Source organism: Heteronotia binoei, chromosome 1 (genome assembly GCF_032191835.1).
Source record: "Heteronotia binoei isolate CCM8104 ecotype False Entrance Well chromosome 1, APGP_CSIRO_Hbin_v1, whole genome shotgun sequence".
Classification (NCBI taxonomy): domain Eukaryota; kingdom Metazoa; phylum Chordata; class Lepidosauria; order Squamata; family Gekkonidae; genus Heteronotia; species Heteronotia binoei.
In genome coordinates this window covers 25,794,836-25,899,319 of record NC_083223.1, presented here as the reverse complement: position 1 = coordinate 25,899,319, position 104,484 = coordinate 25,794,836, and the positions used below count along the sequence as shown (strand labels likewise).

The 104,484-nt window shown below is 43.3% G+C and overlaps 1 protein-coding gene across 2 annotated transcripts; it reads right to left on the bottom strand.

Moving 5' to 3' along the window:
• Positions 1-17,691: 17,691 nt before the first annotated feature.
• On the bottom strand, positions 17,692-97,523 carry GPCPD1 (glycerophosphocholine phosphodiesterase 1). Of its 2 annotated transcripts, XM_060232815.1 has the most exons (21): positions 97,252-97,457; positions 85,409-85,496; positions 70,645-70,741; positions 64,982-65,066; positions 55,986-56,061; positions 54,058-54,096; positions 49,847-49,970; positions 46,857-47,106; positions 45,839-46,001; positions 45,343-45,475; positions 43,375-43,429; positions 41,543-41,635; positions 40,133-40,210; positions 35,783-35,822; positions 34,962-35,023; positions 34,616-34,681; positions 33,262-33,398; positions 27,738-27,873; positions 27,019-27,179; positions 20,154-20,191; positions 17,692-19,189 (listed from the first exon to the last, which is right to left on the bottom strand). In XM_060232815.1, the coding sequence occupies exons 2-21, from the start codon at positions 85,455-85,457 to the stop codon at positions 19,137-19,139; spliced, it is 1,935 nt and encodes a 644-aa protein (XP_060088798.1). In that variant the 5' UTR covers positions 85,458-85,496; positions 97,252-97,457; the 3' UTR covers positions 17,692-19,136. The 2 variants fall into 2 exon arrangements, with proteins under 2 accessions (XP_060088798.1, XP_060088790.1); XM_060232807.1 differs by lacking the exon at positions 20,154-20,191 and having other exon boundaries at positions 97,252-97,523.
• Between the last annotated feature and the right edge of the window lie 6,961 nt (positions 97,524-104,484).

Below are 104,484 nucleotides of genomic sequence, written 5' to 3'. Positions count from 1 at the left end.
TAATAATGAGTGGGTTGATGGGCACAGGTCTCCCATTGAATTAGGGTGGCCAATTCTGAGTTGGGGAATTCCTGGAGATTTGGAGGGAGGGGATGGAGCCTGAGGAAAGCAGGATTTGGGAAGCGGCGTCAGAGGGGGATAATGTCATAGAACCCACCATCCAGAGTTGCCATTTTCTCCAGAGGAACTAATCACTTTTGCCTTGGAGATCAGTTATAATTTTGGGAGATCTCCAGGATCTCTCCTTGTATCTCTGCGGATTGTAGATATTTATGACAAATATAAAGATGCCTCAGCAGGAATATGGTTTTGCAGTGCAGTTCTGTAAGGAAATAGACCCTTCAAAGTCCATTGAAGTTAATTGTTTGCCTTAAATTACTAAACTGAGGTAATCATTCATTAGTCACATTATGAGAAGACAGGAGTCAATGGAAAAAACAATAATGCTAGGAAAAGTTGAAGATAGCAGGAAAAGGCCCGGCACCCCAACATGAGATGAATGGACTCAATCAACAAAGCTGCTAACAATAGGATTTTTTTAGAGGACATTAATTCATAGGGTCACTGTAAATAGGAAGCAACTTAATAACACACATTTAAAAAACCTATTTTTATGCCCCTTCAAACTGCTCACATAAAAAAATAAAATAAAAAAGCAACAAGAGAGACAGTGAAAGGCAAGGGTATTGGTAGGCAAGGGCAAGGCAATGGTGCAGCAACAAGAGAGAGAGAGAAGGGCACCAACAGGCAAGGCAAGGCAAGAAGATGAGGACAAGAGGGCAGCCTCCCTGGGCTGATCTTCTCAGGTGGGGGTCTTCCTGTTTTTGTAGCCAGCTGTGTCAAGCACAAAGACCTAGAACAGCTGAGCAGGAGGGGAGAGAGAGGCTGAGTCTTCCTGTTTTCACAGCCAGCTGAAGGAGACAACAAGAGGTGGCCTCCTTGGAATGAGTCTTCCTGCTTTTGCAGCCACCTTTGAGAGCACAAAGAACTGCTGCGGCCGCCTTTTGCCCTCCCAAACTGGTCTACCAGGCCGGGGGCCCTGATTTGGAGGGCCTTGTCAGAAAGTCAGGGGGCAGCGCCCCCTGAGGCTCCCCTGTAGCTACAGGCCTGCTTGGCAGGTAGTAATAGATGAAGACATTGCCTCAGACATTTCTCCTTGCCAAAGCTGATGTAATGTCACAGAGAACTGCTGATATGGGGAGCTCATGTTTGGGCCGCACCACACAACTGAACTCTTCCACATAACTAAATAGAAAAATGCACCACAAAGAAAACTAATATATGAGGGAAAAGTTGGACTAGAATCCTCCTTTACCACTAGTTTTCTACATTCAGGGAATTTGCAGGGTATGGAGAAAAATTGAGGCCTGTGGGCCTCCATGCAATCTGAAGTAGTACAGTCCACTCAAGGCCAGGTAAGCCTTTTGGGTGATAATAGGGCTGGTTCTGTGCCTTAGAATAAAGAAAGTATGAAATTGCTACAGACTCATTCTCACAGTTATTTCACAAAGGTGGTGTCTGAACTATGCTCCTTCAAACTGCTTAACTAAGCCTGCCATTGGGCATAGAAAATACTCTGTCAGGGGGAAGGATTCTAGTGTAACACACTCCCTGGGAAGCTAGTTTTCTAGGTACAGGATTTCCCCCTCATAGAGGACCACTCCCTCATGTAAATTAATCCCTGTACCTAGCAGTAAACCTCTAGCTCTTTTTATTGTAGAAATATTTCTTTCCCTTATATGTCTGTAAAGAAAGCATCTAGAGGCTTCTATGTTTTAGGGGTTGAGGACATAATAGAATTTCAGGGGTGTCAAACTCATTTGTTATGAGGATTGGATCCAATACTTTTTTTTGTAACAGGAACTCCTTTGCATATTAGGCCACACACCCCTGATGTAGGCAATTCTCGAAGAGCTTACAGGGCTCCTATTACAGGTCTACTGTAAGAGCCAGTTTGGTGTAGTGGTTAAGTGTGTGGACGAACCAGGTTTGATTCTCCACTCCTCCACTTGTAGCTGCTGGAATGGCCTTGGGTCAGCCATAGCTCTTGCAAGAGTTGTCCTTGAAAGGGCAGCTTCTGTGAGAGCTCTATCAGCCTCACTTACCTCACAGGGTGTCTGTTGTTGGGGAGGAAGATAAAAGAGATTGTGAGCCGCTCTGAGATTCGGAGTGGAGGGCGGGATACAAATCCAATATCATCATCATAAAGCTCTTGGAGGATTGGCCACATCAGAGGGATGTGACTTTTAATATACAAAGGAATACTTGCTACAAAAAAAAGCCCTAATTGGATCTGATATAAATAAGACCTTGTTAGGCCAGGCCATGAGTGTCATAAAATGTAACGACAGGTAGCAGAGATATAAACTTTATAAAGGACACAAACACAATTAAAGGTCTTTTTAAAACTTAAAATAAAATATGCTTAAAAGATTAGCACTCTTGCAATATTTTATTTAAGTTTCTGATAACTGACACCTCTTGTTCTGTTGCTCACAGGCCTGATAGGAGCCCTCCAGGGACATGGCCCAGCCCTTGGGCCACGTTTGACACCCATTTAATAGAGCATTATATTATTATTATTATTATTATTATTATTATTATTATTATTATTATTATTATTATTATTATTATTATTATTATTATTATTATATCAATTGCTGGTTTTGTTTAAAGAACCCAAAATTCCTTGGTGGTAGCAGGGGAGAGGATGGCCAGATAACAGCCCCTGCCAAGTCAGCATTCTTCCATCTGAGGCGGGCGAGGCAGTTGGCCCCTTTCCTGGAGCGTCGGGACCTAGCAACGGTGATCCATGCGACGGTCACCTCACAATTGGACTACTGTAGCGCCCTCTACATGGGGCTGCCTCTGTGCCGGACCCGGAAGTTACAACTAGTGCAGAACGCGGCGGCCAGGCTGTTGCTTGGTCTCCCAAGATGGGAACATATACGGCCGGGGCTACGCGAGCTGCACTGGTTACCGATTGTATACCGGGGCCAGTACAAAGTGCTGGTTATTACCTTTAAAGCCGTATATGGCCGAGGACCGGCCTACCTGAAGGACCGTCTCTCCCCGTATGAGCCCCAGAGAGCACTGAGGTCAGTAGGAAAAAACAGACTGACTACCCCTGGGCCAAGAGAAATTAAACTACAGAACACTCGAACACGGGCCTTTTCGGCTGCGGCCCCATATCTTTGGAACCAACTCCCAGAGGAGGTGCGGGCCCTGCGGAACCTTGATCAGTTCCGCAGGGCCTGCAAGACCACCCTCTTTAAATTAGCCTTTATGAACAGCTGAATTATAATTCTATAACGAAGAAATATCCGCCATCAGCATTAACTAGAATATAGCGTCAATGATAATGTTATGGTTTGTTTTAATTAATGCTCTAACTGGTTTTTAAAGTTAAATTAATGCTCAATTTTAATGTTCTTAATGTAATTGTTTTATTAATGTACCATTGGTCATTGTGTTGTTTATTACTGTTCTATTTATTAATGTACCATTGGTCATTGTGTTGTTAGCCGCCCTGAGCCTGCTTCGGCGGGGAGGGCGGGATATAAATAAAATTTTACTTACTTACATTGCAGGATGGAGGCAGGGCAGAGCAAATGAAGAAAATCATATATCAAAGATGGAGGAAGTCTTTTGCTTTTTATTCATGAGAAAACCATGTAGTATCATTGCTGTGTGGAAGGCAAACCAGGTCTCAGGCAGGGAACAGTCTGCCAGTACCTCTTCCTGACATCAGTTCAGCAGACATGCCAAGGATTGAACATGGCAAGCTTATACATTCAGAAAGCATGTGATCTACCACTAAGACATCGAAGAAGCTTGGGAAATGAATATGACAATGATTGGGCAAGACAGCTCTTATGTCACAATGCCATCATGATGCTTTGATCTGGCTTTGGCGATGATGTCACAAAGTCATGGTAGAGGATTAAAAAGTGGCTACTATCCATCACAGTTCCACACTATGAGTGAACTGTGACCAAAGTGAATGCAACTACAACAGGATTCAGAGGGCAAAACATCTGGAGAGTAAAACAGAATCAGGGAACCGTTTCAGCTACTTTGAAAGGTATGGTTGGAAATTGGAATCTGAAGGGAAAGGATGAATGGATGAGCGATGAGGAAAAAAGGGTGTAGTGCAGCCACATGTACTCAAAATTCACAAAGGAATAATTAAAGCACTGTATGTGAAATGCCGTCAAGTTGCAGCTGACTTATATCACCCCCATAAGGTTTTCAAGGCAAGTGGTTAAGCCAAGTGGTTTTCAAGGCAAGTAGTTAAGCCATTACCTTTTCTTCCTTGATGGTCTCCCATCATGTTGAGCTTCCAAGCTCTAACAAGATTGAGCTATACTATACAAGTCCACATCCTCATTCAAATGCTACTACAGTCCTCATAGGGTATAATGGAGAATCAATCTGGGGTTATCTGGGGTGGCTGTTTTTTGTAGAGGCACCAAATTTGCAGCATAGCTGCTGGTACTTCTCCTTAACCCCCCCCCCAAGTGTAAAACAGATTGGTCCTGGGGGTTCTATGGGACCCCAAGGAAGGTGCCCCCATCCTCCATTGATATCTGACAGGTCTAGTCAAGTAGTCCAAAAGTCACTCATGAGCTGGAGTCTAGCAATGCCAAAACCCAGTTCAAGGGTTACACAGGCGAGGCAAGATCCAAGGCTGCAGTTGCAGAGTCAGTGGTAGAATGACTTGTTGCTTCCATTCCTAACAGACTCCCTGGTTTTAACAGGCATGTGCCTAAAGGTCAAATTTGCAGCCAGCTGCCCTGGAGTAATTCTGCAACTACTCAAACAGCTGGTATTGGTCTAGGAGGTAAGCACTCTGTCATATCTCCTGTAGTCCTGCTTGTAGCCTCTGTCTGGTGATACTAAAGGGCTGGGAACAATCAACTTAGTTTCAGCTGTTAACTTAGGGCTGGAGACTGTTGGTGGCTCTGCAACCGATATTGGCTGTGAATCCTGACCAGCCAGCAGTTTGTCTTCCTGCTTGCTGGTTTCTGCTGACTCAGAGCTGGCTATAAGTGGCTCCTCTTCTCCTGAGGAGTCCTCGCTGAGCCCTGGCTGACCTACAACAGTGAATGTTTCATCACTAATAACAAATGTCATTTGTCTGTCTCCATCCTACTTGCTACCATTTTGAAAATCTAACTTTTAAAATATTTTATGTAATTTGGTAGATCACCCATGTATTCTTTGAAAAAATTTAAAAAATGAAAGGAAAAGGGGGGGGAAAGGGTTTTTTTTTGCTTTGTCAGCAGTTTATTTTCGAAGAACTGACAGGGAGAACTTTAAAGGTTGTGCATTCTTCTCTTCAGAATTGCATTGTACAAGTCCCCTGATTTTTTTTTAGAAATGAAATTTTCTGCAAGAAGGCTATTGCTCACCTTCATTGGTTATGTGCATGCAGTGGAGTACACACACAAACACAATGGTTTTTTTCCTGAGAAGTATCACTATTCTAGACGTGTATCAATATTTCTTTCAGAACAAGATGCTGCGCAGAGGGCCACCCAGTAGAATCCTCATTTTCTCAGCAGCAGCTACAGGAAGGCCCCAACATAAGTGCTTTTGGCAGGAGGTATCAGTAATCTGGGTACCTGTTATAAGTATGCTGAACACTGACAGGTATGTCAGAATATGCAGGTACTGGTTTCAAAGACAATCCATAAGCAGCCATGCCCTCCTTAGTCCTACGAATTAAAATATGAGTTTATTGTGAGGACAGTATTCAGATCAAAGAATGATGATTTCAAACCCATTGGTTGGTCACAGAGCCCCATCTGCTGGGGTTTTTGTTGGAAAGAATCCACAACTAGTGCACAGCCATAGAAAAACAGAGTTGCACTTACCTGTAACTGATGTTCATTGACTTCTGTGCAGACACATATTGGAACTGAGCATGCACAGGCCAGCCATGGACAGAATTTTCAGTAGCTAAAAACTCTAAGCAGGTCAGCCCCACCCCCACCAGAGCTGACACAAATGGCTTTTCCCACCTATACTGTTAAGTGCTCCAGAGACAGGGCACCCCTTTTCCCTCAGTTCCTACCCAACCACCACAAGCATACACCTCCTCAAGTACTGGAATTGAGAGCTCACAGCGAGGCAGGAGGGAAGGAATGTGTGTCTGCACAGAAGACATCAATGAACAGCAGTTACAGGTAAATGCAACTCTTCTCATCTGTCTTCAGTGCAGCCCCACCTTAGTACTTTAGCAAGTTACTCACCAAAGGAGGCAGCTAAGGCTATCTCATTTTTAAAAAATTGGAACGTGGGTTCCTTAGGTTACCCTCACAACTGACGCTTCCCTGGAGAGGATGGGGTGCATATTGTGAAAGATTTTCAGTGTAGGTCAAGTGATTGGAATGCAATGCCAGTCTGCACATTCATATGCTCAAGCTGCAAGAAGTCAGGTTCGCCCTTACTTCCTTTGCGGATATCCTCCATTAAATTAAATTTTTTAAAGTGAGATAGCCTCAGCTGCCTCCTTTGGTGAGTAACTGTTTTAAATATGGATCCCTTTATATGTGTAATTTTGATGGATCTACTATTGGAAGCCGCCCTGAGCCACTTGTGGGAAGGGCGGGATATAAATCTTAAATAAATAAATAAATAAATAACTTGCTAAAGTCCTAATGTGGGGCTGCACTGAAGACAGAGGATGAGAACATCTGAAAACCACTCTACAAGCAAACACCTCCTTAAGTGCTGGAATTGAGAGCAGGAGGGAAGGAATGTGTCTGCACAGAAGACATCAAATGAGGACTGCCTTGCCCACATTTGCATCCTTCCTTGCTTATAATGCCTGACAAATGTGTCCTGTTGACCATGTTGCAGCTTTACAGATATCCACTTAGGGAACTCTCCTGTGGAAAGCACTGAAACCCCCTGTGCCTTTGTGGAATGCGCATTGATCTCCAACAGACACTGCTATCCAGCTGCCTCATAATAGGAACAGATGGTGACTATGACTTACCTAAAGAGGGATTGATAAGAAGCAGCCCTCCCCTTCTTGGTCCCCAGTAGCAAACAAACAAGGCCTTGTCCAACCAGAATAGTTTTGTTCTTTCAATCCAGTATAACAGAGCCCTCCTGACTTCTATAGTGTGAAGAACTTTCTCTGCTTTAGATTCAAGGAATGTAAAAAATACAGGCAGCACTGTTCTTGGGCAAGGTGAAACTGAGGAACATGAAGCACTGCCCTTGCATTCAAAACTCTTAAGAAAGGAGAATCTACCCTCAAGGTTGCTATATGAATAGCTCTGGGGGACACATTGATACATTGATACCTACCAGACTGCTAAGGCCCCCATACACGTGGATGTATCATCCATCTAAATGAGCACTCTCTTGCCCTGGAGGATATCCGCAAAGGAAGTAAGGGCAAACCTGACTGTCAAGTCTGCTTCAACTCTGGTCAAGTCTGTATTCCATCTTTGGTTCAGGGGGAAGCATTCTGGGTAAAAGCCACACTGTATACCAATGCTGCTAGCTTGAGCTCTCCTTTCCCCCCCTCCCTTCCTTTGTTATGTAGTTTTGCTTTGAAATGGGAATATGTGAAAGAGATTATGGTGCCTTCTCAGGCTGGGCACCGGGGGAGGTTTCTCGCCCAAGGCCAACAGGCCTGAGAACGAAATTGTAACATCAATGTGTGAATGTGCCCTGCATAGTACCCCCTCCCTAAAGAATCCCTTTGAAGTATACCTTATATGATTACACTTTACTGTATGGTCTTTCAATCTCTCTGAGTAGTCGAGAACAATGATATCAATAAACTAGAAACCTTTTATCAAGAAGGTCTCGTTATTGAATCAGCCGACTTGACATTTTGAAAGACTCCCCTTCGAAGTTCAACCTTTCCGGCAACTTTAAAGCCTTATGGCTGACCAGATTCCGGACAACGGAGAACTTCCTATCAACGTGGAAGGGGCAGAGGCGCCGTGGCACGTCCTCGACTCCAGGAGAACCGCGGAGTCCCCCCCCCCCAGTTCCAGCTGGTTACACAGCGGGTCCGTGATGTGTGGGGAGCCGTGCACCCGGGAGACGCAGGCCTGCCCCATGGGAATCGAGGAACACTGGGACCACGAGATCTTTGTTATTGCCCCCTCGTGCTCCTACCCGGTGGTATTGGGGATGGGCTGGCTGGAGAAGCACAAACCCCTCATCCGGTGGAGAGCCCAGACAATCAGATTTCTGGACCCGCTGTGTAAGATTTCTGGACCCCTGTGGGACATGGCGTGGGGGCCGCAGGCTCCCGTGGCTAAAGAGAGGGCGTGCGTGTCGGTGGAGGAGGCACACCCCATCCCAAGCGCCTACCGCGACCTGATGGGGGTGTTTAGCGAGCAGGAAGCCAACCAGCTGCCCCCCCATCGGAGCACAGACTGTGCCATAGAACTGATTCCAGGGGAGAGCTTGCCCAAAGCCAAACTCTACCAGATGGGGTGGGCTGAGAAGAAGGAACTGCGCAAGTTCCTCGACCAAAACCTGGAGCGGGGATTCATTAGACCAGCCACGGCCCCCCACGCCGCCCCCGTGCTGTTCCGCAAGAAAAAGGACAGCTCGCTTAGACTTTGCACAGATTTTCGCGGGATAAACGCGATTTCGATGTCCAACGCCTACCCCATCCCCCTCATCCGGGACTTGTTGAACACGGTGTCCAGGGGGAAAATTTTTACCAAGTTGGACTTGAGAGACACGTACTTCCGAGTGCGCATCAAGGAGGGGGACGAATGGAAAATGGCGTTTAACACCCCGATGGGCCAGTTCGAGTACCTGGTCATGCTGTTTGGGTTGCAGGGAGCGCTGGGGGTGTTTATGAATTTCATAAATGATGTGCTCTGGAAATTTCTGTATAAGGGGGTGGTGGTGTACCTGGATGACATCATTATTTAATCACAAGATGAACAGTCCCATGTGAAACTGGTGAGGGAGGTGCTCAGCACCCTGCTCAAGCACTAACTGTACACTAAGCTATCCAAGTGTGAGTTTCACCGGACTGAGCTAGACTACTTGGGCTTCCGGGTGTTGGAGCAGGGGTTGGCCATGGATCCCGCTAAAGTGCAGGCAGTGCTCGAGTGGGCCCCCCCGAGGACACGTAGACAGCTCCAATCTTTCCTCGGTTTCGCAAAATTCTACAGGGCGTTCATAGAGGGGTTCGCCCAGATCACCCTGCCCCTGACTGAGCTCCTAAAGACGAAAGGAAAGGGGCTGGAAGCCAAGCAGCCAGGAGCCCGGTTAAACTGGACTCCAAAGTGCCAGGTGGCCTTTGACCAGCTAAAGCGCCTGTTCACTAGCGAACTGGTAGTAAGCCACCCTGACGAGCAGAGGGCCTTCGTGGTTCAATGCGACGCCTCCGACGTGGCCGTAGGAGCCATTCTCATGCAGAGGGTCGGGGAAGGGAAACTGCGGCCATGCGCTTATATCTCCCGAAAATTCTCGGATGACCAGAAGAACTGGTCATTCTGGGACAAGGAGGCATTCGCAGTCATGTTTGCCTTAAAAACCTGGAGGTCTTGGTTAGAAGGGGCCAAAGTGCCGTTCAAAGTGTGGACAGACCACAAAAATCTAGAAGCCCTGACGGGGAGAAGAAGACTGAGCGAGAAGCAGATCCGGTGGGCGGGCTTCTTTTCCAAATTCGATTTCACCCTGAGGCACATCCCGGGGATGAGGAACTTCTTGGCTGACGCCCTCTCCCGCAGCACAAGAGTCAGCGGGAAGAGGTGGTAGACTCTCTAATCTCACCCTCCCACGTAGCAGCTATAATCACCACCCGGTCTCAGAAAAGGAGGAAGCTGGAGGGGATCAGCCGTGAGCGGATCGCCATGGAAACCAAGCGGGAGGGAAAAGACCGGCCGGAGGGGGTGCTAAAGGGGAAGGACGGGCTCTGGTATAAGGGGGAGAAACTGTACATCCCGGAGGGGCTCCGGAGGGAGATCTTACAGCTCTGCCATTCCTCCAAACTAGCGGGGCACTTTGGTTATGTAAAAACCCTGCACTTAGTCAACCGGCAGTTCTGGTGGCTGTCCCTGCGGAAGGACGTGTCTGAATTTGTGACTGGTTGCCCTGTGTGCATCATGGCCAAAAGGAGGGGGGGGGAATCGCCAGGACTCCTACACCCAATAGAGATGGCTAAGCGACCCCGGTCAGTAGTGTCGATGGATTTCATAGTGGAGCTCCCCCCCACGGGGAAAAACGGTAATTCTAGTGGTGGTGGACACATTCTCAAAGCAAGCCCACTTCATCCCGTGTGCCCAGTTGCCCACAGCTAAAAAATTTGCGGCCCTCTTCTTCGATCACGTTGTAAAACTACACTCGTTCCCCGATAAGGTCATTAGCGACCGCGGGCCGCAGTTTGTTGCCACCTTCTGGCGGGAGTTTTGTAAATTGGTGGGTATGGAGCAGGGTCTGAGTTCAGCCTACCACCCCCAAACGGACAGACAGACGGAGAGGGTAAACGGGGTCCTAGAACAGTACCTGAGGTGTTTCATAAATCAACGCCAGTCCGATTGGGTGGATCTCCTCCCCTTTGCAGAGTATTGCTACAATAACAGTGCGCACAGCTCCAACGAAAGCCTCCCCCTTCGCCACAGTCTTTGGGTATGAGGGAAAACCAATCCCTCTTCTACCGGGGGGGGGGGAGTCAAGAGGTCCCCTCAGCCTTTGAACAGTGGTGGCAAGGTCCGAGTAAGAGCTGGCCAGCCATCCAAGAAAACCTAGAGGCTGCCAAAGAGACTTATAAAAAGCAGTATGACAAGTCCCATGTCCCCGCCTGGGATTTCAAAGCCGGGGACTCTGTGTATCTATCAACCAAGAACCTACCTCTCTCTCAACCATCCAGGAAGCTGGCGTATAAGTTCGTGGGACCCTTTAGAATCAAAAGGGTCATCAACCCAGTGACTGTGGAATTAGATCTACCTCCTGCCCTTGGTAAAATACAACCTGTATTTCATTGCAGCCTGCTGCGTCGAGACCCTGGTTCTTCGGACTGGCATCCTCCACCACCAGGACCCCCTCCCATTCGGAAGGGGGAACAGGGCCTTTCAGGCCACGAGGTCCAGGACTCTAAGAACTATTCGCCTCTCCCGCGGCCACAAGCAGTGGCGGGGGCTTAGGGGGGGCAGTATGTCAAGTCTGCTTCAACTCTGGTCAAGTTTGTATTCCATCTTTGGTTCAGGGGGAAGCATTCTGGGTAAAAGCCACACTGTATACCAATGCTGCTAGCTTGAGCTCTCCTTTTCCCCCCTCCCTTCCTTTGTTATGTAGTTTTGCTTTGAAATGGGAATATGTGAAAGAGATTATGGTGCCTTCTCAGGCTGGGCACCGGGGGTGGTTTCTCGTTCAAGGCCAACAGGCCTGAGAACAAAATTGTAACATCAGTGTGTGAATGTGCCCTGTATAGTACCCCCTCCCTAAAGAATCCCTTTGAAGTATACCTTATATGATTACACTTTACTGTATGGTCTCCAGTCTTTCAATCTCTCTTAGTCGAGAACAATAATATCAATAAACTAGAAACTTTTTATCAAGAAGGTCTCGTTATTGAATCAGCCGACTTGACACTGACTTCTTGCAGCTTGAGCATATGAATGTGCAGACTGGCATCGCATTCCAATCACTTGACCTACACTGAAAATCTTTCACAATGTGCACCCCATCCTCTCCAGGGAAGCATCAGTTGTGAGGGTAACCTAAGAAACCCAAGTTCCAAATGGGACCCCAACAAAGAGATTAGCATCTACTGTCCACCAAGCAAGTGATCTCTCTCTTTTTTAATGTATATTTATTATTATTATTATTATTCATTATTAGCATTTCTCTACATGCTTTCTAGTATCCATTTACATTTTTCCCCCCAACCCACCCCCCTTAGTCTATACATCCTCTTCTTCTTCCACCCAGGGACAAAGGACTTGTGGCTTCCACTGAATGTCCACTCTCCTTTCTTCCTTCGCCCATTTCAGGTAGGTCCACCACTTTTCTTTGATTCTTGATCTGACCATGTCTTTGTTCAAGGCAAAACACACTGCATCTTCTCTAGAAGCCCTGAACTCCTGGAACTGTCTCTGCTCCTTCCACACATTATCTTTTGATAGCGATATTCCCCCAAAAGGCAGTTTTCATGTAGACATTTTGGCCCCTGCACCCAGCCTTCTAGACTCCAATTAGATTTTATGGTTCAAGGATAAATGCTGAGATCAATTCCCTTAAATATTGGTTGTCTGACATTTGGACCCCCATGTCTTCATGTGATCCTTAATCTTTCTTTTTAAGAATTTCACTTTGAAAACACTGGAGACAAGCTGACATTTTGTCAGCATACCAAGATATGACCTTTTAAGCAGAATAAGAACATGGGAGCAAGCTGTATATGTTTGAGAAACAAAAATGTGTTTTGGATTGTTTCCATTTACAGATAAAGTAGCCTAGAGAACGGAAATGGGGCATTCTGTTCCCATTTAGCACCCTGCTGCTTGGAAGTTTTATTTTCACATGGTAGAGATAGCAGGGAAGTTGCAAGCTTGATAGTGTAACTTCAGGGAACAAAGAACAGATTTCCAGGCAGCTTCTCACAGGGGATTTTAAAAGCTCTCACTATGAGTTTTATACCTCAATGGAGTAGAGGAGAATTAGTACATCCTACCTTACTAGAGATTTTGTTTTGAGTCTAAAGATACTGCTCCCCCCGCCACGTAAGTATTGTTAAAAACACGTCAACTTTTCCCTTATCAGGGCGCCTAAAAGCAGGAAATGTAATTTAAAATTATAAACTAATTCAATAAATATACATAAACTATATGTGTGTGTATATATTGTAAATAAACATTGAAAATAACAGAAATTCCAGTGTTTCATTTATACATAAGCAGTCAAAAGCACAGAAGTCCATAAATAAAAAAGTCATTTATAATCATCAGTAATGTCTAATAATTGTGACTAATAACATTTTTCTATCTATAAAATTATTAAACAGATCTTACGTTGTTAAATATATTATTTATATATTTTTGTTTTGGTTTCTCTGCATATAATTGTGTTTTCATTCTTAACATTTCTGACCTTAGGTCATTGTAAGCATAAACTTTGTAAACATATGTTGCTCAGTTCTGTCTCTTAATCCTTTTGGGCTTTATCATTTTAATATTTTAATATTTTAATCTTTAAAGCTTTCTAGATTACTTTTGATCAATATATGCAAAAAATACATTCCATTTTTCTTGAAACTCAGGTTCTGGTCTTTTATGCAAGTAAGATGTTAGCTTTGCCATTGTCATATAGTCAGTTAATTTATTTTTCCAATCAATCCTAGGCATATTTCAGCTTTCCATTTAGATCTCTTGCTGCTGTCACCATATATTTAATTAGTGCAATATGAATTTCTGGTACATTTGATGGTAATATATTTAAAAGCATTTTTTTTATTCATAGGGAAGTTAACATTAATATCTTTTGTATCTCTTCATGGATCTTTATCCAATATTTTTTGGCTTTGTTCTAAGACCACCACATATGATAGGTTGAATCTGTACTTTTGCATTTCCAACATCTGGCATCGTAACTCGTTTGCTTTTGTAATTTCTTTGGATGTGATGTATTATCTAAAGGACATTTTATATCAATTCTCCCTTGGTGTTTGGGATTCAATGAACTTGATTTCTTTTGTCCATAAACTTACCCACTGACATAGTAATATTCTCTCCAAAGTTCTTCATCCATTTGATCATACAGTCCTCCACTTGTTCTGTTTCTGTGTCATATTGTAATAGCATTTTGTATACTTTTCCTAATAGATGTTTTAGATCACCTGTAATTAATCGTTCATAAGCCGTTTCCTGTCTTAGATGGTTTTCTTCTTTTATTTCTTCTATTAATTCTTTATATTTCAATGTCATTTGGTGATATTTGTTTCAAAAAATTTATTTGATTTTAAAGAACAGAAATATAGAAAAAAGAATATATAATAAATATAAAATAGCAAAGTGTAAATATGCATAGAGATTACCTCTTTTACAATTACAATTTTAGTGTAGCTCATAGAAGCACTAACAATACATTTCATTATTGCCATATTACAAATCTACTCTTCTGACTCTAGTTTCTATTAATTTGATAGCATTATTTCCTTAATTCCATTATCATTATAATAATTTCCTTAATTCTATTATTATAACCATTATCATAATTTTCTTCAGCATTACTATCAGTTCATATCTTAATTAAGTTTAAACCAATTTTAATAAAAATAGGAGCATCTATAAACTAAAGTACATTCTTTTATACAAACAAACCTATAATTCAAGATTACAACATTTATACATGAATATTATATTTTGTACTTTCTTCCAAAAATATGTATTGTTATATTCATTTTACATTTCTTCTCCCTTTATTTATAATAAGTAGAATAATTTCCCCATTTTTTTCAGATTTGCTAATTGAGCTCTTGTATATGTAGACTGATAAATTTGGCCATAGTTGCATATTCCACCCATTCTGTCTTTCCAACTTCCTTTGTTTGGACATTCCTCAGCTTTCCACTATTCTAGCTGCAGTCAAAGCCATTTGGTGATATTGATGATATGCCAGCCATTGGATATTCTTTCCTTCACTTTGTATATTTTACCAAGAGTTTATTCTTCCGTGTCTTATATGTAAACTAGAAGTAGGTAGGAGGCCAGTAACTGTTATTGGGGGTATGCCAGACAAAAAAAAAAGTCTTCACACACTGATGACACCAATAGGAGACAAATGAATATCCCTGGGAAGGAAGTTTCAAAGTTTTGATGCCATGAAGCAGAAGAGATTGGATTTATATGCTGCCCTTCACTACCCAAAGGAGTCTCAAAGTGGCTTACAATCTCTTTTCCATTCCACTCCCCCCAACAGACACCATGTGAGGTAGGTGAGGCTGAGAGAGCTCTCCCAGAACTGCTCTTGAGCAGAACAGCTTTGAGAGAACTTGTGGCTGACCCAAGGTCACATCAGCAGGTGCATGTACAGGAGTGGGGAATCAAACCTAGTTATCCCAATAAAAGTCCATGCTCTTAACCAAGAAGGCCTATTCTTGAGTTGCCACCTGTCTAGCCACAGAGGGCAGGGATAATTGAAGAAGGTTCTGAGTGGTTCATATGAGAAAATGCAGTCCTTAGCTATGTTAGTTCCAGGCCATAAAGGGCTTTAAAGGTCAATACCAGGAACCTTACATTGAGCCCAGAAAGGCAGTGTAGCAGTAGTGTAGTGTAGGAAAGCAGTGTAGAAGGGACAATACTGGAGTGATATGGTCCCTACGACCTACCTCCAATCAACACTTTGGCTGCAGCATTCAGTACCAACTATAACTTCTGGTGGATCTTCTTGGATAGCACGATGTATAAATTTAATATTTCTAGACATTATCAGGGCATGCACCACCCTGGCAAGATCTTTGGGAAGACCTACAGCTTGCTTACCATCGTTGCTCAGTTGGGGAGCTGGAAGATAAAAGTTTCTCATTGCCTCAGTTTTCTTCCCTAGAGCAGAACATTCCAAATTCATTAAGATCAATACAGTGGTCTTTAATTTGTGCCTTAGGACTTGTGCCTTAGGACCTTAGTCACAAGCTTCTTTAGAACTGCCATTTTTTGCTGCCATTTGGAACAATTCACTATACAGAGATCAAGGATGCTATGGATCCTGCCTATCTTTGCATCTAGGCTGAAAAGAGCAGCAGGACAGTGTGAAACAAGATCACTTGTGTTCACCACTCAGTGGTGGAAAGTATGGCTGACTCCTAGTTTCTTCCTCATTATGGTACACTCTCTGGTGCTCAGGTTGTGTTTCCTGTCCTCAGCTCTGTTGGCCTGGTGCCTATGACCCTGGCCTTGACATTGGTGAAGTCATAACTTTCACCCCTTCCTGTCATATGCCTGCAGCTCAGTAGACCCTATGTTCAGAGACCCTAGATCAGGAAAGGTTTAAAACAGCTGTTAGATCTAATATTATCAAAGGAAGAGTAAAAACAACAACAACGAAACTCCAACCAGGGAGATCTGAGTTTCTAGCATAAATTTGTGTGATTATCTTTACAGTGGTGCTTGATTTAGGATGATACAAACACAAGCAAAGAGCTCCAGCAAGATCTCCCTGAACTATGTGAATAGGTAAGCATATGGAAAAAGAGATTCAGCAAAACTAGAAAGGGATGCATATTGCAGTAAACACACATTATCAACTTGACATTATCTGGGGCTGGGGTAGTTAAGGAAAATTCTAGGCTGGGAATTATAAGGAAAGGGGCTGAGTGTAAAACAAAAGGCACAATCTCTTTAAAAATCTACGGTGCAGCTCATTTGGAATGCTGCGTACAGTTCTGGTCTCACTAGGTACAGCATCACACATCAGAAGGGCAGCTTTCTCTGCAGTGGAGGAGCATCTTCCCTACAATGGAAGCATTAGCTAGCTGGGAGGCTTACCAGAAGTATGCACAGTGTGAAGAAACTCTGCTCGCACACTGAGGTTACCCAGTCATCCTGACAGAACACAGATTGACAATAGGTAAGATAATATAGGTTGCAGCACATCATTCACTCAGCATTTTCTGACATAAGATATAGTAATAGCTATTGGATCGCATGATTTTAAAAGGCATTTTAAAATCCATCCCCCCAAGTAAAGTAAAAGGGAACCTCCATGTTCAGGGACTGTACCTCTGAATCCCAGTTGCTAAGCAGGGGGGTGGGGAGAGGAAGCAGACAGGGATGCTGCCTTGTTTGAGGCCTTTTCAGTTGTCGTCAGGTAGACCAGAAATCAAGCATCCTGATCCAAGAGACATCTGATACAAGTTAAGAAGAACCACCCTGTTGTGATCCAGCCAAGTAAGTTGCTCAGACCTTATTTTTCATGAGTGAAACTTGAAAATGGAACTTTCTCACAAAATACTTTTATCACTTTGATTAATACAGCTGTCCAAGGTAAATGATATGATGGAAGTGGTCTTCTTAGGGCATGCATTTCATATGATCTGACTTGCAGATTCCACTTAGAATCATTCAGGAATGCAGACAAATGTAGGCTATCTCCTTCTGAAGTGCAAGGTGCTCAGAAGATCCAACCTAGGCACTTCCCTTACAAAGCTGCTTAAGGATTATAGGATAAACTTTCAGCGTTATTTCTTTAAAATGTTTGCATGCCATCTTTCCACCCAACATAGTAGTACATTAACAACTTTATGGGTTCAACCAGTTTAGCAAGTGGTTACAGCTGCACAATAGTAAGCTTTGGTGCATAGTTGTTCATGCTCTTCTGGAAGACTGCTGCATCCAGATCAGCAGGTGCACTTGAAGGAGAGGTAGAAGTCACTATTAACTAAACAAATTCATGTTAAAGAATCTGATCCTTGATTATGAAAGTACCCTGGATGCTCACAAAGCACAAGCACACCCTCCTGATTTAGATATCACAGACATGCACAAGCAGCACGGCTTCAAACTGTTAGAGAGGAAGCAAAAAGGCAGAGCTAAGTTTGAATTTGAAGTATAAAATGTGCTTAATTTTTAAACTAGAGATAGTTCCCAGAGACCTAGAGTGGGCTGCTTATGGACGGGAAAAAATATAGTGATTGGAAACATTCCTACTGTCTCCCCCAACCCACCTGCCCCCAAACAATTAAGCAGTACAGACCAAGCACACAGGTACATACTTGCTTTTATTGAACCCTTAAATAATCAGTTTTGTACTGCAGTGACAAGGTTCATATCATACAAGTGTATTGTTTCAACTGGATAATTTGCCATAGGCAGGAAAAATACTTTTTTTGAATTTACATTACATGCACTTAACACTTCGTGAAAAGTTACAGATTATCAAGCTTCAACTGCTATTGCAGGGGGAGGGGATGTGGGCTTTTGAACACATGTGACAAGATACTCTATACCATAATTTTTGAATAAGTTATAGTGTACAGCGGCCATAAAGTTTGAAAGCCTATTACCTGTATAAGAATCAAATCTAGCTTTCAACGCACACATATCTATTAGTGGCCAGACGAAGATAATAAGATGTCCAAGCCTCATTTTAACCACCTACACACAAAAACCTAAGGTTTTCCAGCAGCAAACTCAGCATTTTTATTCAGCCCTTACTGCCCTTGCATCTTATTAGCACCACAAGTGCACAAGGACTGCTGCAGAATGCGCTTCATGCTTAGTACTTACTGGCTCACATCCTGCGCATCTGCTCCATTAAGTACAATGATACTTTTTTTTTAACCCTATGGTCTGATGCTGGCAATCTGGTATATAGTGATTTTACAATCTTCAATGCTTCAGCAAAATCTGGATACAAAAACACAGGGAAGAAAAGGAACTTTTCACCTGTAGGCTAATAACACAGCCATTACATCATTCATTGCAGTGTACACTGGGAAAACAGAAAGAGCACAAACCCCACAACCAACACACACTCACACAGAGATAGCAGTAACCTGAAGGCAATGGAAAAAGAGATACTTAACTGCAGTTGTGCAATGTGATGGCACACATATGCATAGATGCATGCATCAGTGCAAATGCATGCGTTGGAGGTCGTCTTACTGCAAGCCAAGTTTTATACAGTACGGTTTTCATTGCTAATTTAAATCAGACTAGTCTTGGAGTTAATTCATTTATACAAAGACATTTGGCAGCTCAGATCCTAGCAACATGCAGGTATTGCACTTTGGATTGCTCAGAAACCAGATTGTATGTTACAGTACACAGATTTCATCTTAAAATTGATCAGTTCTGACTATATAAGAAGAAGAAACAATCTTTACCACTGACCAAGCATCTTAGCATGATTTGACAATCCAGCAACAACTCTTTAATATATTACTGTGAACCACATGTTATTGCTTCATCAGGAGACATGAACAGGCAAAGGCATTAGTAGCTTGGTTTCATTGGAAAGAACTGCAAATGTGCACCTCAAGCACATTCCCTGTTCAGCAGGGAGATGCTAGAAACTCTCAGTGCTTTCTGCCATTCTTGCTTTTAAAGAGCTAGTGCGACATCTACATAGACCTATTTTACTGAAGTGGCTAACAGTGGGACAAACACAGCTTTTCAGCTCTGGTACCTCCTGCTTCAGTCGTTCTAGCTGCTCGGTCTGGAATATATTTGGCTGTTCAGGCATCGAGTCATAAATCCTAAGACAGAAGACACACAAATAAAAGATCTTTAAATGCCAAGCCATCCTAAAGCAAAATGTTATCTGTGGTAATATATAGTATTGGTTGACTTTTAATGAAATTCTTAAGAATAATGCCAACACAGCCTCAACTTGACTTAGATGAATACAAGGGGCATACATCCAACATAACATGAAAAAACATTATTAAAATATCCTTTAGTATATTGACCAATGACACTTCTAAAAATACTGCATCCAGCATGACATCAAATCAGAGCTTGAGGCAGCCATGTCAAAATATTATGAACTACTGGTGTTTCAGTATATATCCAATTCCTGGACCACAAGGCAGTAAGGTTACCAAGTTACAAATATATCAGGATGCTTGTATTAACATAAGATATTGGTATTTATCATGTGTATGCCAAGCTATAAAGCAACTGCAACCCCTATATGTAAGAAAGTCCCACAACTATGCTTTGGCTTGGATTCTGCCTAAAATCCCCAGAGACAGAACAGATTGCTGTTATTCTGTGAAGTGTGGCACACACACACACACACACCGGCCCAACATGTTACTCCTGAGTGCCCCCCTCCTAAATAGTTTTGGGAAAAGGGGGAGTTTGAAATCTGCTGTGGTGGGAGGAGAACCCCCTCCCTTCCATCTATGGTGGGATTCAAGCCTTGGCTTCCAGTTCAAAACACTACAAGTATCAAAAAGGGGTTAAAACCAGAGCTTTTTTCCTGGGGGAATGCAGCGGAACGGAGTTCCAGAACCTCTTTGTGGAAACAAAATTATCAAAAAAGATTTAATAGTTCATGAAGGGTGCCCATGTGTTTCTCCTTGAGAATTCTGGCACTTCTTTTTCCAGAAAAAAAGCCCTGGGTAAAACAAAGCAGGGGAGACAAGAAAACACTGGGATCCCACTTCAGATTGCTTAGAGTACTTTAAAAAGGTATTATGGGAAGCAAGTACAAACCTGTTTCATCATTTGCAAGAGGAAGATCTGGTGGATGTCTAGAGGAAAAGGAATCCATGTATCAGGGACTACACTTGCCTGCTTACAGAACCTATTCCAGAACTGATAATTGTTTTACTTCTTCCTAGGTTATTGCCAGAGAGTTATATTTCATTAACTGCTTTCTTATGCTTCCGCAAACCAATCTGGCCCCACAGCATTCCATGTTTTCTGAACATATGCAGCTGCTACTGAATTGGAAACTTGCGCTGTAGTGGCAAATGTAGTAAGCCTTGATGGATCTGTCCGCACCTTCAGCAGAACTTCTGATCATTTCAATCCATGTGAATGGATTGAGCTAGAACTGATGCTTTATTGCCAGTGTAAGGATTTTATCAACTTTGTAGAAATGTCAAAAAACCTTGAAGTTTAATCTTTAGGCTTCCAGTGACATATATCAATGTTGGTCAGTATATCGAAGCAGAGATTTATCATATGTATATCAAGTGCTTGTGGGGCTGCATGCCTTTCTTCACCTGTATCACAATGTGACAAGTGTTACAGACTCCCAATTTTCTCCAAATCCACTGTGCACATCCAAGTGCTAATACCTACCAGCACCTACAAATATCAGTATTGCTTAATAGTCACTCTAGGCCAGCGATGTCAAACATGCAGTCCAGGGGCCGAATCAAACCTCCAGAGGGCTCCTATCAGGCCCCCGAGCAACTGGCTGTCATCTGCTTTCTTCTCCCTTTCTCTTGCTTCCTTCTGTGTCACCGCTTGCTTTGCTAGGCTTGCTCAATCACATAGGAGCTGCAGAGCAAAGCCTCTATTTTCTCCACTGGCTGAGGCTCCTCCCTTGAGGAAGAAGGGGGGGAGATCTTGCTTTGCCAGGCTCTCTCAATCGCACAGCACAGCCACTGAGCCAAACCTCTCTTTCTTCTACTGCCTGAGGCTCCTCCCCCTCCCGGTTCCCTGTGGAAGGAAGGAAAGAGCCAGAACTTCCTTTGCCCAGTTCCCTGGATCCCATGAGAGAGATACAAAGAAAGCACCTTTAAGACCAATGTGTGCTAATGTTTTAAGCATGTTTTATTTTAAGTTTTTAAAAAAGAATATTTAATTGCATTTGTATAAAGTTTATATCTCAGCTACCTAATCTTAAAATAGGTCCACACATGGCCAGTCCAACATGGCATGGCCCAGCCCGACAAGGTCTCATTTATGTCTGATCCGGCCCTCATAACAAATGAGTTTGACACTCCTGCCTAGGCCATCCTATAATTCTTCCATGATCATAAGCCTGTAGGCATGTCTGGAATAATACAAAGCTTTCCACTTTCCTTTTCTCAGGATCTCTCCAATAGAATAATGTTGTCAGCTCATGATAGGAGAAAAATCCAGAATAATCCCCAATGCAGAACACTGGTGATCTGTCTACCAACCTTAATTTCTGCTCTGTAGATAGTCTGGCTTAACTACAGAACAGTAAGGTAATCCTAACTACCAATACAACGACACTTGAACATCTAGTCCCATCATTGCAGTGTCAGTCACAGTGGTGGTGGTGGCTGAAAACAGGAGAGCAAAGGAGATGCAGAGATGCTTGGCTAAAGCTGCCTAATGGACACTGAAGATTTATATTTGTTTCATACAGAACAACTGGGGTGCCACTGCCAAGTGTCATCTGAGGAAATTGTTCTGAGGGTTAAATATCTCTGTAGGCATGGCCTGTCTCCATCTAGAGGAAGTGATTGTGCTGGCTCGAACAGTTTCCACCTATCCAATCTGTATTTCACAGAACACGTTGACCTATCTACAGCAGAGTTTTAATTCTGGGCCTGGGAAGGAAGGCTAATTTCACAGTTAGTTTCTTTCCCAACCTATATCCTCTTTGTCAGAACAAATATCCAATAGCTATAGGAGGTGAAGTGAGTACTGATCCTGGAATACCACAAAATCCATCCTGGTAGTGAATAAAGATCTAGCATCTGCAGTCTGAATATTTTTTTATGTAAGGCAGTCTAAAATATTAGATAATAAGAATTCCTGTGTATAGCTACACACACAGCATATTTCCAAAGGTGTTCATTCAAATGCAACTAATTTTTTAAAATGGTACCGCTAGTGGGGCTTGGATGTTTCAGAGGTGGCTTGCTTGCCTGCCTCTGCATCCTGGCCTCGATACTCATTGGAGGTCTCCTCTTCAAGTCAGCCCTGCTTAGCTGACAAGATCAGGCTTGCCTTGTTTATCCAGCTCAGGGCTAAATGCAAATATTTTATTCCACAATTAATGCTATAATGCAAACTCTCCTTCCTTGGAGGTTTTTAAACAGAGGCTAGATGGCCATCTGACAGCAATGAAGAGCCTGTGAGTTTAGGGGGAGGTCCTTGTGAGTTTCCTGCATTGTGCAGGGGTTGAAATAGATGACCCTGAAGGTCCCTTCCAACTCTATGATTCTATAAATACTATCCTAGTCAGTGTTACCTAGTTTACTCAATAGCCAAAGATGGCTGTTAGCCCAATTGTAATAGTTGCTCTTTCCACAAATTTTACATCTTGAGCCTCCATTCACAACTATGAATAAGGGCAGACGGTAATGTGTGTATATGGCCACTCTACTCCCATGTGAACAGACAGCTGAGAAATTCCAATTATCTTCTGAAAGCAATAACAGATCACTTATTCAGACAAATAACTGGCATCACTAATCCGTCTGTCTCCCAACCTCACCCAAAATCCTAGATCATTACAGCCAGATTTCCTGGCTACAAAATTAAAAACCTGATAGCAAGCAAATTACATTGGTTCACAGGACATTCTGCACCACACCAGAAAGTCAGAAAATACCAAGGCCTGGACTGAGATTTCTCACAAAAGGACCAGTGAGGAACAGCCTGTCTACAGGTCAGTGCTATGATATCACAAGATCCTGTCTACACTGTTCCTTTTAAAGACACTGGCCTGACACAGGGGCAATCTGCATGCACCCAGTGGCTCTCTCCCAAGTAGCCCCGCCTGGGTTCTCCGTCCTTCACCAGGCCCGGATTAGCGGGCGGGGGGGAGGGGTGACCTTTTTCATGCGGGAGGATTGCTCCTTAAGGATGCTTCCACCGCCAGAGATCAAGGGCGTGGAGTGTGTGGGCCTGGAGTGGGACGTTGGGGAGAGTTTGGCAATCTGGCTGGTGTACCGTCCGCCTAACGCACCAGCCAGTGCCCTGCCGTCCTTGATGGAGGCTGTAACAGGCTGGGCATTGGAGCATCCTCGACTTATAGTCTTGGGTGACTTCAATGTCCATGCCGAGGACGCAGCTTCCACTCGCGCGACGGACCTAGTGCTTTCCATGGCAGCACTGGGACTTTCCCAATATGTAACAGCGCCCACACACCAGGCTGGGCACACACTAGACCTGATCTTCGCGGCAGGACTAACAGTGGGTCAGATATCTGCTGAGGCAGTGCCATGGTCTGACCACCAGGTCCTGAAGGCCCGTGTGGACATACCACCCCTGTCCCGTTTAGGCGGTGAGCAGATTTTGGCTCGCCCGCGTAGTCAGATGGACCCATTGCGGCTTCAGATGGCTATGCAGGACCCCTGGCCTACCGGCGACTCGTTGGATGGACTGGTGGAGACCTGGAACAACCGGCTCTCCGAGGCCATCGACGAAATCGCCCCCAGACATCCTCTTCATCCTCGATCACGATCCGCTCCGTGGTATGCCCCGGAGCGGCGATCGATGAAACGACGATTAAGACGACTAGAGAGACAATGGCGTCGCGTTCGTGACGAAGCTACGAGAACATCATATAGGTCATTTATGAGGGCCTATGAGATGGCTATTCGGACTACAAAGAAGGAACACTTTGCATCCAGAATCGCATCTGCGACCTCGCGCCCAGCACAATTGTTTAGTATAATTCGGTCATTAACAGAATTGCCGCAGGGCAAACAAAATAGTAGAGAATTGGAAATAGGCTGTGAGGCTTTTGCGAGCTATTTCGCAGATAAGGTCTCGTCACTACGACACGACCTACCCGCCATAATTAATACAGTAGATGAACTTGGGGCACCGAGCACGTCTTCTGGTTCAATTCTGGATTCCTTCAGTCCACTCAGTCTGGAGGAAGTCGACAGGATCCTTGCAGCCGTACGCCCTACGACCTGTAGGTTAGATCCGTGCCCGTCTTGGCTTATAAAGGCTAGCCAAACGTGGCTACGTGAACCACTACAGGACATCATCAATAGGTCCCTGATTGAAGGGATCTTTCCCACACCTCTTACAGAGGCAGTGGTCCGTCCCCTCTTAAAAAAACCATCAGCAGACCCGGCCACATTGGCGAACTATCGGCCGGTGTCAAACCTTCCCTTCCTGGGTAAGGTCATAGAACGGGCGGTGGCGACTCAGCTGCAGGGATTTCTGGAGGACACTTCCGCACTGGATCCATTCCAGTCCGGCTTCCGGCCAGGTCACGGGACAGAGACAGTTCTGGTCGCCCTCATGGATGATCTTATGCGACATCTGGATCAGGGCGGCTCTGCAGTGCTGCTGTTATTAGATCTGTCAGCCGCTTTTGACACGGTTGACCACCAGCTACTGACTGACCGCCTCACCGATGTGGGGATACAGGGATCTGCCTTGCAGTGGCTGACTTCCTTTCTCCAAGATCGGGGACAAAGGGTGGTGATAGGGGAGGAAGCATCCCTTAGTTGCGGGGTGCCGCAGGGAGCGGTCCTATCCCCGATGCTATTTAATATCTATATGCGCCCCCTTGCCCAGATTGTCAGGAGGTATGGACTGGGTTGCCATCAATATGCGGATGACACCCAGCTCTACCTAATGATGGGTGGCCAGTCTGACTGTACCCTGGAAAACCTAGACCTGGCATTACAAGCCGTGGCCTCCTGGCTCAGACTGAGTCGGCTGAAATTGAATCCGACGAAGACGGAGGTTCTACCTGGGTCGGGGCGGTCCGGGGAGAGAGATCCAGCTGCCAGCCCTTGACGGGGTGCCACTGATACCGGTCCCCAAGGTCAAGAGCTTAGGCGTGCTCCTTGAGTCCTCCCTTACAATGGAGGCTCAGGTGGCAGCCACTGTTAGATCTGCCTTTTTCCATCTTCGACAAGCACGGCAGCTGGCCTCTTACCTGGAGCGCAGCGACCTAGCGACGGTAATCCATGCTACGGTCACCTCAAGAATAGATCACTGTAATGCTCTCTACATGGGGCTACCCCTGACGCTAACCCGGAGACTACAACTAGTGCAGAACGCTGCGGCACGGCTGTTAATGGGGCTACCACGACGGGAGCACATTCAGCCAGTGCTGAGAGAGCTGCACTGGTTGCCTGTTGTGTTCCAAGTTCGCTTCAAGGTGCTAGTACTAACCTTTAAAGCCCTTTATGGTCAGGGACCTGCCTATCTACAGGACCGCCTTTCCCCATATATCCCCCAGAGAGCACTGCGATCAGGGACAAAAAATCTGCTGTCTGCCCCTGGCCCAAAAGAAGCCAGGCTATGCGCAACAAGATCTAGGGCTTTTTCAGTGGCAGCACCAGAACTTTGGAACACCCTCCCAGAAGCTATAAGGGCCCTGCGGGATTTGTCGGCGTTCCGCAGGGCCTGTAAGACCGAACTGTTTAGACAGGCTTTTCTGGTTGATTGAAAATGGGCTGCCATCGGACATCCTACAGAAGCTGGCGATCATAGTCAGAACCCAATACCGCCAGACTGGATTGAGACAGCGCAAATAGTTCTAAACTGATAAGTGTATTATGGTTTTATATGTTTTATGGAATTGATTGTTTTTATGATATTGTAAGCCGCCCTGAGTCCGCTTGCGGAGAGGGTGGGATATAAATGTAAAGTAATAAATAAATAAATAAATAAATAATTCACACCAAGTTCTCCTCCTCCCCACTGAAACTATGATTAGTATTAAGCTGGTGACAGCGTGAGCACTAAATGTCATCAGCACTAAACAACAACTCTTGCCTGGTTGGAAGCAGATTGCCTGCAGTGTAATGCTAGCTGTAGGAGGTTTAAAAAAAAACTCTAAAGGGAGACACTCATGAGGAAGACCCCCAATCACTTAACCATGATTAGCAATGTTTATCATCTCAGCAAGACTACATTTTAATGTCAATCATATTCTCCCATCTCATGGGAGAATTCATCTATAAACTTGAGGTTGTCAACTGCGGATATGAAGCTAAAAAGCCAGAATTGACTCAAGAAGTGTAAATTCATAAGACAAATAATCTTGAAGAAATACTGGAAAATGCTAACTTAGGTTAGCAAATTAAATGGATAAAAACTACAGAAAAATCTGAAACAAGTTTTGTGAGTCACAATAACTGGTGCCCTTTCACCCCCCAAAAGATACATTCATCTAAGAATGTGCTATATGCAGAAGTTCTTAAAGCAAAGTCTATGGGTTATATCCAAAGTACTGTGAGTAGATATACTCATAGAATGCAGCATTCCTGCCCTCCCCACACCTGCCCTCTACACTTCCTGAAATGCTGCCAAGGATTTGGGGGACCGACAAGAATAGCAGATCTGTGGAGAAAGGGAGCACTGATATAAAGTTAGCTCCAGTAGTGCCTTCAACTCTCTGAAACCACCATGAGGACTATCAGCATACATAAGTGCAATTTTTTACTGGCTGATTCATTTAGTAAGGGTTCAGCGCACAGTTACGCAGATAAAAGCTAAACATTTGGTATAGGGCAGAAAACACAAACATAAAAAGCCACACCTGGCTCATCAAAATCTTGTGTTTCACAACTGACCTTCTCCAAGCCATCCTGGACCCTAACTGTATATTCAGATGGCAACTGAATGACCACTGAAGACAGAGTATAATTGTAAAAAGAGAATTAAATACCTGTCATATACCAGACCATGAACACCAAATCCCCTCAGCTTTTTCCTGTTCTCCGAGTCATTTGCCTCATCGCCCCAGCAGAAGACAACCAAGCCTTTCGAAACTGCCTCATTAATAATTGATGGATTCTTCAGCAACTCTTCTGCATGCGCATTGATTCCCTGAAAATGAAAATATAAAACTCACTAAAGACGCTAGCTGTGCAAAGCTCAATCATTCTAGTAGAACAAAATAGGAGTTGATTGCACCTTTAAGACCAACTTAGTTTTATTCAGAACATAAGCTTTTGTGAGAATTCTGACATTTACTGTTTTATGGTTTCCCATGCTAATGCAACCCAGATCAAAGGTTTTCTGAATTTGTTAATTTTACTATTCTATTGGATTTTAACTTTGTACCACTGTGGCTCTGCTTACTGTACCTCATTCCTCGTCTGAAGAAGTGTGCATGCACACGAAAGCTTACATTCTGAATAAAACTAAGTTGGTCTTAAAGGTGCAATCAACTCCTATTTTGTTCTACTACTTCAGAACAACATGGCTGCCTATTTGGATCAATCTTTCTAGTTGTTGTACATGAACATTTAAAACTCATTTATTGCAGTTGAAAAAATGTAATAAATTCCTAGTTTTTTTGTTGCAGCAAATAAAACAACACATTAGATAAAACCCTATCTTATTTTAGAATCACTTCACTGTTCAAAATGCTTTATTACTTACCAGGATATTTTCATATTGTGCAAAGTTCATAGCAATTGATGTTGTACGACATCTGAGATCCATCAGTTCTGGATAACTTTTACATTTTCCTTGAGTTAGAAACAATATAGGATATTTGTTTTGTTTCTGCCTCACCCTGTAAGAACATTAGAACAAAGTTAAAGCAAAGTTTATAAAATATAATTATTAACATGAACACGCATTACTCCTATATACAAATTAGTCTACAGAGAGAAAAAAAGAATTATGCACTCAAATCTTTCACCTTTCCTCCCTTCATAAAATATGTACTCAATGGGGTTGAATCCTGCCGATAATTTCCAATGACAAAAGGGAGGGTGATTTGTGCTAACTCCCCACTGATACTGTTCAGAGTAACATTTCTAGGGAGTATTTTGGGGCCCAGTGAGAAACAGATTTTCAGCAGGATCCAAGTCTATGTGTTTACAGAAACTTACAGACAGAAACAAGTTCTGGTGATGGAGCTGAAGCAGTGACGTGTAAAGTCTGTGGGATGTTTGTATTTCTATCTGAGGGCAGTAGCAATTACATTTGCAAAAAGCGTAAGTTGGTAGCCCTGCTAGAGGAGAAGATATGGGGACTGGTGGCACGTTTGTCCATACTACAGTGTATAAAGGAAGGTGAGGGTTTTCTTGACAGAATCCATGAAGTGCTCTTGAAAGAACAATAGGAGGAAGAGGAAAAGGTATCTCAGCAAATGGAAGAGAACTCAACACAGGAAGAGAGTCTGTAGAAAAATGTAACCCGCAGGAGCAGGAAAATAATCCATGGGCTTGATGAGTCTTCCTGTCCTTTCTGTTACATCCTGGATCCATGCACCCGGTAGACAGCGTACCTCTCAAAACAGCAAGTCCAGTCAGCACACTTTGGGCTTTACTCCCCTAAGCAAGGAATCTCCAAATACCAGCACCCTCCTCTTCCTATATTGGGGAGCAGAAACGCCAGGCTTCTGAAAAACTTCCTTCAAGCTTCATGGAGGCCGGGGAAGTAGTCCCTTGTTCCAATGGTTCAGAATCAGTATCTGCGGGGAGATCCTGAAACCGACTGCTGAGCAACAGAGGCTCAGAATGTCTCCTGATTATCCTTTCTTGTTGATCTACATGGGAACAAATTATACTGTCCGGCATAGCCCTGAACGTATTAAAAGAGACTATGTGGTTCTGAGTCAGAAGGTGAAGGAGCTGGGAGCACAGGTTGTGCTTTCATCAGTTCTTCCTGTCGAAGGCCATAATTTAGGATGGGAAAGAAGAATACTGCAAAAAATGACTGCCTATTTCTATGGTGTCATCAGGAAATATTTGGATTTCTAGACGATGGCTTACACTTTCGAGATGGTGGTCTTCTATTAGGGGATGATTTGCACCTCACGAAGATAGGGAAAAGGGTGTTTGGTAAGAGCCTTGCTAAACTAATAAGGAGGGCTTTAAATTAAATTGTATGGGGGAGTGAAACACAAATTCAAAGCCTAGTATGATGCCCATAACTCAAGATAAGAATGCTAAAACTTTGCAGAGAGTGGCGTATATGCTAGTTAACATTAACTTGCAGGTATGTACAGAAACAAGGAAGGAAACTATGACCTAATAGGCATTACAGAAACTTGGTGGGATGACACTCACAATTGGAATATTAGGATTCAGGGGTACAACTTATTTAAAAGTGGCAGACAACTAAAGAAGGGTGGAGGCTTAGCATTATACATGAAGGAGGTATATACTTGTGAGGAAATACGTGAATCTGAGCATGGCTGTTCAGTTTAGAGTCTCTGGGTAAAAATAAAAGGAGTAAGAAATAACAATGATATTCTGGTGGGGGTCTGCTGTAGACCACCAAGCCAGGCAGAAGACTTGGATGAGATACTCCTACAACAGAATGCAAAATTCTCTATGAGAAGGGACACAGTGGTAATGGGAGATTTCAACTACTTGGACATCTGTTGGAAGTCCAACTCTGCTAAAAATGAAAGATCAAATAAATTCCTGTCTTGCTGACAACTTCCTTTTCCAGAAAGAGAAGGAAACAAGGGGATCTGCTATCTTGGACTTGATTGTCACCAACAAGGAAGAATTGGTTAATGAGGTGGAACTAGTGGGCACCCTGGGCAGTAGTGACCATGTGATTTTGGAATTTACAGTCTTAGGGAAGGGAAAAGCTGTACATAGACATATAGGTTGGACTTCAGAAAGGCAAATTTCTACAAACTTAGAACTATGCTGGGTAAAATCCCATGGTCAGACATACTTAAGACGAAGCGAGTTCAAGAGGGGTGGGATTTTCTTAAAAGCAAAATATTGAAAGCACACTCACAGACGATTCCCATGAGAAGAAAAAATGGGAGAAGTCTAAAGAAGCCAAGGTGGCTCCATAAACAGCTCTCTAAAGACTTGAGAAATTAAAAAAAACTCATTTAGGAAATGGAAGGAGGGCCTTATAACCAAGGATGAATATAATCAAATCACCAGTGCTTGTAGAGAACGAGTTAGGAAAGCTAAAGCTCAGTATGGCCGTAGGCTAGCAAAAGATGCTAAAAACAACAAAAAAGGTTTATTTTCTTATGCTCAAAGTAAGAAAAAGAGCAAGGACATGGTAGGTCCGTTGCGAGGGCAGGAAAGTGAAATTGTAACAGGTGATGAAGAGACGGCAGAACTGCTCAATTCCTACTTTTCCTCAGTCTTCTCTTCTGAGAGAAACGGTGCTCAACAGAACAAAAACAGAACATATAATGAAGGTAGGGGTAGTACATAAACACCTAGTTCTTTAAATGAAATGAAGCCCTCAGGGCCAGATGAACTGCACCCAAGGGTACTAAAAGAGCTTGTGGATGTAATTTCCAAGCCTCTGGACATTATTTTTGAGAATTCTTGGAGAACAGGAGAGGTACTGGAAGATTGGAGGCAGGCAAATGTTATCTCCATCTTCAAGAAGGGGGAAAAGGAGGATCCGGGTAACTACCAACCTGTCAGCTTGATGTCTATACCTGGAAAAGTTTTAGAACAAATCATCAATCAGACCTGGAACATTTAGAAAGGATGGCTGTGATTACTAAGAGCCAGCATGGGTTTCTCAAGAACAAGTCATGTCAGACTAACCTAATCTCTTTTTTCGAGAAAGTGACTACCTTGCTGGATCAGGGGAATACTGTAGATATAGTTTATCTTGATTTCAGTAAGGCTTTTAATAAGATTCCACATATTATCCTTGTTGACAAGTTGGTAAAATGTGGATTGGATTCTATTACTGTTAGGTGGATCTGTAACTGGTTGACTGATCACACCCAAAGAGTGCTTGTGAATGGTTCCTCATCCTTTTGGAGAGAAGTGGCAAGTGGAGTGCCTCAAGGATTTGCCCTGGGGCCTGTTTTGTTCAACATCTTTATAAATGATTTGGATGAAGGACTAGGGAATACTTATTAAATTTGCAGATGATACTAAATTGAGAGAGGTCACAAATACAGTAGACGAGAGACAAGATACAGGCTGATTTTGACAGGCTGGGAAACTGAGATAAAACCAAGGTTGATTCGCCCACTAGCCTTGCTGCAGTGTCACGCTCCTTTTTCCTGTGGTGCTTCTGCCCAATTTTGTACATGCTGCTGCAAAGATGCGACTTGCCCCGTCTCTTTCCCAAGTTCTCTCTGCAGCTGTGGGATTCTCTGAAAACAGGATTTTGAAGCCACAGAGAGAACTTAGGAAAGAGTCTGGGCAAGTCACAGTTTCACAGCAGCGTGTACAAAATTGGGCAGAAGCACCGTGGGAAAAAGAAGCATGAGACAGCAGAATGGCTAGTGGGGAATCAGCCCAAGAAAATGAATTTTAACAGGCATAAATGTAAAGTTCTGAATTTAGGTAGGAAAAATCCAATGCATAGTTATAGGATAGGGAAGAATTCTTTTGGTAGTATGTGCAAAAAGGATCTAGGGGTCTTAGTGGACCATATGCTGAACTTGAGTCAACAGTGTGGTGCGGTGGCTAAAAAGGCAAATGCAATTTGGGGCTGTATTAACAGAAGTATGAAGATCACATGAAGTGATGGTATCACTTTACTCTACTCTGGTAAAACCTCACCTGGAGTATTGGGTTCAGTTTTGGGCACCACATTTTAAAAGATATAGACAAGCTGGAACGGGTCCAGAGGAGGGCGACAAAGATGGTGAGGAGTTTGTAGAGCTTGCAAGCACTTATGAAGCAACGTTGAAGGAGCTGGGTATGTTTAGCCTGGAGAGGAAGCAGCTGTGAGATGATATGATCACCATCTTCAAGTACTTGGAGGGCTGTCATATAGAGGATGGTGCATAACTGTTTTCTGTGGCCCCAGAAGGTAGGACCAGAATCAGCGAGTTGAAATTAAATCAGAAGAGTTTCTGGCTCAATATTGGGAAGAACTTCCTGACAGACAGAGCAGTTCCTCAGTGGAACAGGCCTCCTTGGGAGGTGGTGGGCTCTCCTTCCTTGGAGGTTTTTAAACAGAGGCTGGATGGCCATTTGACAGCAATGAAGATCCTGTGAATTTAGGGGGAGGTATTTGTGAATTTCCTGCATTGTGCAGGGTGTTGGACTAATTGACCTTGGGGGGTTTCTTCCAACTCTTATGATTCTAAGTTCCTTAGAATCACAGAAACATAGAGTTGGAAGGGATCTCCAGGGTCATCTAGTCCAGCACCCTGTGCAATGCAGGAAACCCACAAATACTTACCCCAAATTCACAGGATCTTCATTGCTGTCAGATGGCCATCTAGCCTCTGTTTAAAAACCTCCAAGGAGAGCCCACCACCTCCTGAGGAAGCCTGTTCCACTGAGGAATCGCTCTAATGGTCAGGAAGTTATTCCTAATGTTGAGCCAGAAACTCTTTTGATTTAATTTCAACCCATTAGTTCTGGTCCTACCTTCTGGGGCCACAGAAAACAATTCCACACCATTCTCTACATGACAGCCCTTCAATTACCCGAAGATGGTGATCATATCACCTCTCAGCCGCCTCCTCAGCCACCTCCTTGCATGCAAACTTGATCATTTGAACTTTACCTGATGCACACAATTGATCATTATATGGTATTGTTTTACTTGCACTGCCATCTGATGACACACTGCTTCACACAGTGGATACAGGCAGAGATTTCAATGAATATTTCATCATAGATGCTTGCAATGCTGAAGAGGCAGGCAGCATCTTAATCTAAAAAAGCTGTCTACTTCTTAAACAGTAAGCCTCTGAGGAAGAAGTAACAAAGAAGCCCAGCTTTATTTGAACTGCGATTGTGGTTCTCATTTACTGATATTTCACTGGAGCATGGAAAGGTTCACTATCGAAACCAGCTGAGTCTCCCACTACTATTCTTTTAGTATTGAATTTTAAGAACCAGCCACCACCACCACTGAAATATGCCTACAAGGAGAAGGTACAGAAAGAGAACCTATACACATTATCATTTGGTGAGAAATCAAATTCTTAAAAACACCACACATAATATTCCATACCACAAATACATTTGTGACCTAAACTCACATTGAACATATGTCTGCATCAAATGAAGAAAATATAATCCTTCTCCTTCCGGCCTTCATTAGAACAGTTTTCAAAATTATATCTAGGTAGACATTCATGTCGAAGTAGGTTGAAAGATTACCATCCCATACCCCATCCTGAAAAAGAACAGATTTTTAGTTAATTTAGTATAAATCAGTGGCGTCAAGAACATTTCAAGATTAAGTTATACATTTTATATGCAGAAGTTACTCTGATCCTGTACAAGGGACGTCTCTATGGCCTCTGCTTTCAGTATATCCCAAAACCTTATGACCCAGCAATGCAGGTCGCAATAATGCTATTTCACAGAATTATTACAGATACCAGAGATAACAGCTGAATCCCTGAAGGATTTCTTCCTCTTACTCTGGGGCACTAAGATATTAGATGGTACAGTAACTAAAACGTCCAAACAAGCTTAAGGTTAAACACGCAATCTTAGACTCTAATATACGTGATTGCACAGGGATCTTCTCCCCCCCAAGCCAGTTTATTTACAGATTATGGGATTTTTCCTTTTTAATTGCCTTCCCCAGCAGAGACAGACCCTGGCAATTTAATGGTAACGGATTTATTATAAGTGCTCAAACCATAGTGGGTAGTAAAACATTTAGTCCAACAATGAACTAAGAAGCAGTAAAGTTTAGTGTAAATAAAAGCCCTGACGCATCTGACTAGACGTTCCCTTGCTGTAATTCAAAGACTCGCCACCCCCTTTGGGTGAGGGATCTCTCTCCAGCTGCAACCTCCTCCAGTCCAGCCTCAGCAGAGAGAACAACTTCCCTTTCCACCCAAGCCTATTTATGCTTTCCTCCCAGGTTCCACTCCCTCTGGGCTAGTTTTCCCTCCAAAACTCTGCTATCCAATCAGAGGGACAGAAGGAATCCTGGGAGATGTAGGCCACTGTATGTACTTCTAGAGAGGCTTCTCTCTGCCCGCTAGACTGCACTAGCCTCAGATCATGACATTTGGTCTTACTGTCATGCTACAGTGTGCAGCCTTTGGTGGTGAGCTACCTGAAGTCTCATGTGAGCAGGACAAAGGTGGGGTTTAGAAGCATGAGAAAATAAATCTATTGTTATCTATGAAACCAAGGGTACATATTTTCAGAACTAGTAACTTAGTATTAGATATGCAAATTGCATATTGTAAGGCAAAACTCACTGGGGAAGCTATGTTAGATTTAGTTTACTTGTACTAACAATAAGAGAACTGAAAGACAAGAGACAGAAGCATAGCAGTTGGTCTGGTGAGAATCTATAATTTAAATACTGGAATAAATTAAGTAGATGCAAGCACTCAGCTAAGAAGTACAGTTAAGAATGTAACTTACCCTTTGCTGACAGATCCATTTTATTTCTATATTAAACCCAACATCTTCAGGAATAGCTTCTAATATCTGCATGGAGAACCATTACCAAAGTATTATTAACCATTATTGGTCAAGAAACCCACACACACTGTGCAGAATACACATCCTTTTGATCTTTGTGATATGTGTCAGAAAGCTGATAGCTTAACAGTGCAACCATAAGCAGAGTAACTTTAATCTAAGCCGCCTACTGAAAGATTGCATTCTGTAAGCTCCAGAACAGTTCCCATGTCTGGTTTCATTAGTACTCCTACACTACATTTTCAAAGGTTACATTATACACCTAATAGCTGTAGAAGCTACTTACCGTTTGGAGAGAGGGGAAAGGCTGCATATCAGAAGGAGCATTTTGGTCTTCTTTAAATGACTCTAGAAAGAAATTTAAATAAAGCAAAAACCTTGAGTGAAAAAACTACATGCTGCAGTCAAACTTTCTTAACAAAGTTCTGACTCTGCTGCACCTCAAGGCATGCCCTTGCCCTAGCATAAACTGCCTGGTGGTCTACTGGTAAGTCTAGTGGCCTCTGCTTCCCTGAGTAGGGTGGAAAAAGAGACTGCAAGAGAGATCTGCATACTACTAACTTAAGCAAAAAGCACATTCACTTCACCCACATTTTACTGATCTGTGTCTGTTCTCCTGAGAGGCCTATGAACCATTCATAACTTCACCAGTTATTTTTTTTTCACCAAGCCCCAGGGTGCTTATGCTGAAGCCCAGTTGCCCTACTCAGCCACATTCCAAATGACCTGGTATTTACTGACCTAGAAAATGTACATGGAAACTGTAGAGAGAGCTACTCAACTGCTCCAGCAGTTTAATTGCCATCTTGTTACCAGAGATCTTGATTGTGTGGAAACTGTAATGCAATGTCTGCTGACGAAGGTCTATGAGCATTTGCTCCACACATATATACTAGTAGTACAACAGGACATAAAGCACTCCAGACTAAAGTACACTGTAGCCTGATCAGTATTTTTCTTCGTATAAGCGCTTCCAAATTAAGAGGGATCTCTGTTGTAGCAGATAAACACCACCACCCATCTTGAAACATTAACTAGCAGCTTCACTAGGTTGCTCAGAACCAAATACACTATTGGTTAGGAAAGATTTTCTTGACTTTTACATACCTTGGCTGTCTTTAGATTTCAAGGCTGTCACATGCGCCAGCTACAAATAAAAGACAGATCAGCTTTTAAAAAGTATGTTTAGCAAGCAACAGGTTCTTTCAAGTATGGCTCAAATGTTGTCTGAACAGAGGTCACACACAGGACTCAAAACAAAGTCACACAGCGCTTTTGCTGATGCTGAAAGAATGCTCACCCCCAGTTGCTAGAGTCTGCCTGGAAAACAATTAATAAGCCCTGCCTGTGATGCTGCTCAGGGGCAATTACTATTCTGACAAGTAGTATCCTACCAAGAACTTAGATACTAATCCAGAGCCCAATGAACTCACAAAAGCCATGCTGCCAGCTCTCTACAAATGTATATTCAAACATCAGAGAAATCTAGTGCAGCGTGTTGGGGAGTAGGAGAGGCTAATGCAGCAAGGTATTGCGTTTTTGCTGGGAACTGTCCTGTATCTTTCCATGAAAACAGAAGCAGTACACTGTGAACAGGGAAGTCAGGATCTTGCCATTTTCATTTCCTTTGCAGGAAACAAGATTCTAGTTCTGCTTCACAGTTGGCAGGGAAGGAACTGTTAAGCAGAATGCAGCTGTGCCAAAACAGCAGCTGCTCACCACTGTAGAAGCAGCAGTCCATTAGTTATTTTTAATTGCTTCATGTCTGTTCCATCTCTTTTGATACTGCAAGTGTTAAGATATATTTATTCAAGACTTCTCACAGTACCAGTGAATGTCAGTGCTTGTGTCTTCCCCAAAGGAACATTCCAATTTGTAAATAATTTGCCAAGAACTGTCAGCAATTCTGTAAAATTTCTGAACTTCTCAAGCTGTATTTTAACTTCTTAGTACTTTCACATTTTACCCTGTAAGCAGTCAAAAGGACAGCATAGGTTGGGGTAAGAAATCTATCATTCCATTATTAATTCTGCAGATGGAAGTACTATACTGCTGCAGACAGCTGCCTTTTTCATGTCAGATTAACTTCATTGTTGTCAATATTTCAGATAAAGAAAGAAAAGCAAGACTAAGCACAAATAGCACTCTCTTCTGAAGTAGCTTTTATCTACCAAATAATAAGCTTCTTTCTCATCCCTGTCCTCGAACAACTAATACTACCAATCCTGGTTTGGTTTGGAGAAACTATTTTTAAAAAGAACTAACAGAAGGAAACATCAACAACAATTATTGTCATCTAGAACAAAGAGGCTATAGACAGCACTTACATCCAGCATGGGTTTGATCAGGATTGAAAGCAGATAAAAAACAGGTTTATTACCTGTAACTGATTGTCTTAGAGTGGCCATCTGTGTATTCACACCCATGGAATTATGGTGCCTGGGCCAATCCTGATCGGTAATCTATCAAGTTCAAGGGATTTTCACACCCCAAAGACATGTGAAGAAACTCCACAGTGCACACTCATTAGGGTGAGTGCAGACATCCTGCCAACTCCTCCTGATCGCTGGAGGACCAAAAGCAGTGGGGAAGGAGGGCAGGTGGTGTGAATGCACAGATGACCACTCAAAGATCATCAGTTACAGGTAAGCAATCTGTTTGTATTCTTTGTGGTCTCTGTGCATCACACCTATGGGACATAGGAAGCTGTGGTGCTTGGATGCTGGATGCTGGCAGTTAAACACCAAACCTGGCAAGGGTAACAGTGATATCGTTACCGTATCATCCTCCTCAATAACCAAGATAAGTTATCCAGCATACTTGCTATGGTAACTTCTCAGCCTGATAATATTTTACATGGGCACAGCTGATAAATTCCAGCTAAAGAAGAGCTAGCTTTTACACCTTGCTCTTCTCTACTATCAGGAGTCTCAAAGCAGCTTACAATCACCTTCCCTTCTTTTTCCCACAACAGGGAATTCGTGAGGCAGGAGGGATTGAGGTCTGAGAGAATTCTGACTGGCCCAAGGTCACCCAGCAGGCTTCATATGGAGAACTGGGGAATCAAACCCGGTTCTTAACCACTACACCATGCCAGCTCTGGTGTAGAAGAGAAGTTGGCCAGATAGAACATATTATTCCTACAATAGAGAAGATGCACTGGTTACTAGTGATTTGGGTTCAATTCAAGAAGCTGATTATTGCCTCTCATACCGTACATGATCTGAACCTTAAGATACTTAAAAGAGAATGCCTTCTCCTAGGTGACTGTCCTCTATATTCTGCTGTCATCTTAAGAGATCCTGACTGATATTCTTTTCTAACCACAGTTGTCACAAAGAGGGACTTGTCTGAACTGGTATGAGCCTTCTGGTACTCACTTTCCAATAGAAGCAACAAAAATCCAGTTTGTTCAGATCGTCAAAAGGTTGGATCGAACTTTCTCCTGGTTTGACAGTAATTTGGGTCAGACTGATGCAGTTAGCAGGAAACTGCTTCTGTTTATATGATGCTGCTGTTAATTGCTTCAGAGGTAGCTATGCTGGTATGTGGTAGAAGTCCATTTATTTATTTATTACGTTAAGCTTATATCCCGCCCTCTCCACAAGCAGACTCAGGGCGGCTCACAACATCACATCACTTCCATTAAAAACCAATAAAACATATAAAACATAATTACATATTTAAATTATTTAAAACATTTCATGGTGCTGTATTAATACAGTACAGTATAGCGGTTCTGAAAGTTCGATGGTGACCATCGGTACTCTGCATGGTGCTCTATATGATGTCCAGGGGCAGCTCTCTCTCGGTTAAATGTCGAAGGCCTGTCAGAACAATTCAGTCTTACAGGCCCTGCGGAATATAGACAAACCCCGCAAGGCCCTTATGGCCTCTGGGAGAGCGTTCCAGAGTTCTGGTGCTGCCACCGAGAAGGCCCTGGCTCGTGTCGTATGCAACCTGGCTTCTTTTGGTCCAGGGATGGACAATAGATTTTTCATCCCTGAACGCAGTGCTCTCTGGGGAATATGCGGAGAAAGGCGGTCCTGCAGACAGACAGGTCCCTGACCATAAAGGGCTTTAAAGGTCAACACCAACATCTTGAAACGAACTCAGAACACAACAGGAAGCCAGTGCAGCTCTTTCAGCACCGGCTGAATGTACTCCCATCGAGGGAGTCTCATTAACAGCCGCGCCGCAGCGTTCTGCACTAGCTGTAGTCTCCGGGTTAGTGTCAAGGGTAGCCCCATGTAGACAGCGTTACAGTGATCTATTCTTGAGGTGACTGTAGCATGGATCACTATTGCTAAGTCGTTGTGCTCCAGATACGGGGCCAGCTGCCGTGCCCGCTGAAGGTGGAAAAAGGCGGATCTAACTGTGGCCGCTACCTGGGCCTCCATTGTAAGGGAGGACTCAAGGAGCACACCCAACCTCCTGACTTTAGGGGCCGGTATTAATGGCACCGCGTCAAGAGCTGGCAGATGAACCCCTCCCCCTGGACCACCCCGGCTCAGATAGAGAACCTCTGTCTTTGTCGGATTCAATTTCAGTCAGCTCAACCTGAGCCATGAAGCCACGGCTTGAAGGGCCAGGTCTAAATTTTCCGGGGTACATTTGGACTGGCCGCCCATCAATAGATAGAGCTGGGTGTCATCTGCATATTGATGACAGCCCAGTCCATACCTCCTGACAATCTGGGCAAGGGGGCGCATATAGATATTAAATAGCATCGGTGATAGGACTGCTCCCTGTGGCACCCCACAACTGAGAGAGTGCCTCTGGGATGCTTCCTCCCCTATCACCACCAGTTGTCCCCGATCTTGTAGAAAGGTCAACCACTGTAAGGCGGACCCCTGAATCCCCACATCGGCAAGGCGGCTAGTCAGTAGCTGATGGTCAACCGTGTCAAAAGCAGCTAACAGATCTAATAACAACAGCACCGCTGAGCCGCCCCGATCCAGATGTCGCATGAGGTCATCTATGAGAGCGACCAGAACCGTCTCCATCCCGTGACCTGGTCAAAAGCCGGACTGGAATGGATCCAGTGCGGAAGTGTCCTCCAGGAATCCCTGTAGCTGAGTTGCCACCGCCCGCTCTATAACCTTACCCAAAAAGGGAAGGTTTGATACCGGCCGATAAGTCCAGTAGCACAGAAAACAAGATTTCTGAGGTATGAGCTTTCAAGTCTCAAAGCTTCCTTCATCGGATGTTATTTGATGAAGGGAGCTTTGACTCTCTAAAGCATACACTTTTGATCTCTAAGGTGTTCCTAGACTCAAATCTAGGAATTGCTTTTATTGATCTTGTTTTAAGAAGTTTAACATTTGTGTTTCATGCTTTTATCATTGGCTGCCTTGAGGACCAGTCTGGGGGCAAAGGGCAGGAGAGATATTTTAAGCACAAATACAACTAGGATTACTTTTTTGAAATACATCTCAGATCAGTCTAGTACACTACCTTTAGTAACTCCAGCTGGGCAAATGTCAGCTCTTTCACCGGAATCTCAAACAGCTCCAATGACTCAGATTCATCTTTCTTTTATACAAATAGACAGAAAGGTTAGGTTAGAAGCAGCTGGTTTTCTAAGCAAATTCAAGTTCACCTAGTCTCCATTCCTTAAAAAAGGTCTTTGTGTGTGAATCTGCCATAGGAGCATTTAAGAGGAAACCAAATTCTGCATCTACCCACTTCACCCAGCACAGCTTCCTAGGAACTTGCAGTATCTATTCCTTTCCCTTGGCTTAATCTATGGTTGATATGACCTAAGCCTCTGATAATACCAGCAGACAGATACCCGGCAGTACAAAGCCGACTCAATCTCCTGTTCCTCTGCCTATGAAAGGTTTCTCCTCCCACTCGCACTGACCATAGCACTAGGCAAGCAATCACAGCTGTACTTCCATTTCTTCAGCCTTGTAACAGCAGTAAGTATCAGTGGTACAACCTATCCATCTGAAGGGAAGCATCCATTTTTAAGATTAGCAAGGTTGTATAGGAGTGCCACTATGTATGCCTTATATATACACAAGAAACCCTGCTGTCTTCTAGGTGAAAAATTCTTAGTGAGTCACACAAATTTCCTGGCTTCCTGTTCCAAATTTATTTCCTCAAATGGTTACATATTTAAGTTTCAGATCCCATACAGACAAGTGATGATTTGGTATAACAGCCTCTGGCTCAGAGGTAACATGCTTGCTCACCAGTGGCATCCCACACCACTTTGCTTACCAAGTAGGCCCAATTTTCCACCCAAGGGACTATGGTAAGCCCCACCCCACACCCTGTACTGGGACTCACTTTGGTCCCAGTGTTTCTGGCCAAGTACAACTTTCCTAGGTTTTCCCCATTGCTCTCTTTAGTTTGCCAGCTGACTAATAGCTTGACTGGTGGTATAATGTGTGTGTGTGTGAAGGGGGGGGGGTAGTGTTTGGATGAACAGGTTGCCTACCTCTACTCTAGCTAGCATTTTGATTTCTTGAAGGCATATTTGAAAGCCCCTGCTCTCCAAATAAAATCAAGGAAATTTTCTCTTTTCTTGTGGCACCCAAGAGGAGGAAAATAGTGTCCCAAATGAAATTCTCTAGTTCTATCAAAATTTAGTGCTAGATAGTACACAGGTCATCAAGTCAATGCATGGACAAGAAGATGTTTTGAATCATACTTTCAAGAATTTACACTAAGAAAGCCAAGGTGAGAAACCTCTCTGCCTTGGTGGCTTTAATATAATGGAAGGGACTGTAATTATTTACCTTACATTAAAACCACCAATGTCAGTTTGAGTTACCAAACAATTTTATGGGCCACCCAAAGAAGCTTTACACAAGTAAGTTGTATGGATGTCTGCACAGAGAAGCTAAAATCACATACCTTTTTCATGGCCATACAGCAAGTAAGATCATGATATATGATGGGAACTTGATCCTTAGAAAGATGTACATCAAACTCCACAAGGGCTGCTCCCTAAAGAGATTGTATAAAGACATTTTTAAAGATTACATGAAAATGTGCCTAATTTACACTCAATTTGTATTTATACTCTGTGTGATGTTTTCAGAACTCTCTGGAATAAGTTTAAGCATGCCAAATGTAAAGATTTTTCAGAAGAGCTTTCTTGACCTAATTCCCACCTAATGACCGATTCCAAAGCTTATGAATAAACTTCTCTCTTGCCCCCAGCCAAACCCATAGCAGTACTTCCCGAACTTATTGCTCTGTCTTTAATTATATACATGAACAAAGGAATTCTAGGATATTTTGGCCTCAGACCCACATGCAGACAACTGTCAGACCACTTATTTCCAACTTTACTAAAAATAACCTTGCTATTGCTTATGTAGCTTAACCCCATATGTCAAATCAAATGTCCCCCTCAAATGACTCCTTCCCCAGCTACATGGAACAGGGTTTTTCAAGAGTAAGAGAACTGACCCGTAATGTCTTGGTTTAGTCTTACCCAGAACTAAGGTTTATTCTTAACTATGACTGATTTGCAAAACCAGGATTCAGTATGCCAGCGATTACTGAAATGCTGGCTTGCCTAGACAAATGTTAGTTTCATTGCTTTTTGGATATTAAGGATGCTAAGCTTTCACATGTCACCAAAAAAAGATACAGTTAAGACTAACTGTGGTTAATAAACCAACTTCAACCATGGTTTCAAATCCTAGCCTGATTAGACCTAAGTACAGCTAGCAGAGTGGCACATGTTCAGGCAACTGCACTAAGCATGTTTGTTGTACAATGTTTACTGAGTCACTGTATGCACAGGAGTGGAACACATTATCATCTTTGCTCAGTGCGCTTGCCTTCTGATCATTCTGAACCCTGCAAGGGTACATTCCACTTTTGTGGGCTTTTTCTCTGGCTGTTCCAAATTAGAAAGTTTCCACCTCTCTTAAGAGTTCTGGAGGATTTGTAAAACAGAACTCTTTAGAAGAACTCTTTGGCTACTTGCTTTGGGATGGATGTCTTGGATTTTAAAGCTTTTTCTGTTGATTGTTTTAATTTTGTTTTTACAATTACATTTTTGTACTATTTTCACTGTTGTCATCTGTTTTGCTGTTTTCAGTGCTATACTGTTTTCATTGTTGTCATCTGCCTTATTCTGAGAGAAAGGCAGGCTTGTAAATGTTTTAAACAACTTTCTTAGCTTTTCTCCTTAAATCTTCACACCCAAGTATTCATTTAACATCATTTCTCCTACATATTCCCAATCAGGATCAAGCTGAAAGAAGGGACTTTGCACACTGCCACAGCAGAATTTCTGGTTTAATATGCAACCTTCAGGTTGTACTCCTCAAAGACACATAGGGACACAGAAAAATAAAGCTGGAAGGGCCAACTAGTCCAAACCGCTGCACAATGCAGGAAAATCACAGTTACTCCCCCCCCACTCCCCCAGTGACCCCTACTCTATATCCAGAAGCATACAAGATTACAATAAAAAATTCTCCACTGAAATTATTCACATGTGTAAACCTTAAAATGTAGGGTTTTTTCAGTTATAAAAAAGCCAATATGAAGGGGATAGCAATTTCAATGCAAGTATAATAAACAAAACTAGCATTAATCCTTCATATTGTAAAAATCCTTAGTTCTATAATATGAATCAAGAATATCTTTTCTACATGATTCTATCCAGAAGTTGCACATAGGTATTAACATGCAGAAATAAACCAAGGTATACATTACACACATACATGTCTAGCTGCACTCTTTAAAGAAGCAACTGTATTCTCTCGAAGTTTAGCAAGCCTGCAAACAAGAGATATTTTTAAAGAAGACATAAAGTCACAAGCTCATTTACAACTGAAACAGCTAACAAGGACAATCAGGCACCAACCATTCTTGCAGCTCACACTGTAACAAACCCTTTACCTATATAAACCAATATCAAACCTTTACATGTCAAGTGGAAGACAACTCTTATAGCAGACAGTATTCATGACTGCATCTTAATTATAAAATGGCAGAATTTTCACATCCAAGACTGCTAATTTCCAGTGTATTTTAACAACTGCCATGGAACAGGAACATGCAAGCTGCCTGCCCTAGAAGTACATAATTCAACATCAATTGAACACAGGTTTCCACACCCCCCCGCACCCCCCGCTCCTGAATAATGTCAGGTACAAGTCCCTGACAAGGATTGGTTTTAATTTGTGATTCAGAAACAGTTAATATTGATTTTCCTAATGTATTGTCATTGCTGATGAGTGGCCAGTTATCCAAAGCATATTCATATATCCATAGCTATATTGTTTTATGTATTCGTATATGCATATACGTACATGTATTCATGCCTGCATTAATCAATGTATTATTAATTAATATCAATATTTACTAACCTTCATATATATTCATTACATTTTTTTATGAATTTATGTAGAATAGTGTTGATAACAAATAAGGCCACAGTAGAGGCTAGGTCATTATGCAAAGCTAAGGTCTAATGTGGTAACAGAAGATAGGTACCAACGGAAGATGTCTACAAAGCTGGAATGTGACCTTGGAGAAAAGCAACAGAGGGGTCTGGGAACTGATTCAAAGACTTTTGTGCGGGAGGTTTTTAGGCGGGATAAACAATGAGCCATTAACCTGCATCCTATATTTGGACTATATCTTTCACTTATTGTCTGTCTGGCAAGACAAGTAGTCTTGTGTATACATGCTACAAGTGTTTGCTACCTGAGTCTTCATTAAAAGCTTCTGCATTTACTCAAAAAGACTTGTGACAGATTCTGGGCAAAATCTTACAAATAGTTCCTATAGCCACAAATTCCAAAAACCTGCAAGTACTATTTGACAGCACTTTAAATCCTACTAGTAATATCTTGTTGGTGCAAAACAACATTTGGAGTTGATCTTTCACAGAATTCAGTTCAAAAAGGTTCTATGTTCATTCAACTGAGACTGAGTTAACGCTAACAGAAGTTAAATGCTTTAACCATTTTGGCTCCTACAGTAGTTTAGAGGCCGCCTTCATCATTAGGACCAGGGGCTTTTAAGAAAACTGGGGGTGGAGGGGGTGGAGAGAATTGCCCCAATCTAGTATATCGAAGTCAACAAGATTTTTCCCTTTAGAAAGGTGACAAGAAATGCTGAACAATATTGATTCTCCTTAAGGTGGTTCTCTGGCTCAGTAGAGGCAGCTGCTAAAAACCAAGTACTAGATATTGAGAAGCGACAGCCACAGTTCAAGGCAAAGTTAAAAAACTACAGGTGGAAAACTGACAAGGAACTGCAAGTGAAAGCTGGCAATCTTTTGAAGCATCAGCCCTCAGTGCTCAAGGGACAAATGGGATCACAGCTAATCAACCCTATGTTTTGCATGTCAAAATGTTCCTGGTTCCATAACCAGCATCACCACAGGTATGGTGCCAGGAAAGATCTCTGCATGATACTCTGAAGGGCTGCTGTGAGGTGGGGTAGACAATATGGGCTAAGATGGATCAATGATCCAACTCAGTAAAAGGCAGCCTATGTGTAGATGTACAAACATGCTCATACATGCATGTGTTAACAGACTTCATTCTCTGCTATTGCTGTTAACATCTAGAGAGCTTTGGCAGCATATACAATTGTTACACTTGAGCTGCTGTGTTGTATACACAAGGTAACTCCTGAAGTTATTTTTTAATGATTAAGATTCAAGCATTCAGACTTACTTGGTGGTAGTTGTAGAGTTTCCCGCACCTCGATGTCCAACGTCTAGCCCTCCTCTTGGTTTCCAGTATTTGCTAAATGAAACTCGCATATCACACTTGTATCCCTGAATTGGCTTAATAACTATATAGCTGACTGCAAAGAAAAGCAAACATGACTGGGTCATCAAGTTCTTCTGTTTTTTGGGTTTTTTTAAAAAAACACAGTACTTTATCTTTTCATTTGGTTCAGAGCAAGATCATCTACTGAAATGCTACAGAAGCAGCAAAAATAAAATAGGCATGTTTTAAATATGCCATCTGTGATCCCTTAGGCTGCAATCCCAGGCAGTTACTTAAGAGCAAGCCATTGAATTCAATGGAACTTCCAGGTACACACACATAGCACTGCACTGAAAGTACCTATCATAAAGCATTAATTCTGACTGCATGCACCATTCCCCGAAAAATTTCTCGGTCAACTTATGGCTCCTATTTACAGTTTCTGCATTAAGCATACCTCTAACTTTTCCGATGGTTTTTCGTGAAATTCTGCTCATGATAGGAAGCGTGAGAATACCACAGCTCTTTCCCAGTTCTGCAATTGTGGAGGACAGCAAACACGCAGAGCCCACATGGCCTGGAAGTGCATCTCCTTGTATCACTGTTTCACTAAGATCCTCCTGAAAATGCAGTGTTGAGATAGCTGGATGATTGTTCCATTCATAAGTGAGCCCAGCACCTCTCTGTACCTTAGCCATTTGCAGATAAAACAGCAAGACTTTAAAAACCCTAGCTCCATTTTCAAGTAAAAGTTTTTATCCTCTGCTTACAACTCACCTTGCTGCTACTGTGAATATTACCATGTTGGGGATGTGACCTTACAATTAAATTATGTTAACTTTATGCAACAAATTCACTGTTATGCTTGCCAGTGCTGACAGAGCTGAAATACAAAAATTAAATCTCTCCCTTTCCCTCCATCTTTTATAAGAAGCATACAAGGCGAGGGGAGAAAGACTAGAGACTGGTTATAGTATTATGGGATAGAGTTTGTTTCTTGGTTCAGGCAAGTCTCAGCTTTTATATGTTGATAAGGATACTTGTCAAAAGGCAATAGCGACAGAAACAAGGCATGATCTTAGTATGGCTCTCAGTAATCAGAATGCAGGATCCTGACCTCACTAAAGAACTTGGGTTCAATTGCCAGGGTAATAGAGGTGCCTCAAAGGAACAGATTTCTGCAATACTGGTCACCTTTTATTCCCTACATCACTTAGGTGGAAAGGGAGAGAAGTCACAGGTCAATGTCTTCAGGTAAAATTTTCATCACCAATCAGATGAACCTCAGAGAGCAAAGCTTATTTTGAAGTTTGCTCCCCTCCTCTTTCTTCTCCCACTTTAACTTTCTTATCTGTTTATAGTTTTTAACACAGCTGGACCCTGATATATGAGTGATTAATGTGGCAAAGAATAATATACTCAAAAGAGGACCCAGCCAGCCAGCAAACAGACCAAAAAAAAGGACAAGCCCTCACCTCAAAAAAATCAAAGATTAATTCCAGATTGTCTGGCTCCATGGTAAGGATGCTGTATTCTGTCCACCGGTCAGGCCGTAAGGCATAGCCACATTCTGGCTGAGACTGCCGAAACTGGGATATAGTGTCACTTATTGCGGAGATCCCTAGTGTGTTTGCCATTTTCTGCTGAATTGTAGGAGACAATCTGTCATCACCGTCATCGTCATCTTCCCCCTCCTCCTCCAAGCCTTCCAGAGTGAGTTTCACCCTATGTCACGGGGAGAGGAAGCAAAGCCAGATGCCACACAAGGCTTAGAACATCAGTGACAGCAACAATGGCTGCAGAACAGAGACTACGACATCAGATTCAGGTGAATAGTTATGCTGGTCTGAAGTAGAAGACCAAAGTTTGAGTCCAGTGGCACCTTTAAGACCAACAAAGTTTTATTCAATGTATCAGTTTTCTTCAGATAGAGTGAAACAGAATTTCCTCAACCATTAGGTATCAAAAGGGGGGGGGGGATCACCTGCCAGGAAGGGCCAATTAAAGTCAACACAGAGATAGAAACAAAACTGGAAATTACCAGTCCGTACATATAGGTGAGCAGTAAATTATCATACAGCATGATGAAGATGTTTAACAGATTCAAGGGTCAAAAAGGAATAATAAGCTCAGTTTACATGGTTATCATTTGTTTGGGTTAAATTCTGGGGCAAAAACAGTGAAGGAAATAAATGTCAAAACTGAAGATTAACTGTAGAATGCTAAGACTAATTAACTGAGATCCTGTCATCCATCTCCTCTCAAGTATGATGATAACTTTACAGCACCTTCTTTGAAGTGGGGCGACTAACTAGCAGTACAGATTTTTCTCACCTGTCTCCAGACCAGAGAAATACATTCTAATTTCTACTATTCATTACATTAAATTACAATCTATGTTAAATTACAATCTACCTAATCTATTATTCCAAATAAGATAAAATAAAGTGGCTCTTCTGAGGGACTGGTGAGAAAACAGATGTAAGGACTGAATGAAGTTAGTATATGCAGTGAGGTAAGAAACCAATGTCTCTGTCCACTCCTGACTGTTGTAATATCTTGCAATCCAGTAAATTCCCTTTCTAGTTTGTTCTTGAAGTTCCTTTGCAATAAAACCGCTACTGTTAAGTCACGCACTGAATGCCCTGGAAGGCTGAGGTATTCTCCTACAGGTTTCTCAGTCCTGTGATTCTTGATGTCAGATTTGTGTCCATTTATCATTTGGCATAGGGTTTGACTCCCTTGCCCCATGTAAAAAACTAAAGGCATTGTTGGCATTTAATGGCATGTACAGTGTTAGAAGATGAGCATGTGAATAAGCCTGAGATGGTGCAGTTGATCTTGTTAGGTCCAGTGACTGTGTTGTCTGGGTGTATGTGGCAGCAAAGCTGGCATCTGGGTTTACCACAAACTCTGGTACCACTATCTATTTTCAAATTACATGTTGTATTATTGTGGGTGAGGAGCTGTTTCAGGTTAGGGGGCTATTTGTATGCAAGAAAAGGTCTACCCCCCAGTACTTGTGAAAGAGAACTGTCATTATCCACTAGAGACTGTAAGTCACTGATGATGCATTAATTGTTCTGAGTTGAAAGCTGTATGTAACCACTAGTGTTCTGTTATTGTCTCTTTGGGGCCTGTCTTGCGATAGGTCTTCCCTGGGTACCATTCTGGCTTGATTTCTTGACTTCATCAGGTGGATACTTTACCTCCAAAAAGGTTTCCTATAAATCCCTGAGGTAAGAATCTGTCTGCAGTATTGGAGCAGATGCAGTTTTAGTGTAGTGCCTGGCTATATACAATGGATCATCTGGTATGTTTAGGATAGTAGGTGGAGGCATGTAGGTATGTTTGTTGGTAAGTATCCAGTATAAGGTGGCATTTATGCATCCATTGGGTGTTTTTGTTTTTTTACAGTAGTGTCCAGAAAATGTATTTCTTGCATATATTGGTTCATTGTCAGGTCGATGGTGGGGTGAAAGTCATTGAATGCCTGGTGGAATATGTCCAGGGCGTCTTTACCATGTGTCCAGGCAATAAAAAAGTTATCAATGTATCACAGGTATAACAGAGGTATGAGTGGGTGGGTATTTAGGAAACACTGCTCCAAGTCAGCAATAAAGATGCTTAGCATACTGTGGGGTCTTGCGGGTGCCCATGGCTGTACCAGTCATCTAAAGGAACAAGTTGTTGCCAAATCAGAATGGTTGTGAGTGAGAACAAAATGGTGCCAAAGTCAGCTATGGTGTTGTCAGAAATCATATTTCTTATGGCTTGTAATCCATCTTTATGTGGCATGTTGGTATACAGACATTCCACATCCATCATGGCTAAAATAGTATTCTCTGGAAGGTTATTCAAAGATTATACTTTCCTCAGAAAACCTTTGGTATCGCAAACATACCTGGGAGCGTTGATGACTTAGGGTCTTAGAACACAGTCCAAATATCCAGATACCCCCTCATCCTATGCCTGAGACAACAGTACAATTAGTTGCCGGGTTTGGGTATTTTGGGTAGAAGAGGCTGTCTGTTCTCTCTTGTTCTGTTTTTTTTTTTTTTGTATTTTGAAAGTTCTTCTCTGAGACTCTGATTCAGAGAGAAGGGTAGGGTATAAATCTGTGCTCGTCATCTTCTTCTTCTCCAGTATAGATGGCAAAAAAGGCTTCCAGGTCACTGCAGAACTGAATTTGCTTTGTGGATTTGGCAGGGCAGAATGAAAATCCATATGAAAGAAGTGATTTCTTTGCTGGGCTGAATCTGTGCTGTAACAGGTAACATATTACCTGTATAACAGCATTTACTGAGGTAACCCAAATCTCCAGGAGCCTTGACCTTCAAATCAGATCCCAGATATTCAGAAATCTGAATTTTCCAGAACTGCATCAATATAGACTACTGCTACAATGCTAAAATGCAGAATCTAACAAATAACAAAAGGAAAAGCTGTATTTGTTTGATCATACCTAAATCTAGACTTCTTAAATTTTTTCTTAGATATAGATACAGGTGGCTTTTCAGAAAAATGCAGGCGCAGTCGTATTTCTGTCTGACACGTCAGCCACCCAGAATCGACTCTTTCCACTTTATCTGACAAAGGAAAGAAAAATAATTATTATGGCACTCACTATGATACACCCTGGTAGCTTATTTTCCCATGCAACATCAAACCATGTCTTGCTGCTAAAATGAAGACTGACCGAGTAAAGGCAGTGTCTCATGGCATTATTTTCATGGCATAATAAAAAATGGTTGAACCTTCCCCTTCCCTCCAGCAGCCTCATGCAATTGTTTCATTCTGCTCAGGGTTTTTTTGTAGAAAAAGCCCAGCAGGAATTCATTTGCACCCCTGACACCAAGCCAGCCGGAAATGCATTCCTGTGTGTTCCTGCTCAAAAAAGCCCTGGTTCTGCTTTTGTGGCAAGCTCACAGTTGCAGCAGTTGCTCAGCCTGCAACCTAGAACTGCAAAAAAACCAACAAACCCCAGTTTCTTTCAGATTGTCATCCTAGTGTTGCTAGATGGCATGTCTTAACCACTGAAGTAAAATTGACCCAAAGAAGTTAAACAATAAAGAAAACACTGTTACCATCTTCTGCCACCCCCATGCTTTGTGTATTCCTCAACCTTAACAAGGGCAATTGTCCTGTGATGTTTCATGCATCCCGACTAGTTTGTTTCCTGGTTTGCTTGGCTTTTTTGTTAAGTAATTGCAACCTGTATTCCATTTTTATCCATAGTTGAAAGGGAAACCAAAATCAGCATACAAGCATACTTAATAAATCTTAGCTCTCCATTTTAGTGACACATTGGCATCTACTCAACTTCTACACCAATTTAGCATAGTATATATTTTTGTTTGGCCACAGCCCTAAGAATTTTGATTATGCCATAAAATAATGCCATGAGACACTGCCTTTACTTAGCCAGTCTTCATTTTGGATAGCTTAAATCGGAGTGTGAAACATGCAACCCGTGTGCCACATCTAGCTCCTGTAGGTCTGGTATCCAGCCCATGAGAAACTGACTGTCTCCTGTGTCCTTCTCCCAGCCGCTACTGCTGCTGTGCCAAAAAGCCCTTCTGAGGAGGAAGGAAAAAGATAGTGCACACATGTGCACCAAAGAAAAGCTCCCTCCTGCTTCCTCTGTTGGGGCTGCTTTCTTCCAGGTCTCTCTTCCCTTCTTTGGGAAGGAAGCAAGGGAGAAGGAAAAAGAGAGGGCACATCCACACACCAGAGAAAAGCTTTCTCTTCTCTCTCCTGCTTCCTCTACTGGGGCTGCTGCTGTGTTGCCAAGTCTGTCTTCCCTCATTTAGAGAGGGAGGGCAGGAGTCAGAAGGAAATAAAGCACCTTTAAGACCAACAAAGTTTTATTCCAGATATAAGCTTTCGTGCATGCACACTTCCTTGGTGGAGGGAGGTTTTTCTGACAAGTCGTGCTCTGCTGATTACTTTGAGACCTGATCTCATTCACACACGTGCGTTTGCGCACGCGCACACACACACACACACATAAAAGGAGGGGGGGCAAGAAAGGGATGCATCTGTGATAAAGAGAATTAAAGGAAAATTATTTTTACTTATTCTGAAAAGTTTTAGATTAGATTTCTATGTACCTGGGATTTTATCCTCTTTTTAAAAAGAAACACCCTGATTAGGAATTACAACACTTGGATTGGACTCCATGGTTTAATGACTGGAAGCAGATTACTAAATATTTAAAAATGTATTTATGGTCCCATGTATTCCATAGTCTCTCTCTCTCTCCTCCCACCTCACTGGCTGCCTTTCTTCACATTAACCCCCTTGCTTTTTAAACTTTTTATTATCATCACTAACATTGAGTAGATGTTGAACAATCTGAAAGCAACATGTTATTTCCCTCGGAGAGATCCCCCTTTCCAGTTCTAACAGATTAAAAAAAGAGAAAGAAACCTAAGTGCACAACTTGCAATGGGAGCAAGAGTCCAGTAGCACCTTAATCATTAACAAAATTTGTGACAGGGCATGAGCTTTCATGAGTCACTGCTCACTTCAGATACAGCTAGAATGTGAGTCCATTTGTCTTTATATCATGGAGAGTGAAATGATTTCTGGTGCCAAACAACAGCAGCAGCTGAGAGAAGAAACCTAGGTCTCAATTCAGCCCACTGAGCTTCATTGTCACTTGCAATTCAGCAGTCTGTTTCTAACCTCCCTCTGAAATTCCTTTGTAAGAGAACTATTACCCTTAGGTCAGCAACTGAATGTCCTGAAAGGTTAAAATGTCCCTCCATTGATTTTTGAATGTTGTGGTTTCTTACAGCTAGAGTAAGAGCCACAGAGAAAGGAGGAGAGCCATGGTAGGGCCAACCCCTGAATCCCCGCATCGGCGAGGCGGTGGACCAGCAACTGATGGTCGACCATGTTGAACGCCACCGACAGGTCCAACAACAACAGTACTGCTGACCCGCCTCGATCCTGTTGTCACTGGAGATCATCCACTAAGGCGACCAGCACCGTCTCCATCCCATGGCCCGGGCGAAAGCCGTACTGGTGTGGGTCTAGGACGGAAGTGTCCTCCAGAAAGCTCTGCAACTGTATCGCTACTGCCCTCTCAATAATTTTACTCAAAAAGGGTAGATTTGAGATCGGCCGATAGTGTGCCAATTTGGGCATGCTTTAATCAGCCAGGATGGGCAAGGGTCCAAATCGCATGTTGCTGGGCGTATAGTTGCGAGGATTCTGTCAACTTCCTCCAAGCTGAGTGTTGTAAAGCAGTCTAAAGCCGATCCCGAAAACAGGCACGGAGCCTCGAGTTCACTTATTGTTTCAATTGTGGCAGGGAGGTCGTGGCAGAGCAGCGAGACTTTATCCGCGAAAAATGTTGCGAAAGCCTCACAGCCTATTTCCAATTCCCTATGGTTTGGTCTGCCTTGTGGAAGAGTTGTAAGAGTCCAAATAATACTAAATAATTGTGCCAGGCGTGAATTCGCGGATGCAATCTTGGCCGCAAAGTAAACTTTCTTTGTGGCCTTGACTGCCATCTCATAGGATCTCATATACTCTCTATAAGATGTTCTGGTTGCCTCGTTGTGAGTCCGCCGCCATTGCCTCTCTAGTTGTCTGAGCCTCCATTTCATTGATCGCAAATCCACGTTATACCACGGAGCCATCTTTGCCCGGGGGCGCAGAGGAGCGATCTCGTCAATGGCCATGGTGAGGTGGTTTTGCCATAACTCAACCATGTCATCGAGTGAGTCGCCAGGGGGCCAGGAATCCCGCAGTTCCCTCTGGAACCGTACTGGGTCTATTAGGTTCCTTGGGCGAGCTAAAATATGCTCGTCGCCTAAACTGGTTTGGGCTGGCACATCCATACGGTTCCTTCAGGACATAGTGGTCCGACCATGGCACTGCATCAGCAGTAATTTGGGTCACTGTAACCGACGCAAAGATCAAATCCAGCATGTGCCCGGCCTGATGTGTGGGTGTAGTTACAAAGTGAGAGAGTCCTAGCGTAGCCATGGATGGCACTAGGTCCGTCGCCTGATTGGAGTTCGCGTCATTGGCATGGACGTTGAAATCACCCAGGATTAAAAGCCTTGGGTGTTCCAACGCCCAGCCTCCATCAGGGACGATAAGGTGCTGGCTGGTGCGTTAGGCGATCGGTACACCAGCCAGATCACCAAACCCTCTCCCACATCTCACTTCAGACCCGCACATTCAATGCCATCTATCTCTGGCGTCGGTAGAGCCCGGAAGGGGTAAGCCTCCCGTATGAATAGTGCCACTCCTCTCCCCCGCACGCTTTTGAGAGTCACTGCTCCCTTCTTCAGACTTATATCCATTTATTCTTTGCATCATCCTGGACCAAACTGAGACCTAGGTTTCCTGTCTCATTACCACACTACTCCTCTGCATATTACACCTAGCCCAATCAAGCCTGCTATTGTCATTTGGCATCTGAAATCATCTTTATAAAGTTTTTATCTTCAGTACCTCATGTTAAATTTTATGGCACACATAGCCTGGCCCAACAAAGTAACATTTATGTCAGATCAGGCCTTCATAACAAATGAGTTAAACACCTCTGGCTTAAATATAATCCTATATCTGCATTCTAAATATTTCAAAATCATCTCTTGCTACAATGCACAGGGTGTTAACACACACACACACATATGGGGAAATGTTACTTACCATAGATCCCAAAGTATCCATCATCCAGAGACATATCCTCTAAAATTGAACAGACAAACTGTGAGAATGGTTCATAGTAATGCATTACACAGTCCAATACTGGCTAAACAGCTGCACCTTTACACTAATGGCTAACTAAATGAGGAAGACAAAGATAAGCATGTTTATTACAGTGAATGGACCTAAGCTTTGTTCTCTAAGTATTATTCCCATAAATGCTTAGCAAGATATGATGTGCGTCTTCAAGCTGAGCTATATAAACTGGAAAAAGACATGACATTTTGACAGTCAGATGTTCAGATGTTGTGCTACAAGGACAATGCTAGGTTACCAATGTATTTTAGTCTGCCCACTAACAAGAAATCTGTTTTCACACACAATTCCAGTTTAGACAAAGATCTGGTGTTACTGACAATTAAAAATACTTATCTCCTCTTTCCCCCTTTCTTGCTACAAAAGTATAAAAAAAATATACACTTTAAATATGAAGCAAACTTGATAAATAGAACAATGCATATTTGAAACAAAACATTTTAATGTCCAATATTTAAAAAGTTAGTTTTGGTTTATTAATTTCAAGAATTATTTTTCTATTATTAGGTCTGAACCTCAACATGTAGCAGAAGGACAGATTTCCTTCTAGAACTGTGTAAAACTTCAGATGGAAATAATCTTGAGGACCTCAGTTCTGTTAACACTGGTATAATTGATCTTTCCTACATCAGAGGGACTACTGAAAAGAGCCAGAACACAAAGCTAGTTTAAAAACAAAACAAAGCAAAATGTTTGTAGCTCAATGTCTAGGAAAAATTCTCAAAGCAATGTACATTTTCCTGTAAGTAGTTTATTAATTAAGACAAGGCAGGGCACATGCCCCCTTGAAAGTTAGCGGTTCCTAAATTCACGGGCACCAGAGACATTTCTGAAGGTGACATTACCAGATTTTATCTATATAAAGGCAATCAAGAGTCATTCTGCCCGAATGTAAACTGCATTAGTATTAGATACGCTTTAAAGTATGGAATCTAGACATGAAGAACATGTATGATTACTGAGCCTGAATACTGAGGGACAGAACACTGCTACTAAAAGATAATTCACAAGACATGCATAATTTTTTCCTAAAAACTAGACAGCAACATTTAGGCAGCCACCCGCAATGTCTTCATTTGAAGTCCATTCTACTAAGGTGAAAATTAATTTCCAAACAGCATGCTCAGGCAAAAATAAATAATGCTTAAAAAAAAGGGCATTTAGCTGTAGTAGAACTGACAATGACTATCTTTTTAGCTCTGGTGTTTCATGGAAAACAAATAGCAAGTAATTTCAGATCACTCTATGACCAGGGGAAAGAGGAAGAACATTAATTTACACATTCAAATATTGCAGCTTGAACTCATCACAAGTCAGCAGAAAATGTAAATTCTAAACCTTTAATATTTACAAGTTTATTTTAATGTTTTAGGGGAAATAAAGCATCAAGTCCTCAAGTTAAAATATCTTTCAGAAAAAAGGTGGTACTTTAAATTAGCAATTGCTCATGCACAATTATAGTTCCTAGTATAGAAGAATGGTCTATAAATTTAATCATGAGCTCAGTCTTGAAAGGACAATAATTACTGTTAACAGTGAAATACCACACGTTCACTGTTGGCTGATTAAAATTTGAAAACACCATTAAAGATGGGTATGACAAAGCCACAAAAGCAGTAACTGTTCAATACATTAAGTCTATGAAGCTCTATTTTGGCTAAAAGATCTTGACAATTATGAGTGTAACACCCAGGTTATGCTAAAAGACAGGTTACATCTGTAGTCCATGTGCGTTTACTTTAAATCTACAAATATCATCAACCCCCACAAATCATTGTGTTACATATTAGTAGTCTTATGCATATGCCTCAAACAGATGCAGCTGGTTCCCATACCTAAAGGGGTTATTGATCGTGGATGTAGATGAGTCTCCCACTTGTGAATTATGACTTGGCAAGGACCATCGGTTTTCTGTAATTTAAAAGTTAAATGTCTGCAGTAATTTTACTTTCAGATTTTTTTTCTTAAACCTGTGATGCTAATTCAGTGAATTCACTTTCCTTATACACCTTTTGAAATCCACAGACTGAGCTAAAATCATACCATCAGTAACTGTTGATGGCCTCTAAGTTCTTTTATCCCCCCTAAAATTAACTTGTTAAGAAATAACCAAAAATTAACGTTGCCTGATCTACAACAGTTAAAGCACTGATCAGTATACTTTTCCACACAATTTTCAGTCATATATCTACAGGCTTATTCTTAGAACAGGGGTTATTTTTAAAGCGTATCAGCCATCAAAATTTCTGCAAAAAAGAATATCAGTTCTAATTGACTGGTAACTTCTGGAGTCGCTAGTAGCAACCCCCCTCCAAAACCTGAACTAAATATTGAAAATACTTCCACATCCAGAGGGAGCTTTCTGTTCATGGAACAGCTTATTTTGCCAGAACACTGTGGAAGAAAAGAAACCAAATCCAAAGATGAGGTTTGCACAATAGCTGCTACAGCGAGAAACATCAGACCCACTACAGAACCGATCTGTAACACTGTGTGGACTTCTATGCCAATGCTAGCAGAATGATGCTGGCTGCTATTTTCTTTCCACTTGTGATTCTTTGGACACAACCCTCTGCTTTACAGGCACAGCAGAAAGCAGAAGGCCAAAGGAACCCTAAAACTAACACTAATAAAGAATGCAATTAGATGGTTTGTACATTCAGTTCTTGTTTGAAGAGATACAATTCATGGGAAAATTCCAAAAAAGGAGGGGGAAATGAACAGAGCAGCTGACTAGGAAAAATTTACCAAAACAGTGATCATGAGGTCTCTGCCACAGCTTCTATGCAAAGCTTGGGCTCCTACTGGATGGGAATACTGATATCTGACATTTTGAAAGTTCTCCTTTTCCTACCAATTCAAGAGGACCATGATCTCCAACAATTGCTCATGGTTGGGATTTTCAAATTTAAGCGACAAATTTAACAGCCTGTATTCCATATAGACCATTCTTCCTTAAATCCATAAGAGTCCCATGGTACAGAGTGGTGAGCTGCAGTACTGCAGTCCAAGCTTTGCTCATGACCTGAGTTCAATCCCAGCAAAAGCTGGGTTCAGGTTGACTCAACCTTCCATCCTTCCAAGGTCAGTAAAATAAGTACCCAGCTTGCTGAGGGAAAGTGTAAATGACTGGTGAAGGCAATGGTAAACCACCCTGCAAAAGGTCTGCTATGAAAACATTGTCAAAGCAATGTCACCCCAGAGTTGGAAATGACTGGTGCTTACACAGGGGGCTACCTTTACCTTTTACCTTTCCTTAGGCCCATTTGTTTGCTCAGAGACCTCTAAAACCTCAAAGATGGAATAGCATCAGAAACCAATCACTCTGTGCTCATTTCCAGAGTGGCAACTCAAGATGCATCCAATATCTTTTTATTTTAAGATGGTAACTGAAGAGATTAATCATCTGCATACATACAAAAAAGGATCAAAGGTCATCCACCTTTGGAATTTATGCCAAAAAAAGGAACTGCCAAAAATAAAACATGAAATTGAAAAGATGCATTGCAAGTGATGTGTGCAGATGACCAGATTTTAGTATGTTTCACTTCCCTCCTCTTCTGTCCATTTATACAAGAATCAGAAATGCTTAAAAAGTTGCTGTGGAACTTGTTTTGTAGTTACTGCTTCAGCTAACAGCAAAGTAATTCCTCCATTTTTAATATTAGAAATCTATGAACAAGTTTTTGAAAAATCAGAGCAAATAACTACTCTAGAGAAGTCCTGAAGACCTGTGAGCATTTATGACTCATTTCAGTCGTTCATAATAGGTGATGGATTTTGTAAAATGTAATGTCTCAAAGTTTTAGAAGCTCAAGGTACACAGGTACCTTGAACATTCCATATATGCAATACTGAATGCTTCCATGATCACACTACTAATGCCAAATAAATAATGTTTACTTTAATCTGGTTAATATAGTACTATTTCACAACAATAAGAGATGGCTAAATAACATGCACATATCGTTTTCCAATTTGAAACACAAGTCAGTAAGTCAAGGGTTCCCTTCCTCCTGTTAGAGAGAGGCTACCTCTGTGTCAGAGGATGGCTGCTTGCTTAGTAGACAGGAATCTTTGGATTAAACCCAATGTATTTCCTAACACACATCTTGGCCATCAGCAGGGAGGTACTGCCTCCAGTTTTTCAGAAGGGGACTTGTAAGCAAGCCATATCTTGAAGACAGAAATTGATTTTTTTTATTTCTGCTTTTAAACTAGTAAGACCATAATGCACAAGCAGTTTTCTTTAAGAAAACACAAGTACTTAGAAAACTCTCCAACTCATGGAGAGAACGAGATGCTCTACAGTAGTACTTTTGGGTGGGGCATCATGGAGGGAAAATACTGACTTCATATTTCTAAAAGGAAAAAAATTGGGCCTGCCTTTAATAAGACAAAGGTTTTAGACAAAGTGTGTATCCCACTAGTTATCTATATTGCACCCTTGTCACCTCTTAATATTGTTTTATGTTTAACAAGGTAAGCACAGATGTTAAACTGCTGCCTCTTTTTCTCAAGATTTTGTACGTTCTGCCTAATTACTTCTTTCTTAAAAGTTTCCACCGGAACTTAAAGATAATGAACTACTTTTGCTACATGAGAGCTAGTGAGACATAGTAGCCATCCATAATAATATAAACTACTACTTTGTGCCATTCCACTTAACTCAGGACACAAGTTAGCACACACACAAGACAGATCACCCTCTTCCAAACAATCTCAGTACCAACCAAAGCTTTAGGCTTAAGTTAATAAAATAATAGCATCCACACCAATCAAGTGAATTATGAATCAAGTCTAATATTAGATTTATACATTACAATTCTACAGGTAGTTCAAATAACCAAGTTAGGAAATCTGTGGTGTTTCTTTAGTATTCTTCTAAGTGAACTTCCATCAGTAGCCAAAATTTGAGGGGATCTTTTTCACCATGCAAAGGTACATTTAAAAGAATCATGGAAAATATAAACAACTGTTAATACTCCTGATTGAAAATTTCAGAAAAGTGAAGATGATTATATGTTCTAAGCATTACTACACTAACACTGCAGAATTTACTTCTATGTAAGACCGTATGGAATCAAGCTGCAAGTGAAATTACAAAAATCAGTTGTTTCATCATTTCATTCTGATTTACAAGTGTGCTTGTGAGAGAATACATTAATTAATTTCAGTTATTACTGAAACTCCTCCATTTACCTTCTGCCTTAAAGCACACCTGAAGACAAATAGTAGCCTATTGTCCTATGAACCATGTTTCAGATCCACAAGCATTCCCATCAGCATAAGCAAACACATTAAGACAAACCTGCTAGAAATATGCAATGCGGAAAAAAACCCAGATTGCTTACTTGTAACTGTTGTTCTTCTGAGTGGTCATCTGTGCATTCACAATTATGGGATTTTTGCCAGTGCAGAGCAATGAATTCAGAAACTTCTATACCCATGTTTTAATTGAGAAAACCCTCTCCCGCTCAAGCTCAATTTGTGCATTCAAAGAGGATGGAGTCACACCTTTACCGCTCTGTTGAGCAGGTGGGCAGGTTGTCCTGAATGCACAGATGATTACAGACCTAGAAGATTAAAATATTATCCCGGATTTTTTGAGTATTCTTAGATTTATGTCCATTTATTCTTTTTGCATAGAGACTGAGCTGTTTGTCTGATGTAGAATGGAAGGGCGCTGCTGATATTTGATAGCATACATAACACTGGAAGATGAACAAGTGAATGAACCTGAGATAGTAGGCAGGTGTTATTAGGTCCAGTTATTGCGTTGTCAGAGTGGGTATAGGGACAGAGTTGGCATCTTTGTTATGGGTGAGTTGTTGTTTCAGGTTAGGAGGCTCTCTGAGGGCAAAAAAAAAATTGCCTCCCAAGTCAGGAGTATCATTCTCCAGCACAGATTGCAGATTGTTAATAATGCACTGAACTGGTTTGAGTTGAGAGCTCTATGTGACCATCAATGGTGTTCTGTGGTTTCATTTGGGCCTATCTTGTAGCAGGTTAGCAGGTGGTATCATTCCGGCTTTCCTCAGAGTAAAAATCCAGGTCTCTCTGAGAGTTGTGAGTTCCATACCCTCATTCTGCAGAAGGGAATCTATTTCTTGACAGAGAAAGGAGGAAGTTTGGCAACATGTTCTCCCATGGAAATAAATATTCTTAAAATACAAATACTGAGTACTCCATTTGGATTCTAAATATTGCAGAATGGGCCTTAAAGAACCACGGGTACATGAAATACAACACACTTGGATGAGTGGCCAATATTGTATCTTAAGAATATTTACTTCCAATTACTCAAAGGGAGAACATCTCTAAGGTCTATAATGCATTTGATAATAGTTAAATCTTAGGCCCATTCCATATATGATTAGTTTTTAATACATTAAGGTGTATTTTATAGAATGTTCAGCTTGTATTTAACTACTGAAGAAAGCTTTGTAGCGTTTCAACCTTTTTTGTTTATCTTTCCTGTACCGGGTTGTTTCCCCTCACCCCTTTGGTCCAATTGTCATTGAGTTGTAACCATCTCATGGGGCTTTCAAGGCAAGAGATGAGCAGAGGTGGTCTGCCATTGACTTCTATGCATAGCAGCTCTTACTCAAGTAGGATCGCAGATGGCTCATTTCTTAGATCTAGGGTGGGGATTTGGGGCACCTCAACAGCTGAAGATATGTTATCCAAGCGACTACACTCATATCAGTTTTGGGTTTTTTTTGTTTTTCAGGCTGTAATTTCACCTTCCTTTTCATAAGTTTCTACAAGGAAGGATTACTCTGATGGGTGCTGGAAGAATCAGCTGCCCCAGTATCAAGAGACCTTCAATTTCTGAGGTTGTATTGGACATTCCAAGATATCAAATAAGCATGCCTCCACCAGAGCAATTGCAAATGAAACTGCTATTTCTTCTAGAATGTCTAGTAAAATTTTAGGTAGTATTTACAGGTATTGGTGTTATGAGCCTTGCCCAGCACAAAAGACAGCAATCACGCCTGTTAGCAGAGGACAGATTTCTATCACTGAAACAGCATTTCTTACAGGAGGTGGTCTTTGCCACAGACCGTTGGCATCAAGTTCCCAAAAAGTCCAAATGGACTCTAAGTGGACTCTTCTGGCAACAAACTTTATTAGAAGTTAACTACTAAGCAAAACTGTGATTATTAGGACATTACAAGATGAGGGGCTTCCAGTGGAGATGTTATGGCAGGCTGAAGTCTTCTCAGGGAGTAAATACCCAACACAGCTAATTACCTACTAGGAGGGCTCTCTGGTCAGCAAAGCCTCCATGGATAAAGGGGCGATCAAAGAGAGAAACTATGATATCTCTTTAGTTTGTTTAGGGTTTTTCTGCTGAGCAGCAGCTTTACAGATACTTCGCAAATTAGAGCTTTACAGATAGCTCCCAAATGTACAGATACCTCCCAAATCTGAGGTCCTGGCATTTACAATTTGTTCCCAGCTGTGTTTGGAATCCCTACAAGGATCAAAGCCTGACGTCTTCTGCTTAAGATTTATGGATATTATTAATATCTACTCCCAAAGAGAGATTTTCTCGAAAACAAAAGGAGACAACTCCTGCTAAAGTAATCTCTCTCATAAGATTACAGAAAGTTTTAAAGAACGTTTTGAAACAATAACTCTGGCAATAACTCTAATTAAGAAATCAGGAAAGCAAGTAATGAAATTGTGAAAGTGAATTGGATGAGAAATTAATTATTTTTCCTATTCCTAACTTTTAATCTTTATTTTTCTTCTTGATGAAAGTGTGTAGGCATGAAAGCTTTTTGGCTGTGAAGACAAATTTGCCATGAGACTGTTCTTATATTTACTTTAGAAGTTTACTTGTTACTCATTAACTATACATAACAGAAGATAAGACTCTGAGATACTCTGGGACTATCTGACCTTGGCTGCCATGGTGAGAATACAAAAGGCTGACAGCCCAAAGTGAAACTAACTGATCTGAAAACATTTTGGAGTACTTGTTTTGGCTTTTTAAAAGATTTTGTTCCCATAGTGAAAGGACACAAACTGACAGCTGAAAGTGAAAGTGTTTGATTCAAAAATGTTCTCTTGCTTTTTTTCTTTTCCTTCTTTCCTTTTTCTTTTCTTTTTTTTTTGCATTTTGGGTCCTGTTCTGTAATGACCACCAGACTCAATCCTGACACGAAAGGTTTATCAGACCAACCTGTCACTTCAGATATGATGCAGAGACTACTCAAACAAATAGTAAAAATAGAATACTGGAAATAAAACAGACACTTTTGAGAAAATAATGAATCAGTGTCTTGGGAAATTTAGACATTAAATGAAAGATGATGAGAAAGAACTTGAAGTTAAGCAAACTGATGATAAAGTTGTTGCTGTAGATTTATCAGTTCTCATGGATTTGAGAAAAAAAGTAATGTCTGTAATTGAGACCTATCTAAGAAGAAATTGATGAAGATTTCAGAGAGATTATATCACTTTTAGCCAACTTTATGGACTTAAGAAAAAAGGAGTATTGTCTGAAACTGAGAGCTATCCAAGAAGAAATTGGTGAAGACTTCAGATAGAGGATTATATTACTTTGGGCTAATTTTCTGCAAAGGAAAGAGGAACATATGGAATTTGCAGAAGAATCTAAACAATAAGATACTGCTGAAACCAGTCTTTTTTGTTAGGTTTTATGGACTTCCATTCTTATATTCAGCTGTAGCAGTGAAAAAGTTACATGCATCGATATGGAAATGTCCAACAATACCTACATCAGAGAATGGCTAGAGAAGATGTTGGACCTTGCAGTTATGGTTAAATTTATAGTACTAGTTAGGGAAGTGATAATTATTTTACTTACTAAAAAAGGTAATCCCCTGTGCAAGCACCAGTTGTTTCCGACTCTGGGGTGACGTCGCATTGCTTACAAGAGATTGGCTTTTTGCATGGAAAAAAATAAGGATGGCTTGATGATTTGTAGGATTTTTGAATCAGAAATTTGCTTAAGGGAAAACAAAAAGAAAGTTCTTGATTTTATAGATAAGCAAGGAACATTTTGTAATCAAAAGTATATTGTAAAGAAAATCAAAAGCCTTTTATGTCTCCCCCCCCGCCTTTCCTTTTTCATATATATTTGGGTTTTGGTCTTCATGTTGTATTTTGTTTTTCTGTAGTAGTTTTATTCATTTTTAAAAAATTTTAAGAACAGTATAGAAAAAAAATGAACTGGAATGTAGCTGAGGTTAAACTTCAGAGGTTCCCTCACATTGTCTCCACTGCAGCAGACAAAAAAGAGCTAAACATGCCCAACTAAAGCTTCCATTTCTGAGATAAAGCTATTTTTACACCTAAGTTTGTTCTCTGCAGGTACAAAGCCCATCAGCGCAATGCACAGACACCACAAAGAGGTATGAACAGTTTACTGAGAGCCCTAACCTCTGTTAACCCCTACAGTCCCATCCCCAGTCAAATTTAAACCTCTTCAGGCAGAAAGGCTCACAATAGGCTCAAATAGATTTTTTATATATGTCATTACTTCACTAATCCATAAAATTCATACTTACCACTGAAGTCTCTGCATCACACGGTACCTACAGTGTGCACGATACAGAGCACCTACTCAAAAAAATACACTCACCAATACATACTGTGAAGTTTGCAGGTATTAATGGAACTTGTCTACAACAGATTAATTTATACTTAACCCTCTCTCATGTGTTTTCATATACTTTGCGTCTTTAGCAAAATTAAAAAGAATGCACACGAGAAGCATCAGACTAATTCCTGAAGGAGTCCGACCTCATGCTTTCCAAATCCAGATACCCTCCTTTACATCTAAATTATTATATAAAATTATTTAGTATGTTGAGACCACAAGATAAGCAAAATCATCAGAATGAATGCCTGCACATCTAGCTCTTTACTGCTGCTGAAGATTTACTCCATTAGTCCATCAGTCCACCAGATGCCCTGAGTCCCATTTTACAATTAATGGCAACAAAAGAACAAAATATAGTATTCTGCCATCTGAGGTAATGGCAGTAACTGTCACCAGTAACTGTCATCCTGGCATTCATACTTTATTGCTGCCACCAGCATCCCCATCCATTCAGAAGCTAGAGAAGATAACTCTTCTTTAGCTCTTCGGTTCTGTTGCTCCCTTTCAAAACAGGCACAGTGCAGCACGTCAACCTGTCCCTGCCCTTTAAGGCTCCATGACCTTGTGCAAAACTGCTTCTCAAGAGCTGTTTACTATTTTAATTTCCATGGCAACAAGAAATAGTGGCTGAACTCTCATAAGAATGAATGTTAAGAGTTTAGGAACTGGTACATACAACTAAGTGTGCTGCTGCTTTTAAAGAAGCCTGAGGAAGTTAGGAGGTACAGAAGATCATCTTCTCCAGTTCCCAGAAGGCAAGACAGCGGGTGGACAGGCAGATGACAGATGGTGGGAAAAGAGTTTACCTCGAGTGACCTCACTTCAGATACAACCCTTCTTAAGCTGAATATTAAAAGGAATTGTAAAAAGTCACAGTCTCCTCACACAGAAAGCACTTTCATAGGAAATGTATGTGTAGATCACTGCATAAATGCATTCTGATATATCTGCATATGCTGCAAACAAGTGACCAATTGCAGCTTCCCATTAGATGCATTCTCTAGATATCTGCTGTTATCCTAAACAGTGGTTTCTACATGGTTTCAAGTATTTTCTTATGTCTGTTGCTGAAGCAATCAGGAAAGCTGAAAACTAGGACAGCTGTGGTATAAACGATTTCCAAGTTGTGTATCACCAAGAATGCATCCTAGAGTTAGTCAATGAATCATATTAATGCTTATGGAGACGTACCTGAGGATGTAAAAAGATCCCCCGAAAGTACCGATATACAATGTCATCTCCTTTAGGGAGGTCAACAGTAGCTTTCCAGACCAGGCTGCAGAATAAGTATTTTAGAAAGAGTTTTAGTAAAATATACTATCACAGTTAAACAATGACATTTAAGGAGACCCTTAGATGTGCAAAAGTCAGCACAGTAGGACTTTCCCCTCTATATGATGTTTTAAAAGGCTATCCCTGGTAAACAATAGGAAACTACACTTTTTAAAGCCATCATGCAAGTGCCTCTGCATGCAAACATAAGATTAGTAATAAGAATTTTCTAGCGCAGACTCCAATTCGCAAAGACTAGTCCCCGTGTTATGCCTTCAGGAACAATTATGTACATGCACACGGTAAATGATTGCTTTAAATAAAAGTTTATTCTTCAAGTCTGAAAGCTTATCAACTAGGGCTCCAAAACAACTTGTGAAGTAGCACCAGAAGGGAAAGGGAAAAGGTAAGAAAAAACGTACAGAACATACTGAGCTCACTGCACTATTTTAAGCTAGCCGCTCAAAGATGTAAAAACACAAACACCCCTGTTGATTCCCTTCCTCTCAGAAGTGCTGGCTTTGTTAAAATTTGACATGATTACTGGATCTGTCAGAAGACCTGACAGCACAGTAGTGCTCATGAATTTCTACTGCCTCTTCCGCTCCAAGTAGGGGTGTGTACACACCAAAAAATGGTATTTTGTGGGTTCAGGTATACCAAACCTGAATAATATTGGTATATACTTGTCCAGGATGCAGCGTCCCGACCACTCCTGGATCCGCCACAACCACATCCCTCAGAGCCCCCCTGCCCACAAGCCAACAGCGTGAGCCAAGGAGCAGGTCGCATCACCCATGCAGAGCGCATAGCGCCCTACCTAGCTTGCTGGCGATGGGCAGACTGGGGCCCCAAGGAGACGATGTGGGACAGTGGAAGAAACATTGGGGGAAGCAACAGAGCCCGGTTTATCAGGACGGCGCAGCAGGGCTCGGCCACAGGTAATGGCGGTTGGGTGCGCTGGAATCAGCAGTGGGGGAGGACCCAGCGGCCGCAGCCGCAGAAAAAGGGGGAGAACTGCCCAGCCCCGACTCCGTGAAGCCAGGGAAGCAGAAGAGGAACTGATCAGGAGACAGGAGGAAAGACAGAAGGAGAGAAATGCACCAACAGGCAGGGAGGTGGGGAGAGTGGAGGTCCAAACGGGAACGGGGATGTCACTGGGAACTGAGGTGTGAGGGAATAAAAAAGGAGGAAAGACGCTGACAGCCAGAGAGGAAGAAAGGGGACAAAAGGGTGACCAGTTGAGAGAGAGAAAGAGCTCGAAATCAACCCTGTCCCACAGAAGGTTGAGCTGAGTGACAGTAACTCTGCTACCCTTCCATTCTGAGGGCAGAACCGCTTCCTCCACCTTCCTCAGATCACGACCGAAGCACCCCTGGGAGGGGAGGGCACCCCAGAGAGCCACAATACTGATATTCCCAAATGCCAGTATCATCCTGATATTGCAATTCAAGAAATAATCAATATTGCTGAATTTATTCAGCTCCACACCTTACCTTCCCTCCCCAAGTCATGCTACAGCTGGCCTCAGAAAGTGAGGGAAAGGCATTTTAAAAAACCAGTCTCTTTAAATACCTTTCCTTCCCTGCTGGAGTCAGGTCGCTGCTGCAATAGAGTCATGGAGCAACTGGAGCAGGGAAGGCTGATGTTATTTGATGTCCGTCACTTTAGCTACATTTTACAGGCAACAGATTCCACATGGCCCCGATTTCCATTGAGAGGATCTTCCACCAGGCTGGGGTCAGTTTAAATATTTAAACCTTAGACATCTTCCCTTCCATCCCCTAGTCACACTGCAATAGCAGCCCAACTTGAAAAGGGAAGGTATTTAAACAAGCCCCAGCCTGGTGGTACATCCTCCTGGTGGAGATCAGGGCTCTGTTGGATCAGTTGCAATTCCTCGGAGCCTGTAAGACAGAGCTATTCTCCCAGGCCTTTGGCTGAGGTGGCAGACATTAAATAACATCAGCCTCCCCTGCTTCAATAGCTCCATGACACTGTCTATTTCGTGGCACCAGAAGTAACTAACATATTCCATCAGAGTATTCCTATTTGGTGTAGTGGTTAAATGTGAAGACTCTTATCTGGGAGAACCAGGTTTGATTCCCCACTTCTCCACTTGCACCTGTGGCAATGGCCTTGGGTTGGCCATAGTTTTCACAGAGATTGTCCTTGAAAGTGCAGCTGCTGTGAGAGCCCTCTCAGCCCCACCCACCTCACAGGGTGGCTGTTGTAGGGGGAAGAAGATATAGGAGATTGTAAGCCGCTCTGAGTCTCTGATTCAGAGAGAAGGGCAGGGTATAAATCTGTAGTTGTCGTCTTCTTCTCTCCCCACCCAGTATGAAAGCTTGCACTGAAATGCATCTAGCAGTCATCTGGCATTTTTAACTAATTATTTAATTTTAAACTTGAATAAATTAATGTTTTCTTGTATGGTTGTGCTATGATGTTGTTTTATTGTGTTATAATATGATGTAAGCCACCCTGAGTCCATCTGTGGGGTAGGGTGGAATATAAATCCCCCAAAATAAAATAAGATTAAATAAATACCTGCCCTTCCCTCCTGGAGTTGTGCCACAATGGCAGCCTGACTTAGGAACAGTATTTAAAGATTGGCTTTGCACAAGTCAAGCTGCACATGAGGAACCCAGAAGTGGCACAAGTTCACCCAGGAGGGGGTGAACTCACACTGCTTCAGCAAGTAAAGCTGAATATTGTCAAGTCTGCAGATTCAATAACGAGTCGATGTAGATACAAAGAAGCTAGTTTATTGATACTGGATACTTGTGGCCTGAGCCAGGGTTTGAAGAAACTAAAACCATACAGTAAAGATCACTTCAAAGGCATCCATACGGGCAGGGAAATTGTGCAGGGGACATTCACACATAGATGTCACCAGTACATTCTCATGTTGATTAGGCGTAGTGGCCTTGATGTTTTACTAGGCTCCTACGACTCCCACAGGCCTGGGCTGAGAAGGTTCAGATAAGACTTTTCACACATCACCATTTCAAAGCAGGGAGAGCTTCTAAGGAAGGGGAGGGGGAAATAGTGGAGAGGCACTGGCAGCATTTGGTTCTACTTTGGTTCTACCCAGCATGCTCTCTGGTTGAGCCAGAGTTATACTCAGACTTGACAAATATCAGCTTTTATTTGGGCTCAGCTAGACTGGTAGCAAAATCTGATTAAAAAATCTAATTCAGCTAAATAAATACCCCCCAAAATACTGATAAGGTGTTTTTTAGGTATTTATTTGGCTCAGTATATATTGAGCACACAACCCTAGCTCCAGCCTAAGAAAGAACAAATATGCAGCAACAGACAAAGCAGAAGAAGAGTTAAATTTGTATCCCACCCTTTACTCGGAGTTTCACAGTGATTTAGAATCTCCTTCCCTTCATACTTACAGTCTCCCCACAACAGAAACCCTGTGATGTAGGTGGGGGTGAGAAAGCTCTTCAGAGAACAGCTCTGAGAGAACTGTGCCTGACCCAAAGTTACCCAGCAGTTGCAACTGAAGGAGCGTGGAATCAAAACTGGTTCTCAAGATCAGAGTCCACGCTCTTAATCACTACACCAAACTGGCTCTCTAACTGCTTAACCCATGTAAATGAATCAAAACCAGAGCTACATAAAACACGAGCAGCTAGAGGGGAGTATTTCTACATCAATCCCAATCTCCATACACACACACTTCTGCACATATAGTTGGAGCAGTCTGTGGGCAGACAGGTTCCTTGCATAGTAGACTATGGAGGACCTATTTCTTTTAAGATCAGGGCAAAACCACACAAAATGGGGGGGGGGGAGAGAATGTTCATTGAAATAAAAAACTGTGACAATTTGATGTCGTTGTTTAGGTGGGTAGATTTTCTGGTGTCTGGGGTACATTCTCACAGGAACACTAAGCCAACAAACAATCATTACAAGCACAGGGACCAAAGCAGCAAGATACAATCAGCCAGTAGAGTCAAGAAAAGAAAAACTACCAACCCATCAGCTTGATGGCTATACCTAGAAAAGTTTTAGAACAAATCATCAACAGTCAGTCTTTAGAAAAGATGGCTGTGATGACTAAGAGCAGTATGGGTTTCTCAAGAACAAGTCATGTCAGACTAACCTTACATTTTTTTTTTAATTACAAAATTACTACCTTGGTGGCTTGTTGACAAGTTGGTAAAATGTGGTTTGGATCTTGTTACTGTTAGGTAGATCTGTAACTGGCAGACAGATTGCACCCAAAGAGTGCTTGTGAATGGTTCCTCATCCTCTTGGAGAAGACTGACAAGTGGAATGCCTCAAGGATATGCCCTGGAGTCTATTTTGTTCTTTTTTAAAAAACTGTATATCCCCCCCTCCCTGCCGGAGCAGACTCAGGGAGGCTCACAACATGTAAAAAACAGAACAGTTCACATTACATTAGGTTCAACATCTTTATAAAGAATTTGGATGAAGGAATAAAGGGAATGGCTTATTAAATCTGCAGATGATACTAAAATGGGAGGAGTTGCAAATGCAGCAAAAGACAGAAACAGGATATCGGATGATCTTGACAGGGTGGGAAACTGGGCTAAAACTAAAAAAATGAATTTAAACAGGGATAAACATAAAGTTGTGCATTTAGGTAGGAAAAATCCAATGCACAAATCCAATGCCCCATAAGTTGGGGGAGACTTGTCTGGGCAATAGTATGCTCAGAAAGGATCTCAGGGTCTTAGTGGACCATATGCTGAACATAAGTCAACAGTGTGATGCAGTGGCTAAAAAGGCCAATGTGATTTTGGGCTATATTAACAGAAGTCTTTACTGAAATCAAGATAAACGATGTCTACAGTATTCTCCTGATCCACCAAGGTAGTAACTTTATAATAAAAAAATATATGTAAGGTTAGTCTGACATGACTTGTTCTTGAGAAACCCATGCTACTCTTAGTCATCAGATAACATGAAGTGATAGTATCACTTTGCTCTGCTCTGGTATGACCTCACCTGGAGTATTGTGTTCGTATTTAGGCACCACATTTTAAGAAGGATATAGACAAGCTGGAAAAAGTCCAGAGGAGGGTGACGAAGATGGTGAGGGGTCTGTAGAGGAAGTCCTATGAAGAAAGGCTGAAGGAGCTGGGCATGTTTAGCCTGGAGGAGGTAGCTGAGAGGTGATATGATCACCATCTTTGAATACCTGAAAGGCTGTCATATAGAGGATAATGCAGAACTGTTCTCTGTTGCCCCAGAAGGTCAGATCAGAACCAACAGTTTGAAATTAAATCAGAAGAGTTTCTGGCTCAACATTAGGAAGAACTTCCTGACAGTTAGAGTGGTTCCTCAGTGGAACAGGCTTCCTTGGGAGGTGGTGGGCTCTCTTTCCTTGGAGGTTTTTAAACAGAGGCTAGATGGCCATCTGACAGTGATGCGGATCCTGTGAATTTAGGGGGCGGTATTTGTGAATTTCCTGCATTATACAGGGGGTTGGACTAGATGACCCTGGGAACCCCTTTCAACTTTATGATTCTAAGTCATGACTGTAGTCATCCTAGAAGATCAGGATATACTATTCCTATTTACTGCTGAAAGAAACTTACGCATCACCAGCCTCATCTTCAGGTTGAAGGATTACTGCACATTGTGGATCCCAGTTTCCCAGAGCTTTGCAGTTTCCACATATGGCTAAAACCACTCCTAGGGGAAAAAACACATATTTTACAAGATACAATAAAGTTCTCCAACTTTGTTAGTGTTTTGGTGACTGAACCCTCCATAATGCAAAGCGCAGAACCTAAATTCTAAGTTTACACTCTACTAAAATATTAAAAAACAGTCAAAGCAGTGGACAAAGTATTACCAACTTAATTTGACTGCAGCGACTGCATTGCACTGTATTGAGAAGCTTCAATAACACAGCAGTAACGACAAAATAACAACAAAGAAACGAACAACTTAAAAGCTAATCGAACGAACGTTGAACCCACCGGTGATTAGCAAAGGCAGGGACTGGGTTGGCGCTGAGACACGCTCGCTGGCTGCCGTGCAGGGAGCCCGGCGAGCCTGGCGAGGGGAGCCCGGTGAGACTGCGGGCTGCAGACGGAGCGGAGCTACGGACGGTGAGCTTGCAGAGGCTGGAGACCTCGGGAGGTGAGGGGCTGCTGTGGTATAGAAGCGGGAGCGGCCCGGCTAGAACGCCGAGGACGAACTGTGGGCGTCGGCCAAGAGCCACGACAAGTGGAGGCTAGGAAACAACTGCGAGGTTGGGGCAAGAGGAAAACATGGAGGTTCGTCCTTAGGGCGTTTTCGATCTTCGCCCTCACTCCCCCCACTTGCTTTGGGGCTTTACGACGCTCCGACTCTCGCCCCTTCCTCGCTTCCTCCTGCTCTTTACTCCTGCTTCCTTCACCTTTGCTCGCTCCCCCCCCCACTTACCCCACTCCCACCGACGGACGTGGCCTAAAGCGGCTGATCCAACGGCTTGGTCATTCCCCAGTGGAGAGGCCCTGTACGGGGCCCAGGGGAACCCAAGAGTCTGCTGGCCACAACAAACAGGAAACTCGAGGAGAGGAGAGGAGTATGCTCAACTACCGACTGCACTGGTATCTGCATTTTGCCAGCATTCTACCAACCGCACCTTACCAACTGCACTTATTAACTGCATTGACTTCTGCACCTTATCAGCACCTAAGACTGAATATGATTTTAAATCCTACAACCCATAGACAATATATACTGCCACCCCTAAGGACTAGAACTTAAGTTAAATGATTGCTAGCTGCTAATGGAATTTTACTAAAGATGTTTATTAATTAATTTATTGGATTTTTAGCCAAATAATTAGTGATTGATTTTTATAATATACTTATATATATCAACTTATATGTAATTATATTTATAATTTCAGCACATCAATTGGTAGGGGGGAGGGATGGTCTGTTTATTAATGGTGCTGAAATTGATTAATTTAATATTATACTAATTAATTGGAAGGGAAACTGAGGGGACTACTAAATTAATTATTTATGATAATTAGTTAACTAGCAGCAAGTATTAGAAGAACAGATAGGGGAGGATAGAGTGAAAGCCAGGTGAAGATAATTGGGAACAACTGCGAGGAGTATACTGTGAGCTCATTTCAAGTTAACGTAGATGTTGGCCCAGGGGATTCCAGTGCTCCTGGGGAGGGGAAGATATGGCGGTGGGAATAGACAATTATATAAGGGAAGGAGACAGAGACAAATCAGTGCTCGGCCACCTTCCAGTCTATTGCCCATCCCAACGGTGACAGGTAGTGGGCCTAAGAGGAAATGCTCGTCTCCGTCACTGGTGTTATGCAATGCCAGGTCCATCAATAATAAGACCTCGACCCTTAAGGAGTTCTTGCTCCGGCAGGACGTGGACCTGGCTTGCGTGACCGAGACCTGGGTGCGGGACGGAGAGACAGTAGCGGTCTCCCAGATGACCCCCCCAGGCTATTCGGTCTTTCACCAGTCACGGAGTAACGGGCGGGGGGGAGGAGTGGCATTATTCATACGGGAGGCTTACTCCTTTCGGGCTCTCCCGGCCCCAAAGATCGATGGCATCGAATGTGTCGGTCTGTGGTGGGATGTTGGAGAGGGGTTGGCGATCTGGCTGGTGTACCGTCCGCCTAACGCACCAGCCAGCGCCTTACCATCACTATTGGAGGCAGTGGCGGGCTGGGCATTGGAGTGCCCAGGGCTTATGGTCCTGGGTGACTTCAATGTCCATGCCGATGACACGGCCTCCACTCAGGCGATGGACCTAGTGTCTTCCATGGCGACACTAGGACTCTCTCAACTTGTCACAACACCCACGCATCAGGCCGGACACACACTAGACCTGATCTTTGCGTCTGGGATTTTGGTGAACGATATCGCAGATGAAGCGGTTCCATGGTCGGATCACCTAGCCCTTAAGGCCCGTATGGAGATGTCACCCCAACCCTGTATGGGCGGAGAGCCTATTTTGGCTCGCCCTCGGGGCCTGATGGACCCGGAACGGTTCCAAACGGCCCTGAGGGATCCCTGGCCCACTGGCGATTCCCTCGATGACCTGGTGGAAGTCTGGCAAGACCAACTATCCAGGGCCATTGACGAAATTGCACCCCGGTGCCCTCTGCACCCTCGCATGAGGCTGGCTCCATGGTACACCTTGGAGTTACGCCAGCTGAAGCAAGGGCTCAGACGACTAGAGAGGCGGTGGAGGCATACTCAGGACGAAGTGACGAGAACATCCTATAGAACGTTTATGAAGTCATATGAGATGGCAGTCAAGGCTGCAAAGAAACAATACTTTGCAGCCAAGATTGCATCTGCAAATTCGCGCCCAGCACAATTGTTTAGGGTAATTGGAGATCTTGTAACACTGCCACAAGGCAAACCAAACGTTAGAGAATTGGAGATAGGCTGTGAGGCATTTGCGAAATATTTTGCAGATAAAATCTCGTCACTCCGCCAAGACCTGCCTATCACATTAGATACAGTGAGTGAAACTGAGGCTCCGCGCCTGTCTTCAGATTTACTGCTGGACCACTTCGACCCACTCAGCCTGGAAGAAGTTGATGGAATTCTCTCTGCTGCTCGCCCAACAACATGTGATCTGGACCCTTGCCCCTCTTGGCTGATTAAATCTTGCCAGAGGGAGCTTAGATGTCCTCTACGGGACATCATAAATAGATCCCTCTTAGAGGGGCGTTTTCCAACGCCTCTGAAAGAGGCCTTGGTCCGTCCCCTCCTGAAAAAATCTACAGCAGACCCGGCCGAATTGGCGAATTACCGACCGGTGTCTAATTTACCATTTTTAGGTAAAATTATCGAGAGGGCAGTGGCGTGCAGCTACAGAGATTTCTAGATGACGCTTCTGTCCTGGACCCGTGCCAGTCTGGCTTCCGACCGGGTCACGGGACGGAGACGGTCTTGGTCGCCTTGGCAGATGACCTCCAACGGCAACTGGATCGAGGCGGTGTAGCGGTGCTGATGTTATTAGATCTGTCGGCTGCATTTGATACGGTCGATCATCAGCTACTAATCCACCGCCTCGCCAACATTGGGGTTAAGGGGTCTGCTTTACAATGGCTCTCCTCCTTCCTCATGGGTCGGGGACAAAGGGTGGCGATTGGGGGAGAATGATCCCAGAGGCACACACTAGATTGTGGGGTGCCTCAGGGAGCAGTCCTCTCCCCGATGTTATTTAACATCTATATGCGCCCCCTTGCCCAGATTGCCAGGAGGTTTGGGCTGGGCTGTCATCAATATGCTGATGACACCCAGCTCTATCTGCTAATGGACGGCCGGCCCGCCTCCGCCCCGGGAGACTTGGATCGGGCGTTACGGGCTATCGCAACGTGGCTTAGACTGAGTGGGCTGAAGTTAAATCTGGCAAAGACAGAGGTTCTCTGTGTGGGTCGCGGCGCTCCAGGAAGGGAAATATCCCTCCCGACCTTCGACGGTGTGCAGCTAAAGGCGGCGCAGCGGGTGAAGAGTCTGGGTGTCCTGCTGGAGCCTTCATTATCAATGGAGGCCCAGATAACAGCTACTGCCAAGTCAGCATTCTTCCATCTGAGGCGGGCGAAGCAGTTGGCCCCTTTCCTGGAGCGTCGGGACCTAGCGACGGTGATCCATGCGACGGTCACCTCACGACTGGACTACTGTAACGCCCTCTACATGGGGCTGCCTCTGTGCCGGACCCGGAAATTACAGCTAGTGCAGAACGCGGCGGCCAGGCTGCTGCTTGGTCTCCCAAGATGGGAACATGTACGGCCGGGGCTACGCGAGCTGCACTGGTTGCCGATTGTATACCGGGTCCAGTACAAAGTGCTGGTTATTACCTTTAAAGCCCTATATGGCCGAGGACCGGACTACCTGAAGGACCGCCTCTCCCCGTACGAGCCCCAGAGAGCACTGAGGTCAGTAGGAAAAAACAGACTGACTACCCCTGGGCCAAGAGAAGTTAAACTACAGAACACCCGCTCACGGGCCTTCTCGGCTGCGGCCCCATATCTCTGGAACCAACTTCCAGAGGAGGTGCGGGCCCTGCGGAACCTTGATCAGTTCCGCAGGGCCTGCAAGACCACTCTTTTTAAATTAGCTTTTATGAACAGCTGAAGTACAATTTTACAACGAAGAAAATCCGCCATTAGCACTAACTAGAATAGCGTCAATGATAATGTTATAGTTTGTTTTAATTAATGTTCTACTGGTTTTTAAGGTTAAGTTAATGCTTAATTTAATGTTCTTAATGTAATGGTTTTAATTAATGCACCATTGGTTACTATGTTGTTTATTAATGTTTTATTTATTAATGTACCATTGGTTACTGTGTTGTTAGCCGCCCTGAGCCTGCTTCAGCGGGGGAGGGCGGGGTACAAATAAAATTTATTATTATTATTATTAGTTGTACACACGCAAATGGTTGATCAATGAGGTGTATGTGCTCTGCCCACTCCCACACAGCCTCAGGTAAGGCAAACTTAACTGAAATTTCCAAGACTTGCTTCCTTATATGCTCAAATCTCAGACTCCCTTATCTCTGATAGAGGTACCTAGTCATTATAAGCAGGTGTGGCATATGTAACCTTCTATTAGCAAATTTCTCCCACATCAGTAAAGTGAATGGTAGCACTTTCTAATCCCCCACATGGTATTCATACAAAACAGAATCAAAAGCCTTTGATTTATTCAGTGAAATATCCCAGGAACTAGTTGTCAGCTACTTTGTTGAAGCTAAGGAAATTTGGGTCTGACCTCGGCCTGAATCGCAAATCTGTTATAGGCACCATTGACTTAAACTAGGGAAGAAAGGCTGCCTGATGTGCATACTGTACTGTAAAAATCCAGAGAGGGGAGCAAGAGATGCATCACTAAAACCCCAAAGTGATGGTTAAGATTATGGCATGCTTTCGAGATATATATGTGCAACGTATTTCCACATCAGTAGCCTTGTATTCACTGATATGGCTTGCTAGTCTTAGGCTAAGAAGAACCAATTGCCTGTTATCTGAGATGCCACTACCCTGCAAACTGCTGACTGACTTCATTATGCAATATAACAGAAAAAACAGCATCTGAAGGGGCAAGATCATTGGAAGCATGCTGCACTACACTGATAGCAACTTTGCTATGCAAAGTCAGTTTAGCTATCAGGAAAAGCTCAAAACTGGGAAACCAAGAGACCAAAAGCTACTACAAAGCAAGGCTTTATAGCCTCACTCACTTGAGCCACAATACAAAGAAGGGATAAAGATAGATTTTTTAAAATTAATGCCTTCCCCTCTTAGTCAGGAAATGAAACGGAACAATTATGCAGATTTCACCCAACCAAGATGAGGATATAATGTCAATAGCAGGTGTGGGGAACCCTGACTTAGTTCTTTTAACGCCCACTCAACATTACAAGTTTTATTTATCACAGGAAATGCAGTTATATTAAAACAATATAATCAAAAAAGATGAAAACTACCACTGTGCCAGACAAAATGACCTTAATAGCACAACCAAATGACAGGCTCTGACAGAACTAATCAACAGGGTGACCCCGATGCCCTACCTATACCACTTAACAAATAATGAATATAGGAGAACGTTTACTCTTATGAAAGGACAGGTTTCTTACCTGTAACTGGTGATCTTCGAGTGGTCATCTGTGCAATCACACATATGGGTAATCCGCAGGATTGGCCCCGACCTCGGAGAGTTCAAAGCAATCTTGATCGTAGATCTGGCGCGCCTCCCGCTTGTCCTGGGAGGAGTCAGCTACTGCGCATGCCTGGAGAAGGGGGAGGTGCTTAGCCACTCAGTTTCTTCCCGCCGCCGGGTAGGTGGAAATAACTGTGCTAACTAACTTCCAGCAGCGGGGAAGGCTGGGTGGGTCTGTGTGATTGCACAGATGACCACTCGAAGATCACCAGTTACAGGTAAGAAACCTGTCCATCTTCTTCGTGGTCTCTGTGCATTCACACATATGGGTGATTAGCGAGCCATTTCTTCGGAGGTGGGTGCTGGATCTGTAAGAAAAGGTAGGATTAGAGTGTAACATAATGATAGTGTTACTCACGGTGGTTAGTCGAAGATCGATCGTAGCACCGCTTGTCCGAAGGAGGCGTCTCGCCGGGCACGAACGTCGAGGGCGTAGTGCGAGGCGAAGGTAGATGTAGAGGACCAGACGGCTGCGGCGCAGATGTCCTCTATAGGTATGCCTTTCATGAAGGCGGACGAGGTGGCCACGGCTCTGGTTGAGTGGGCTCGTATATGTTGAGGGATTGGTTGTTTTGCCAGCTGGTAGCAGAGTTCGATGGCAGCAACAATCCATTTGGAGAGTCTCTGGGTGGATATTCTGCTGCCCTGATTATGGGTAGCGTAAGTGATAAAGAGTCTGGGGTCTTTACGGATTTGGCGGGTTCTATCTATGTAGAAGGCTAGGGCTCTCCGTGCATCCAAGTTGTGGAGTGCCCTTTGTCCCGCGTCCGCGGGGTGCTGGAAGAAGGCTGGTATAATGGACTGTCTTCCCAGATGGAAGGGAGAGACGACCTTGGGAAGAAAGGTCGGGTCAGGTCGGAGGACCACCGTACTGTTATGAAATGTCGTATACGGTGGGTCTGCTCTGAATGCGCAGATGTCACTGGCCCTCTTACCTGTGGTGAGGGCCGTAAGTAATGCCGTCTTCCATGACAGCAGGTGCAGTGGAATGGAAGCCATGGGTTCGAAGGGCGGTTTCATGAGTTGGCTCAGGACCAGAGATAGGCTCCAGGTGGGTAGAACTTGTTTGATTGGTGGGTGAAGGCGAATGATGCCCTTGAGGAAGGCTCTAGTCGCATGGTGAGAAAAAACCGTTGTGCCATCGATGCGGGGGTGGAAAGCAGAGATGGCTGCCAGATGTACCTTCAGGGAGGAATACGACAGACCCGCTCTAGAGAGCGTTAAGGTGTAAGTTAGTACCTGAGGTATGGTGGCATAGTTGGGGTCGAAGTTGTGTTGTGAGGCATAGTGTGAGAAGCGTTTCCACTTAAGTAGATAGGATTTCCTAGTAGATGGTTTTCTGGAATTCACTAGGACGTGACGGACCTCTGGGGGGAAATCTAGAAATTGATTCTCCAGGCTGTTAGCTTGAGTGACGCCGGGTTGTGGTGAAGGACCCTGCCGTCCTGTTGGGAGAGGAGATCCCGTGTTTGAGGGAGCTGGGCGAAGGTATTGTTGGACAGGAGCAGCACGGTCGTAAACCAGGGTTGGCGCGGCCACCATGGAGTTATGAGGATGCAGTTTGTGTGGTCTACCTGAATCTTCTGTAGAACTCTGGTGATAAGTGGGATGGGGGGAAAGAGGTAGTGCAGTGTTCCGTTCCAAGTTTGTAGGAAGGCATCCCCCCTGGAGAGGTGGGATGGGGGACCTCTCATGTAGAAGCGGGTGCATTGGGCATTTGATGGTGAAGCAAATACATCTATCTTCGGTTGTCCGAAGACGTTGAAGATCTGTCGGATGTATCGACTGTTGATGGACCACTCGTGGTTGTTGGTCGAGTGGCGACTCAGGGCGTCTGCCTGGGTGTTGTCGGTCCCTGGTAGGTGCACGGCCGTGAGGAAGATGCCCTGGCTTATGCTCCAATGCCACAGTGCGAGGGCTCTCCTGCAGAGTCTGACGGAGGCGGTGCCGCCCTGCCTGTTGATGTAAAAGACTGTGGCGATGTTGTCGGAGGTGACTTGGACGTGCCGGTTCTTTATCGACGGGAGGAAAGACCGCAGGGCCTTGTGCACTGCGATGAGCTCCAGGCAATTTATGTGGAGAGAGCGTTCGTAGTCTGTCCATTGGCCCTGCACCGTGAGGTCCTCCAAGTGGGCTCCCCATCCCCACTTGGATGCATCTGTGGTTACGATCACCGAGGGCGGTGTCTGTTTGAATGGCATGCCCTTGAAGAGGTGATGTTGCTTGGTCCACCATTTGAGGGATGGCACAATGTGTGGTGGGAGGGTGAGTAGTGTGGATTGATGTTGTGTGTGGGGGCGAAAAGTCCTTACGAACCACATTTGAAGGGGGCGCATGTGCAGCTTCGCAAACCGCAGAACTGCTGTGGTTGCTGCCATGAGGCCTAGCATTCTTTGGAAGGTGAGCGCTGTTTGGGAGCGCTGGGCGATGATAGTGTTGGCCATTGACAGTATGGCGAGTGCTCTGTCCTGAGGTAGGGAAGCCGTTTGCGAGAGCGTGGAGATGTCCGCCCCTATGAACTGAATCCTCTGGGTAGGGATTAGTTTGGATTTTGAGAGGTTGACTCGGAGGCCTAGGGTGGCCAGGGTGGAGAGGGTGGTCGAGACGTCCAGTTGTAGTTGCTCCCTGGAATGGGCGACGATCAGCCAGTCGTCTATGTACGGGAAGATTGATATCTGTTGCTGGCGTAATGTGGCTGCTACTACTGCCATGCACTTGGTGAAGACCCTTGGTGCTGTGGAGAGGCCGAAGGGGAGGGAGCAGAACTGGAAGTGCTGCCTCCCTACGGCGAACCTTAGGAATCTTCTGTGATGATGATTGATTGTTATGTGGAAGTAGGCATCCTGGAGGTCTATGGACGCCATCCATGCTCGTTCTGGGATGAGCGGAAGGATTGCCTGAAGCGTGACCATACGGAATTTCTTGTAGATTATGTGTAGGTTGAGTTTGCGGAGGTCGAGGATGGGTCGGAGTCCTCCGTCCCTTTTTGGTACCAGGAAGTACCGGGAGTAGAAGCCGGTGCGATGGTATTGGGGTGGGACTGGTTCTATCGCGCCCTTGTCCAGCAGAGACGCAATTTCTGTCTGCAGGGGTGCGGACGGGGGTGTGGTGAGGAATCGGTGGTGCCTTGGAGTGGATGTAAACTCTATCAGGTAGCCTCTTTGAATGATGGTGAGGACCCAGGCGTCTGATGTTATGGTCCTCCAGGCAGTGTAGAACGGTTGTAGTCGTGTTGATGGGTTTGGCTGATGAAGGGGGACTGGACGGCTCGGGGCAGGGAGGTCAGAGAGATGGTTTGGATGTGGTTGGAGGTTTCTTGGTTGTTTGGCGTCTGTGCTGAAAGGAAGGCTTGGACTGTGGTGGTTTGCGCTTCCATGAATCCTGTTGTCGTGGGGATCTGGCCCCTTTGTATTGGCTGGACCTCCAGTTCCTTTGTCGGTTGGATTGTGTCAGAGGTTGGGAAACTCCCAGACGTTTCGCCCTCTTCCTGCCATCGTCTACTGACGTGAGGATGTCATCTGTAGATGAGCTGAACAGGCCGAGGCCATCAAAGGGCAGGTCTTCCACCTTGTATTTGATGTCTGGTTGGAGGGAGGAGGATCTGAGCCACGCGTGTCTACGGAGTGCTATGGCTGAGGCCAAGGTTTTGGAAGAACACTGTGCAGCGTGCCGTGCAGTGTTGATTTGCTGTTTGCTCACTCTGGCGATCTCTTGCAGGGTAGTGGCGGCTGACTTCTGAGACGCCTCGGGTAGGGATGGTACCAGTGCGCCGAGGGAAGTGGTCAGGTTGTGGGTGTATGCGGAAAAGCATGCCATGTAGTTGAGGATTTTGGTTGTGGCTGTAGTGAGGGCGTAGATCTTTCTCCCGATCGTGTCGAGTTTCTTGCCCTCTCGTTCTGGTGGTACCGGGTGCCTAGTCTGCTTCGATTTCGAAGACGAATGCACGATGATCGAGTTCGGAGCCGGGTGAGTGAATAGGAACTTGGATTCAGGTGCATGTATCTTGTAGAGGGCTTCGACCTTCTTGGATGTCGGCGGTACTGATGCCGGTTTGTCCCATGCTTCTCTGAGTGTTTCTAGGAGGACGGGGAGCATGGGAAGAGATGAGCTGGATGGAAGATCCGCATGCACCAGATCGAATACGACGTCCGAGACTCTGGGGGCGTCCGTATTGAGCTTCAGGTTCAGCGAGCTTGCCATGTTTGCCACGAGGTCGAGGTAGGATTTCGGGCCCTCGGACGGCGATAGGTCTGCTGGCTTGGCTATGTCGGATTCTGGGGATTGTAGGTCCGAACCCGAAGAGTGGTCGGAGTCGGAGAGTTCCTCCTCGGATCCGTCGTCGGTTCCCTGGTGCAGGTCGGGCTGGGGCGTTGTCTTGGGAGCCGTGTGTAAGGACTCGAGTGGCGGCGGGAGTTTCGGTTCGGCGCCGAGATTCGTAAGGTCGTCATGGTGAAGCGGTTCGACCGATGCGGAATGGAGTCTGTGTGAGCGATCTCGGTCGCGAGGAGACTCTTGGTAGCTGTGGTAATGTCGATCGTAGGATGGTGATCGTCGGTGCCGTCTTCGGTTCCGTGGGGATGGAGACCTGGATCTCGATGGAGAGTAGTAGTAGTGTCTCCCCCTGCGGTGGCTGCGGGAGCGACGGCGGCTGCGGGACCTGGTGCGGCGGCGACTGCGGGACCTGGTGCGGCGGCGGCTGCGAGACCTGGTGTGACGGCGACTGCGCGACCTGGTGTGCCGGCGACTGCGGGATCTGGTGCGTCTGCGACTGCGAGACCGCGGTCTGGTCGGGAGGACTCTCGGGGTCGAGGGTTCTCTGGTGAGCGCGTGGGCGTCTACAGGGTGCGAGAGATCTATGAATTTAGATGGGTCGAGGATCCCAACGGATGCGGTAGAGTGCGTATCCAGCAGTTGGTCTGGTGGGGAATTCGGAATGGACGGTGACTTGGATGAAATGCGGATGATTTCCAATGGAGTGATTGATGGTGTTGCTGTCGACTTCGATGTCGGAGTCTTCGGCAGCGATCCGGAGGCAGTGGCGCTCGGGTTCGGGGTCTTCGGCTTGGTGGTCGGGTTCGAGACCGAGTCGAGAGGTCGGGTCTTGTGCTTCTTGGAGCTCACGCTACCCGTCGGGTCCGAGTGGGCGGAATCGGAACGGCGGCGCTTCTTGGGGTCGTCCGACTTCTTGGAGTGCTTGCCGGTCTTAGGCTTACTGGGACCCTGTGCCACGGAAGCTGCCGACTGCGTCTCTCCCACGAGGTGTGGGGAAGATGGCGCGGGTTGTTTTTGTCCGCCATGCGGCATGGCCGGTCGGAGTGTGGTTTCCATGAGGTGGCTCCTGAGTCTCGCGGCGCGGTTCTTGCGGGCCTGTTTGCCAAATTGGCTGCAGTGCACGCAGGAGTCTGGACGGTGGGCCTCTCCAAGGCAGAACAAGCACAGAGAGTGACCGTCGGATGAGGGGATTTTGGATGAGCAGCTGGTGCAGCGTTTAAAGATTATCTTGTCCCTTCCTTCCATCCGCCCGGGGAGGGGGGGGGGGGGGAGGGGAAAAGTCCCGAAGAGATAGTAAGAAAAGGCCCCTTTTTTTTTTTTTTTTTTTTTTTTTATACGATACCAGGTAGAAGTAGAAGATGAAGAGTTGAGGTTGAAGAGAAGGTAGTTGTAGAGATTGCAATGAAGAGGTTGGAGATCAACGAGGAAGGTGCGATCCGGTCGGCGGTAAGGAAGAAACTGAGTGGCTAAGCACCTCCCCCTTCTCCAGGCATGCGCAGTAGCTGACTCCTCCCAGGACAAGCGGGAGGCGCGCCAGATCTACGATCAAGATTGCTTTGAACTCTCCGAGGTCGGGGCCAATCCTGCGGATTACCCATATGTGTGAATGCACAGAGACCACGAAGAAGATTGGGACGTTCTCCCTTCAACGGTGATGGAAGGGAGATACAAAAAAGTGCAGTTTCAAGAACGATTATGCCCCTGCTGCAATGGTAGTATCAAATCTTTAATCCATGTTATATTTGACTGTGAGGCTTACAATGATCATCGTGAAGTACTTCCATTTTCCATACCTTTTACCAGTAGTCAAAATTGCAACTCCTTAAGAATCTTCTTGATAAGAACCCTGGGGTTACATACAAATTAGCAAAATTTGGCTGGCTTGCCACAAGAATAAGAAAAACTCTAATAATTCCATCAGGAAGTGGCTAAATACCTTTTGCCAGTCTGTTTGCTGTAACTGCCATGTTCTGTTATATTTGTAGTCTTACAACACTATTTTATGCCTTTTTATGTACAATTTTATGGTCATTAAGTTTTAATTTTGTATGATTTTACTTTGGCTTTGGCTGTGAATTTTACTTTGGCTTTGGCTGTGAATAAACTAAACTACCACTGTGCAAGACAACAAAAATTGCAACTCCAGATATGGATTCTTCACTTCTCACCTGAGACAAAAGCTAAAGCTTCCAACATATGCTAAATGAAAAAAGAATTCTATATAGAAATTAGGGATTTCACAGAATTTTGCTAACTGTGCAGATACCCAACCCATACGCAGCTGCAGTTTGTATTATTTCATATATAGTATAATAATTTTGTATACTTTGACCTTGTCCAATGTCAATATTTAAGCCTACTGACTCCATCAGAGAATAAGCTTGCAACACTGCCTGCAAATTCTAGTCTATGTAGAAGAAATTATATGTAGGAATAATGGAAACGCAGAACTCTGGTTAGGACTAGAACTTTTAAAACTGTGGACTAGGTTTCTTTGAGAAGATGAGAATCTGCTACTAATTAACAGCAAGTGCCAGACACTTAGGCTAGTGCTAACAAAGCACAGTTTGAAGTGGGATATACTGTTCAATTTCCTGTATCCACTAGCGAAAAAAATGAGTATTTCAAAACCATGCTGCCTAATGTGATGATGTGCAAATAAAGTGATATGCAGTAGGGTTTTTCTAAGTCCAAAGGGGAGGTGATAATTGGATACTTGATTCCAAGGCAATAATTTACTCTAAGCCAATAATTTATCAAACAACTAGAATACAAATTACACCATGGTTATCTTTAAACAGAAGATCATTCAGTTCAGTCCCTTGACTAAGAACAATTTCTCCCTATTTCCTCATATGGTGGAGGAAGTTGGACTATCATTCTAGTTAGTAAATATGGAACCAAAGTTTACTCCTGTTGTACGGCTGCAATTCAGTACCAAAAGTATAGAAAGATCTACAACTGGAAGGACTGGGATGGTCTTGAGTGAACAGCTGGGAACTTCTTGCACCAGGTCCACTTCCTCAGTCCTTTGATACTTCCTCTGCTTTGTATTCTGTTTACAATCAAAATTAAGTCAAGCAGCTTCATCCTGATGAAAATTTCAGTTGTACTATCTTATACATCAATTATTCTCTTAACTGGAATATCATAAGCAGCCTTTATTTTATAAGATAACTTGGAAGATATTTATCCATTAGCTGTGATGTCATGGAATGTTATTTCATGGACACTGTAACTATGCAGAGCAGGCAGGCAGAAGTCAGAAGAAATTGCTGACAAACAGTATTTTCTGTGAAGAGAGTAAAGTTCAGCATAAGCAGAAACGGATTCAACCCTGCTCTAAAGGAAAGCGCAAGCTATGCATTGCTTGCTAGCAAAAATCTATACAGACAAAGGAAAATGAATGGAAAGCTGTGGTATCATGCTGTAAGAAGCAAACGAAGTAGGAAGCTGGGGTGAACTAGATTCCCACTGCCTTTCACAGACCCACTTTTAGAAGATTTTCACAGTTGTGATCTGATGGCATTGAACAGGTTGTGAGGATTTGTTCTGAATGAGCCAGACAGGTTTTCTGAGTTCCATTATATTCCCAGCCATTTGGTTTAGATCAGGGGTGTCAAACATGCAGTTTGGGGGTCGAATCAGGCCCCTGGAGGGCACCTATCAGGCCCCCGAGCAACTGGCTATCATCTGCTTCCTTCTCCCTCTCTCTTGCTTCCTTCTGCATAACAGCTTGCTTTGCCAGGCTTGCTTAACTGCACAGGAGCTACAGAGCAAAACCTCTATTTTCTGCATTGGCTGAGGCTCCTCCCTTGGGGAGGAATAGCTTGCTTTGCCAGGCTCTCTCAATTGCACAGCAGAGCTACTGAGCCAGGCCTATCTTCCTTCTATTGGCTGAGGCTCCCTGCCCCCAGTCCCCTGGAGAAGGAAGGAAAGAGCCAGAGCTTCCTTTGCCTACTTTCTCTGGTTCCCATGGGAGAAATATAAAGAAAGCATCTTTAAGACCAATAAGCGCTCATGTTTTAAGCATGTTTTAAGGGTTTTTTTTAAAAAAAATATTAGCATTTGTCTATGTTCTTTATAAAATGTATCTGTCTGCTACCAAATCTTAATAGGTACACACATGGCCCAGCCTGACATGACTTGGCCCAACCCGACGTGGCCCGGTCCAGCAAGGTCTAATTTATGTCAGATCCGGCCTTCATAACAAATGAGTTCGACATCCTAGGTTTAGACCTGCTAGTAAAATCACATCGGTATATTATATTCTCTGTACATCCCCTTTCCAGTTGTTTGAACATGTAAAACAGACAGTTTTCATCCAGTTTTGTTATCCAACAGCAATACAGAACAAATGCACTTTTTTTTTTACCTGGAGGAGATTCTCCTCTTACTGCAAAGGTAACTTGACAATGAGCCATACTTGTGAATGATGCTTAATGGCTGCTGTATCCAGTCTACTGAGAAAGGAAAAAAAGGATTACATTTCAGTAACACAATCTTTCATGTGTAAACCTCTTAACAGAATGCAAGAGTTTCAAATAGTTATGTAAACTGACTAAGGGTAACACTGCCTTCTCAGTTATGTCATATACAGAAGTGGCAGGCCCAAGACCAAACTTGGGTTTTAAAGAGTTAGGTCCAGGATACTTGGACACCACTCAGGTTCCCTGAAGTCACACATCAACTATGAGAAAGTGATTTTTTTAAAGAAGAGTCCAAACACTGCCACAGCTATTTTCCTGTGCAGAAACAGCACTGGGGGGAGTAGTTTCCCTGTTTTTGCTACTCCACATGCACAGAGGGCTTCAACTGGAACACCAAAAACAGGGAAATAGCTCTGTTTCCACACAGAAAAAGGGCTTGGGGGAGACAGGAATCCTCACTCACACCCCCATGGCAGCATTTTTAGACCCAAACATATGAAAGTAAGAAGCTGCCTTATACTGAATCAGACTCTTGGTCAAAGTCAGTATTGTCTTCTCAGACTGGCAGCAGCTCTCCAGGGTCTCAAGCTGAGGTTTTTCACACCTATTTGCCTGGACCCTTTTTTGGAGATGCCAGGGATTGAACCTGGGACCTTCTGCTTCCCAAGCAGATGTTCTACCACCGTCACCGTCCCTCCCCTAGCATATGACTTACTCTTACAAAAGTATCAACAAATTCCACATTCATTGATTTAAGAAATGCTATTTAATTTCTTTATGCCAATACTCCGGCAGCTTTAGATTTCCTTCAAAGCACAGAGGCAATGCCCATGTTTCTGTGCAAACAAGTGAGAAACTACTCACACAAACATTACATAATAAGGAACAGATCAGGTGTAATCATGAAAGAAAAACAGGCCAATTTTTGGCTCATGAACTACAAACAGTTCCTCACCAAATGAATAAACAGAGTTAAAGCATGATTTGCATACACAAATGTCACCAGAAATTAAAAACTGAGCAAATGCAGAGCAACTGTTCTCCTGAAGGAGAAGGAGAGTTACAAGGGCTCTTAGAGATAGAGGGAGGCAGGGGTTATCTGTTTATTCAGGAGGGAGAACTGCAGTTGCTGGATCTGATCAAAAGACAGAACAAGGCAACAAGAGGCATTTGGAGATTCTTAGTCAGTTAAAAGAGCATTAAGGAGTTCTCATTTAATCAAGAGAAAAAGCAGAAAGGTGAATGCCCGGGGGGGGGGGTGAAGGTAAAGGTAATCCCCTGTGCAAGCACCAGTCATTTCCGACTCGGGCGACGTTGCTTTCACGTTTTCACATCAGACTTTTTATAGGGTGGTTTGCCATTGCCTTCCCCATTCATCTACACTTCCCCCCCCCAGCAAGCTGGGTACTCATTTTACCGACCTCGGAAGGATGAAAGGCTGAGACAACCTGGAGCCAGCTACCTGAATCAGCTTTTGCTGGAATTGAACTCAGGTCGTGAGCAGAGGGCTCTGACTGCAGTACTGCAGCTTTACCCCCTGCACCACGGGGCTCTTTTTTCTGGGGGGGGGGGGGGGAGAGATAGGAAAAAATATTTTTCCCAAGACCTTTCCCCCAATGTTTCCAAAGGAAAAATTAGAAATTTGGGGTAATATTGGAATAAAACGCCTATGAAATATTTTCTCTTTTTGAATGAGTATAATGCTTTTAAAAATATAATTATTTTTAGTTTTAACAATCCTACGTATATCAATATATTCATCAGTGTTTACAATCAATACTGAGAATAATATTTAGCATTCATAGTTTACTGATTGAATATTTCCACAACTATCACCAAGGATGTAGTGCAGGGGTGGCCAACGGTAGCTCTCTAGATGTTTTCTGCCTACAACTCCCACCAGCTCCAGCCATTGGCCATGCTGACTGGGGCTGATGGGAGTTGTAGGCAAAAACATCTGGAGAGCTACCGTTGGCCACCCCTGATGTAATGTACCAGCACAGTGATGACAAGATGAGCATGCTGTTGACATATACAGAGCTCTTAAATCCAAGACAGGGCTTTTTTTGTAGAAAGAGCCAAGCAGGAACTCATTTGCACCTTAGATTATAAGAAAATTATTATCAGAAAGTAACTGCTAAACCTTAAGACCACACCAAGCACAATGAAGGGTTCAATAATTTTTCTCAGGTACTGTTTTCCCAGCATAGACATTATTTTACTTGGTGATTTTTAACACCAGAAATGGCAAAAACGACCACAATCTTCTGGCTGCTTTGAATTTAGATCCAAACTCCCAATTTTTTTTAGTCTAACTAGATTATCTAAAGATTCTCATATTAATCAGGTGGGCATACTCCTCAAGCATACTCCTTTTGCTTACAGTCTGATAAAACTGATTCTGAATGGTTCTCATGAAGGTAATATCTCAGGGGAATTTACCTTCACATCCTCCAGAGGTTGTAGTATATTGGATTATATTTTAACCCCTTTACCCTTTAAAGCTAACATAGAGCTTCTCCACTGGCTGAAGCTCCTCCTTCCTTGGGGAAGGGGGAGGGAGAAGGAAAGAGATGCTGCTTTGCTTCGCTGCCTCAATCGCACAGGAGAAATGCTAAAAGCACTGACAAAGCAAGCTCAGGGCCAGATGAATTGCATCCAAGGGTTCTAAAAGAGCTTGCGGATGTAATTTCTGAGCCTCTGGCTATTATTTTTGAAAATTCTTGGAGAACAGGAGATGTGCTAGAAGATTGGAGGCGGGCGAATGTTGTCCCCATCTTCAAGAAGTGGAAAAAAGAGGATCTGGGAAACTACTGACTCGTCACCTTGACGTCTATACCTGGAAAAGTTTTAGAACAAATCATCAAACATTTAGAAAGAACAGATGTGATTACTAAGAATCAGCATGGTTTTCTCAAGAACAAATCATGAAGGAACAGAGGGAATGCTTATTAAGTTTGCAGATGATACTAAATTGGGAGGGGTTTCAAACACAGAAGAAGACAGAAACAGGAAACAGGATGACCTTGACAGGCTGGAAAACTGGGCTAAAACCAATAAAATGAATTTTAACAGGGATAAATGTAAAATTCTGCATTTAGGTAGGAAAAATCCAATGCATGGTTATAGAATGGGGGAGACTTGTCTTAGCAGTAGTATGTGCGAAAAGGATCTATGGGTCTTAATGGATCATACGCTGAACATGAGTCAACAGTGTGATGCGGTGGCTAAAAAGGCAAATGCAATTTTGGGCTGTATCAACAGAAGTATAGTCCAGATCACGTGATGTGATGGTATTGTTTTACTCTGCTCTGGTAAGACCTCATCTGGAGTACTGTGTTCAGTTTTGGGCACCACATTTTAAGAAGGATATAGACAAGCTGGAACGGGTCCAGGGGAGCGCGAAGATGGTGAGGGGTCTGGATACCAAGTCCTTTGAGGAAAGGTTGAAAGAGCTGGGGATGTTTAGCCTGGAGAGGAGGCGGCTGAGAGGTGATATGATCACCATCTTCAAGTACTTGAAGGGCTGTGTGACGGAACCGACCTGATTCTTCAGACCCGGTCCCGTCAACTCCCTATTGAGTCGCCAACTCCTGGAGGGAGCTATTTCTCCTCCAGCCACTTGGGCTCGCTGCAACCACCTGCTCAGTCTAGGGGTTCAGATTGAGAGGAACAGGACTCCCAATCCCCCTCTCCAGCTATGAGGCCAGGCCTCAAGGTCCTCTGCCACCCTGCACTTGGGTATCACAGAGACCACAGCACTTCTTCGGGGAACCCCTGGAGGATTGGCACCTTATCCAACTGCATGCCTTCCCCCTCCCCTGGGGCCCCCTTCATAAAGCAGCGTGGTCTAAAGCGGTTGGGGATCTATGTGGTACAGAGTTTGACTGCCAGCATTCAAAACAGTAAAAATGTTTAATAAGAAGAGAAAGAAAAAGAAAAACAGTTACATGTAAAAGTTTAGCACAGCACCTGATCAGCAACAAGAAGGGCAAATAAAAGGTGGATTCAAACGCATCCTCTTGTCCCTGGTGTAAACTTCGTCTACTTTGTGAATTACTTACTCGGTCTGACTGCCTGGGGTCCTCCTCCTCTTGAGTAGGCCTCTCCCACAGTCAGGAGCCCACAGATTCACAAGCTCTCTCTTTGAGGGCCAGCTGCGGACTGGCCTTTTCCCGCCTAATTCAAATAAAAAGAACCAAAAGAACTTCCTGCCCCTCGAGGAGGCTTTCCCCCTAGAGTTGCTGGTTTAACTCCAGAAGGGAGGAGGGAATGAGGGGAAGGCTAAAGAACTTCCTGCCCCTCTAGGAGGCTTTCCCCCTAGAGTTGATGGTTTAACTCCGGAAGGGAGGGGGGGAGTGAAGGGAAGGCTAGGCCACACAGCCTACGTAGTAGTTTCATGTTCCCTTCCAACCAAGCACCAACATTAACCAAGATGGCGTTTCTCCACAGGCTGTCATCTAGAGGATGGTGTGGAATTGTTTTCTGTGGCCCTGGAAGGTAGGACCAGAACCAATGGGTTGACATTAAATCAAAAGAGTTTCTGGCTCAACATTAGGAAGAACTTCCTGACCGTTACAGCGCTTCCTCAGTGGAACAGGCTTTCTCGGGAAGTGGTGGGCTCTTCTTCCTTGGAGGTTTTGAAACAGAGGCTAGATGGCATTCTGACAGCAACAAAGATCCTGTGAATTTAGGGGGAGGTGTTTGTGAGTTTCCTGCATCATGCAGGGGGTTGGACTAGATGACCCTAGAGGTCCCTCCCAACTCTGTGATTCTAAGCTGTGATGAAGAAAGCAGGAGAGAGGGGAAAGGACACAGATGACAGCCAGTTGCACATGAACTACATATGAGCCCTGTGGGGATGGATCAGGCCCATGGGCCACACATTTGACACCCCTGCTTTAAGGAAAGCTTGCTACAAGATTTTAGTATGGAATCTTCCAACTCCTTTCTTGGGAAGGAAAAGACCTAAGGATTAAAGTTCTCATGCGATTATTTAAGTACCTAGGTCATCAAATTTCAACAAGGGCCAGCAAAACAGGCTCCAGACATACTCTTTTCATCTTACAGCTGAAGACATGAAAGGCCTCTTCAGTTTTTTTCCTTTAATGTGTGAACAGCAGCAAAGGCTTTGGCAGAGGCTTTCCTTTAGGAACCCAGTCGTCCACAACATTTGTTTGTACCACAACTTGTCCACATGAGTGAGCATTAGGGAAGGGCTTGGGAAAGGGCCTTTCCTTCTGTTCACAGGAAAGATGATTAAAGTGCCCTTTGTCCATGCCTCAACTTGGAAGAAAGTGGCTGAGATACATAGTGAAAAAGTCCTGAGGATCAGTAGCAATGCTGGAGCCAAGTGGAAAGCTTCCAGAGGTCCCAGTTCCATCCACATCCGGTTGGGCTAGTCCTACTTGCTACTGTAATCAGTTTGATTTTAATTAGCATCACAAATTGCTTCAATGCTGCTGTTTACTATGTTTATTTATTCAAAACACTACTGCATACCAAGCATTTCATTTTCTTTAGGGAAGAGATGAGCAACTCTGAAGTCATATCAACGTATTGACAAAAATCCTGGTTGAGTTTTCCCAGGATGAGGTTATTAGACATGAGGTTATTAAGACATGAAACCTCATGCTTTAAGTCACACTACACTAGCTAGTTCAGATCCATCTTTTAAGCCTAAACAACCAGAAAGCTGTTTCAAATGTTTCAAAGATTAAAGGAGTCAGAACAGCTACTAGAAAATGGCAATGCACTGAAAAGAGCAAACAGAAATGGAAAAAGTTCTGCTTGGAGACAACGAAAAATTAATTTCAAAATTATATAAATTACTTTTAAAATGGTCTGCGGAAGATGAAGTAGTGAAATCTCAAATGATTAAGTGGGCAATTAATGTAAATAAAGAAATACAGATGGAAACTTTGGAATATTTGTGGAAGAACTCTATGAAGCTTTCGACGTGTCATAGTATTAAAGAAAACTGTTTTAAAATGATGTATAGATGGTATATGACTCCTAAGAAATTGTCACAGATGAATAATAAGATGTCAGACAGATGTTGGAAATGTAAAAAACATGAAAGTTCTTTCTACCATATGTGGTGGACTTGTGAAAAAGCAAAAAAGTATTGGCAGATGATTCAACAAGAAATTTCTAGGATCTTGGGATATGAATTTAAGAAAGTTTCAGAGACTTTTCTGTTGGGATTACAAATGGAAAAATTTCCAAAAGAAGATAGAACTATAATTTGGTACTTGCTTTCAGCTGCTAGGACATTATATGCGCAGTTGTGGAAGCAAGAAAAAATACCAGAGAAATGGGATTGGATTGTGAAAGTTATGACATGGAGTAAAATGGACAAATTAACAAGAATTTTAAGAGACTATGATTTAGAAATTTTTAAGATGGAGTGGAAAAAGTTCAGAAGATATGTACAAAAAGAGTGGAAAATAAAAGGACATTGGACAATTTTTGATAATGATTAAGTCTTAGAAAAAAGAAGAATATTAATTTTTGTTTTTATTAGTTAAGGGTACCTTTAAACATTAGTACTTTAAGTAAATAACACCGGCGGGGGTCAAGTAATGGGGGGAGGGGTGGGTAGAAAGTAATATATGGGATAGATAAAAGAAGTTATTAATGATGCAAGAAATATAATTTGTTACCATATGTTACCAAATAAAATTGTTTTAACCAGAAAATGGCAATGCACTATTCCCTCAGGAACATTACCAAATGGGACAGTAAGCTCACTGTGCGAGCAGCAAGACTTAAAAGTTGTTGATTTACAACTTATTTTTTAATGCACAGAGAAATAAATAAAGAAAATACACCAACTATTCTTGTTTATATTTAAACACAAATTCCACAGTGATGGAGTCCACAACTCTACTTAAAATCAATGGGAACTACTGAGGGACACAAGACAACAAATGCCACAGATTTTCTATTTAACATAACAGATAACTGAGGTTTGCAATAATACTTACTAAAAGGGCAATTCAAATAATACAGGTTCACATCTAGATGGTGCACATCAGCATTATAGAATTCAAACTCTACTTTGGGTACACAAGGTCATATAATTTTTTTTTACAGTGCAGAGAAAACATGTACAAGTGTGTTACTTTTATGAATTTGATAAAGAAGGTTGTTATTCTGGTTCTTGACTTCAGAAGCATTCACCTCTCTCCATATTAAAATACAATACATGATGAAGAGACTGTCACTGTGGAGGAGACAGCCAATCCACAAGCTTCCACTTAAGGAGCTTCTGAAGCAGTCACATTCTACCCTAGTTGATCAGCTGTTCCACTATCAAATGGGTACAGTAACACAGTACTTGTTATCATAACATATTACATCATGTGGAAAGACTTTTAACATGTTTCTTCCACATTCATGTCTGTGTCTACAGCAAGCAGAAGTAATTAAAACCAAATAGATTCCTGACTTGACTTGCTGACAACTTCCTTTTCCAGAAAGTGAAGAAGGAAACAAGGGGATTTGCTATCTTGGATTTGATTCTCACCAACAAGGAAGAAGCGATTGAAAAAGTGGAAATAGTGGGCACCTTGGGCAGTAGTGACATGTGATTTTGGAATTTACAGTCTTAGGGAAGGGAAAAGCTATACGTAGTCAGACTTATAGGTTGGACTTCAAAAAGGCAAACTTCAACAGACTTAGAACTATGCTGGGTAAAATCCCATGGTCAGAAATACTTAAGAGGAAGGGGGTTCAGGAGGGGTGGGAGTTTCTTAAAAGCGAAATACTGAAAGCGCAATCTCAAACGATTCCTATGAGAAGAAAAAATGGAAAAAGCCTAAAGCCGCTGAAGTGGCTCCATAAACAGCTCTCTAAAGACTTGAGAAATAAAAAAGACTCCTTTAGGAATTGGAAGGAGGGCCTTATAACCAAGGATGAATATAAACAAATCACCAGTGCTTGTAGAGAAAAAGTTAGGAAAACTAAAGCTCAGTATGAGCTTAGGCTGGCCAAAGATGCTAAAAACAACAAAAAAGGGTTCTTTTCTAATGTTCAGAGTAAGAAAAAGAGCAAGGACATGGTAGGCCCATTGTGAGGGCAACAAAGTGAAATTGTAACGGGTAATGAAGAGAGGGCGGAACTGCTCAATTCCTACTTTTTCTCATTCTTCTCTTCTGAGGGGAATGATGCTCTACGTGGCAAAAACAGAACATATAAGGAGGTTATGAAGTTCCAACCTAGGATCAGCATAGGGGTAGTACATAAACACCTAGTTTCTTTAAATGAAACTAAGTCCTCAGGGCCAGATGAACAGCATCCAAGGGTTCTAAAAGAGCTTGCGGATGTAATTTCTGAGCCTCTGGCTATTATTTTTGAAAATTCTTGGAGAACAGGAGAGGTCCCAGAAGATTGGAGGCGGGCAAATGTTGTCCCCACCTTCAAGAAGGGGAAAAAAGACGATCCGGGTAACTACCTACCCGTCAGCTTGACGTCTATACCTGGAAAAGTTTCAGAACAAATTATCAAACAGTTGGTCCTGGAACATTTAGAAAGAATGGATGTGATTACTAAGAGCCAGCATGGGTTTCTCAAGAACAAGTCATGTCAAACTAACCTGATCTCTTTTTTTGAGAAAGTGACTACCTTGCTGGATTGATGTAGACATTGTTTATCTTGATTCCAGTAAGGCTCTTGATAAGGTTCCACATACTATCCTTGTTGACAAGTTGGTAAAATGTGGTTTGGATCCTGTTACCGTTAGGTGGATCTGTAACTGGTTGACAGATCGCACCCAAAGAGTGCTTGTGAATGGTTCCTCATCCTCTTGGAGAGGAGTGACAAGTGGAGTGCCTCAGGGATCTGTCCTAGGACATGTTTTGTTCAACATCTCTATCAATGATTTGGATGAAGGAATAGAGGGCATGCTTATTAAATTTGCAGATGATACTAAATTGGGAGGGGTTCCAAACACAGAAGAAGACAGAAACAGGATGACCTTGACAGGCTGGAAAACTGGGCTAAAACCAATAAAATGAATTTTAACAGGGATAAATGTAAAGTTCTGCATTTCGGTAGGAAAAATCCAATGCATGGTTATAGAATGCAGGAGACTTGTCTTAGCAGTAGTATGTGCAAAAAAAATCTAGGGGTCTTAGTGGATCATATGCTTAACATGAGTCAATAGTGTGATGCGGTGGCTAAAAAGGCAAATGCAATTCTGGGCTGTATCAACAGAAGTATAGTGTCCAGATCATGTGATGTGATGATATTGCTTTACTCTGCTCTGGTAAGACCTCATCTGGATTATTGTGTTCAGTTTTGGACACCACATTTTAAGAAGGATATAGACAAGCAGGAACGGGTCCAGAGGAGGGCGACAAAAACGGTGAGAGGTCTGGAGACCTAGTCCTATGAGGAAAGGTTGAAGGAGTTGGGGATTTTTAGCCTGGAGAGGAGGCGGCTGAGAGGTGATATGATCACCATCTTCAAGTACTTGAAGTGCTGTCATAAAGAGGATGGTGTGGAATTGTTATCTGTGGCCCCGGAAGATAGGATCAGAACCAATGGGTTGAAATTAAATCAAAAGAGTTTCCAGCTCAACATAAGGAAGAACTTCCTGATCATTACAGCAATTCCTCAGGAACAGGCTTTCTCGGGAGGTGGTGGGCTCTCCTTCCTTGGAGGTTTTGAAACAGATGCTAGATGGCCATCTGACAGCAATGAAGATCCTGTGAGTTTAGGGGGAGGTGTTTGTGAGTTTCCTGCATTGTGCAGGGGTTGGACTAATGACCCTAGAGATCCCTTCCAACTCTATGATTCTACGAATCACTAGAGCTCTCTGCTCTTTTGCTGGCTCCCACCCAGTTCCATGACAGCTTTTGAAAGCATGTGGCATCCTTCATTTGATACTGTGCAGCACAGGGACAAACAGGGATAAGGTACTGATACGAAGACTCTTCTCTAATCTAACCAACATGCTGAGCAACCAAGAATAAGATGAATCATCACAAAGCTTATCCTCCAAGATTCTGCAGAGAGGAGGTAGTATGTGGCAGGACCAAACCAGAGAACTGCAAAATGCTGACCTGTTCTCTATAAATCAAAACACAAGATGTCAGGGGGAAGGGCTCTAGTGTCTAGTCTTGTCTCTGAATGCATGGAATGTGTTTTTCTTTAAAGGAACATTCAGTCCTAAAAGCCCCCTAGCAATTGGGTCTGAAGCAATAGGATTCATACTCCCCTCCCATAAGAACTGGGGTGGGGGGGCGCACAGAATAAGTGATTGTACCAAAAAATATAGCTATGTGTATAAATATAACCGAAAAGTGAATCCTGCCTTATGTAAATATGTGAAGAAGTAAGAATGGAATGAAGGGTTGATCTTTTCTATACAAAACTTAATTCGCTCCTTCAACTTTGACCTCAGAGAGTACACTCTCCTAAGCAGAGAACAAACATGATGCAGGACACTAGCTGCCCACTGAAAAGTGGTCCTGCTGCTAGATGGGCCATACTAGAATCACTACCACTGTTCTTTGTATCAGTTTAGCATTTTTTTTAAAAAAAAAGCAGGTGGGGAGGAAGAAATAATTGCTAGATGAAAAGGAAGACATAGATCTTGTGTCTTGAATCCACTCGCCCAAACCTCCTACATAAAGCGAAAGCATGCAGAAGAACCTCTCATAGCATCTAAAGAAGCAGGCTCTAGTATAGTTCCTGAGAGTTTAATTAACAGAACACAACTTTATTATTCTATGCAAAGCCACTATTTTTTTCTGCAACAAGCATGACTACCCCTCTAGGTTTTGTGCACTTCACAGCTTTAAAACCCTGATGATGTCAGTAACAGCAGATGTCCTCTGCATGCACCTGCCAAACTTCTCTCTTCTGCACAGCTGTTAAAAACTGCAGAAGCCCTACTGTCCACATTTGCATCCCGGTGGTAAGAAAGACAGACCATATGATAATTTAAACTGGGTTATACTCTGATTAGGATTAAACATGGGTACAGCCTCCAGAAAGGTGGATTATAAATGCTGCATATAAACAAATAACATTGAGAAAAGAAGGAGACACCAGTTCAAACCCACAATTCAACCACGAATCCCTCAGTCAGTTACTATCTCACACTTTAACCTACTTCACAGGGCTTTTACACAAAACAAAAGGGGAAAAAAGCAACAACTAGAACTCCTAGGATGATGCAGGCCAGTTAACATAAACTAAGAATCACCGGATGCCAAACTGATTCTTTTAATCTGCTAACAAACATTTCTATTATTTTGCATACTAATTCACTACCCATTTTCTCTGTATTTAGGACTGCTTGCCATCCCATCCTATTGTCTGATGAAGTGTGCTTCTAGCACAGGAAAGCTTACATTGTGAATAAACCTTTGTTGGTCTTAAGGGTGTGACTTGACTCCTACTTTGTTCCTTGGATAACAAACAGCATAATAACAGTAACAACGAAAACAGGTGTTAGAGACACCTTGTGCAATACACCACAAAACGACACAAGGCATCACTTTTAACCGACCAGAACTCCTTGGGGGAGGGGGGGAATGAATACTAGTAATAACTTTAAATATATAGTCTGCCAGCTTGCTTGGGGGGGGGGGGGGTTTCAAACAAAAGGCTCGAATCTTAAAAAGCCGAAACGAGTTGCTCCGGAGGATATAAACACGGAATAGCAGAGGGGGAAAGCGGCTCCGCGGAGCGTCCCTGGCCACCGCAGACCAACAACGGCTGAAGAGCCGCACCAGGGAGCCCCCCCCCCCGCGGGAGGGTTTTTGTGACCAACCTGGAGGCGGAGAAGGTCGTCGGCAGGGGGGTTGATGGACGGCGACGGTTCCTTCCCCCGCCCGAGGTAAGGGCGACGCTTCCTTTGTATTTCCCCCTTTCTGCCGTCCTCCCTCTCACCCACCGCTCAAGCAGGAGCCCTGTGATGACTGAGCCGCTTCCTGCCCCAAACCGGTTACAGCCGCCCGAGCTGAGGCGGGGACCGCCGCTGCAGGGTTCAGAGAAAGAAACCCAGTGGGTACCAAGACCCGCGTGACGGGCGCGGCCAATGAGAGAGCGGCGTTGGGTCGCGGGAGGAGGGAATGAGGGCTTTGCAGGGGGAGGGGAGGGAGCGAAGCCGTCAGGCCAAGCGGCCGGCGAAGGAGCGCGGCTGGTTTCCTCGAAAGCGGCGGTTTGGTGGCGGAGGAGGGTGAAGAGGCGGGTCGTGAGGAGTGGAAGGCGGGGCGGGAGATGGAAAGATGGTTCTTAGGGAAGACCAGCCCTCATTTTGGGCAGGAGCTCGCAAGACCGGAGCTTTGGGACCTTTAAATTTTATTGAGCTCTTTCTTTCTTCTCTCCATCCCAAATACTTGTTCCTGGGCTCCATTGTTCAAACCCCCTGTGAGAATTTTGCTGAACTCTTACGATTTGACAAACTTTCTAATATTTTCCCCCACAAAAAATGGGGTAATAACCGAAAACATATAAAACAGACAGATGGAAATCTTCATCATGCTACTGTGGCCACATAGGAGAAAGTAATTCTAAAAGCATGATGGGAGTGAGGTTTTTTTCAGGGGAATTTATTCCTGCCAGCTGGAGATCCACTGTAAAAGCAGGAGATCTCCAGGCCCCACCTGGAGGCTTGGCAACAAAAGTGAGAATCAGAAAAATCGGCAAGAGGAAAAAGACAATGCCTCCATGCAGTTATATCTCAAAAATTCTTTTATGTTAACTAAATACAATTGCTTAGAACATAAGAATTCTTAACTATTTAAGGATCATATAAAATACATAACCAATACAAAGAATGCAACAGTCACAGAAAGGAAAAGAAACGTCAAACCCCAAAGTCCAACAGGTAAAGTTCAAAAAGGTGTCTCTTTAGATTGGAAGATTTGGATCTAAAGAGATGCCTTGTCTTGAATATGAAGCTTTCAGCAAAAATGGGGTCTGAATGTTCCAGAGGTGCTCATTTAAACTGCATGTCTGAGAATTGATTAACTGCATATTTGAGAGTCGTCCTTGGACTGGTGTCCTCAAGTGGAATTCTATTCTTTTACTGCTGAAACTGAGGTTGTTTTCCTGAGAAAAGAGATAATGAAAATGGGAGATAATGAAAATGATCACATTTTTTAAATTTACCTGTTGGACTTTGGGGTTTGACGTTCCTTGCTGTGATTGTTCCGTTCTTTGTATTGATTACGTATTTTCTATGATCCTTAAATAGTTAAGAACTCTTATGTTCTAAGTAATTGTAGTGGTGTTAACATTTTTGAGACATAACTGCACAGAGGCGTTGCCTTTTTTCTCTTGCCCACCTGGAGTCTGGCAATCCTAGCTGGGTGGCCATCAGCCCTCTCCTCAATAGTGATTCCAGTATCATATGTGCCACTTTTGTAAGGAACTAGGGGTGAAATCTGGGGTTTTATGCTCAAATTGTGTGAATGCTCCTCCACTGACTAACAGGAGTCATTGTGCGAAGTAGGAAAAAGTAAAATGTAAAAACCCCAGTCCTTCCAAAATTTTAACTGAGGCAGCTTGTGTACATTAAAATTACAACAAACTATTGAAATCTTTCAAAAACTGCCTAAAAACACTACCATGTTGTGTAAGCTAGTGGGCTTCCTTACAGAATTATACATTGTATAATCAAGGACTGTCTTTTTTTCCCCCTGAATCTACAGGCCACCAATTTCTAATATCATGGGAGATAATGAAAAAGTTCTCTTCCCAGGGCCTGCGCCAACAGCTGGTATGCTGTGGCACCTGCCAAGGCACATGAACTGGAATATCTCAAATACTTGGCCCATCTCCCCAGTTAAGGGATGCTTGGCAGCAGTAGAGGAAACACTTCACACAAGAGCCATGCTCTGCTGTCTCTCCTATAAACTAGAAAGGAGCATAAAAAAACTGCTGCTCCAATCCCTCCAGTGCTTCCCCCACTGGGAATTTATCTACTTAATTTATATACCCCGTCAGGACCCCAAGTGACCTACAATGTTCTTCCCTTCTTAATTTTACCTTCACAACAGCCCTATGATGCAGGTTAGGCTGAGAGTGTGTGACTGGCCCAAGGTCACTCAGCAAAGTCCCATGGCAGAGTGGGGATTTGAACTGGGGTCTCCCAGATCCTAGGCTAACAATCCTCAAGAGGCTTCCTCTGATGCCTCTCTGGGGCTTATGGGAGTAGTATTCTATTTCCTGAGAAGCAAGAGAAAGCACAAGGGTGGTGCTCTTGCACTCTTTTTTGCCTCAAAGACACCAATGGGGCAAAAAAGGAATGCTCCCATCTTGTGAAGCCAGTATGTGTGGGGAAAGGAAGGGAAGTGTGAAATAGGAGAAGAAAATAAGTAAGGGAGAGGAAGTGAAGTGTAGAATGGAAGAGAAGAAAAGCAAAGGGGTTGCCAGCTCCAAGTTGGGAAATACCTGGAGATTTTGGGGATGGAGTCTGAAGAAGGCAGAGTTTGGGTAGAGGAGGGACTTCAATGGTGTATAATGCCATATAGAGTCCACATTCCAAAGCAGCCATTTACCACTGTTCTCTGTTATAACAGAACAAAATAGGAGTGAATTGCACCTTTAAGACCAACTTAGTTTTGTTCAGAACATATGCTTTCATGTGCATGCACACTTCTTCAGACTTCTTCTTCTTCGTCTGAAGAAGTGTGCATGCACACGAAAGCTACATTCTGAATAAAACTAAGTTGGTCTTAAAGGTGCAATTCACTCCTATTTTGTTCTACTACTTCAGACCAACACGGCTGCCTATTTGGATCTATCTCTGTTGTAATAGTGGGAAATCTCCAACCACCACCTGGAGGTTGCAAGAGAAAGACCATCAGATCCAATGCTATCTTCTAGTCAAGAAGTCTGATAGTGAGAAGATAGCATTGGATTGTTTATGAGTTGGACTTTATTTCTGATGGTCTTCTGAGCTGTTCTGTTGTGTTTAAATGATTGCATTGAATTTTGCTGTTTTTCAGTATATATTATATGTTTTGATAGTTTTTTGGAATTTGTTAATTATTGAGGCTGGTAATCACAGAAGATTTGTGCTTTTTCTTGCTACCTACTACCACTACTATAATTTTTGGTTTACATTTACTACCTGGAGATTAGCAACACCAGCAAGGGAGGAAGGGAAGTGTGAAATGGGAGGGGGGGAACAAACAATGGAGAGGTAGGGAACTGTGAAATGAGGAGGGAGAAAAACAAGAGGGTCAGAAAAATGGAGAACAGAGGAAGGGAGCTGAGATGGGGGGAGGGCCCCATGGAGAATCTGTGCCCCAAGCCCCTGCAGATATCTGCAGCTAAGCACTCATCTTTGCTCATTTTCTCTATAATATCATTTGTAATTTTATAAAAATCTATCACATGTCTCAAGTCTATTTTCCTCCCTAATCTAAAAATGCAGATGTTCAGGCTATTCTTTATAGAAACCCGTTGCTCATTTCAGTACCACTGAAGTCCTTGCATAAAAACAACAATATTTCCACAGAGACTGCAGCAATTGTTTAGCATCTCCATCAGTCACCACTGGCATCCAGACATTTCACATAGCAACAGAACTGACTGCCAAACCTGCATAAGCAGCTCCAGAGTCTTCTGCCTACCTATGGGGAGAGCATCTGGCCCACTCTTCCACATCACAGCAGCAACACCGAGCTCCAAATGGGAATCAAAGAAGCCACACTTTCCATGGAAATGTCCAATAGCATTGGCTTCTGACATCAGCTAACTGAAGGGCCCAATGAATTCTATCCTGAAGACATAAAGCTGTCGCCTCCAGGTTAGATCCTTCAGTTTGAGCAACTTGGTGGTAATGTGGAAGTTGTGGTAGTAGAGCTTGGCTGTCATGTGGCTGGCCTCATCTTTTATTGGCTTATTAGGATGCCTTGCTGATTCTGGCTCCTCCCTTGCTTTGGACATTGCTTTTGTGTAATTCTTGCTTGCCTCCCATGGATTCTGATTTGTGGCCTGATTTGGTTTGCCTAATCTCTGGCCTTGACTTCACTACTGTGTCTGAATTCTTTCACTGCTTGGCATCTGTAAGTCAGGGGAGGGCAGACTTTCTTTATGAGAGAGATTTCATTCCCCCCACCCCACCCTGAAGCCTTGGGAGCTACCAGTCACAGAATTGTGAACTGTACATAAATTATTCCATTTCAAAGTTAGTTTGCAGTGCTTATGTGGGGAAACAATTCCACTGCTGAATTCCCAAAGTAACTCCCCCCCTCCCCCAAAACCCCCCTGTAACTTGCCTGGCAGGGAATATGAATTCACTTCTATTTTTTGTGGACAGAGGCACAGCAGCTTTGATGCAGGGGGGAAGAGTCTGGAGAAGGAGTGGGGTTGTTAGAGAGGATGGCCTCTTTACTTCCACGCCAAGGATGAGGCTTGCAGCTTACCTGTCTGGGAACCACCTCCCAACCACAGCCTCTAAAGGGTAGGTGCCGCACTGGAGGGTAGTGCCTAAAAGAGCCACCTACTATCACTGCCATAGTGGTACATGTATTGGGCCTGTTTCTCATGTTCTGTTTAGTGTGTGTTTTTAACCATTCACCAGCTGTTGGTGTGCATGCATGGAAAACAAAGGCAGCTTTAAAACATGCATGTGTTGAGTCTATGTGAGCAAGAATCAGATTTCACACACATAAAAAATCTGGCACTTTTAAAGGCATTTGTACTGGGAGTTAGAACTGATTGCTTAAAGGTTGTCCTACAGCTGCATTTCAACCTTCCTGTGCTGTACATGCATGATTTTGATTTTAGTGTATCATTTTTTAATTTCAGTTCTGTTACCTGTCTCATTCTGGAGGCTACTGCAATCCCTTTTAAATGTTTCAAGGAAGCTGCAGTAGGACTGTGCCTCTTTTAGTTGAATTCTATATGAAGATGTGAAGCAGAAGGGAAAAGTAAATTGTGGCCTAAGTAATTGCATTGCTTTCCTTTGCTTAGTGCTATAAATAGGTGAATTCCCCCCCGCCCCCCGTGGTTTTGTCTGCTGTGGCAAGGGGAGATGCAGCAGAATTTAATATTCTAGTGTCAATTAGTGTGACTAATAAACTCTGGACAACCCTTGTTCAAAAATTGAATGCTGTTTCTCAGTTCCATTATCATACAAATGTATTCCAAATACAGTTTACTAGCTTTCAATAATCTTGACTCTTTGGTAATAGACTTCGCCTAATATTAACAGTGAAGAAAATATATTTATTCAGCTTTTAAAATACAACCTCTGTAAATACTAAGAGGTAAGGACTCCTAACAGTGGACTAACTCTTATAACCCATGGACCAGCATCTTTGTTCCTGTAGTACCAGTCGGATAGAAGATGTTGTTCGTTGTATTCTATCCTGTCCATTTTATGGGCACATCCGAAATAAACTGCTGAATCAATTTCTCACAATGTTTAAATCAGAAAAGGAATGTATTAATTTTTTATTGGCTGATGCCATTCCAGATGTTATCCTTAAGGTGGCTACTTTAATCTTTTAAGCAATAAAAATAAGATAGCTACAGCCACTCATACAAAAATTTTGGCAAAGTTATCGCATTCTGTCACATTGTTTTATTATATATGTTTTAAATCTTGTTCATAGTACTATATTTTGCTATGTATTTTTTATGTTTTAATTTTTATGTCTGGAAGTAAACTGTATACTTTTTGGACCTTGTTTGAAAACAGTTAAACTAACAAAGTGGATATAGAATCATAGAGTTGGGAGGGGCCATATAGGCCATCTATTCCAACCCCCTGCTCAATCAGTCTAGATCATCCCCGAACATGTAGATAGATCCAGGTGGGCAGCCATGTTGGTCTGAAGCAATAGAACAAAGCAGGAGTCCAGTAGCACCTTTAAGACCAGTGTATCAGAATAATGTTTTTTGTACTGACATACTCAAATAAGGGATATTGGCTGAACCCATTTTCACTATATTTTAATGTATTCTCTTTTTTCCCAATTGCAAACTAGAATGATGTTTATAATGAATGTTACATGTTAAAAAGTAAATTTGGTGGGCAGGAACATCACTAGGAAAAACATTTGCCCTTTGTTTTACCCAGACTTGCAATTAACAGGCAGCTTTTATTACCTCTTATTGGTTTCCCACACAAATGCTATCCAAACCAAATGTTCTTTCAATTTGTTAATTTCACTATTTTGCCATTGGCAGGACTGGCGCTAAGGCCGCTTTCCCCCTGCACTATACTCTTTGGAGGCTTCCTCGAGCGCTCGGAACTGAAAGTTAAGACCTGAGTTGTTTCTGCTTGCTGAGAGGCCGGAAGATTTCTCCAACCCCTCAGCAAGCAGAAACAACGCACCCCTGAAGAGCCGGCGCCCAAGGCAGTGGCTGAATGTTGCCTAATGGACGCGCCGGAACTGGCCATTGGATTCTAACTCTGTACTACTTTGCATTCTTAAGCACTGCCCACCAGCAATATGTAGCGCTGCTATATGCATGCATATGAAAGCTTACATTCTGAATAAAACTTTGTTGGTCTTAAAAGTACTTTGTTGTTGTTGTTGTTCAGTCACACAGTCGAGTCCAACTCTTTGCGACCCCATGGACAAAGTCACGCCAGGCCCTGTCTTCCACCATCCTCCAAAGTCTGCTCAAATTTGTGTTTGTTACATCACTAACGCTGTCCAGCCATCTCATCTTTTGCTGTCCCTTCTTCTTTTGCCTTCTGTCCTTCCTAGCATCAGGATCTTCTCCAGTGAGTGCTCTCTTTTCATTTGGTGGCCAAAGTATTTGAGCGTCAGCTTCAGCATCTGACTTTCCAGGGAACAGTCTGGGTTGATTTCCCTTAGAACTGACTGATTTGATCTTCTTGCAGTCCAAGGGACTCTCAAGATTCTTCTCCAGCACCACAGCTCAAAAGCATCTATTCTTCTGCGTTCGGCCTTCCTTATGGTCCAGCTCTCACAGCCATACATTACTAATGGGAATACCATCGCTTTGACTATATGGACTTTTGTTGGCAGTGTGATGTCTCTACTTTTTATTATACTGCCCAGGTTCGCCA

What these genes read in the sequence shown, in the direction of transcription:
- GPCPD1 (XM_060232807.1), bottom strand. Translation starts at nt 85,457, where the DNA reads ATGGCTCATTGTCAAGTTACCTTTGCAGTAAGAGGAGAATCTCCTCCA. An exon ending in CCCAGCTGGAGTTACTAAAG is followed by an intron (nt 35,823 to 40,132) that starts GTAGTGTACTAG and finishes TTTTATTTGTAG; the next exon opens with CTGGCGCATGTGACAGCCTT. An exon ending in AATGGATCTGTCAGCAAAGG is followed by an intron (nt 33,399 to 34,615) that starts GTAAGTTACATT and finishes GTTCTTTTTCAG; the next exon opens with GATGGGGTATGGGATGGTAA.